The 144179-nt window shown below is 40.8% G+C and overlaps 2 protein-coding genes and 1 non-coding gene across 4 annotated transcripts; 1 reads left to right on the top strand and 2 right to left on the bottom strand.

The window, feature by feature from the left end:
* Window positions 1-15867: 15867 nt before the first annotated feature.
* PDHX (pyruvate dehydrogenase complex component X) lies at window positions 15868-58373 on the bottom strand. Its single transcript, XM_008146807.3, has 11 exons — window positions 58200-58373; window positions 48730-48810; window positions 38567-38667; window positions 30217-30416; window positions 29834-29932; window positions 28135-28309; window positions 25707-25854; window positions 23676-23734; window positions 20849-21007; window positions 17406-17470; window positions 15868-16627 (listed from the first exon to the last, which is right to left on the bottom strand). The coding sequence occupies exons 1-11, from the start codon at window positions 58357-58359 to the stop codon at window positions 16369-16371; spliced, it is 1506 nt and encodes a 501-aa protein (XP_008145029.2). The 5' UTR covers window positions 58360-58373; the 3' UTR covers window positions 15868-16368.
* Window positions 44184-44264, bottom strand: MIR1343 (microRNA mir-1343). Its single transcript, NR_129263.2, has one exon. It is a non-coding gene; the product is annotated as a microRNA mir-1343 (primary transcript).
* Window positions 58374-58625: 252 nt separating the features above from the next.
* Window positions 58626-80124, top strand: APIP (APAF1 interacting protein). 2 transcript variants are annotated; one of them, XM_008146809.3, is made up of 7 exons: window positions 58626-58788; window positions 66322-66422; window positions 71190-71238; window positions 72483-72600; window positions 73923-74058; window positions 79031-79198; window positions 79822-80124. In XM_008146809.3, the coding sequence occupies exons 1-7, from the start codon at window positions 58732-58734 to the stop codon at window positions 79919-79921; spliced, it is 729 nt and encodes a 242-aa protein (XP_008145031.1). In that variant the 5' UTR covers window positions 58626-58731; the 3' UTR covers window positions 79922-80124. The 2 variants fall into 2 exon arrangements, with proteins under 2 accessions (XP_008145031.1, XP_054580814.1); XM_054724839.1 differs by lacking the exon at window positions 58626-58788 and adding an exon at window positions 70895-71015 and having other exon boundaries at window positions 66359-66422.
* Window positions 80125-144179: the final 64055 nt, after the last annotated feature.

Consider the following 144179-nt stretch of genomic DNA (forward strand, 5'->3'; position numbering starts at 1 on the left):
TAGAGTTTTGTAACACTTACCTTTACAGAAAGCCAAATTAGCCCATGAGGTAAGGGAGCAGTTGGTTGTAACCATGAAGCCCCTATTAACCATGGGCATTCTTTGGCTGTCTTTATTTCCATGCATATCTCTTCCTCTCCCTATCCTTGGGTGTATCTATGATTTGTCATTATTGCAAGTTGCCTTTAAAATATCACATGGACTCAGTGGTTCTCACCTATGGCTGATCTTCGAATTTATCTCTGTGTTAAAAATATCTATCTATCTATCTATCTATCTATCTATCTATCTATCTATCTATCATTGATCCCAAGGCTACCTCCCAAGATATGCTGGGAATCTCTGGGACTGGCAGAGATGGGGATGGGTAGGATGAGGGTATGAGGAGTTAATGTTCCATGCAGGAGAGGCTGTTATGGATCCAGGGTTGAGAATCACACTGAGTTCACCACTTGAAATGGTATCTCTCTGAAGAGCAGTCTGAGATTTGGGAATTAATCAGGGAGTCTTTTCTTTTTGTTCCAGTGATTTTGTAGGCAGGATGCTGCTATTCCAAGTCTTCTGTTGCAAATTATGTCTTCCATAGGAATGAAGCATACCCATGGGCCATCCAAGCACAATGTAAATCAAAACACATGTCCACAGCTGGAGCAAACGCATTAGGAACATTTAACTGGATTCCACTGGAGTGAGTCGGTGTGACACCATGCCCAAGTTAACGAAAACAACCCCCTAAAGAAAGCTCCATGAAAGAGAGCCAAAACCTTGGGTTTACTAGTAACTCAGTGTTCTAAAACACACACACACACACACACACACACACACACACACACACACACACGGTATAATGCACACACCGTACCCTTTTGCAAACAAAAGCACACCAAATGCCAGGAACTGGCATGAGAGTACATTGTTTCCCAGACATAAAGCCCAGACTGGAACTGACCAGTGCTTCTCATACTCTCCTTCCCTCCCCCCTCTCCTCCTGATCCCCAACAGCTGTATGCTCTCAGGTACCCTGGCAGAGAAGTGCATCTGAAGATGGAGACGATGAAGAAATCACGCTTCTCTATTTATTACAGTTTCCATGGTGACAGCAAAATAAAAGACAACAATAAGCGTTTCAAAGCAACAATAAAAGAAGCCACCTCTCTCTCAGGCAGGCCCCCCTTGGAGGGAAAGCAGAAGCTGTGCTGCTCTCTGTGAGATGATGGCCTGTGTCCGTCCCCCGACCCAGGGGTATGGCTCTCAATGGGGCTGGCTACCTGTACACACACACCCCAGCAACCAAGAAGCTACTCCTGGAACGTGCTAACTTTTAGATTTTCTTTGGGGATCCTGTTGCTGAGTTTCACTTTCCATGAACTTCCAGAAACCAGACAGTGAAATCTCTGGGGATTTCTGAGCCACCCAATTCAAAGTACCACAATCAGGAACCTGAGTAGGGTCAGAATGCTGGCTGACCTCTTGCAACAAACAGGGACCTGGAATTTGGGCTTGAGCAAGTTCTGCCCCTCAGGAGAGAGTCAGCAGGGGAATGCCCTGGGTGCCTGACACAGGCAATGCCAAAGCCAGATCCCTCTCCCTCGGAGAAACCAGGGCCACCAAGCTTATTGGTAACAAGGTAGAATACTCCCCTCACTGCAACCTCATTATCATTCGTCACTCTTGCCTTGCATTCAAATGCTCTGACCCATGTCAATTGTGCCAGTTAAATTTCCTTTTCAATAAGGCTCCAAGTAGTATTAACTCATTAGTTTCCACAACTATCCAACCCATTGACAGTATTCCCCTTGATTAACCTCCAAGAGCCCTCTCAGAAGAGTGGGAAATTAGAACAGTGAAAGCAGTGGTTCCGAATCATTCATCTTTTTCTTTCTTCTTTCTTTCTTTCTTTCTTTCTTTCTTTCTTTCTTTCTTTCTTTCTTTCTTTCTTTCTTTCTTTCTTTCTTTCTTCCTTCCTTCCTTCCTTCCTTCCTTCCTTCCTTCCTTCCTTTCTTTCTTTCTTTCTTTCTTTCTTTCTTTCTTTCTTTCTTTCTTTCTTTCTTCTTTCTTTCTTTCTTTCTTCCAGGGGGGAAATTCCCTCAGTGAATTTACTTAGAGCAAAAGTAAATTTTGGACTTGCCCCTACGTTCACTCATGTTAGTACTTTTTTCATTTAAGTTTTTATAGAAGGTAGGTCCTCTTTGCCTAAAAACCCAAGGGAAAAACCCCAATGCTTTAATTTACTCACATCCTGCTATGCTTTCTCAGGCTATTCATTTCCATACCACGCCTTCAGATGCAACCTCCTGGTCTGAAGGAAAAGGGGAGACAGGTCAATGGGACGTTGTCCCAACCTCAGAAGGAGAGAACTTCTAGGTACCTCTTCCTGGTGGCCAACACCAGGGCTGCTCTAGGCTATTCCAAACCTCAGCAGGCTCAATCCTAGAAACAGACACCATTTCCTTCCTAACCTGCCAGGCTCAGTGAGGCATAAAGAATAAATTAAGAATATTAAGTGACAAAATCTGGTAACTCTCAGTTCCTGAGAACCCAAGAGGTAAACAGGAAGAGGTATCCTCAACCTTCAGGGGATGAAGACTACCTGGACACAACAAAAGTGAAGGGGTGATGAGCTCTGCACATTTGGAGAGAAATTGTCCTCTTGTTCTGGGGGTTCCCTTGTGTCCCTGGCTCTAGAAGACCATCTGACCACCAAGGTTGACAGTTGCCCGCAAGAAAGCATAACCCTTGACCCACTTACAAGTTGGGCCTGTGGACTGGTTTTATTCTAAGGGTGATTTTTAATTCTTTTCTTCCTGTCCTATCATTCCACACTATGCCTCACCCCAGTCAGTATATCGAGGTTTAATCACACTAGAAGCCACCAATGGGGGGAGAGAGAAGAGACAGTAAGGAGGGGCCATGATGCCTACATTGTCTGATTGACAAGGATAGTCATGAGCTTGGGGGAGGGATGGTGGGGACTGTAGATAATACATGAGACATGACTATAAAATAAAGGCATTTTACTGTCTGACTGATGAAGCCAATTTCATTACTGTGCTGCCATACTGAATATATATATAAATCACAGGTTTAAAAAATTTTTTGTTTTAAATTTTTTAGCCCCAATTAGAGAATCCATGTCCATCTTCTCCTATGTAGCCCACTTGGTCACTATGCAGCTATTGGTAAAGCACATTTCCATCGCCCTCGAGGTATGGGAGCTCTGGCCACTGGCCACTCATAATTTTGCCTTCTGAAATCCTTGTCTCTCCTCCTGAGTTCACACACTCAGAGTCTGGCATTATATCCTTAAACTATAAAATCCTCAACTTTATGCCCATTGGGAAAGCCTAAGCAAGCAAGGCTAGTTAATGCAGGACGTGGCCAACTTACTCTATGAGAATCTGATCCTCTCACTGTCCGGTAGCCAGGGACCTCGAGAAAGTTGCTTCAGGTGGCAGGGAGCCCCGATGCTGCTTCTCGCTCTCTCTCTAACAGCCATGTGACGTTGGGAAAAGACCTGTCTCTTCTCTGGATTTCAGTTGTCTCCTTTATGAAAACGAAAAGCTGGCCATACCGTCAATCTCTTTCAGCTACATGTTCTATGCTTTGCAACTGCAAGGTTGAATCTGAGAATCTGTGCATACCAAAGGGCTTAAAAACTATGGCACCTAACACTTAAGCACTTTACATGTGTTAACTCATTTACTCCTCTCTGGAACTCCATGAGGTAGGTATTTATAATTATGACCCCTATTTTTAAGGTGAGGAAAAGGCATAGAGAGAACTTGAACAGCGTGGCCTGTGTCAGACAGAAGTAGCATAAACGCAGGCAGACTGTCTCTAAGGTAAGTACTCAGGAACCACCAGAAATATAGGAAAATAGATTTGAGGTTGAGCCTCCTAGTGTTTAAATGCTTAGGAGGTGAGAAAGGAAGTGTGAGAATCACAATTAATCTGCCAGTTAACAGCATTTACAGAGAACCCAGACTAGAGCCAGACAATGCACTCTTTACCACCTGCTGGGTTCTTTCATTACCAAGGACAAACACAAGTGGCAATGGTGTAAATGAGGATGATTCTGGCAGCTTGGGATCTCTTTGCCACCTTGTCAGTGTATTGATGTGTTTTGGGGCAGGAAATGTTCCAATGATACTGGATGAGGGAACACAAGAGGCCAGGCAAAGAGAGCCACTCTCAAGACTGGTTTCGAAAAGAAATAAGCCCTGCCTTCAGGGTCTTCAAGACACAGCCACTGAGGTCCCGACTGCCCTACTCTGATGTCCCAGCATTGGCCTCCTCTAGTCCAGCAAGATCTTTGCAAAGAACAGACATGTTTGTTCATTTTGAAAACAGGTCTATTAGAAACCCCCAAACCCAACAAGCCTCTCTAGCAGGAAAGTGCTTGTCTGTTCCCTGCAGAAAGATAGTGATGAGAATGTATGCTATCTGGATTCTTGGCTTCTTGCACCAGGGCCTGAGGTTCTGAAAGGGCCTCCTTTCTTTCTTTTTATTTTATTTTATTTTTATTGATTTTTTACAGAGAGGAAGAGAGAGGGATATAGAGTTAGAAACATCAATGAGAGAGAAACATCCATCAGCTGCCTCTTGCACACCCCCTACTGGGGATGTGCCCACAACCAAGGTACATGCCCTTGACCAGAATGGAACCTGGGACCCTTGAGTCCGCAGGCCGACGCTCTATCCACTGAGCCAAACCGGTTTCGGCAAGGGCCTCCTTTCAATGCTCATTTACTGTAGAAAGGTTTCATGGAAACATGATTGAGTGTTGTTTGGTTCAGGGCCCGTCTGGGGTTTTCCACCATTAATCCTCTTGGAGGAGGGTGGGGCTGAGCTGGGCACAATATAACCCTGGTCGCAGGGATCCCTATGGCAACCAGCGCTCCACAAGTTAACAGCACCTTAGGGGGTTAACCAACACAGCTGTGCAATGCGATACAGCTTCAGGCCGTCGTCACTGCTACGTACTATGGCCAACTTGGAGAGTTCTCTATATTGATACTTTCTTTGACCCTATCAACCAAATAGCTCTGTGGCACACTGGCTGTCATAGAGTGAAATACCTCTCTTCCCCTTGAGCTAAAAGCATACCGTACTAAGAAGCGGTAGATTCTTTGCTACCATGTCATTGATTTACCTACTGTACTATGTGACCCAGGAGAGCTATGAATCATCCCTCAACTTTCCAGCTAACCAAACAGGTTCCTTTGGATACAATCTCTTCTTTCTCTAGATTTATTTGTTCTGAATCCTGGTGCATTCCTAGGGCATTATTTCTTACTGAAGACAGCTCTCCCTCAGTGTTTGTTTAGTGATAATTTTCATTTGAAGTTCTTCCTGAGTAGTACGCTTGCCCTTTTCCAAGGCTTTATGTTCTTAGGAATACCTGAGTCACATGCTGTCAGAGTTCCAGCATTCATCAATCACAGGCAGGGGCACATATTTTTGTGTCTTTCTTCTCTCCCATGGGTCACTGAACAGTGTCAAAATTCTGATTTCTTTAGTTGAACTCGGAGACTATCTCTTGTCTTTTTTTTCTTTCCTCTCTTTATATTCACTATTTTCATTTCTAGGTAATGCAACAGATCATGTCTTCTTTCAAACACTAGTTGAGGAATTACTGTGTTGGGCACTTTGCTGGGTGCTGGGGGCAGAGTTGAAGATGGTCTGTCCTTAGGAAGCTCACCATGAATGAGATAAGAAAGGTCATGACTAGCCGAAACCGGTTTGGCTCAGTGGATAGAGCGTCGGCCTGCGGACTCAAGGGTCCCAGGTTCGATTCCGGTCAAGGGCATGTACCTTGGTTGCGGGCACATCCCCAGTAGAGGGGTGTGCAAGAGGCAGCTGATGGATGTTTCTCTCTCATTGATGTTTCTAACTCTCTATCCCTCTCTCTTCCTCTCTGTAAAAAATCAATAAAATATATATATTTTAAAAAAAGAAAAAAAAAAAGAAAGGTCATGACTAGACAAAGCAGGAAGTGCTCCAAGGAAAGATCCTTGCAGGCGTGCAGAGCGGGGCTTGACCCAACCTGGAAGATCCCAGAAAAAATCCATCCAAAAGCCAAGAAGAAGTGACACTTGACCTAAATTTTACTTTAAAGGACAAGTAGCCGTCATTTCTGGAGGAGTCCAAACAACAGTGGGACAGATGTGGATGCGGAAGAATGACGTAACAAAGGGAGGCTGGAGAGTCGTGGCCAGGGCACGAAGGGCTTTGTCCCTGGGGCTAAGAAATTTGAACTGTATCTGAAAAGCAGACAGGAGCCCCCAAAGGGGAGAGACAGCAGGACTGTAATATAGAATGGTATCATGAATCGAAGGACAAAATCTCTGCTACGTTAGTACAGGTTAGTAAGACTGTGTGTCCCCACTTACTTCTTCTGACACTGCTACTTGGCCCCAGTGACTGCATATAGTGCATGGGGAGACTGATCGGAGCTTCGTACCAATTCCTGGCCGAAGCCTACCTCTCCAGACTGACAGCAGTGGCCACTGGTCAGAATAGGAAGGATCTCTTTGCATAAGGCCATGAAATGAGGGATCCAGATGACGGACAGCAGTGGAAATGGCACTTGTAGCTGGGGAGAGAGCGTGTGCACAGAGGCGGAGACACAAGCCCACGAGCCCCACGTGGTGGGAGGAGGTGGGAAATGTGGTGACTGGGGCCAGGAGTTCCCTGGGTTCCCCGTTTCATCAGAACATTGCTGCACGGAAGATTATCCATTTCCACGCTGGAGAAGCTAAGGTAGAAAGAAAGAAATTGTCTCAGCACAAATGTGAGGCAACAGCAAATAAAGAAGACAAATCACATGGTTTGGCTTGCTTCTGTTTCTAATCTCTGTTCTCCCTGCCCACGAGCAGCCTGCCTGCCTGTGGTGCCCAGTTAGACATGCTCCCTTTGAAATCCAGCGTTCACAGAGCTTAAGGGAGTTTGCAGATGGAAATGTAATTACCTTTTTTTTTTTTTTTTTAAATAAGGCTCAAGCAAAGTCCTGCTAATCATCTATTGTCACATCTGTAGCATAGCTCACGTTCACTTAAGGCTCATCAGAGGATTTGGAAACCACTCAGGAAAATGATCTGACTCCTAATGACAATTCTTTTTTCCTTCTGGACACAGGCTTTTTAAAATTTCCAAGAGACATTTTGGGTAAACTTAATTAGGAATTTTACGAGTGCATGGAACTTATAGGGTTATCTCATTTCATGCGCACTGGCCTCTGCTCCAAAACCCATACTTTTACCCCTCATATATATGTTTCACGGAGACCTTTTCCAGGAATGTAGAAGTTTAAAACTTTCACTCAAGCTGAGGTTTCTCAGTTTTTATTAGGAATTTCACTGGCCCAGGATGTGTTACAGAGACAAAAGCAGTTTCAAAATTGCTGGCTCAGTCACGTGGACTGCAAGTGACTCTCAGCCTAGCAATGAAGAAAAAGGTTTTTGGCTTGGCTGGAGTGGATCAGTTGGCTGAGCACCATTCTGTGCACCGAAAGGTTGCCAATTCGATTTCCGGTCAGGGCACATACCTGGGTTGCGGGTTCAATCCATTGGAGCATGTACAGAAGGCAACCGATTGATGTTTCTCTCTCTCCCTTCCCCAAGCATACCCTTATACTAGCATGTAACCCCCTGATACTCCCAACCCCAATTTGGGTCTTATTTCCTACTTCCCAGATGTAAGAAAACAGGTTCTGGATACTACCTGATGAATGTAGGTTCAGTATGTTTAATGCAATCAGTGTAATTCTGCAAGCATATACAGAAATGAGGATTTTGTAAGCACCATTTAAAACTATTTGAAGAGGATTTTTCAGGTAACTCTCTGTAGATCTTTTGATAAAGCAAAAGCCCTTTTGGAAAAAACAACATCACTCTCCACTTTATGTGTTCTAATTTCAGGTTTTCATAAATTAATTTCAAATTTCAAAAAAAAAACAGTGGAGGCCACCACTCTTTTTCATTTGTTGAGTTAAGCTCCACACCAAGCCAAGAGCCAATCATGCTTTGCTGTTAAGCTTTCCTAAATAACAAATGACATTTGAAAATGTGAGCTACTGAACAAACTTCCCCATGAGTCAGCAGACAAGCCCAGCAAAAGATCTCATGGTTCCAACTAACTAGCCCATAGACTTTCATATCCAGTTCTGCTTTTTCTGTGGTCTTTAAATTAGAGTCCAATTTCTGGTTAGGAAGTGAGAAATTGGGTTGGTTTCTACTTCCGTACAGCAGTAGTGATGCTAAGATACCTTGTATTAAGGGTGTTAGAAAAAAGTGGCTGAGTCCCAAGGTCTCAAACATGGGAACTCTTTGTCTTCAGCCCCCATTCCGTCTTCTCCCCCATAAGATTGCAAAGGGATACAATGAGCAGAGAACAAGCCCAGGCAAAAGAAGACGTATTGTTAATGGGACTCCAGCCTCAAACCCTGATAGAGTAGATCCTGGTGAGCTGGCTTGGATTATAAACTCTTGTGAGTGAGCTATAAAATGTACAATAAGCAGTATTGCATATTCTATTATGATTTGTGGATAGTATATTTTGTTGAATTATATTACTGTATTACACATTTATTGTATTTAATAGTATTGCATATTCTATTAAGTAAATTGTATATTTTATTATTTGTATATCAGTAAAATTTCTAACAGACTTACATTTGATTATATATGAAATATACATTTCTTTCTCAGAGAGCTGGCTGTTACAACATTTACCAGCACACCACTGCCTAAATCAAGAACAAAAACAGGTTGGTTCCTCCTTGGCTTCTATCTTAGAGGTCCATGCCCTTAGCTCTGCAGTTTACTATTCCTCTGACAAGAAAATTACAAGTAATTGTATAAGAACACAAACCAAAAGAAAAAGATATTTTCCTGAAAACTCAAAGCATATTGGTATAATCTGCCCAATCCAGCCTTTCTTGATTTGAGAGAGGAAGGGAGAGGGAGAGAGAGATAGAAACATCAATGATGAGAGACAATTATTGATTGGCTGTCTCCTGTAAGCCCCATGCTGGGGAATCAAGCCTGCAATCCGGGCATGTGCCCTGACTGGGAATCGAACTGTGACCTCCTGGTTCATAGATCGACACTCAACCACTGAGCCATGCTGGCTGGGCCAATCCAGCCTTTCTTAAGAAGGCTGCCCTCCAAAAAAAGACAGCTATAGGCTGATTTGATCACACCTGCCATTAGGCAAAAATTAGAGAGAATCCTAACAGTATCGGCATCATAACTTAATAAAAGTCCTCCTCCTTGAATAAACATAGATGGCTCCTTGGGAGCAGAGGACAGGGGGTTAGAGGCATTGAGGTAGGAAGGACAGGAATCTTCCTGTGAAATCTGGAACACGTTTGGAGTACATGACAAAGGATCAGTTGGACGTTTCCACCTTTCACCAAGCAGAATACACATGAGCATCAGGGGTTCCTACACATTTATTTTTAAACTAGAGGCCCAGTGCATGAATTTGTGCACGAGTGGGGTGTGGTCAGCCCGGCCCTAATTGTAGATCAGGACTGGGCCTGTCAGGAGGAGGAGACAGCGGGAGGTTGGCCGGCCCCATTTGGGGCCCAATTAGGGCTGGGCCAGCTGTGGGGAGGGACCATGGGCAATTGGCCAGTGGACCCTGTCCCCAACTGGGGGGGGGAGGGGTGGCAATTAGGGGTAGGGCTGGCCATGGCAAGGGGCTGTGGACTGGCTGGCCCCACCCCTGAATGGGGTCAGAGGAGGGGCCGTGAGAGGTTGGCCAGCCAGCCCCACCCCTGATTGGTGTTTGAGATGGCTGGGGGGAGGGGCCGCAGGCTGATCAGGGTGCTGGGGTAGGGCCGGCTGGGGAAGGGGCTGCAGGAGGTTGGCCAACCGGTCCCATCCCCCAATTGGGCCAGTTTGCTAGCTGCAGTGGGAGTCCTAGTGACCGGTCATTCCAGCGTTCAGATCGTTGGCTTTTTATATATATAGATTGTCACTGACTTTAAAATGTCTTTCTAAAGGTAAATATAAAAGTTACCAAACCAAGATGTATAGAAATTTAAAATAGTTTACTTGGTAGTCTTGACTAGTAACTTTAGGCCAATGCCATTAGCCAATCCTTACAACTAAGGAATTTCCTTTAATGCTAAAAAAAGAAAGAGGGAGGGAGGGAGAGAGAGAGAGAGCAAGAGAGAAAGAGAGGGAAGGAAGGAAGGAAGGAAGGAAAAAAGACATGGAACTTCAATGTTTTCTTAAACAAAACAAACAAAAAAGTCAGACCTGTCTCTATTCATGTCAGATTTCTGACTGTTCCTGTTACTCTGTGTTCTTCCTTGTCCAGGCATCTACTCAATACCATAATTTTTTCCCACTTGTTAGTCGTATCCTCCCCCTCACCTTCTCCTTAATGACTTTCCTCTTAAAAAAACACAAAAGCAAAAGGTCACCATGTATCTGTTGTTCTCTGAGTGCCATGAAGTAGAACCTTTTGCTACACAGTCATCCCCCAGTTAAAAGGAGTGCAATTTTTCACTAATGAGAAAGCACGATTGATGCCGGCAAGACGTCTTCAGGTAAGCGGCTTCTGCTGTCTTATTTATAACATGCACAAAAGACTTCTCTGTCTTCCAAATAACAGATGAGTCAATGCTACCATCATAAAATGTTGACATATCCACCCACTGCAGAAAGGAAACTGGCTTCAGAACCTCTTACAGAAAGCATGAAGCTAATCTTGACAAATGGTAACACTTTTACTTAATCGAAACTCAGGCACAGAACTGCTCTCAGGCCCTTAGGAGAGAAATGTGTTCAGTGGACGTCAGGCTGACACATTAAGGGAGCCTGAGGGGGGAAGAGTGGGAGAAACCCAATCAGTCTGGCATCCTACAAGGTATGAGCCATGTGTTATTATCTTTTATGAATTAATTATGTTGGTGACAGTAACACAGGATGGAGAAGTGATGTGATTCTAACAAAAGCACACCCAAGAAGCTTAGAAAACAATATGGGGAAAATCAAGGATATTTCTACTACCGAGCTCTGCTATCTGCATAGAAAGAACATGTACTTTCAACCACAAAGACATTTATTAACTTAAAAATATTTTATTAGATATTTCTTTCTGTAACTTGTTATTTCAAAGTAAAAAACTCCCTGGTCATCACCCAATAACAGGTGTTTTTCTATTTGACCCTTAATTATTAATCCACACCACTGCCACCCACTCATGAATCAGAAGGTTAAAGGAACACTTCATTCATTAGTATTAAAACCTAGAGGACACCACATGTCAGATTACTGTGGCTTTAGCCAGACTTGTTTCTGTATTACTTCATTCCTAAAGGAGGCGCTACTGAGTTCAACAAACTCTTTTCACTCTAAGAACAGAGAGGCATTTCCTCAACCCATGTCTTTTTTAATGTGCTAAACTCTAAAATTCGATGTTTTTTAAAAGAGCAATCTCTTGTGAAACTCTGGGGCCAGACTACCTGCCTTGAATCCTGTCACTGCCTCCTGCTGGCTGTGTAATCTTATACAAGTTAGATTTTTGTGTATATACTTTTGTGAAGTACTGACAATACCAATACCTATCTTATGTGTTGAAGACTCGCAGTTAGGGGGCAATCAGGCAGGTAGGTGAGCAGTTAGGAGCCAGCGGTCCCGGATTGTGAGAGGGATGTCCAATTGCAGGTTTAGGCCCGATTTCACAGGGATCAGGCCTAAACCTGCAGTTGGACATCCCCCGAGGGGTCCCATATTAGAGAGGGTGCAAGCTTGGCTGAGGGACACCCTCCCCAGTGCACGAATTTCGTGCACCGGGCCTCTACTAATACATATAAAGCATTCGGAACAATGTCTGGAACACACTAAGTTAGCTACTGCTATCGTATTATTTTATTATATTTTCAAGGTGAGTATATATACAGTTTGAAGAGAAAAGGACCCCAGGTACTTATTGAGAACTAATTCAATAACTAGAAAAATATATATGGCTCAACTGGCGTGGCTCAGTGGTTGAGTGTCGATCTATGAACCAGGAAGTCAAGGTTCGATTCCCGGTCAGAGCACATGCCTGGGTTGCGGGCTTGATCCCCAGTGTGGGGTGTGCGGGAGGCAGCCAATTGATGATTCTCTCATCCTTGATGTTTCTATCTCCCTCTCCCTTCTCTCTCTGAAATCAATAAAAATATATAAAAATATATATATTAAAAAATATATATATTTTAAAAAACTACACCATTCTTTTAAAAAAAATATTTAAAAACTGTTGAGGTAATTACTTTTGGTTCTAAATTTTGACCAGATTCGAAGATATTTATTAAAAGGAACATGTTCTGTATCATTGATTTTATCCTTAGAGGAACGAAGCCCTTACATTTTTAAAGCTTATACTTTTCTAAGTCCGCCATTCAGAAGTAGGTGTTAACACTTGACTTCAGGATTTCGGGTTAAGAATAGTTGCCCATAATGGAAACCAAAATCCCTTAGCACTTTCTGCATACAATTATCATAAAGGCACAAAAAGAACCAATACAGGGAACATACAAATTGACTGAAGAGTGCTGGTGGTATAAACACATTTGTGTTATTACTGAATAGGACCTTCAGTTATTTCAAGTGGAAAATGCTATCTGTTAATACAGAACAACCTCAGCAGCAGTAACACAACTTAGGAAGTTGTATTCTGCAAAGCAGTGTTTGAATTTTGGCACTGCACAGACCAAGGTTCAAATCCCAGGAGTGGCACTTCTGAGCTGTGTGCCTTCGGCCAAATTACATAATCTCGGAGTTTGTTTCCTTATCCTGTCTGGCAATGATGATTGTAAAGTAGGATATATTTACCTCACAGAGTTAATCTTAATTCTAAACATGACAAACAAACACCACTATGATTAATTTATTCTTCTGTTTCCTCATTTTATAGGTGAGACTGTATTGAGGCACAGAAATAAGTTGTTTACTGAGAGTGCTTAAAAGACTCTTGATTTAAGTATTCAAGCTAGGGAGACAAAACATGCACTAAATGCCAGTAGCTCCATTGAGAAGGATGGAAATTTACTAATTACCATCCTATAACTAACTTCCTGATAAATGCCATTCCCTATCAGACAGCTGGTGAGCCTACTGATGAAAAAGTGCAGAATAAGTGCAATTTATGTGATAAAAAGTAACATCTTAGATTTATGTAATACTTTATGCTTGATCAACTGCTATGTCTAATGTCATTTAGTTACTTTTTAGTGCTTTTGCCATTTATAAAGCTTAAATGTCTTCTAAAATATACCACTGGCTGTACATAACTTTTGCATGGATATGGGGGCCATGGCGTATTGTGTGGTCTGGGCCACTGCATTTCTGCTGCTGCATTTTCCCACAGCACACACCCCCTTACGTTCATAACCCACCACTGCAAATTGACACGGCCAACACTCTTCATCCTCCCTCATCTTTAAAGCCACCTGACCTAGTGCAGTGTCTCGACCACTCACGCTTTCACGTAGCAAAAGCGTGCAGCTGGTTCCTGACTGCTGCCCTCTCCGTTTTGACCGACCTTGCATACTGTGGCCAGACTAATCTTAAACAGATTCTGCATTGGTACTTCTTTCTGCAAAGACCAATAACTGTTCCCCATTGATAATGTCACATTTAAATTAATGGTTCATTCTTATCTGCCACACACTTGGTTCTTTCATTTAGTCACTTCACCAGATGCCAAGTTCATCACAATGCAATGTGCAATGAGAACAAATTTTCCATGAAAAGGTTTTTATTTTAAAATATATTTTTATTAATTTTTAGAAAGGAAGGGGAAAGAGAAAGAAACATCGAAGATGAGAGAATCATTGATTGGCTGACTCCTGCATGCCCCACTCTGGGGATCAAGCCTGCAACCCAGGCATGTGCCCTGACCGTGAATCGAATGGTGACCTTCTCGTTCATAGATCAACATGCAATCACTGAGCTACACCAGCCGGGCTGTGAACTCTAAGATTTAAATGCCATTTTAATTTTTCTCCCATACTCCAAGTACAATATATTAACTCACAGCACCACCTACCTTTCAATAAAAGGCTAGGAAACTAGGTTTACTTTTAGCATAATGCCCAAATGGCTGACCTATACAAAGTAGAATGTAATTAGGCTCATAATGGAAAGAAAAAGAATCTAAAAACACAAGTTCCATATGGCACTATGTATAATATACTTATACCAGGACACATACATTTCCTAGTAATGTTCCAAACCCAGGAGTCTGGCCAGCAACATACTAAGAATTTCAATCTGACACAAAACAGTCAGTGCACAGACTGTGCCTGTAAGAGTTCACTAGAGCGGCAATCAGGGAGATGGGGGCTGCTTTGACATAAATCTAATATTCACTGACATTTTCCTGCCCAAGTGGTAACTGGAACGTGTGGTTTTCCTTAGAAGTCTTCTCAATATTTTAGTCATGTTCCCTGTGTAAATGAGAAAAAGGATGAGGAGGGACAAAATCTCACTTTTCTATCCTCTCGCAGTGATGCCTATCAGTTCCAAAATCTCTATAAAATGTGGAAGAGGCTGCCGGGCAGCACACTCTCTGCAACGATCCAAACCAACTACACCACAGGCCTTCCTCAAATCAGAGTGATTCTTGGACTTCACACTGAAATGGGATTCTTTTTTCTACAGAAACGACAATTTCCTTACACCAACCTAAGCAGTACAGAAATATTAGTCAGCATAAATGAGCATTTGTACCAACAGCTGAGAAGTCAGTCAAACCATGAGAAGGAACTGATTACATGAAAAGCTTGATTGTGATGTTCATGAACGGAAATGTCTTAAGCATTTCTCCTGTGCAGGTCAGGTCACAACAACCCCGTGAGGCAGGCTGGGGGTAAGGACCAACGTCCATGTCCCCCACAGGGAAACAGACACATTGTGGTTTATGCACCTCAGCCCAGGAAAACAGAGCACCAGGCCAATATGGCGGTCTACTGCTCTATTCCTTAGATATGAAAATTAGAAAAACAAAACAATTTCAGTTAAAAGTGACTAAAAAGAATTTAAAATATAAAAGTTATTTTAAAAGTATCACTTGGCCACAACTTTCAAATGGAGGAACCGGATTAAGCATTTTCTTAACACAGGGCTGGGGCTCTGATTATTTTGGAAGGCTCTTTTCTTAGAGCATGAGTGCAGCATGTCACACCTCACAGTAGCAGACTACCAGGAGCCTTTCTGTGATTGGACAGTCAAATTACCATCCGATTTTGGTGGGACTATCTTGCCAGTTAGAGTAGAGCTGTTAAAAGAAAGAAATAAACTCTTCTAACCTTTACGATAATTAGTTAAAGTTTCATATCATCAATCGAGTAACAAGGATAGTTCTCACCTGCTTCGTAAGCCTTCTTCTCTACCCTCTTTGCATTTCCCCCACAGGAAATCCATTATTTTCCTAATGCATTAGTTTTAAATGCTTCCTTTCTTCCTGTAGAGTCCCTTTGAGCTGTTCCAGGGAAATTACTAATCTACTTCAAGGTTTCTCTAAACTTCTGTGTCCTAACATGTAGAATACAATGGCCATTTTTACATTTTCTCACATCCTATTGCACATTACAAACCTGATTAAAATGCTCTAAGAAACATTTTGTGTTCAAATCAACACTAATTTAAAATGTTTGGTTAGGAAACAGCGTAATTTATTTTAATATATTCCAATTTAGTATGAAGGTGAGCAGTTATTTCTGAGGTTTAGATATTTAAACTATAGTTTACCATTGAAACATTTTTTGGGGGTCTTTCTTTCTCTCTTCATTTTTGATTTTTTAATTCTTCCTTTTAAGAAGTTCACAGTGTCACAGGAGTAAAAAACAAGACTGGTAGAAAGCACTCTAAAACATATGGCTTTATATACATAAAAAATTCAATAATGTTGCCATAACCCCTAATACAATGTGATCTGTATTTACTTACTACTACCCAGAATAAACGTCTGTACATATTAATTGTTCAAGTATATCTAGAGCAGTGCTTGTCAAAGTGAGGTCCCACTGCTAACTTAATGGGTGTTTCTTTGAAGACCACATCCAATGTCAATACAATTAAATATAATTGTAACAATTTCTTGAATATGCTCTAAAGAGCCAAACATAATTTAATTTACATTTAGTTTAACACCCCCTTTGTACAGCACCAAGGTTAAAAATGGATCTAGCTAAATGTTCTCTTTCTTTTATTTGTTACAGTTTGTTATTTCTACAACATTAAGCCCACACTGAACTCTTGTGAAACTTTTACCTTAAATAAATAAACACTTCATCCACTTCACACTTAAATACCTAATTGTTTCCATATAGTACATGTTTCTGGGTAACAGTTCTATCTTTGAGAACTAGGCAAGTCGCATAGGGTTCTCTAGGTTTGCTTTAAAACTTTCAAGAAACCTGGTGGCTAGCTCGTCATCGACTACTCGGCCGTCACTCGACATGGTGACCCTGATGAGCTGCTGCTGCTGCAGTTTGTCATTCCCCTCTTCATCCTGAGTGAGCTTCAGCACAGATCGGAATCGCCCCACAGCCAAGATGCAGGCCTGAGGAGGGTTGATCACCGCAGTGAACTCATCGATGCCAAACATCCCCAAGTTGGAAATGCTAGAGGAAACAAAAAGCTCTGAAGGTGGCATGTCGTCAAAGAAGACTTCCCCCGAGCACACATTTTCACTTTAAAACTGTCATTCACAGATAAGCTGATTGTATACATAGAAAATGTAAGACTCTACAGATAAACTAGTCAGATTAGTAAGTGAATTTCGCTAAGTCACTAGGTAAAAGGTTAATACAAAAATTCATTTTATATTTATATACAAGTTGCTGTGACTGGAAAATAAAATTTAAGAACAATACCATATACAATAATGTCAAAAATATCAAGGAGCCGGGCCAATGTGGCTCAGTGGTTGAGCATTGACTCATGAACCAGGAGGTCATGGTTCGATTCCCTCGATTCCCGGTCAGGGCTCAGCTTGGGTTGCAGGCTTGGTCCCCAGTGTGGGTTGTGCAGGAGGCAGCCAATCAATGATTCTCTCTCATTATTGATGTTTCTATCTCTATCTCCTTCTCCCTTCCTCTCTGATATCAATAAAAATATATTAAAATAGCTGAGGTTAATATATGTATTGTATTTATAGATTTTTTAAATATCAAAAACAAACTCCAGATGTCACTCTATGAACATTTTGAGTTAACTAGCTAACCCTAAAGGGTTTCTACTAGCTTTGATACAAAAATTTATCTGAAGAATATTTTCACACAATCTGTTATCTAAATACAGTATGTGATATTTAACTTAAATTTTTAAAAAGTTTCAGAAAATGAATAAAACAGGTGACATCTGTTTGATGCTACTGATAATTAAGAGTTTAAATTTTACCTGAAAGATCCTCCTTGGTATTCTTCAGGTAACAATTTCCCATCTCTTGCTTTCTTTGATAGAGCCTGAGAAAAATGTAAAACATGTCAAACAACACTGTATTATGCATAGTGCAGGGTATTTGTCACTTGATATATATGGACAGGGTACAGTCTCATCTCTGAGATGCTTTGCTTTTCACTTTATAAGATGTATATGTAATTTTCTCTAAAGTCAATTTTAAAATGAACAAGATAGGATACAGTCTAAAGAAGCTAAAGATGTGAATCAAAACTCTAGAAAAAGCACTTTCCTTGAAAAATTGTGCACCACTACTACACAGAATGTTTCGGTGTTTTCCATTTTGTCTATAAAACTTTTTTTCTTATAAGATATTAGAAGAAGACATTCTTGTCAATCTAATATTTTAAATAAACTATGCAATGGCAACAAACCTGCAACCAACATACCAGTTTTCATCTTTCACTTTTTCCTCTTTTTTATCCATAACACACATATGTAATTTCAGACAGTTGTTAAAAAAAAACCCCAAACTTTATATTTCACTTCCCCATATTAGAAGCATCTTTCTTGTTGCCAAGTCTTTATAAATGATTTTCCAATGTCTGTTTTTCTAAACACTGCATCTGCCAGAATGTACTTAGTCATTTCCCCAGTGCCATCATTTGGTTCACTGGTTTCTTTTGAACGACTTCATATAAATTCTCAGAAGTGGAATTACTAAGCCCCAGAAAGTGGACATTACTGGTTCTTCATCCTACAGCTGAAGCATTTCCTGGATGAGCTAGTCTAACTGACACCCCACAAAGAATATAAGGATGTAGTAATGTTATATCACTCTTGACAATACTGAGTTCTAAAAACTTTCTTACAGAGGGAAAGACAGATGACACCCTGAGAGATGACACACCCTTAAGAAGTCCTTAAATTTTCCTCTACTTGCACTTGTAGTTAACTGCACTTTTGTTTAACTTTTATTTTTCAATGCTTCCAAAGCAAGGACACAGAGGCTCAGTCATTCCATATAAAAAAATTAATAATGAATTTACTTTATGAGGAGAAGGGTTGATAAAATAAATCCTGGGCTTACTTAATGGTCTGTATTATATGCCTAACATAAGTACAATTACAATCACCATTAATAACTGTTTAATTTGAAACAATAAATGATTTCCACTTTGAAAAATAAAACATTCTTTAAAAATCTAAAAATAATCTCAACATAGTACTGTGACTTAATGCAACTGAAACAACTACGGACTGATTTTCTTTGGATACAGTTACTAATGAAGCTATTTGAAACCAAAATGAAAACTAAAGAGAGAGACTTAGACTGTGCAGTCCATGGAGTATCAGAGGCGGAGAGAACGATCTGCACAAGTGCTTTTCCTGCCTGAAGCAATACCACTGTTCACATGACTTGCACAGACACATGTCATGTGGATCTTGAGAGGCATTTTTTTAAAGGCAGATGATTTCCACATGAGTTACTGCACTAACACAAATAAAAAGCATATCCATTTTAAAAAGTAGGCTGCAAGCACGCATAATACACTTTAAAAAAATCTCTGTACACTCTGAAGACATCAGCAGGATATTCCTATCAGTGAACTCTAAGAACCTAAAATAAAAATAGACTCTGTGGAGGATTGATGGTTCTAAAAATTCCTAAAGACTTCTCACTGGATTTTCCTGGTAGTGTGAAAATATGAACTTAAAGTCAAAGCTGGTAACAAGTCTAAGCAGACAGCTATAACAATATAATACAAGATGGCCAGCAAACATTTCTAAAATATATCACATGCCTTATTAATTCATTCAAAAATTATACTGCGTACTGATGCAAAGTAAACTTTACCTCCGCCTTTTAAAACTACTATAATTAATGAAGAATTGAGAACAGTGTGGGATGATCTAAGGTTTGTTACTATATTCCTCTATTCAGGAAATACAAACTTGAACTTGGCCAAAACATGCCTTTAGCAGCACACACTGGCATCCTTGGGATTACTGAGGGTCAAGAAGTAAATACTTAGTGCAGGTGTTCTTAACCTGGGGTCTATGATGCATTTCCAAGGACCCACAAACTCCTTGGAAAATTACTTTGACTTTTAAACTGGCCAAATTAACACCACCTCTCAATTACAAAATACAGTTGCATTTTTATCTATAAGAACACACTCTGCAAATCTTTTCAAAGAGGAGTGGAGAAAGGCTTTAAATGACAATTCAACTAAGGTCACTGTTATTTATATCTAACTCTGAGATTCAAAGGCATGTTTTTTGAACCAGATTGCCTTGTATTCATTTATTTATTTTGAGCAAGTAGGTACACACACACACACACACACACACACACACAGACACACACACACACACACACACACACAGCATCAGCTTCCCAAAGAAATCGTATTTTCTACTTTTTAATCCCTCTCATAACTTGTTCTACCACTAAACACAACTGGTCCTTGGTAAACAACAACAAAAAAACGAATCTGAAATTGTCAATGCTGACACTTTATTTTTGATCAAAAACACAGAAATTATTGAGGCTGTCAAAGCTGACCTACTGCCTGTGTTCCTGCTTGTTCAATGTAATATTTTTCGTGAAATCAGATTCTTCTACATTAGAGCTACAGAACTGCTTCTGAAGAAAACGCAGGAAAAATGAAGTACTTTTGTTTTTAGAATACTAAGCACTTTTAGTGGTCTCAATTCTAAAAAGAAAACGAATAAACTTCTAAGAATAAAATGATGTTAATAGTGAGGCCTATCTATTACCATGTTTTTAGAAATATAGTTTCAGCTTTAACTATCTAAACTATCATCTTTAAAGTTGAATTCTAGACTTCGGCAAGTAAATAATTCATCTATAACTTCAATACAACTGACCCTACTTTATCTGCATGTTATTTCTGAAATTTTGAATGTTAAATGTTCTTAAAATGGGTTGTATCTGCGCCCTGGCCAGGTGGCTCAGTTGGTTGGAGCATTGTCCCGTACACCAAAAGGCGGTGGGTTAAATTCCCTACCAGGGCACATACCTAGGCTGCAGGTTCAATCCCCAGTTGGGGCACATAAGGGAGGCAACCAATCGATGTTTCTCTCATCTCTCTCTCTCTCTCTCTCTCTCCCCACCTTCCTTCCCTTCCTCCCTCTTTCCCTAAAATCAATAAAAACATATCTTCAGGTGAGGATTAAAAAATAATAATAAATAAGTAAATAAAATAAATAAATGGATCATATCTGGATTAAAAACTTAAACTCCATATACACAAGTGACAATCACTTGGAAACACACACACAGACACAACTGCATATACAAATATAAATAATTACATATAGATATATGTATATCAATCATAGAGTGACCAGATCACATCAATGCTTTATCAGGAAGTAAAATCCAACATTTTGAAAGCACAGTATTTAAGGCCTACCTTCACAGAGTCAGCAATTTCCTGTATGCCCTTGGCCGCAGCGTCTTTTATGATTGGTGTAATTAAACCTCTATCTGTTGCCACAGCCACTGAAATATCAATAAAGGGCAGTTGCTTTGGGCCCTCTCCATCCCAGCTTACATTAACACTTGGCATTTGCTAGAAATCATAAACAGAAATACATGTTACTAATAAAAAAGCAGCTTCAGACCAAGGTGAGTAGAAAAATAACTAAATTATTATGCTCACTGGAAAGTGAATATAGCTAGACAGAAGGAAATAAAAATTTGCTTTAAGAAATGGTTTGGATCTCTGTGTTAAATACCTTCTATATCCGGGATGAACAATTAAGCATACTATCTTTTCTGAAACAAGCTTGAGGAAATTCTGATGCTGTACACATTTTGATCCTTTTATATCATGGTTTAAAAAAGGCTCCCTTTGTTAAAACTGATTGCTATAAAGTATTTAATGTTTGGTGTACTTCCTGCCCCAACATTTGACCAACATGACCTTGAGAAGGTAGTCAGGGAAGAGGGGTGGTGACATTCATCCACTCATTCCTGAGGTACGAAGGAAGCCTGATTTTCTAGCACAGTCCTAGGAGGTACCAGCAGGCCATTCATAAATGACTTCCTTATTTAAGAGAGATTTTCTAGCTTCATAAACATATGATATGTCCTACATGTGAGCATGTCTATATTCAACATACATACAATACACTGAGGCTGAAAAACCAGATGAAATGGTTAAATACTTGGAAACAATGTGAATTGATACGTTGTCAAGTATCATAGCAGAAAATGATGCTGAAAAATAGATATAAAAAACAAATTTCTCTTCTCAAAAATTGTTTGCTTTCTACAGAATAATATCCATACCTCCCTTCTGTAATGTAAACATAGCCATCCACAACACAAATTCCTCCTACCTACCTAATCTTACTTCTGACCTCTCCCCTAAGATGAATTTCCTAGGTCCCTCAGGCCCTGCCCTGCCTTGCTGAGCTCATTTTCATTTCTTCACTCTTCTCCATCTTCTGAGGCTCAGCTCACTCATTCAACAATGCCACTAAGTCAAAAATAAACAAGGAAGTTCCAACCTCTTAGAAGATTTAAAATTCTTTAGAGATAATGGTAAAATAAAAAGGAAAAACCACCCCCCACTTGGCAAATAAATTTAGTTAGGAAGCTATTGTGACAAAAACCTATGGGACATAAGTTGTACTCAAAGGAAAATTTATAAATCTAAATAATCTTACTAATAAAAGATAATTATAATGAATTACATTCAAGTTTTCTAAGAAAATATCTCTTATCAAAATAAACCTGAGGAAGTGAAGGAATACATAATAAAATAATAAAGAAGGAGTGACTGTAAGTATGCAAAAGCGAGACAGTTCAGAAAACCCCCAGGCATTTCAGACATTAACATAATTATAAGCAAATTTAAGTGACTCTAGGCTAATAAGTTTGGGAATTTAGATGAAATAAATGATTTTTCTGAGAATATATACACTTCCAAGACTGATTCAAGAAAAAGCTGGAAATTAAACAGCTCAATAATTATGGTGGGGGAGGGATGAGAAAGTTGGCAATAAATATAAAAAACAAATTTCTCTTCAAAACAGAACTCAGATATTTTTACTGGTGAATGCTATACAACTTCAAGAAATAAAAAGCTTCACAATATTAAAAGAATCACAGAGAAAGGGAAGGAAAAAAGCACCCAAATTCATTTTGATGAATCCATTTATTTAAAAAAAGAAAGAAAAAGCCTGAAAAAGCTAGCACAAAATTTAAATTACAATTACTATGGCTCCTGATACAAAATTATGAAATGAAATTGACAAATAGCTAATGACCACTCAAGGAGGGCAAGAATAACTCACACTTAGAAAATCATTAATAATTCAAAATATTATTTGGTCAAAGACATATGAACACTTTGACATGAACAGCTATGCCTATAAATTCTCAATTATTTAAGTGTTCCAGAAATAAAAATACATTCTTTGTAAATGTACCTTCAACATAGCACCTACTAAGCAGCGATACAGAAAAGCAGCCTCATTCCACAAAGAAGGCATGACAGGAGATGGTGCTGAGCAGCTAGGCAGGAAGCCTGGGTTTCAGATTTACATCGCTGGTCAGACAGACCACCTACCTCCCTGCCACTCCACCGGAACACCACTGGGCTTCTGAAACTTAATACACATGGTCCACACACAAACTCGAGATTCCCTGCTGCAAACGGACTTCTCTCCCATTTTCCCAGTCTTAGTACATGGGAAACTCCATGCCTCTGTCTGGAATCATCTTCTAGCTCATACCCACTTGGCTCCCTCCCTCTCTTCTTGCAGGCTTTGTCTCATTACCACCTTGCTAGAGAGGCCTTGCTTTTGAAAACAACACCCCTAGTCATTTTGTTCCTGAATTTGCTCTCTATTTCACCTGAGCACTTTCACTGTCTGACATTTAGCATTTGCTTGTCTCTTCCAACTAGAACATAAGCGCCATGAGAACAGAAAATATGTAGGCTTTTGTTCACCACCATATTTCTAATGCCTGGGATGTATTTAGCACAAGACTGGGTCAATTCGTATTTGTTGAATAAATGGTCATTATTCTGCTATAATTAATTAGTTGTAAGCCCTTCTGATTCTGTTTCTTCATCTGTAAAACTGAGGAAGATTAAATGATAGAATGATTTTAGCAATAAAATTATAAAGTGCTTCTGATTTAAAAATAAGAGTTCAATTTATCTATAAAAATCCAAAGATGTGAGATTACTTTAGAAGCCAAAATTATTGGGATTTGCTACTTACTTTAAGAGTAACAGCTGCTGCCTTGATGATAAAATCATTTACTGACACTTTAATGTCATCTGAAAGAAAAACAAGCATATTAAAATTAACGTTCATAATAAACTTTAACACTGACCATTAGGATTTCAAACTTGTAAACTACTACACTGACAAGGAATGGTAAAAAACATGACAGGTTTTGTTTGCTTATTCAATAAGATTCCACTGATTAGAAAAACTTGTATTATATGAGGTCCTGGATAAATGGTATTAACCATGAAAAGTTTATTTCTGGGGCTTGATTATAATTCTTTTAAATTGCTCAGATATAATACACAAGAACTTTTTATTTATTTTTAAAGAAAATCAACTCTTATGTCTCTAAAGAGACAAATGGTCTCTCTATGATGTATATAAACAGGATGATTCATTTTTTTCTCATCCTTTTCAAATGTTCTTTTTCTGCATATGCTTTATAATATACTGACTATATTAGAACTGTGGTACACATAGTCATTTCATAAAATAAATATGTATCTGGGGGATATTCAAATTTTTACTAATGAGGTGTACAACAAAAATTTTAGACCACTGCGTTAGATAAGATCTGCTTTTTAACTTAACAGAACAGGATACAGCAAATGCCAAAGATGAGGCAATGTTGGTGTAGGTCCTAGTGTAGAAAGTAAAATGAGGTTTTCTGTCCAGTTTTATGGTGAGTCCATTTGAATTAATGTCCTTCCAGCACACATGATGATTTTAAGATAAAGCTGAGGTCCTCTCCCTCCTCACAGAGCTGCTATAACTAAAGCATTTAATTTATACTCTTGCTTTCCCCAGTGGGTATGGAAGTGTTGGAAAATGTAAACTACACTTGATTCTTTATTGCAAGAGCTTCTAGAAGATCAAGATCTAGTCAATGATATGTGGCAGCAATCACAAATCCTGTTATTATAGTATCATGGAATTTTGTGTGAACAAGACCTCATTCCAAAGTTATGCTGAAGATTTCAGAAAGAGAGCAGATAAATTATCATAAACATAAATACTGCCAAACTGTCATGGTAACTGTCAGCTGCTCATTTAATTCATAGCTCTTCTAATTCAGATTTCCAGAAACATACAACTTTTTTGTTTCTTTAAAATCCCTTCAGGAATAGAAATAAAAATGGATTTCCAATGCTTACAGGTCAGAATTTCTGAATGTACATAAGTGTAAAGATTCTTAGCAAATTTTTAGAAAACGGAATCAAGCAATTATGAAAAAATTAATGATTAAATGAGTTTTATTAACTCATTACAAGTAATCACTCATATAAATAAGGTCGATTCAACATTTGGAAAGCAATAAAATTCACCATATTAATAGGCAGGAAAAGGAAACGTTATCTCAAAAGATGCACAAAAAGTATTTGACAAAATTCATCATCTACTCAAATGTGAATTTCAGTCTGAAAAAGGAAATCTATAAAATCCTACAGCTAATATTAAAGACTGAATACTTTCTCCCAAGATCAAGAATGAGGTGAGAATATCTGCTTTTACTACTTATATTTATCATGCAATAGAGAACCTCAACAGTGCAATAAGGCAAGAAAATGAAATAAGAGCCATACAAATTGGAAATAAATGATACATTAGTTTATGCTAAAAATTCTTATGTCTCAGCAACCTTAGCTTTAATTGATTTTTGGGAGAAACATTACAAATTTAACAACCTAAAATGCACTTTGAAAAAGAAATTAAAACTTGTATCAAGAAGTGATACATATGACATATTTATAATCTAAAACATTCTTAAACCAGTTTTGAATTTTATATTTCCTAAAATGCTAAGGAAAGCTTTATTTGGGTATCATATCAAAAAGTATGATTTATTCAATACTATGGAATCAATTTATTTCTTATAAGAAATAAACCAATTTTTTTAGCACTAATATATTCCAAGATGATGAAATTGAGATAAAAAGCTACACAATGTGCATTTTATAAATAAAGGATTTTATGATACTTACCATGTTTATTGCATTAAGTAAATTCAACTTTACTAACCTTTGACCAGATTTTGTCTAACTTTTAAAACAGCTCCAACGTCACAATCAGCAGTAGCATATGCATGAGGTACAGTACTTTTAGATTCAGTTAGCCTTTTGGCAATAACTCTTCGAATATTGCTAGCTGGGATTTCAGTGAATGTGCCCTGCAAAGGAATAGAAATCTGTCCATTAAACCATGAAAAATGAAAGGTGAAAAATAAATTTCCTAACAGAAAGTAGGTCTCAGTTACTTTTGATAATAATTAAAGATTAATATAGAAAAAGTACTATTAAAAATTCTTAGTGCCCTAGCCAGTTTGTTAGAATGTCTTCCTGTACACCATAAGGTGGCGGGCTCAATCAATGCCTGGTCAGGGCATGAATAGGAGGCAACCCATCAATGTTTCTCTCACATCGAAGTCTCTCTCTCTCTCTCTCTCTCTCTTCTCTCTCTCTTCCTTTCTCTAAGATTAAAAAAAAATTCTTAGTATAAGGAAAAATGTAAGAAACCTAAGGAGTATAAAACTGTAGAAAAAAACTTCACAGTATATGAGTGTAGAAGAAAGTGGAAAAATTCAAGTTTCAGTTATGAATGGGACTTCTTATGTTACTATGTTTGAGATGATTTTAAAATATCTAACAAATCATGAATAATTCCTCATGGATGTGTGTGTGCATGCACATGTATAAACACACACACACACACACATACCCCAGAGGTACCACCTATAAGCAATTTTTGTTATAAACATCATCTCTCTATATAAAAGGCTAATATGCAAAGTGTCCCCTGGGGAGTTCGAGCGCTTGCTATGATGTGGCTGACCACCAGGGGCAGTGCGTAATGAAGAAAGGCCCCAGCTGGCAGCCAGCAAGCCAGGGAAGGGAGGCCCCAGCCAGCAGCCAGAAGGCCCCAATTGGCCCTGATCTACAACCAGGCCTACAGATCCTACCTGTGCATGAATTTCGTGCACTGGGCCTCTAGTTTCTTAATAATACTCAAAGCAGCCAATAAATCAACAAAACAACTAAAAGCAATTTTTATTTGTAAAAATGTCATAAAGTAGCCCTAGCTGGTTCGGCTCAGTAGATAGCACATCAGCCTACGGACAAAAGGGTCCCAGATTCAATTCCAGTCAGGGGCACATGCCTGGGTTGCGGACTCAATCTCCAAAAGGGAGCGTGCAGGAGGCAGCCAATCAATGATTGTCTCTCATCACTGATGTTTCTATCTCTCTCTCTCTCTCCCTCTCCCTTCCACTCTGAAAGCAATAAAAATATATTTAAAAAATGGCATAAAGTAGGAAAAGATAATCTAATATACTGGATAATCTATCAAATTATTTCTATTTCAGTTTGTTATTTTTTTAAAAAAATCACATGAATACCTTATATCCTAGAAATTCAAAATATGGAGTATGAATGAGATAAAAAAATCTTCCCGTAACTTTACTGACGCCTTTCCATTCTGTTACTTGAACTTCTAACGAAAGCATGGGACCTTAAATTACATCTAATTCCTTCCTTGTCCTTTACATCATCCTGGGATTGGGTTACAATCACTTCAGGATAATACAGAAGCAGAAAGCACAGCTGATTTCCTTTTTAACAATTGTTCACTTAGAGAATTAAACATTTTAGGTTAACAAAATACTTAATCAAACAGAATAAATGCTCTCTATATACTGTAAGAATTTGAAAGTGAGGTTTATCTTTCTAATTTGAATAACTTAGTTTTTAAAGAAATTAAGATTTGATTACACATAAAATTTTTGTGTATGTAGTCAGAAGTCATTAATGTACAGTAAAAAAAATCTGTTGCCTATGAAACTTGTACTATTCTCAATTCTTCTAAAATATTATATTAAAATATATTTCTCCATTAGAAAAAGTAGCAAAGGTTTGTCTCTTTGTTTGCCTGTTAATATTTTAAGTGCCCATTCAATTTTAAATAAACCTGATTATTCTGCATTTCTTCTGATGGGAAGAAATGACATGAAACCCAGGAAACGAAGAGAGAGGCAAAAATGGAGCAATTTGAAAACAAAAAGACTGTTCTTCATAGTGAGCCTATCAATTTCCTTAGTCAAAAATTACAACAGGTCCACAAAAGGGAGCCGGTGTCAGCTACTAATTACCAGCTAAACAAGACATGGAAAGTATCGGGATTACAGAGCATGTACATCATACTGAAGTTGTGGAACTCGTAGTAAATTTGAATGGAATCGTAATTCTGATGTTCCTTTTGGAAGTCAGAACAGTACAAATAAATTAGGTTTGTGATAGGAGCTCTGCAAAACAAAGCACCTGGAGAGTTTTGCCGTTATCACTTTAGCTGCTGCTAAAATAGATTGCAAAAAAGTACTTGTAAACCATGCAGTAATGGTGCTTATTTCCTTTCCCACTTAAATCTGAAAAATAAAAATCTACTTAGATGACATTACCGCTACGTTAGGTTGTCCAGGAGTTGACACCGGTGGGACCATGGGCCGGGGATAAGATGGTGGGGCTGGGGCCTGGGCGGGCAAAGGTGCAGTGGGAGCTACTGGAGGGGCTGGGGTCGGTCTGGATTCCGTGATTTTGCCCGCCTCTTTCAACTGGACAAGCTTGACAGCATCCCTGGAGATAAGAGGGAATTAGGTAATCATGATCAGCAACAAGAACTATAATAAGACCTTTAGAAAAATGGAAGGGAGATGTGGAGGGAAGATACAGAAATATATACATGTCAAGGCTAAAATGCAAAAGGAATTATTTGAGCTAGACAAATGAATCTTGTCTGCTGATTCATATTATTTGTCCAATCAGTACAATATTTGTACAGTTTCAAAAACCAAAGAATTAGAAATTTATTAACATACTGGGTATAGATAGTTATTTTAAAAAGGGAAATTAGTCTTTTCATTCCGGGGGCGGGAGGAGGGTGATTTGGAATATGAGCAATTCATAAATTAAAGCACACCCTCATTCTTTAAACTTGTGAAATAATTTTCACACTCAGAAATTATGAAGTTTATTGTGCCTATGACTTTCATTAGGATATTTACTAAATCACTGTTTAGTGCTAATTACCTTGTTTATGGCCAGAAAATCACAGTACTGTTAATTGTGCTCAACAGGCTATCAGCACAATCTAATGTAATGAACCTAACCTACAACATCATTCAGAATAAAAAATAGACTAATAATAAACTTGCCATTGTATTACTGTGTAAAATAAAGGTATTTTTGTTTTTTAAAAGGATATAGTAAGATTACTAAATATGTCAAACCTTTGATTCTTATAAATAAGCATATTGCTTTAAAACATTACCTCAATTTAAAAGTTTTAATGGTACTGCCAATAGAAATGTGGCACATATAACTACAGAAGCCTTATATTAGGTTTTATATGCCTATTTGACTAATCTTTGTCTTCCCCATTAGAATAAATTTCAATAGACGAGGCACTGTCTATTCGAATACACTCTTGAAAGACAAAATTTAAACAAATGGGAAGACATATCAGTGTTCTTGGAAAACTCAACATCATAAAGATGCCAGTTCTTTCTAAGTTAATTTAAAATGTGACACAATCCCAATACAAACACCATGGTTCCCCTGCCACACCCTGCCAGGGGGCTAGACGAATTGTTCAAAATTCATTTGGAAGAATCAAGAGTGCGGTATTAAAAAAATATAGACAAAATAGAAAAGACAATCTAAAAAGAGACCCAACTGTATCTGGAAATTACTTTGGTCATTGGTCATACAAGTGAATAAAATCCCAACAGGTAAGAATAAAATTGTTTTTAAAAGTAATTTCCATGTTTTAGAAATTTAAATGTGATTGCATATTTTTTTCATACAAACGTAAAACAACACAAAGTTTCACTCTCCTGAACTCTAATTTTCTGCATTTATCACCATTTCCAAGGAGCTCGCTTAGTTACTAAATTAGAATTGTTCTTCAGTAATGCTGCAATTATTCAGAAAACCCTTGCATAGCATACAATTTTACTCAGACAAAGGCAATTAAAAACACAAAGGAACAGTGTACTTTCTTTTAAATCATAACTTGAATAAGCTCTTCTTTAAGTACTTTCAGAAAATAATGATCATGATAAGTAATGAAATTGGTTATTACGAAAAGCACACACATACTCTTTGGTGAAAATCCCCCGAGGGCCAGTGGCTGTGCCCTGGCTGGCATCCAGTTTGTGTTTTTCCAGAATATTACGGGCAGCTGGACTTACACGGAGCCTAAGAAGAAAACATGAAGATTAGTGGGATCAATTCACACTCATATTTGATTCAAATATATCCTAAAGTCAACAGTTTTTCTGATAAAAAAACAGAAACATAAAGCTAAAATAGACAGCCATAGACAAATAAGTTAATCTGTACTAATCTGGTTTCTATTACTATCAACACATTGTCACACAAATTTAATTAGTTACTATTTCAAAATATTCTTTTAAAAAGAGTAAATATTCACAAGGAGAAAGCTTCTACTTTTCACGTGGTTCATTCAAATCAACACTCACAGCAATGTCCCTGGTGGGAGTTCCTTTCTGACAGGCACAGGAATCGGTGGTCCTGGGGAGGGGCGAGGCACGGAGGGCTGTGCAGTGGCTGCTGGAGGACCTACATCTTTGGGAATTTCAACATGTTTCCAATCTTCTCCTTCTTCAACTAGCAAGCCAATTAGTGAACCTAGCCGTATATTTTTAGATCCTTCTTCAACCTATATTTTAAAAAGAAAGTAACTGCAGAGATGGAAAGGCTCATGACCTCATGAATAAGCTTATTCCTTTGTTGGATGTTGCTATGCCAGTTAGAAAGATCAGTTAATTTGAGCTAACATCTACTTCCAAGGCAGCCAGCCTCCCCTTCCCACTCACGACCTTCTTTTCCTTCCTTCCCCCACTAATACCTTCCTTTACCACTTTTCCCCTCCCAGTTACTAATGCTATTTCCTGAAATAAAGGAAAAATCTAGAATCTCCCCTTTCTGATAGCCTTTAAATAATAAGACATATTTATGACCATCTCCCTTCTGATGTCAATCAGTACAAATCCCAAACAAAAAACTGTGGTTACGTATCTCAACTATTTGTCTTTCTTGGAGTTCTATACAATGGCTTAGGGAATTCTAAGAACTCATAAGAGATTAATTCCCCCAATAGGTCCTGTTTATTTTACTAAAATTAATTCAATGAAAAATATTTTCAGTAAGCTTAATCTAGGAAAAAGAACATCTCACTGTATAGATAGAATTGGTTAACAACTCTGGTTAAGTGTAGTTCCCACCTTTTTCTACATATCTATTTACAAACCTGAGAAATAAAACTGCATGAACTTTTTATAAGTACATCAGAAACATGGTGGTGTCTCAACTAATCAAACACATTTTCAAAGACAATGCCAATTAAAAGTGTAAGATTGAAGATAAAGCTTGAAATAAATATATTTTAAATGCTTCAGTAGCATTAATTTATTTTTAAAAACTCTTATTTTTAAAAAGTCCCTAGAGAACCTTCAAATGACAGTATTTTGTAAGTTCAGTAACAGAAGAAAATGTCATTCCTTTAACATTTTCTATTATTCCCTTTCAATTACTATAAGTAAGGTTCATTTCCGATGTAATTTAATGAATAACTGAATGACAGGCTGCAGGACGTTCACTAATATAGTAATTATAAGTAAAAGCATAACTCCCAGAATGAGGCTGACATTTCTGAGATTCTAATTTTTATGCTGATTACTATGTGCACTATTCCTTAAAGAATAGGGCATAAGTCCCGGGAGTAAGGAAACTTTCTAATTTACTAATTACTGATGGAGAAGAAACAGAACAATGCTTTGATAAGGCAAAATATATATAAGAAATGGGTATTTAAAACTCAGTAAGAACGTTTAAGGAACTGCAAGCTGTGGAAAAATACTAAGAAACCCAAGAACATTTTTTTTTAGTTCTTTGTCACATACTGAACAGTTTTGGACTGCTCATTTGTCCTTACTACATCAAAAGATGAGTTAAGATTATTATTAGGTTATTTTTTGCGTCTTCTAAAAATGTCTAATTATTTGCTTATGAATTGCTAACTAAGAATCACAAAGTAAAATGACTAATAATCTTTAAAACTTGATAGAAAAAAAGCACTAAGTGATATAAAGTCCACTTGGTGTTAATTCCTATCAAAACTGAACCAGAAATAGGATCAATATCCAAGTACAAAGGACAATACTCCAATGCAAATAATTTTTTAATAAATAGGAAAGTTGTATTAGAAAAATATCAATAAATTTCTAACATCTGAATCAGACATGATATTAAATCTAAAACTGACACCACATCTGTTTTATTTATAAATCATATAAATGGTTCCCATATATACCCTACCAATTGATACCTTCACAAGTAAGCAGTAAGTATTTAGTATCATTTCAACATTTATCATATTTAAAAATCAAATACATTTATTTTTAACTACTCACATTTTTTCTTCCCATTAAAAGAATGACACATGAAGCATGATACCCAAATATACCGGACAAGTGTATGCTACCACACAACTTGAATATATAACAGAAGTTAGAATAATATCTATTAGAGTTCCATTTAAAGTCATTGAAATCACTACGTGAAGTTCAGATCATTATTCCCTGAGAAATAAGAGGACTTTTAGAAGTGTATTAGCTTCCTGTAGACTAGTGTGCTTATGTTGTAGTTGGCAAATGTTTAAAATTGGCATAGATTCGGAAAAAGAAGAGTAAATAATGCTCTTTCCAAAGTGTTTAGAGACCAAACAAGGTGGCCTTTGTTACTGCTCCCTCCGGGTTAGCACTGGGACGGCTCCACTCCCCCAGAGCGTTGGCAGTTCCAGGACACTTCACTCAGCCAGTTCTTTTTCCAGGAACCTGCTTACTGGATAAAATTCTCTCCTACTCTTGTGCCACTGATCTCTTAATGTGAAGTGTAGGATTTTTATAGTTAGCCCTGATAAAACTGCTGATTCATACTGAAATATTGGATCTGGAATCTGTCATTTAATGTATAAGCCTTCCCTTCCAGCCTTTTAGAGACTTGCTCAGTTTTCATACTGGCTCTGCTACTTGCTAGTTTGGTGACCGTAGAAAATTGTCTCACCATGACTGTTTCTTCATTTGTAACGGAAATAATAATAGTAGCTACTCAGAGTTGTCATGAGGAATAAATGAGTTTGATATAAGACACAAAACAGTGCCAGACATCTAGTAACCACTACATAACTATATGAGATGTTATTATTATTACTACTATGGTATTGGTATTTTCAAGTTTTTTATTTTATTATTATTTTTAAAATATATTTTTATTGATTTCAGAGAGGAAGGGAGAGGGACAGAGATAGAAACATCAATGATGAGAGAGAATCATTGATCAGCTGCCTCCTACATGCCTCAAACTGGGTATTGAGCCCACAACTGGGGCATTGCCCTTGACTGGAATTGAACTCGGGACCCTTCAGTCTTCAGGTCAATGCTCTATCCACTGAGCAAAACCAGCTAGGGCTAGTTACTGATTTTTAAAACAAAAAAAAAATACTCAACATGGATAAAGACTGGACTTCAGAGGAGTGTCCCTTGGCAGAGGCTGGAAGAACTGAAGAGTGAAGAGCAGCATATGAAACAAAGGTGGTAAGGCTTTTGACAAGCTATTTATCCACAATACTCAGGGGCTGAATTCTGTCCCAAGCCATGAACCCTTAGTTAAGGGCCTCTTTACCAGAGACATCTCTGTAGGCTGCCATAAATCACCTGCAAATGTGCTCAGAACAGCCACCTACCCTCATCCATGTACCAAAGGACAGGAGGTGAAGTCAAGAGACACAATAACTTCAGCAGTATTTCTAACAGGGAAACTGTGTAAGGGGGTTCATTCCATTTAAGTTCCAGTAAATACAGTGTTTTGATTCTGATATTAAAAAATAATCAGTAAGTTAAACAATTATTTAAACATTTTCCTGTTTAAAAGTAGAACACTTCATTCAGAACCGCTCAGTGAGTACCGAGGAGCATGCACAGTGGTTAGTGGAGATGAGCTAAGTAACCTGACTGGCCTAATTGGTTTGAAAACTTAGTAAAGATTTTCCATATGAACCATTATACAGCTTTCAGTTGTTTTTATTCTTTAATATATACAGATTGACTTATATGCCAACGAACTTGGGTTTAAAAGGAAGATAACTAAGAAACACTGAGGCTGAAAACAAATCAAGGACAAGACAAGGTAACTGCAGAGGGGCAGAAGGGAGCCTCATCGTGTCTCTGGATAATGGTTTGTCTGGCATTCAAGTGCCAGGCTCTGTTCTAGCACAGGATTAACTCACTTAATTCTCCTAATAATCTTATAAGGTTAAGTGCTATCATTATTCCCATGTACAGATGAGGAAACTGAGGCAGAACAATGTTAAGTACTCAAGATCACAAGGCTATCAGGTATTGGGCCAGGATTCAAACACTGTCTGACAGGAGAGATAGCATTTAAAAGGATCAGTACCAAATCTGTGAACTGCATACACATATCAAAACAATCATATAGCAACTCAGGCAGTGTTACCATTTTTAAAAACATGCTTAAAAGAGAAGATATAAAGAGGATTATAATTGATTTCACTTTTAATTCTTGGGGAACACTAACTTATTTACCATTCCAATGCCATTTACCCATTTCAATTGGAAAAACATTAGAACTCAGAATATCTTCCATTTAATAGAGTTTGCTCTGAGCTTTGAATTGAAAAAATTTTTTTATAAAACACCATTGATATAGTATTAGAGTGAGATACAGCTAAGAAACTGAAGACAATCTCTAATAAACTCTCTAAACATGTCATCCTAATATTCTTTTTAATAATTTATTATTTAAAACACCTGCAGTCCAGTTTGCTGAATAATAAGTATAAGCTTTAAGAACTAATGTGTGTATAATAATTTAAGGTTTTATGCTCAACATTTTACTAGTGACTAAATAAGCATTTAACTTTCCCATTAACCGAACTAAATTGAAAATAAACCATAAAATTATCTACACTAACAGCAAATATTCTTTATTAAGATTATTAAGAGCTTTTAAGCTTTTTTTTCTGGTGCTAGGTGAAGTGCAATAAATATTGTTTTATATTTAAAATGAAATTCAGATGCAAATATTGTAAGAGTAAATACAAAGAAAATAATAAAATTAGGGGGATGCAAAAACCCCTCAAAGACTATGGAAATAAATCCCTATGAATAACAAAATAAAAAATGTAGGAAAGCTTAAAAACTAGAGCTTTATGTCATCTCTTGGCTTTAATGAGCTCAATTACCCAATTCTTTGATTCTGAAAGTAAAATCTCTTTTATGTATTCCTATAAAAATCATTTTATTATTTATGCTAACATGAGAATTATTCCACAATGAAAATAAAAGTGTCACTTGCTTATGTGGGATTGGGGGTTTGGGAATAGATTGGGGTGAAAGACTAAAAGACAAAAACAAAACAACAAAAGAACAGACAAACCAGCAAATACCACCTCATTTTTTCACTATTTTCCCTCATAAAAGTGTATATATTGTACATTAATATACTCCTATTTCTATTAAAAAAGCATGCGAAATAATAAAGCCCTAAAATATACAATCTTTTCTTTAGCAAGAAAATAGCTGTTTGTGCCACTAAAGCTGCTATCAATCATATCCCCCATTGCTTTCCAGAGCATTAGGGAGCCAGATGAACAGGCGCTCCTGACCTGGGGCATTGTTAGCAATGTGAAATGCACTGCTAAGCAGCTAACTGGAAAATGCTATCAATTCTGGGAGACTTTCACAGCCAAACAATCCAGACAATCTAGGGCTAGGAACACAGCTTGCCAAAAGCACACAGGATAAAATTAGCGGGGTTTATTACATATGGGAATTCAAACAACCTTTTTCGTTTTCAAATCCTTTGCATAAATTAGTCAAAAAGCCATTTTTATACGAATATTTATATTTTCAAGCCTACAATCTTAGCTGCTACATTATATATTTATATTTAGTTGTAAAGGTAAAGAAATTTTAGCCTTCTGTTCATATTTCCTCCAAGGAAGCATTTTCAACAATGTGTTTTACATGACTATTAATATTGTAGATGACAAGTAAAGGAAGTTTGTCAAATTAGATTATAAAAGATAAAATATAAGCAACTAGGAAAAGGGGAAAGGAACAAAAAAGTAAGAAACACAAATGAAAACTGTGTAAAGATCTCCATCTAATTAGAGTATAACATTTCAAAGTTTGGTCTGTGGATAGAATATACAAAAGAAGATATTATATCCATGCTCAAAGCAGAAATGAACTGGAGTTTTGGAATTAAAATCACATGTACAAGGGACTGCTACTAATAGATGTACAGCTTATCTGTACAAATCAAACTAGAGAGGTATGAATGGATACTTATCGTCTAGTCACAAACAAACATTACAATTTATTGGACCAATGTGCAGAGAGCATGGGATCTAATGGACACCGAGAGCTGAGTGAATGCTAGTAATTATAATATTGATGGGAATAACAACATTTTCGGCACTTGGTGGGCGACAGGTCTTGTGATGAGTACATACACCTTTTCTCACTTAATCTCCACTAGTATCCCATGATGTAGGTATTATTAGCTCCACTTTATTATGAAGAAAAGGCAGAGAGAAGTCAAAGAATTTGCCAATCATTATGTCATGAATAATTGGCACAACTCATTAGCTATATGAATCAGGCAGCAGTGTGACCCAGAGCCTGCATTTTAGTTGCTACACCTACTGTCTATTAGATGTTCTAGAAGATAAGAAACAAACATGCACCATTATAGTAACCCTACCTTGTCAGGCTTTAACCTTTTGCACTCGGATGTCGAGTGTGACTCGACACGGTTAGCATTAGAATAAAGGAATCGAGAAAAAAGCAAGCGAGTGCAAAGGGTTAAGCATTTTAATTTACTTACTTTTCACATAAACTCTAATATTCCATTTAAAAAATAATATGCTTATTACATAAAATTTAGACAATATAGCAAAAATGGGGAAGGAAGATCGCTTGGTTCCACTCCCCAAAGTCAAACACACAACATTTTTATAACATTTTATTCTTTTCTATACTTATGGTTTTCCTTGTAGTCCACAAGATTGTAATCAATGTCAACACATATTTAAAAACCATTTTTCCAAAAATTTTTGATTATTTATTAATGTATAATATGTAAGGAAATCACATTTGTTTTTAGAAACAAATTTTAATGGCTACAATGGCTTCTTCTGTTGTTTAAGAAACCTCTCTTATATTGCTAGACATTTTGTTTGAAGGGCTGTCCCAACTTCAACTTCTAGTGAAGCCACTAGAGTATCCAGGATGTAGCTCATATTTTATATTAGTTATAAAGTAGAGATTGCCCAGAGAAGAGCTCTCAAAATGACTCTGACAAGGAGAAAATTCTAGTGTCCTAAATTAAATTACAGCAGGCCTGAGAGTGGAAAGAAGAGACAGGAGAGGTTACTGCCAGGAAAAACCAACAAAAGACTGCTTACATTCCTGAGTGTGCACAGAAACTGATTTAACTTCAAGGTGACTATTTCTGGGATTATTTAAAGAAAATAGCCAAGTAGCCCACCACCAGTGCCTCCGCTTCTTGCTTCCGCTAGAACTTTCTGGACTGTGACCCACAACCAATCCACAGGAACAAACACTTCTTCCTTAGGGACTATGTATTTAGCTCAGAACTAGTGCTTCTTGACCACCCCCACCCCCTTTATCTATAGCCAATGCAAATTCTTTCAAAACAATGTATATCTTCTTCCCCAAACTGTTTGTCCTTCAACTCCAGGACAGCTGTCATGTCTTCATCCAGCACTGCTGCTGTGGGTTCAGACTTTCTGCTGTAGGACCTGGTTCTGTTTCTGGCTAGCATTTGGCTCAACAAATCCTTTCTTTTAGAAAATCTTTTAGAAACGTTTTTGTTAAACAACTGCATAGATTTATACTAGAGACCTGGTGCATGAAATTCATGAACAGGTAGGGTCTCTAGGCCTCGCTGGTGATCAGGTGGATCAGGGCTTTCTGGCTGCCAGCCGGGGCCTTCCTGGTGGTCAGCGCATGTCAGAGCAAGCAATTGAACTCCCGGTCTCCCAGTCGAACTCCCAAGGGGACACTTGGCATATTAGACTTTTATATATATAGATTTAGATTTAAAGGAAATGACTGGTCTTGCTGGATCCACAGCAAATTTTCCATAAAAATGTTCATGGAACAGAACTTATACTATCAACAGAAAAGACTGTCAACTCAATTATATTCAAGTATGTGAAATATTCTATACATACATTTTTTATATAAATATGTATTTTAAATTATAAAAATGTCTAAATTGTGAGATTGAGTAGGAATGGAACTAGGCCAGTGAGTGTGACTTTGAAATCTATGGACAAGACTTCCTAGGACATCTTAAAACAGTCTTGTCTAGAGGAAGGAGCTGAGCAGATAACAGCTTTATACACCTGCAGTCTTGAGCATCCCAGGGAGCAATAAAAATAGGATTTATCATTCTCCTGAGATAAGAGTAAAACATTCCTTCTTTTTCATTTTACCAACTATAAACTTCGAAATTGCTATTTCTAAGCTTTACCCTATTGCTTTCTTTGTCTTCAAATTCCATCTCAAATAGCCTTCTCTCAGCCCTCAGGCCAGAATGCTTCTCATACCTCACTAGAAAACCCAAGGTTGAAACAGTTCTCTGTGGTCTGATCACCACGGGCTATTCTTAAACCTTAATACTAAAATATTTTATATATCTGAATTTAAAATATAAGAAATCTTCATTTGTTGTAAACAATCAAAATAAACTTACCACTATTTTGGCCAAAATGCCATCATCACTTGCATCTAAGGTAACCACAGCTTTGTCGGTCTCTATTTCACATAAGGCATCTCCAGCACTCACAGCTTCACCTACAAAACAAGACTGGGTTTGTTTTGTTTTTTAAAATACAAATTTTAGTATGTGAGTTGGTGTGTGTATATGTTTGTAAAACATGAATAATAAGTACCAAAATATCAGTATTTGTTTCTAGGCTGTGGAATTACAAGTAATTCTCATCATGTATGTATGAGTGTTTGCATTTGTGTAAGAGTATATACGAAGATACAGCGAATAGCAATGAATGCACATCCTCCTCTGAACAAATCAATTCCAGACCCCACATTCCTTCCTTTATAGTATACTTTGACTATTATTCCATGAAGAGAAAAGTGTTACAATTAATAGCACTTCTAGGTTAACAATGTAGGTTGAGTTCAGAAAACCTGTTGGCACTACAGAGCATAAATGAGTAAAGCATATTAAGCAAAAAGAGAGATAATCACAGATACAATGAGGTCAAATAAGAAACATTTCTGTGCAACAGAAACACTAGGGAAACTCAAAAATGTTGAGCAGGACCTGACTGGCTGGTTTCTAGATCTAAAAGCAGATTGGGGGGTAAAGTGTAGTAGTTGCTCTTAGAGTAAAGGGAACTAAAAGTGGCCTCATGAAGCCAGGGGGCTCAAATCAGACTCTCAACTTAAAGCTAGGACTGGGTCAGGGTTCCTCTCCTCATAATAACCGGAGGCTGATAACAGAGGCGATCATCGCCTGCCGACTAGGACTGTGGCTTTAAGAACTATGGGTCTAGGAAGGTGGGTGAACAAAAGCACTGCCTCAATACCAGGAACAGAGCCAAGCCACCTTCGGGCTCCACTACTACACCAGCTAGTATCTCTAGTATTAATAGCAAAATCCCTGATTGGAGGGTGGAGGAAGGGAAGAGTAGGGGACAGGTAGGAAGACATTAAAACACAAAACCTTCCACTCAAAAGTAAATTGCAAAACAAAGTTCCAAAACATATGAAGAAATTTAATGCTAAGAAAGAAAAAACATAAAATCACTACTAGGAACAGAAACTCATTTCAGATGCAATTCATTTAGTGAGACCGCCAAAGATTTTAAAATAAGTATCTTGAGGATGTTCAGAAATATAAATGAAAAAAAAAAAAAGACCCATCACAAAAACAAGAGATAGAAAAAATAATAATGTACAGAAATAAAATAATATCAGGTAGAATGAAAAAACTAATTAGAAATCTTGGAAATGAAAAATATAGTCAGTGAAATAAAAAGAAACAATCAATGGGGTGTATTCTAGATGAACAGAGTGAAGTGAATCGGTCAATTATAGCATTAAGAAACTACCTGGAACTTAACGTAGGCAGACAAGAAGATAAAAAGTAGAAAAGAGGCATTAGACATAGATTGAGGTTGCAATGTTTGTTTAATGGAGTTCCAAGGGAAGAGACTGGAGGAAATGGTGGAGAAGCAATACAATACATGAAAAGATAACTACTGAGAATTTCTCAGAAATGAAGAGACATGTACCCTCAAAATGAAAGTGTTCGGAATGAGTTTAGAATATGCCAACTATGGTGTATATACTGGGAGGGGGCACAGGGAGCCTTGCAGCTTGTTGGAAACATTCTCTATCTTGCTCTAGCTGAATGAATATATGTATGTGTGGAAATGAACTGAGCTTATGCTTTCTGGCAAGTAATAACTTGATAAAGAAAAGGTTAAACAGAAAAAAAAGTATTAGACTGTATAAACAGGAATCCACATTAGATACACTGTAGAGAAATTGCATACTATCAACAATAAAAACACAATAATAAAAGATTTCAGAGGAAAGAAATCAGATTACCTCAATGGGATGCCAGACTGAGAGCACACTTCTCAGCAGCTGCTATAGAGGTCAGAAGACAATGGAGAAATATCTTCAAAAAGCTGAGGAAAAATAACTGTCTATAATTTTACATGTGGCCAAACCATCATTTAAGAATGAAGAAAAAGTATTCTTTAGACATATAAAGGCTAAGAAAATTTATCAACTATTGATGAGTTATTACAAACTACAGTTCATCAAGAAGAAAAGTAGACACAGAGGTAACTCGTGGGCTATAAGAAACAATTAGCAGAGAAGTTGATAAAAATGTTAACTATTAATTTAAGGGTTATTTCTGAGTGTTTATAAAGGTGTAAAGCTGAAACTCTAAAAAAGACTAAGATGAATAAGGGAATGTTCAGATGATCATTAAAGCATGCTAAGAACTTTGGTATAGATAGGAGGAAAAAATATCAAATAATTCTAGACTTTATTGGCAACATTTAATTAAATATCTACCTTAAAAACTTAATAGTGTACACCAAAAACTGTAAAAAATAGAAATATCTACAGTATTAAAAAAGCTGAGGAAACACAGAAAATAATAAAAACGAACATCTAACTGAAGGCAGACACATGATAAGAAAAACAGAAAAGAATAAAAACAAAAAGGTAGAAATAAGTTCAAATGTGTCAGTAATTATAATAAATATAAGTGGCTTAAAACCACCTACCAAAAGCAGAGGTTAACAAAATGAATTTTAAAAATAAAAATATGTAAATATGGCTTATAACAAGACCTAAAACAAAAACAATAAAAAATAAGGGACAAAAGAAATATGCAACATACAGATACATCTATTAGGAAAACAAAAGGCGGGGGGGGGGGGGCTTGCTTTTTCTTTGCTATGGCTTTCCACAATTTATGAGAAGTATCTGGTAATTAAACCTGAAGATTGTTAGCTCCTCTGATTCAAACAGCCCCTCTTTTCAAATAGTAAGACAAGATAATCTACTTTCAAGGCTACATTCTTGAAAATACCTCCTCCCTGCTGTTTTTACAACTCAGGGATAATAGTACAAACTTCCCTTCCCCACTGCACTTCAAACAAGCCTCTTAGGAAAGCCTCATAACTTTTGCTCCGAGCATGTTTTACAGGCTTGGAAAAATACTGATATGACACCTCCCAAGGACATCAGCCAGGGCTGCCTCCTGAAGAACAAACAAAACAAACTACAACCCTCCCCCACCCTCGATATCTGCTCAATTTCAGGTCTCAAATTCCCCTCCCTTCCTTGTTGCTTAGCAGTAGTCATGGCTTAAAGAAGGAGGCTGCCCTTTGTTTTCTTGCCCTTGTACTGATTAACAATGCACTGGCCCTTTCCCCTTTGGGGAAAGTAAAATAAACTCCCTCTCTCTTACTATCTCTTTTCTCAGTTGTGAATTCTTTCACAGCCCATATCACCAGCCAAAACCCTAACACACACCCCTCACATACACACCAAAAAAACAGTTGGTACAACAATATTAATAGGCACACTCAATAGAACATGAAGAAAAGTCTAAAATACTAACAAAGTTCACTGTACAGAAACTACTTCATTGTACACCAAAATTTTCACAGAGGTGGTTATAAATACCTCTTAGTTAAAATAGTTCAAAACCACCAATATATACTGTATTAATGAAATAAACAAATTTATCTGTTAGATAATATTTAGTGAAACACCCTAAAAGAAAAGGTGCTTGGTCTGACTCCAAGGAGATTATTTAATTAACAAATATTTATTGAAACCTAATTAGCACACTGAAGATACAGAATTAAGGGTGGGGGAGGAGTTAAGATTTCTGGCCTCAAGAAGCTTATTTACTTTCTAGTGAAAAGCTAATTGGAAATTACAATAAGATTGGGTGAAGTCAGAATGCTATGGGTATATTCAGAATGGGCATCTACTTTCATTTTTGGAAGGTGAAGGACATCTAATCTGAGCCTGAAAAGATGAGGGGGAGATAATGAAGTCAATGGGCAGTAATCCAGGCAGAAGGCACAACATACCCAAAGTCCTGGGGGCAAAGAAAACGGAGAACTTTGGAGGATCTTCCTAACAGTACCTGAGAAGGGCTGAGATATTAAGATGGTCAGGTAAGTAGGAATCAGCTAAAAAAAAAAAAAAAGACTTGCCAAAACCGGTTTGGCCCAGTGAAGGGTCCCAGGTTTGATTCCGGTCAAGGGCGTGTACCTTGGTTGCGGGCACATCCCCAGTGGGGGTTGTGCAGGAGGCAGCTGATCAATGTCTCTCTCTCATCGATGTTTCTAACTCTCTATCCCTCTCTCTTCCTCTCTGTGAAAAATCAATAAAATATATTTAAAAAAAAGTACTCACTTTGCTGTATAAGGTGAGTCAGAGCCAGATTTAAAAAAAAAAAAAAAAGACTGTTTTTTACATGTCAAAAGAGAAAGCTACAGCAAAAGATTATATAATCTTACTTCTTTATAAAGACAGATGTTTTAGTAGTTTAAATAGATTGTACTTCAAAAGGAAAAAATCACACCTTTATATGTTTCTGCTGTAACCATGGAAAAAAACTGAACCAGGCAACCTAGCAATTAAATACTTCTAGACACCTAGAAAAAGAGAAAATGTTTTATCACTTGAGCTCACCTATTCCATATTCTAAACATCCTTTAAGAACCACCCATAAATTCTCCTTCAGCCATAGATCAACCTAAATGATTCTGTTCCTGTTCTTGAATTCCTATAGTTGTAATTTATTTCCAATGAATCAGAAATTGCATTATAAAATGTTGCTACTATTAATTACTTTTTAAAAAAATTAGGTTCCCCTCTTTCTACCAAACTGTGGGCGTCTTCACAACAGGAACAGGACACATCCTAAGTGTTTTATAGTCTACCTAATTCCCCAGGCTGGTACCTTACAGATAATGAGTTTGAGATTAAAACACTTTGGAAAAAAATTACAATAATTTCACACATCCTCATTTCCTCGGAAGGTATACATCAAACTGTCGAATTTAAAACATCATATTATCACATAAGAGCACAGTACTCTTAATTTATCATGAAACTAAGGTTCTATCTATCAATTAATTAAACATAATGTAAATGCCAAAAGAAAATTCTGAGACCCAATAATGAGCCAGGAAGATTCCAAATATTCTCAGTGCAACCTTGATCCACAATTTAGCACTGTAATTAGAAAAACTGCAAGGCAGGGTAGTTACAAGGAACTCTTCCAATTCAGACAGGTTTGAGTCTAAGCTCTAACGCTTACTAGTAATCTTGACCAAGTTATATAATCTTTCTGACTCTCAAAAAAGCTTTGAATGTGCAGCTATATTAAAAACAAAATCACAGAACTGGAAATGTTATGTTAACTCTTCACACACATCTTCAAATAATACTATGCAACATCATTAGATGAAAATGTTAGGTGTGTTATTAACAACCATCAAGAACCAAGACTCATTCTAGCTCCCTAGTCCATACCCTGTTATTTCAAACAGATCATTCAACAAATATTCATGTACAAGACATTATACTAAGCACTGGGTATAAATACAACAGTAAGATATGGTTCTGTCCATAAGTTGGTAGTTGAGAGAAGATGAGAAGCTAGGACAGAGCATCATGGTCGGTGTGAGGTGACAGGCGGCTCCTCAGCTGCCATGTTGATGGCTGACTGGTTGCAGAAAGAGATGGCAGCCTTGCAGCGTCCCTGTGCCAACTCTTCGTGGTGCAGACGAGGTGGAGCGGGCCCGGAGCGAGAGTGCGGGCCCCAGGAGGGGCCAGAGCAGAGGCCCGCCCGGGGGCCGCTCCCCAGCACCGAAGCCAGCATCATCATCCTGTTCCTTTGTCCCGATGGGTAGCTGCCAGAGCTGAGGAACAGAGTATAAAGAGGCTTCCCTCTCTTTAAACATTCTGGGTAGGAAGTATGGTTTTGATGAAACACAGTTCATGGTGGTGTTTATGTTATTAATGAAACATACCCTGTGGCTTTTACAAAATAACTTGGTTCTGTCAAGAATAAAATTCTTAATTTAAAAGATGTGCGTGGTAGCCCTAGCCAGTGTGGCTCAGCTGGTTGGAGCATCATCCCTTGCACTGAAGGGTCACAGGTTTGATTCTGGTCGGGGTACATACCCAGGTTTCGGGTCCAATCCTGGTTGGAGTGTATATGGGAGACAATCGATGAATGTTTCTCTCTCACCTCAATGTTTCTCTCTCACTTCCTCTCTCTAAAATCAATAATAATAATTTTTAAAAAATCCTTGAGTGAGGATTAAAAAGATGTGTGTGGTAGTAGTGGCAGGCGGAGTTCGTTTTTATTTGTAAAACCAAGTAAATCAAACCTACTTTAATGTTCATTAAAGAAAAAAATACTTTTGTGCTATGTTTAACCATCATGACAATCATGGTTAGAAACAAAAATACCTCAATTGTTTATTCAACAAATATTTACTAACTGCTCTTATGTGTAAGACACTGAATAAGACAGTTCAGTAAAAAATAATGTTAGACCTGCTTCAAGAAGTCCTAATCAGAGTAAAGAAGAGAACAAACAAACAAGCAGCAATGCCAAGTCCACCCAATCAGTGCCTACAGCAGTGTGGGAAGCTAGAGGAGCGGCCCCCAGTCAGCAAGTCCGCCAACTCTTCATTTCATCAGACACAGGATATTATTTGCATGGCCCAAGTCCCCAGGCAACCTGGCTCCTAGGCCATCTGAGGTTCTGCCTAGAGGGCTAAGGGCATGAGTAGCAGTTTGAGAAGAAAATGGCTAGGTAAAGTGGTAACTCCCTTACACTCTCCTGACCTCTTATATTTTACTAGAGGCCCAGTACACAAAATTCGTGCATGGGGGGTGAGGGGTCTGGCCTGCACCCTCTCACAATCCGGACTGCTGGCTCCTAACCACTCGCCTGCCTGCCTCTTCTCCCCTAACCACTCGCCTGCCTGCCTCATCGCCCCTAAATGCTTGCCTGCCTGCCTAATCACCCCTAACCGCCTCTGCCTCAGCCCCCGTCACTGTGGCTTCGTCCGGAATGACGTCCAGAAGGTCGTTCGGCTGTCCGGTCTAATTAGCATATTATGCTTTTATTATTATAGATTATTATTATAGATTGTACCGTTCATTACAGGTACCTGACCTACGTGGTGAGTGATTATTGTATTGGACGGTGCAGACAAGAACATTTCCATCACCATTGAAAGTACTACTGAATAATACTGTAACCCAAAATTCCACTCACCAATTCTAAAATAATGACATAACAGAAATACTAACAAGAGTGAAAAAGCATAGTGATGGAATACTATTTACTAACAAAAGAAATGAATTGCTGATACATGTTACGATATGAAAGAGCCTTAAAATCATGCTAAATGGAAGAAGCCAGTCACAAAAGACTATGTATAGATAGATTCTATTTACATATGTCCTGAAAGCAAAACTTCAGAGACAAAAAGCAGCTCAGAGTTAAGTCTAGTGATGTAGGAAAAGGGACTGCAACCAGGCAATAGGTATCTTTTGAGGTGATGGAAATATTCTAAAACTGGATTGTGGTGATGGTTGCAAAACTCTATATATTTACTAAAAGTCATTAAATTGTGCACTTAAAATAGGTAAATGTTATGTTGTATAAATTATACCTCAATAAAGCTGTGTTAAAATAGAAGTATACTGAAAAATTTTTGATATTTGTGAAATACCCATTTCAAAAAATTTCCATTTTAGCACCACAAACACAGTATAAAAACACCCCAAATTAATAAAAATCAAAGCCTCTTCTAGCAGCAGATGTCAGATACCCATACAACTTCTAGTGGTACCTAGTGATAACACTTCAGTGACAAACTCCTTCAAGACAGCTTTACTTCTGAATTTTACACACTATTATCATAGTTTACAACTTCCACACTACCTCAACATTCCCAGTCCCATGACAGGAGGAATTCCCACATAAATGACGGAGAGAGAACACCGAGAGCAGCAGCAACCAGCTCTGAAGCAGCACACCTCGTATGTGCCAGACACCACGTGGCTCAGTTCTCCACGTAACTGTCTCAGCCTGGCTCTGTGCCAGTGCTTCATAACATGCTCTTAAATCTCTCAAGAAAGAAAACAATGTTTTTCATACACTCAAATATTCTCTCACCAAAGGGGCAACAAGAATATTTTCTTCCTTTTTTAAAATTTTAACAAAATTGACCTTTAATTAAACTGAAAATGTCAGAAGCACACTTTCCACCCCAAATAACCAACTTGTGGAATTACATACAGCTCAATTCACCTTTCAAGAGATGTGTGTTACCTAGCACTTTTGAAGTGTTTTCTCTACTAATTTTATGATGCATATTCTTTACTTAATAATCCTCAGACTGAAATGAAGTATTTCTAACACTCATTATAAAACTACTTTTCAAACATTCATTAGAGCAACAAAGATGGGAATAATTTATATGCTATATTATTTGCATGTTTTTGTGACTAAAAAAAGGAAAATGAAATTAAGTTATTAGAGAATTCTAAAGCCAGGGATATACCTTACATCTCATCTAGTTCAACTCATTCCCAGATATTTCATGGCAGAGTGGGAACCCCAAAAGACAAACCATGATCCCTAGGCCAGCATTCTTTTCATTGCACACTATTGCCTTGGCTTAAAACACGTGTGTGCGCGCACACACACACACGACTTTAGTAATAGTAGCTATGAATAATAGTTTCAAATTTTCAAGAAAATTTAAAGACTGAACTGCTATCCATTAAAAGTTATCACACTGCCCTAGCTGGTTTGGCTCAATGGATAGAGCGTCAGCCTGCAGACTAAAGGGTCCCAGGTTCGATTCCGGCCAAGGGCAGCCCATGCCTGGGCTGTGGGCTCAATCCCCAGTAGGGGGCTTGCAGGAGGCAGCCAATCAATGATTCTCTCTCATCATTGATGTTTCTCTCTCTCCCTTCCTTCCTCTCTAAAATCAAGAAAATATGTTTTTAAAAAAAGTTATCACATTAACCTCTTCAAAACAAATCAGATTCATAATTAGATACAACACTTCTTTTTCATGAAAAAAATGTCAATCCTCTTAATGTTTGAAGTCTAAGCTCATAGTTTTAAATAATGGTGATCATACATTAATAAGATCTCAAGATAAATTTTAAACACATAGCTATTAAGAGAAAAAGGTATGTAAAAAGTTTGCTGCCAGAATAGAAATGATTTTAATACAGAATGACTGAACCAAGTTACTATAAATATATCAAGTACTAAACATACTTAGACATATACAATCATCCCCATGTGTACAGTACATAAATGTTAAAAGTAAATTATGCTCAATTAAATCACAAAGGTGATGAACTTAAAAAAGAAGCCAGTGAATGATTGCGAACCAAGAATGAATATTGCTCTCAATTATTCGTAGTGTATTAGCAAACAAACATTCCTCCTCAGTTAACAGGACACAGAATTTTAAGAAAAACCTCCTAGGAAATGTGCTCCATGGGCTTAAAGTACATCTTGGCTTGTCCTATATAAAATAGTACATTGTAATCAAAAGGAAAAAAGAACAGAATGATGAGACAATTTGTCTCCTGGCTCTTTATCATACTCTCCATTATCATGGCTGTGAATAACTATCAGATCACCAGTGAGCTAGAAGTCTGAGAGATAAATGTGGTCCAAAGAATCCTCTTATCTACTTGCCTATCAGTTCTCAAAGGGTGAAAAAATTTAATCTTTTATAATAACCCTGAAAGGCTGTTCTTGTCTCAATTACTATTTAATGATACCAACACTCTATCATACTGAACATGGAAATAGCCAAAGCTCTGCAATTTATCAGGAAAAGGAAATTTAAAAATAGATTCCAAGTGATTAGATTTTTTTTAGAAAGATGAAACTTTCTTAGATACTGATAATTATTTTAAATGATGGCAACAGCCCTGCAGAGCCAAATACTCGAAGTGCTTCCTATTGAAGCGCTGGCTGTTTCAATTATATGCCATGTCTTTCTCAAATCCTAGAAACAAATTTATGATGTTGAAACTAAAAGTTAAGTATAAGGACTAAAACTTGAGAGGAAAAAAAACCTTAAAATATTTTACCATTCTCCGCTTATGGAAGGTTACAGGCTGAATCCAGAAAACTTCTGCAACACTAACATGGAAAAATTTTGTTTAAACAAACTTAACTAGCAGAGGAACCCAATTTATTGCATTTATCATGTACTAAGTAATACAACTGATTTAAAAAAAAATGATCAAATAACACAAGACAGTAGTAATGTACTTGCTCACCTTCCTTTTTCAGCCATTTCACAATGTTCCCTTCTTCCATAGTTGGAGACAGGGATGGCATTAGTATCTTAATAGGATCAGCTGAAAGTGAAAAAAGGAAAGATTAGCCACAAAAACATAATGCACCTCACAAGGCATCAATAGAAAGTTCAAGTAAATTAATATCAAATTCAATTTGAGAAAGAAAATATTCCAAAGTTGAAAAGACTCCTAACTGGTCAAACTAAGTATCTAGGAAATAGTATAGAAACATGAAATTCTCAACTTTTAAAAAAATTTTTTGAATATTTTCAACTCCTTTCTCATAGTGTACTCTGCATATTTTTAAGCCAGATGTTTCTAAGATTAAAAAATAGAAAAGTTGATTTATGTCTCGTCTTCTCCATCCCCTTTTGTTGATGCAAAAAATATTTACAAATAAAATGATCAACGAAAAAGACAAATAAGAAAAAGTAACGAGGGTTCTGATAACCTACAACAGAATTTCAAGGTTAGATTTTAACAAATTGGTTGTGTTTTTATTTTCCTCTAATATTATATTATTCAAGAATCAAAGGTTCTTGCTGGTATATGTGAAAGGAAAGGTATGCTTTGTCAAGCATCACCAGGCCAAGTGAAGCGAGGTGGTTAGTTAAATTGACCTCCGAGTGTGTTCCGTACCACAATTCAACTGGGGATACAAAAAGGTAGGCTCAAACCAGGGTGACCTCTCAATGAAGCCCAGCTTCTCCTTAGATATCAAAAAAGGAGATGCCTTATATATTTGCCCAGATGTGCTTCCCAATAGTCACCCACTAAACAGGACCATATTCATAGAGCACACGCACAGCTGCTAGATTACAATTTATATAAAGTTTATACTAATAAAATTGTTAACAGCATGCTCCAGCTCTAGCAGTAGCCATGGTAACAAATTATAGTCCATGAAATCTTTCATAGAACCTATTCTCTCCTCAGATTATTCAACAATCAAAACACAACTGCATGTCTAGCATATTTCAAATGTGGAATATTTTACCGCTAATATTAAATGAAATTAATTATTTTCTTTGGGAAACTGAAGGAATTTTACTATAATTTCAAATAAAGAGTTCCAACAGCTTCATGATAAAGGAATATCTCTGAAGCATTTGGAAGGAAGCTTCTGTCCTTTTCCCTTTTCACCCTTTCCTCTAAAGGTCTGGGAAAAAGACCTGAGTAAATACTTGCCTTCGTTTTTTCCTCATTTTCTTTTAAGAACTGCCTACCTGGAGGGTACCTAGAGGTACATATATCACCTTTTTCACTTTTTACATGAAGTGAAAATGTTTGCGTGGCTTAATGAAAAACAATCAAGCACATTTACCTACAGGATGTTCAGCCAGCCTAAGCCTGAGTATTTAATTTTTGAGAACTGGGTTTTGAAAAAGAAAACCAATATGAAAAAAACCTACAATCTAATAGCACCATGATAAGAGGCCAGCCTCTCCTTGAAAGACACAGCTTAAAACAAATCCCAGTTTGTTGCTTCTAAGAAAAAGATCAAGGCTGGCATTATGAGAGAGTATTTCATAGGCACATACATATTAAATTTATATCAAATAGAGTTCCACTTCAAAGAAGCAAAATAAATGGACCTCATTGCTTCTAAGTCCAGATTCCAATTTATGACAAACACTAAATCAATTCTCTCAAAACAAAGTCCGTCTTCAATATTTTTACATCTTGGTTCTAGCTGCCATGATACAATTCATATTTATTTTATGATTCTTTCTGCCATTATAATCTCTCACCTAACAGACCTTCACATTTCCATTATTCCTGACATTAAGGACTATATTATAAAATTTCTGCATTTATTATTGTTTTCAAAATTACCACATCAAAAGCCGCAAAATTGCTCATATTTTAAAATAAAAAGAATGTAATCATTCCTAATACAGCCAGCCTTCATGGGTGAATTGAAATTACTTCTCTGAATAATAAATAACAATAAAATATAAAAATTGTGTAATAAATCACTACCCTTATTCTGAAATGAAGGTGACAAAAAACATAGACAGTCATTTTAGACATCTCCATTATTCAGTAATATCTTTTGATTGATTATACTGGCTTACTATGGCAGGTAAAATGTGCCATGTATTTACTTTTTAAAAAAAATTCTCTAAGTGCTTAAAGTATTATATATGTCTCCTTTTCCCCTTTGTATTTTCTGATTAATCTAACCAATCTCAAACTGTCATGCTGAAAAATAATTTCAAACATAAGCATTAATTTATTAATAATGGTACATATTTCATTCTAATATATATCCTCTTTCAACTAGAACATTATACACATCTTTTCAAATGTATTTTTCCAGTGGAAAAGTAATTATACAAGCATTAATATCAGCTTTGAGTGACAGAGCTGCACATAATTAATATCCGCCCTTTATGGTTGCCATAAATTCCACTGAGATAGTGTGGGCTTTTCTAGACCTCTCAGAATTTTAACCTATACCTAATATTGTTTAATTTCACTAGAAATTAAATATAGCTTCCCTTTTCATTCCAGTACACAGTACATTCTACCCTTCTGTCAAATTGAGGAGGCCTTGAAATGTGCACCAAGTTATATTTCCTATGAAAAACTGGGCACACTCCTGGGTAAGAATAAAGGAAGTGTGGTCTCCCCCACTTCTGCTGGTCATTCAGGCTATTTCAATTAGTAAAAATGCCACAATTAACTTAAAAAAAAAATACCCCACATTTTTTGTTAGAATTTAATCCCCTAAAAGTCATTTTAGTGTTTATTCCTTTCTATCAAGCTAACAAACTACACTAATGGCTAATAAAGTCTGTCCTTCTGTAGCAATTTAAGAAATATTCAAAATGACTACAGTAATGCACATTTCCAGTTTATACATAAATTAAATATATATTCTGATTTGATTTTTAATTTTTAAAAATATATTTCCATTGATTTTTGGAGAGAAAAGGGAGGGAGAGAAACATCAATTGGCTGTCTCCTGCACGCCCCCTACTGGGATCAAGCCTACAACCCGGGCATGCGCCCTCTCCTGGAATGGAACTGGTGACTCTTGGTTGGGTAAACACTCAACTACTGAGCCACACCAGCAGGGCTACATGCTGATTTTAAAAGTAGCGTCTCACAAGTCATTCAAACTGTCTTAATCTTTTTTCTTTTTCATCAAATGAATAATACAATAAATTAAAATTTTTTGCTTAGCATATTGCTGCTTTACCTGCCACATCAGGCACACAAGCAATCTTTCAATCACTGAATTGTATAGCTGTTTCCCTAAGCAATTCTTACATTTCCTCAAATTTGCTCTTCCAATCTTTCTACAGCACAATTCTGCCTTCCACATCAAATATAGTACACTGATATAATTCTAGTTTCTTATTCCTTAAAGTATTTCTTTTGCTCTAAGAGCAAAACATTTCTACTTCAGGCAAAATCAGTTATACAAAAGCTTTAAATTGATGATCTAGATCAGTTCTAAAAGTTCTCAAGATTAAAAAAAAAGATAATATAAGCATACACATGCAGATCAAATTGCTTTATGGCTAACATGAAGCAGATCTCAGCTCCATTATGCTGACTGAAGTAATTTAGAATTCAGCAGTTTGTACATGGTACAGCTCGGGAGTTATTCTGGCCCATTTATATCACTAGAATCCAAACACAAAAATCATGAAATGCAAATAGACCAATGAAGGAAATTACCCAGTACTTGCTTAGTATGGCTCCCTGTTCCTAACATTAATTTGCTTCTTCTCTAATAGGAAGAGATACTGCTCATTTAATTACCTCTCTTTTCAAGGCAAGAACTCATTAAGTTTAATTGAACCTTTAAAACTTCCATTCAAAGAAAACAATTCTGCCACCTGCAGGCTGAATAAAATAAAGCAGAATGAAGTATAGGGGTAATAAAAATACACAGAAAATATCAATGGATGACAACAGAAATAAAAATATTTTATTTGCATAACAGTCCAAATGAAAATAGCATTTACAAGTATTGGTATGGTACAAAAACATATAAGAGATGCCCCAAACAGTATCCTTTATAATAAAGTTGTAATATGCAAATTGACCATCACTCCAATACAAGATGGCCACCCCCATGTGGACACATGATGGCTGCCACAAGATGGCCGGCAGAGAGGGCAGTTGTGGGCGATCAAGCCATCAGGGGAGGGCAGTTGGGGGTGACCAGGCCTGCAGGGGAGGGCAGTTGGGGGTGACCAGACTGGCAAAGGAGGGAAGTTAGGGGTGACTAGGCCAGCAGGGTAGGGCAGTTGGGGACAACCAGGCTGACAGGGGAGGGCAGTTAGGGGTGACCAGGCCAGCAGGGGAGGGCATTTAGGGGTAATCAGGCAGGCAGGCAGGTGAGTGGCTGGGAGCCAGCAGTCCTGGATTGTGAGAGGGATGTCTGACTGCCCATTTAGGCCCGATTCCACCAGGATCAGGCCTAAACAGGCAGTCAGACATCCCTTGAGGGGTCCCAGATTGGAGAGGGTGCAGGCTTGGCTGAGGGACACCCCTGCCCTGTGCACAAATTTCGTGCACCAGGCCTCTAGTATATAGCATAATCTAATTTCTACTACCTGCTCAGCTTGTACAAAAAGACTGAAAGGATATACTCCAAAATGACAACAGTAGTTATCTCTAGTTGGTGATATTATTCTAAGTGGTTTTCATTACCTTTGTTTTTTATAGCCTACACTAGAGGCCCAGTGCATGAATTCATGCACCAGTGGGGTCCCTCGGCCTGGCCTGTGGGATTGGGCCGAAACCAGCTCTTCGATCCCCTGAGGGGTCCCAGTCTGTGAGAGGGCGCAGGCCAGGATGAGGGACACCCACCAGTGCATGATCGGGGCTGGGGAGGGATGTGGGAGGTTGGCCAGCTGGGGAGGGACTGTGGGAGGGCTCCAGGCGTGTCAGGGCGGTCTGGCTCAATCCCAATTGGCCAGACCCCAGCAGCAAGCTAACCTATCGGTCAGATTGTCTGCCCCCTGGTGGTGAGTGCACATCATAGCGAGCAGTTAAGTGGCCTTAGCATATCATTAGCATATTACACTTTGATTGGTTGAACGGCCGACTGGACACTTAAGGTCAGTGAGAAAAGGGGCGTCTCTCAACTACTGACTAGCCTAGTTTTGCTTTGCTTAGGAGGTGAACATACTTAGCCATTACTTAACCCTAGAAACAATTAAAATTAAGAAGCACTTCACTGCTGTTCTACTTTAATCTACCTGTCATAGTAACAGACATGCCAATCAGTGATTCCCAACTCATACTTCCTTTTTAAAAAGAAAATGTCCAAACCACAGCCTTTGAAAGAATCTGCCCTATGTGCCTTGGGTACGACTGACCTACAACGGGTCAACAGCTTCACTCTGGAATCTGGAATTAGATCGAAGAGGTAGTGCCCACTTAAACTAAACTGAAAGATCGTGGGGCATAGGGCCTGAATCAGCATTAAGGCAACACAAGCTGACATTATAGAGAAAGAAAAGCTTTGAGTAAACAGATTGGCAAGTTTACGAAGAAAAACAAAGTAAATCAGAGAAAGAGAGAAAGACAGACAATGGGAGCCATAGAAGAAATGGATGAAATCATCATAGTTCCCCCATGGCCCAGCAGCACTTCATATATGTGCTACTGTATCCTTGTAATAAATCTTATTTTTACTTCAGCTATTCTGTTTGTTGCCACAGTTAAAGAATTCAAAGAACAGTATCAGTCTTATCAGTATTAGCATAGAAGCCCTTAATAAGGATCAGGCCTAAAATGGCATCCATGCTTTGGCAAAAATACTGTACTGTACCATCAACTCTTACCAAAGAATCTGCCTGTCACTGAACTGCTATCAAAAACTCAGATGCCTACAGGAAATAATCAGGTGAAAGAAAGGGGCTAGCAACATCTAAGGTTTTTTCTTTAGATCTAGACATGCTTTATTTTCATATTAAACCTGTAAAAACTCTCTTCCTTTATATACACACAGTATCTGACCTCTGCCACTTTTCCTGGTCTACCTTTTGTCTTCTGCTTTCTACAACAGATAAAGACACAAGACAAAAATGACAACTAGAGGTGATGACATATACCAAGGCACATACAGCCTTGCTGGCTGGGAAGTAATCGTGGGAAGTGGTAAACTAGAAAGTAATTTCCTACCTAAAGAGAACAATCGTTCCTCAGTTTTAACTAACTGTCACCATATCGACCCTAAAATTAAATTTTTAAGAAAAGACAAAAATCTAGATTTTTATGTAAAAATTTTTATCTATCTATCTCTATCTATCTACTGTGTATTAATCCTCACCCAAGGATATTTTTTCTGCCATTGATTTTTAGAAAGGGTGGAAGAGAGGAGGAGAGACACAGAGAGAGAAACATCCATGTGAGAGACACACTGATTGGTTGCCTCCCACCCCCGTCCTGACCAGGGGCTGGGAACCAACCCTGCAATCAAGGTACATGCCCTTGACTGGAATCGAACCCTCAACCCTTCAGTCCAAGGGCGACGCTCTAACTGCTGAGAAACCAGCGAGGGCAAAGTTTCTAGTTTTTAAATGTTGTCAATAAATTTAATTTTCTTCTAAAATGATATAGGTCAGTTCACTGGCTGCCAATTTGCAATCATAGTATGGACATCTGAGTCCTTTTATAACTTTTCAGACTTTTAGTTTCCCTAGATGTTTAACATCCAAAATATGCAAGGCCTGTAGCTATACACTGAGTGGCCAGATTATTATGATCTGTAAATGAATAATAATCTGGCCACTCAGTGTGTGTGTGTGTGTGTGTGTGTAGTAGAGGGCCCGGTGCATGAATTTGTGCATGGGTGGGGTCCGGCCAGCCTGGCCAGGGGAAGGGGACATGGGCAGTTGGCCGGCCTGCCTGCTGGTCGAACTCCTGGACGAGGGGATAATTTGCATATTAGCCTTTTATTATATAGGATATACACTGAGTGGCCAGATTATTATGCATTCAGAGATCATAATAATCTGGCCACTCAGTGTATATTAGGCAAAAGCACTACAAAGGTTGAGCCTCATTCATTTTTCTCCTCACATTATTTTAAATTCAACATGTTATTCTTCAGAAAGAACTTAAAACCAATATTATTAACATCTTAGTTATTAATTAAATTCAAAATCATGCCATTCAGTCTAAAAGGACAGCAATGGAAACTCTTCAAAATTAACTGCCTAGACTAGTTTGAAAACATGTTTACAGATGCTATGTCACTCATGTAAATACACATCAGACATCCGGGCCTTTGCATCTGCTGTTCTTTTAGCCTGGGAGGGCTGCCACCTTCAGGAAGCCTTCTTATGTACGCCCTTATTATCCTCAACTTACCTCTCAGAGCTCACTACGCACACTAGTGAAATCATGCCATTATTCTTTGTTTCCCCAAGAAGACTATACGCACCGTAAGGATAAGGCCTAGAACAGAATTTAGGGCTGCAGCTCCAGGAGCATGGCAGAACAAAAGCATGTAGGTGAAAAGGTAGGAGACAAAGTTTGGCTCAGTATTAGAAAAAAAATCCAAAACTTTCAAATAATTGGAGCTACCCAACAACACAATCAGCTTCTGTGGTGGGCAGAATAATGTCCACAGCCCCTCTTCGCTGCCACCCCATAAAAGATGGCCAGGTCCTAACACCCAGTACCTGTGAATATGTTATGTTACATAGCAAGGGCGAATTAAGGTTTAAGAAGGAATTCAAGTTGCTCAACAGCTGACCTTGACATGGGGAAAGCATCCTATTATTACCCACTCGGACACAATGTAACCACAAGGGTCTTTATATGTGAAACAGGGAGGCACTAGGAAATACAGCTTCCTGGGGATGCAGTGTCCTCTTCCTTACAGATGATGCTGCAGCAGAATTAGTGTTCATGGTGTGGGGGCCATGGGGGAGGATAAAATGCCACCATACATCCGATAAGGATTGCCTGAGTGAGTTTCTAAACGCATGGGTCCTTCAACTGGATATGACTGACCTACAACGGGTCAACAGCTTCACTCCAGGGAATCTGGAATTAGATCGAAGAGGTAGTGCCCACTTAAACTAAACTGGAAGATCGTGGGGCACAGGGTCTGAATCAGCATTAAGGCAACACAAGCTGACATTATAGAGAAAGAACCTGCATGAACTCCTCTGAACCTGCATGAACACATGCCCCTTTCTCTGGAGAAGATCTAGAGCATCCAAATATTCTCAAAAGGATCTGTTTTACAAACGAGGTTAAGAACACTCTTCCCAGATTATTTCCATCACGGGGCTTTTACTATTCCATGATTTTCTAAGGCAGTGAGTCTCAAAGTGTAGCCCAACAAACACCAACCCAAAACATCAAAACTCATCTAACCCTAGGCAGCATTCTGGGAGCTGTAGGAAAAGTTCAATAGTTAATAAACTGGGAGGAAAGAAAAGTCTAGACAGTTAAAAAAAACAAAACATTGTTTCAAGTATTTTATGAAACATTAATCTGAAGAAACTGAAATAAGTTGTTCCCATAAACCAAATCCTTAGAAATCCCAGTGCACTTATCTTACCGTGTCGCTTAGTGTAACTTTTTTTTTTTTTTACCCCCCCTGAGCCTCGGGTAGCCCAGAATGTAGGCAACTATCTACTGCACCTAATTTTTTAGATTAAACTTCATTCTGTGGAGTGCCAGAATGACTGGCGGGTAATGCGTCACATTAAAAAAAATGTTAGTCCTATGACTCCGCCCCTCCCACGTGTAAAAAAAAATAATAATGCCCTATGTATATACTGTTAAGTACCGGAAGAAGTTAATTATATCGATTATCATTACTAAATGCCGATTTCCTATAATAAACTTCATGATATGATTTCCCCTCCTAATTTTTCACTCTTTCATGCTCATCCTTTGCCGGGCCTGTCTGGGACGCGGTAGGTAGGCATTTACAAATCAAGTCCTTTACCAGCGTCGTGCGGAGCAACCCGGGTGGCCTGGAAGAAAAGACCTCCCAGTACAGAAAGGCCAAAAGAAGGAATAACAGCAGCCCAAAGTAGCGTTTTGAATCGCAGCCACCTTAGGCAGCTTTTCCCCCGACAGGGATGCTTGGCAACCCTAAAGGAACCTGAGACGTGACTGGGAAGGGGCCTGAGAGGAGGGCGTTTAGGACTTATCTTCGCGCCTTTCAAAAAACAACAACAAACAAACCCAAATTCCAAGGCAAGGTCAAGAGAAGCCATGCCAACCAGGGGGCCACAGACAGAGTCAAGTTCCCCCAGCTCCCAAGGAAGCCCTTCAGGGCATGCACTTATCAGGCGGCCAAGGCAGCTGACCCCTGCCCGAGAAGAGGCCAAGGGAACAGAGAGCCCGAGGACCTCCACAGCCAAACGCAGGCCCTCCATGAAACAGCCCTTGCCTGACCCAGGCCCAGTGCTCAGTCCCACAGAGAAGCCGAGCGAGCCGCGACCACTCACCCCGCAGCCACTGCGTGCTGTGAAGCCACCTCCAACCAGGTCCGCCGCCGGCGGGCCACCCAGCAGCCCCCTTAACCAGCCTCAGGCCTCGCCGGCCGCCGAAGCCTAGGAGAGAGCGCAGCATCCGCAGGTCACAGCCTAGCCTCCAGGAGGCCGCCATCTTTCCGGCCTTTTCACAGGCTCCCCGCAGCACTGCCTGATCCCTCTGTCATCAAGCCCCTCCTAGGCTCCGCCTCCCACCCTACTAGCCACGCCCCCTGAGTACCAGTCGAGCCCTGGAGTCTCAGTTAAAGCCCCTTAGCCCCGCCCCCGACCTCGTTGGCCCCGCCTCCCGGCCAGGCTGCAGCGCCGCAGGCTCCCCAGTCGGCGAGGCCCTCCCAGGCCCGCCCCTCGCCTGGTCGGCCCCGCCCCTGTGCTGCCCTCAGATTCGCCTGATTGGATTGAAGATCTCGCCTCGGCAATCCAGGCGGGTGGCCGGGAGCTACGGCGTGCGCATATTGATTGAAGGCCACCGGTCCCCTTAGTCCGGGCCATGTCTGACTGCCCCGCTCTGGAGGGAGATTGTTGCTGGCGGCGAAGCGGCGCGCAGGTAGGGGCGGGGCCGCCAGTGCCTTTTATTCCGAGGGGGCGAGGCGCTGGGGCGGGGGGCGCGGCGGAGGCTTCCGGGCGGCTGGGACGCCATCCCCGCGCGACCCCCGCGGGCTGCAGCCCACGCTCCACAGGGCGACCTGAAGGCTCGCGCCGCTCGCCTGGCTGGGCTGTATCCTACAGCGGGAGCTGGGCACCAAACGTTAAAAAAAGGAAAAATAACGGAGGAGAGTCTTAAGTGTGTGTTTCAAAGCAGCTTGTCATGATCAGGAAGGCAGGCCAGTCGAGGGAACGTGCAGCCCTGGAGTGAACTGGAGCAGAGACCGAGCTCTCCAGCGTCCCTTTGCGCACTGGCGACCAGCCTGAGGTTTGCAAAGCTCACCGCAGGCACACGGGAAACCTTCGCCTGGACCGGGCCTGTGCCGCAGTCGCCAGCACGGTCCCTCTGAGCAGTTTTCCCGCCTCAGTTTAGAGTGATTATGAGATGATCATAGAAACGATTCTTCCTTAAACTGAGGTCAAAGGAAAATCCACCCTGGGACTGTATATGCTTTTCATTTACTTATACACACTAACAATTTTATGGAGCACTTATGTGCTCATTGATACAGCGATGATTAAGACAAATGGCCTACGGTGTAGGAATACCAGACAAATAAACAACTTCGATACATTGTGAGAAACCTTGCTTAAGAAGCAGAGATAAAATTAGCCCCCTCCTTCCTCCTCCATTATTCTTTCCTAGGGCTGAAGGTCCCAATGAAAAAGTAATAACCAGCCAGAGATTTTGTGAAATACTTGTGGGGGAGGTGAACTTTTTCCTCTACCCTTCTAGGTTCTTTTGGCTGGTCCAATAATTAAATTAACATGAGACAGATTAATAAAAGAAAATAACTAAATTAAATTACATAGTACATAAAGGAACCCCATATACATAAGAGCCAGAGGCGCCCCCCCGCCCCTCCCGGCACATACATGAGAGGTTCAGAGACAGAAAGGTAAAATGAGGCATAGGTGACTTTCTGAGCTAAGGTAAGATGCCGTGGAGCTTCAGCGTGTAGAGGAAGGCCATTCTTAGAATGATAAGAGCAGATGTTAAGTAATTAGAAGCTTGCCCTGCCTTATAGACAGGTCATGAAAAGTTATTTCTGGTAATAACCCTTATGAGCAAGGCCCCAACTTTAAATTCTTTAAGGGAGAAATCAGTGTTTCTCCTGAGTCTGCAGGGTCTCGATTGCCTTCTGCTCAAAATTACTCGGGTGCCAAAATGGCACATCTTAAGGAGGCCTGTTCTGAACCCCTTAAGTTTCTCTCCAAGTATTCTGATGTCCTACTGCTATCCTCTGAGCACCTCAGGCAGGCCTCTAGGGAGCTTCCTCTCACATCCTCCTAAGTAGCTACCCCAAAACCTCACCATCTATCCTCATCCTCTGCCCAAGCCTGTTTCACAGATGACCTTGAGTTTTCTTCACTTTTCTCACCCCAAGTTAATCCTTTCTGTTTAACTTCTAAAATACCTTCCAAGTCCATCTCCACCATCACGTCCTTGCAATTTCCTTTAAAAACTCTTTCCACAGCCTCCTTCCTGGTCTGTTCTTTTGTTTCCTTGGTCACCACCCTCATCCTCTTCTTTCCACTGCCACTGTAGAAATCTAGTAAAGAAGTTAACAATTATGAAGTGACAACCCAAGATCTGGTCATGTCATCTATCTAAAACTGTTCAGTGCGCCGAAACCGGTTTGGCTCAGTGGATAGAGCGTTGGTCTGCGGACCGAAAGGTCCCAGGTTCGATTCCGGTCAAGGGCATGTACATTGGTTGCGGGCACATCCCCGGTAGGGGGTGTGCAAGAGGCAGCTAGTCGATGTTTCTAGCTCTCTGTCCTTCTCCTTTCCTCTCTGTAAAAAAATCAATAAAATATATATTAAAAAAATAAATAAATAAAACTGTTCAGTGGTTTTCAAGTACCTATAACATAAAGTCCTAGCACCTGTGCATCTGCCTCCCTCTCCCCTCCATTCCACAGAACCTAATTTATAACCAGTTCCAACTACTGGAGTTCTCTCTGACTGAAATGCCCTTTCTCCTCTTTACTTACCCAGCTTATTCCCAGTCCATTAAGACTTAGCACAACCTCTATGAAGCTTTTCCTAACTACCGCTCCCTCCCACCCAGAGCTTTCTGCTCCCATACTGCCCAGGACCAGCCTGAATTGTATGTTGCTTTGTCACTTCATGACTGTTAACTTCTTTACTAGATTGTGAGTTCCTCAAGGGTAAGAATTTTATTTTCCTCATATTCATTTCTTTGGGGCCTTCAATAAAAGTTGCTGAATGAATGAAAGAATGAATGAGAGGGCTCCATAATTAATACCAAAAGAAAGGTACATAGAGCAAATGCTGTGTCACAGAGTCCAAGGAAGGAAGGAGTGATCCTTGCTACCATGAGAGAAGGAAGATAGGTGAAGTGGGTAGGGGGCCTGGTGTAAAGGCTGACAAGCAGGAATCTGGCAGCTAGAGCTGGGATTATTAGAGATCCAGCATAAGCAATAACAGTGCAAAGACAAATAAAGGTATTCTTGGCTGGCAAGAAAATATCTTAGTTATCTATTGCTGCATAACAAGTATCCCAGAACTTAAGCTTCAAACACAAACATTTGGTGAACCAGTTTCTGAGGATTAGGAATCCAGGAGAGTTTAGTTGGAGGTTCTGGCTCAGGGTCTCCCATGAGTTGGCAGCCAAGCTGTCAGCTGGAGCTACAATTGATCTCAAGACTTGACTTCAGCCAGAGTGAGTTTCCAAGCCCCTCATGTAGTTGTTGGCAGGCCTCTGTTCCTCACTGATTTTTGACCACAGGTCTCAGTTCTTCATCGCGTGGCCTTCTGCGCAGGCTGTCTGAGTATCTTGAGCAGCTGGCTTTTCCCCACCGAGTAAACTGAGGAGAGAGGACAACTAAGATGGAAGCTGTAGTCTTACAGCCTAATCCCAGAAGTGACATGGTACCGTTCTGCAGTAGTCTGTTGGGCATACAGACCAACCCTGGTACAATGTAGGAGAGGAACTATATACCATGGTGTGAACACCAGGGGGTCTTTAAGAGCCTTCCTGATGGTTGACATCCACAGCTAGGTTGAATAGAACTGGAAGATGTATGTAAAAAAAGTGAAAGTATTTGAAAAGTTAAATTAGGGCAAGAAAGCAGAAGGATTTAGACTAAAAAGGTGGTGTTTTGCCATTAGATGCTGTAAGGAACGGAGTTCAATGATCAAAATAGTTTTATTATTTTAGTACTAATAGTAGAGTGAAGGGTAAGCTGGAGAAGGAGAAATTGTAGGCAAGGAGACCAAATAGGAAAAGATAACCTTAATCCTCTCCAAATATCTGTCTCTGAAAGAATTTTTACTCGACTATTGCAAAATAAAAATAAGGACAGTGAAAAAGTGAATTTCACAAAATTAATGGCATTTCATTTCAAGGATTAGCTTTCATTCTGAGATTATCCTTCCTACTTTTCTTATGTTAAAAATGTACTTTATTTTTGAAAGAAGGTGATAGTAATTGTTAAGTATAATTAATGCTATAACTTGGCAACCTTTTGTCAGTCCCTAAAATTTAAAAACAAAAGCTACTGGTCTTGAACTTCACTAGTCTGAGAATCACTGATCCAGATTATTAATATAAGGAAACTGACACCCAGAAAGGGTCACTGACTTGCCTTAGGGTCTTCTGATTTCTAGTTAGGGCGTGACTGATGTGAGGAAGAGTTTTTAAGTGTGGCAAAGGGCTTTGAGTGGAGGTGAGGTTGCAAAGAAAACCCATATGCGCCTAGAGGACAGTGAAACAGATGTGCAGAAAGCAGCAAAAACCAGAGACAAAGAGTGCTGACAGTTTTGCTATGTCTGCATCCAGTCCCTTCCTGGGGCCAGGGTCAGGAAAAATTGTGAAAGACTGAAATGAGCAAAGGAGATTACTAGCTGATTTGGGGCCATCTTTGAGCTATTTTACAACTCTGAATTGTAGATGACTGACAGCAGTGCAGCTGATTATTGTTCATAGAGATGAAGGTTGAATTGTGGTAGCAGTTGTGACATCTTTCTGGTTCCCTCATTAACTCATGGGTTAAATAATATCCTTAACACAGGTTTATTTTATATTTGCATTAGAATCTCCAAGAAAACCTGTCTGAGCAATACAAGCCTCTATACCAGTGATGGCGAACCTGTGACACGCGTGTCAACACGCATGTCAGCACTGACACGCATAGCCATTTCTGATGACACGCGGCCGCTGAGGCGGCCGCATGCCGAGGATGAAACATTTGTTGCTCCTGAGGATGAAACATTTGCGAAATAATGTTTTTTCCTCGAAGTGACACACTACCCGAGTTATGCTCAGTTTTTTTGGCGAAGTTTGACACACCGAGCTCAAAAGGTTGCCCATCACTGCTCTATACTATGCTGAGATTGAAACAAAAAGTAGAGGAGGGGATTAGAGCCATGGTTGGCTGTCAGGTATCTCAGTGACGATTGAGACTGATTTCCTTAAAAAGCTGGATTGAAATATTGGAAAAATAAAATGCCTATTCAAAAACCTTAGACTTTAATGTCTTTAATATATACAAAGCACTGTATAATGGTAAATGTTCCTCCCTCACTTAGAGTAAGACCTCTACTATAAGCAGTTGATTGTAATCTTTAGATATGTCTTTCTAAATTCTTATTCTAATTGAAAACCAGATGTAACAATAAGAGACAAGTTATGTCATTGACATTCAGGGGAAAACTAAATACTAAACTTTTCCTTCCTGTCAATTCTTGTTAAAAATATATATTCTGATTTTTACTTTGGACAACTTAAATGATTGCATTTTTACCAAATACGTCTCTGTTGGTCCCTCCTGCTAAGTGATTATTCTTCTTGAAATTGTAACTTTGTGGGTTTGAACGATTGAATGAAGTTGCATTAACAACAGCTGCCTTCTCATTGTTATTCCTGTAGAACGAAGCTGGCTAATTGCTATAATACCTCAGTACTGGAAAAGACAAAAGGGCAAAGGGAGCCCCTTAATAACAGACCATTTTCTATAATGTTTGTAACTTGCTGTGAAAATTGGTGGTTCTCAGGATTGGAAAAGTACAGGAGTCTTCTCATTAGCTGTACTTTACTATATAATTAAAATAACATTTGTATCTCTAAAAAAGGAAATAGAAAATTATACAGGGTATGGATAACTTGGCTAGATTTAGTAAGGACAGATGTAAGAAAAACCAACATAGCTTGACTATTAATTTTAATTCAAGAATTTTTAACTCATTAAAATGGGAAGGAAACTAACATTGACTGTGTCACACATTGTGCTGGGTGCTTTATATTCATTTGATCTCATTTTAACCCTCATAATGTTCTCATTTTATGGATCAGTAAACTGAAACTCAAAGTCATGTAAGGATAAAATTATGTAATGTGGATTTGAATGTATGTCCATTTACTCCTAAGCCATATGCTGAATCAGAACTTAAAAGAATGTCAGTGTTCCCATGTTCTTAATTTTATATTTTGAATCTATTCCATCAAATTATCATGCTATATAATAAAAGGCTAATGTGCAAATCGACTGAACGTCGGAATGACTGGTCTCTATGACATGCACTGACCACCACAAGGGCAGCCCTGCTCAGCCAGAAGCCAGGCTCATGGCTGGCGAGCCAACGGCGATGGCAGGAGCCTCTCCAGCCTCCATGGCAGCACTAAGTATGTCCAACTGACGGCTTAGACATCAGTCCGAGATCCCCTGAGGGCTCCTGGACTACGAGAGGGCACAGGCCAAGCTGAGGGACACCTTCCCCCAGTGCATGAATTTTCATGCACTGGGCCTCTAGTTTATAATACCTAAAATAAAATGTGTATGTCAAATATTAAAAGGTGAATTTGAAAAACTACCATGATTTCAGAAATCCAGTTAAGTAGCTGAAAATTCAGTCTGTTCAACAATAATTTGGATTCAAAGATGTTTTAATCCTTTTTACCCAGTGCCAAGATTTTGTAGGCAAGCTTCCTTGCTGTGCTTTTCTGCTCAGTGGGTCTATTTTAGATAGAGGGAATAACCCCTTGGAGTCTCCCGTGTATATAGCAATTTTCTGTTAGATGCCCTATTTTGGGCGTGCCCTAGGTTTTATCTGTGTTTCTAGTAGTTTGCATAGCTATCAAAATTGAAGCTCAAGGTCATCAGAGTTCTGTAAATACCTTCAGGGAAATGATGGCTTTGGAGCTCACTTCCCTTCCAGGTAGACTTACTCTTATTTCCTTTTTTTTTTTTTTAATATGCTTTTTATTGATTTGAGAGAGTGGGAGGGAGAGGAAGAGAGAGAGAAACACTGATTGGCTTCCTCCTGCATCTGTCTCCCCTACTGGGGATCAAGCCCGCAACCTGGGCATGTGTCCTGACCAGGAATCAAAATCATGACCTCTCAGTGCACAGGATGTTGCCCAACCAACTGAGCCACACCAGCCAGGGCATTCTCATTTCTTTTATGGCCTCTATGAGACCTTACTTTTTTGACAGCTCAACAATTTATTTTGAAATATTAAAAAAAATAATTTATGCAGCATTGTAGTTGTTTTCAAAGTTAAGGCTGTATGTCATGCTGCCAAAAATGGAGTTCATTGTATTTTTTTTTAATTTTTGTTTTCATTCATTTTAACTTTTAAAAAGAGGGGAAAACATTTGTGTGTTTTTCCCCAAAGAAGCAATTATGAGACTTATATAAAAATAAGGCTTTTAACTAGACTTATTATGCTGATTATTTCACTATAGAAATATCGAATAATTATGTTGTACCCTGGAAACTGATGTGTTGTATATCAGTTATACCTCAATAAAAAATAAATAAATAAGGCTCAGTTATCCCAGCGGAACATACATATGTTCCTGAGCATGCCTATCTTCACAGAAATATGATTGTTTCTGAGTAAATTCTTTTTGTGTTATTTTCTTGACTTTATATTCATAATGAGTATATATTGTTTTTATACTAAGAGGAAACAATATAGTTGCAATATTCTGTGTGTTGGTTCAATAAAAAAATTGAACCAACACACAGAATATGAACATATAGCTGTTATAGTATATCCTATATATAGGGCCTTACTGAATTGCTTTGTGTAAAAAAAATTTGCATGCATGTTCCTTTCAACACTACATTTTATTTTATTTCAGCCATCTCAATAGACACTTCGTAATATACTATATACTGGACATTTCCCCACTTTGTTCTTGGAGCCTATTTCAGTAATGGACTGTAGGCCTTATTCTGAATAATTCCTGGTTGCCAAATAATATAATAGATCCACTTTCTAAAAACTAAAAACAAAGCATGTTTTATAATAGTTTTCTCTCTCATAGTACCCTCTCTGTGGTAGATTTTTCTTCTTAAACTTCCTTAAATTGGCTTATTAATAGAGATATCAATAATAGAAGCTACAATAGTCACTTGCCAAAATAATGTCTATTTTAAAAATCATTTTCCTCTTTTGAAGGACAAGGAACACCCAAGATACCTGATCCCAGAGCTTTGCAAACAGTTTTACCATTTGGGCTGGGTCACTGGGACTGGAGGAGGAATTAGCTTGAAGCATGGGTAAGTTTTCGGCTGATTTCATTTCCGGGAATTCCCCGTAGAAGCAGACCATGGGGAGCCTAACGCGCATATGTCCAAAGAACAACTGATGCAGTTTTATGTGATACCGGAGGTATTTCATTTCCACTTGGAGAAGTAGATATTTGCATAACAGAGTGGAACAAGTATGCCGAAGTTGCAATATAATAAATACCTAAGGATTTGGGAACACAATTTCTAACCAGAATAATCTGGTCCTTGGTCTTTGGAGTACCAGAGGTAAATATGTGCTGGCAGGTATGTTCATATGTCTGAAATTGCCAAGGTAGACAGGATTTGCCTTAAAGGTCCAGATGCATATTTTAAAGCCACTTAAATACAGATTACCAACTGTCGAAATCCTGAAAATTACATGTTATTGAGTCAAAAGAAAGGCAATATGCCTTTCTAAGCATGTGTATCATTATTAATGGAGGTAGCACCTGATGGACCATGAGGCTCAGGACAAAACAAGAGGTTTTGAACTAGAAACAGGAGGAGTGAATAGTATTTAATACTTCATTCAATTATTCAGTGTCTTTCCTCCAAGAGGATGAACAAATAAGCAACTTACTGACAATGAAAAGAGAGGTTAAGGCATTCTCTCAAGTGTTTCTCCTCCTGAAATGGTTAAGAATATTATTGTCTGGAGGCTGAATGTTAAACTGAGTAACTTGATTTATTTCTTTACCGTAATTCACTTTCTTTAACAAAATCGGATTACTACAACATTTATATAATATTGAGTATATATAGTAATGCTTCCAAGGAGGCTGCATTGTGTGAAAGGAATGTAAAATGTAGTCAGGACATTTGGAACAAAAGGGATTTTATGGCATACCGCAAGATGAGATGATGCCATTGTAATTTCATCTGATTCAGATTACCAAGGAACTCGTGAAATATTAATTGAAGTGTGGGAAGTAACAGCAGGGGTCTTAGTCAACCACTTTCACAGTTATGTGTGTAGGGGATGCACTCGGTCCGGGAAGGTCACGTTCCGTGTGGTGCATCGGACTTTCATGTATGCCTCTTTCCTTACCATCAACCCAGTACTAATGTGTCAAGTCAGCATTGGGCAGGCTTTTGGGTTATTTTGCCAAAATTTTTGAGATGACCCGTTTCTAGCAAAGTCCTATGAAAACAACATTTGTTGTTATTTTATGCATTTAGGAGTTGAGCCCTAGCATTGGTTTCTCAGCTGTATTATTCTAAGCATTGCCCTTAGTTAACTACTTTTTATTTGCATATGCAGAAATGGTTTGTATATGAACAAAATAGAGCTTTCTACTAAACTGAGCTAAAATAACCATTTTTAACTGGCTCTTTAGAAAAAAGAAAGAAAGCGAAGTTAGAAATAGAATGCAGATAAAGGGTCATTGCAAATCTAAAGAGTGTTTTAAAAATATATATCTATATATATAAAAGCCTAAGTGACCGTTCTACCGGTAGCTATGATGCACACTGACCACTAGGGGGCAGACGCTCATCGCACAGGCATGGAAACATGGAACAGACTGATGAATCTCAGAGGGAAGGGGGAAAGGGGAAGGTGGGAAGAGATTAACCAAAGATCTTATATGCATACTAGAGGCCTGGTGCATTGATTCATGCACTTGTGGGGTCCCTTGGCCTGGCCTGCGGGGATCAGGCTAAGTCCATGCATTGGACCTCCGACATCCCCCAACAGGTCCCGGATTGCGAGAGGGCACAGGCCAGGCCGAGGGACCCCACCAGTGCATGAATCTGTGCACCGGGCCTCTAGTATAGACATAAAAGACTATGTTCTTCCTAGAAGAATTTTACTAATCCATATACTGAGTTGTGTGGTCACCCTAAAACACTCACTGACACCTTTTAAAAATTCAATGGCTTTTATAGCACTACAGTCCGCTTATAGGAAAGTTGCCTCGTGTAACTTTGTCTTAGATTCTTAATGGCTGAGGAGCTCCTCCTGGGGTTCATAAGTGGGAACAGCCACAATTTTCTGGCCCTGTATTTGGAATCTTATTAAATTTGTGCCTTACATAGTAAAATAAGTAATTTGTACTAAAATATCCCACTTTTTTTCCTAATACTTAAATGACTTCAGAGGCCCACATCAACTACTTTGTCAGCAATATTATTCTCATGTTATTAGGGAAAGTTTGGTTTTCTTTGTCTGATGCTTAGGAATGAAATACACACCCAATAGATTATGTTTCTACAAAAATACTGACAATAAGCTCTTTAGGAATATAAAATTATTTACTGATTCCAAGGTTTGGCTGGTACTATTCCAGATTATGCTACTGATGTGTGATACCAAAAGATGTATATAAAAGAGCTTAAGATACATAGAAGAATTAAATCAGAAGGAGGAAATGGAGGACCAAGAAAATGACAGTGAGCAAGGTAATCCTAGGATACTCAGAAGCCGTTGTGTTTAGGTTGGGTCCTACCATTCACATTTAGCATTTCCTGTTTTCACAGCTGTAATATTATATGTCAGAGATACTAATCCTATTGCATGCTATTAAAGTGAATAAACTCATATATAGCCAAGATAATTAAGGCATAGTAGGATTCAAATGACTAGACAGTAAATAAAAATAGATGTATTATGGACTCTTGGGTTTTATCTGTCTGCTTAACACGTAAGAAAGAGCAGGGAGTTTAGAGAAAGAAATTCCAAAACTTAATACCTTGAAATTTAAAATGCTTTTTGTTTGCGGCTTACAGCAACAAATAAACACTGCACTTTTAGTCTCTGGCATATTTCCCTCCTAAGATAAAAGCTCTGTCATCTTTGCATTTTTATCCAGATATCTCCTTCTTTGTAGGTGTAAAAATACTTTTTTCTAAAATCTATTTACCTAATCTTTTAATGGCCAATGTTGACCAAAGTCTGAACTAATTTTCATTTTACAAAGGCAGGACTAAAAACAGATTTGGCGCACCAATCACTTGAATAAACAGGATAAATACCCTGGATTTTCCTATTCTATGGATGGGTTTTATTTACCAGCAGACTGTTTTGTACGTTACCTGGCTCTGTTCCCAGGACTGCCTAAGTTTTTCCCACATAAGAAGACCTGCAAGTCCACTTCCCACTGGAGGTCATTTGACTCCATACCACGCATGATTCTAGAGTTTCTTCCATGTGACACAGGACAAAATATTTGGATCCCTCGTAGTTGTAAAGGGCCCTATTTAACTGTGTCACCCCCTGCCCGCTCCCACGACTTCGAGAGCAGGGATGGGGGCCTTCCTTCTGCCAAGGGCCATTTGGATATTTATGACATCATTTGCAGGCCATACAAAAGTATCTACTTAAAAATGAGCCTACTATACTTGGTCAAACATTCAATGAACTCACCCCGAATGCCTTGGCAGGGCCAGACCAAAGATTTCCCGGGCTCTCTAAGGCCCGCGGGCTGGACGTTACCCGCCCCCTGCTCTAGAGCAGCGGTTGCCAACCGGTGGTCCGCAGACCACTGGTGGTCCTTGAGGTCTGAAAGGTTGGCGACCGCTGGTTTAAGGAAACCTTTGGAACAGCGTTTACCAACCGCTGGTCCCAGTGGTCCTCGAGGTCCCAAAGGTTGGCGACCACTGCTCTAGAGAAATGGCACTCGATGGTTTTCTTATGCAACGAAGCTCTAAAGCACCAGCTACTTGGTGAAAACAGATGTGTGTAGGTTGCTTACTGTGCTTTGGATTTCACTGCCATGATCAGGCCAGGTGTTTATTTTCTAGACCTTAATTTACCAGTGGACCATTAAAGGAACTTCGTCAGTTCCAAGTCTGTAGGTTTACTAGTGACCCCAATTTTGACAGCTGGATTCAATAGAGGCTGTCATCCTCATTTTCACTATGAAACAGTATTTATTCAGTGTCCATGCCTCAGCGGCAGAAGCTGGTGTTTCCTTCGCCTGCACGTCTGGCAGCTCTGATACCCTCTGGAAGCCACTGAAACTGATAAATGAGCCATAAGGATCCTTCTTGAGTGGGGGAGAGAATTTAGAGAAGACTTTGAAATTAATTTCCAAATCAAATTTGAGAGCACCTTGTGAACGATGGGGTATAACACAACATCCTATAACAGAGAGATCTCCAGATGTAGCCATGCCTTTTACATTTGTAACTTTTACAATTGTTTCAGCTTTTATTTCCGAATATTTTCATAAGGTAGATGTGTTTTTCAAACAGGAAGCATACTCTTCCACCCCAAAAGTAGCCCTGTTAATGCTGTAGTTTAATAAATGTAATTTAACAAACTGTCCAGCAGAGGTCTCTGAACTTCATGTTTTCTAATAAGAGCGTGCCAGCAGGCCATCTACTCCTAGTGAGCTGTTTCCCCCTGATTGGATTTTAGAATAACTGCATTCCCCATATGCTAGGATAAACTCTGCTCATTCATGCTTCAAGATTCATGCTAAAGACTTGTGTTTTCAGATTGTATTTCTCCACACCAGGTGAAAGCCTGGTTACCAATGATTTTGCCCCATGGAAAGAAAGAAATACACATCGAAAATATAGAAGACTCAAGCAACTATCAACATTTTACGCTGTCACCAGCATGACAAAAGCATTAAAGTATTTGGTATTATTTCTATACGGCCTATACCGTTAATTAAATCAAGCTGCTACTTGTATGACTTCATTATTCAGAACATTAATGATTGGACTGCAAGGATACATTTTTTTCTTTGTGCAAAAGCAGAGCAATAGAGTTAACTAAATACCAATTTCTGTACTTTGTGTTACCAGCAATGAAATCTACATTGCTCCTTCAGGAGTGCAAAAGGAACGGATTCAGGTATGGCAAAGAGGTCCTTCTTAAACCCAGACGTCTTTTCTTCTCTACTTAACTGTTGTTTTGTGAAATGGAGTTAGTTGTAAAAGAAATGTTAGTTTTGAAGGGTGGTACTATGATGATAATTTAAATAACTAATCAACAAACATTGGTTGAATAACCATTAATTTTTTTTTAAGGTCATAAGTGTCCTCCATGCAACCAGTATGGTTTGAATTCTCATTCAACCTCTAGAGGGCAAAAGCGAATAGCACAATCTTAAGTCATATGATAAAAAGGGATTCTAACTTTGTAGCATTATAACACCATCTTTATCAGGCTAGTAGGATAATCAGATTGATGGTGTCCAATGCACGAAGCTGATTTCTGTTTAATGATCGCAAAGATATTCCAATTTAAAGTCGTAAAACTTATTTCAAATTTGGAGAAGACTCATTTGTATTAATGCTATAATAATACCTAAAATCTATTTAAAACAACCACATAATACTTAACATCTGTCTGTGGCATAATGGTTCATTAATAAAACATTTGTAATACACCTGGAGAATTAAAGTTACAAGTCAGAAATAGGCACGCATTACTAGGAAATGTCTGTGGCCCTACATAATTCTTAGAACTTTCAGAATAATATACCTTATTGAGATTATTGAGAGTGCCTATTAAGCATCTTGGAAAAAGGAAATTTTACTCTGTAGTATTCTTCTCCTTATATTATGAAATTATAACCCCCATCTTAGGATAATGGTTTCTTTATATAGTCTCTCTGAAATATAGTTGTGAAATTACAGGGCTAAATTGAGAACCTAAATTGATGAAATGACAGCAACATCATTGCATACATGTTAAATGTTCCATATCAGTTTCTTCTTCGGATTTTAAAGGGAGACTTTTTTTTTTTAGCTTTCCTTAGAATATTTTTATTAGTGTAAAATATTTTTATACTCAAAATGGGTAAAAATTTTGAGAGAGAAATTACAATTATATGAATATTTAAAATATGAGTTGAATATGTGTAATTATATTATCACTCTGCATGTGAGTGTATACTGTATCCAGGGATGAGCAAAAGTAGGTTTATGTTTATAATACAAAGATAATACAATAATTAATAAATAATAATACAAGAATAAACTCTTTCTCATATTCACAACTGTAAACCTACTTTTCCCTGTCCCTGTATACATAAGAAAGGGGACATTTCTAATGATATCGTATAAACTTTCTTTTTCTCTCTCTGTAAATAGCCTGAAGACATGTTTGTTTGTGACATCAATGAACATGACATAAGCGGACCTCCGTCGTATAAGAATCTAAGAAAAAGCCAGTGTACTCCTCTTTTTATGAACGCTTATACTATGAGAGGTAGGCAGAAATGTATTTGATATAAAGAATATTTGCGGAGTAGGCTCCCCTGAATAGTGCCAATTATTGCTGCAGTTCACATTTCTTGGGTACCTACCACACACCCAAGCTGTCAATGTGTTAACCCCTTCAGTCCTCACATCAGCCTATGTGGAAGGTCTATTATTAGTCCATTTTACTGGTGAGAGGACAGAGGCTCTAGGAGGATAGTTTCCATAACAAACAGCTAGTGAGCATTTTGGGTCCAGAATTCCAACCGAGATCCGTGGGACTCTAGTAGATTGTCAAGTAGACCAAAGATTACGTTTGCAATCAGGTTCCCACTCTCAGTTTAGAGTTATACCTCTGGGAACTTGAAGTAGAAGTAAATCTCCTTTTGAAAAACGTACTGTGTGATAAAAATAGGAGTCTTATTTTAATTCTCCTAAATTGTGGTAGAAAACAGCCTGTTAAAGGTTGAACCTAGAGGACATTGTGAAAATGGAAAATTATAACTGAAGTACTGGCTCAGCCACAGCAGTGAAGTCATAGAACGTTGCTTTCATGAAATCAGTATTGAGTAAGTCACCATGCTCTTCTGTTCCCGAACATTGTCAGCTCTGACTGAGGATAAAACTGAAGGAGCAGCTTCTCACAGCATGAAGCTTTCCCAGCATGAAGCTAAACAAGCTTACTGACTTTTATAGTATACAAGTCCTTTGTACGTAAATTCATTACATCTACACCTTAAAAAATGATCCCTTATGCTACCAAGATACGTCCTGTGCTATGAAGCCTAACTTGGTGATCAGGGGTCAGGTGGACCTGGGTTCAAATTCAAGTGCTGTCACTACTGTCTGTGAACCATGGACACGTTTTTTAACTTCTCCGAGCTTCCACTGACCATCAGCTGGTGACCTGTATGGTGATTGTGATGATGCGAAGAGATAACATAAAAAGGGGATCCCTAAGTAGGTGCCTGGCACATAGGAAGCCCTAAGTAGGTGATAGTAGTATTGTGATTGTGATGATCGTTATAGCTTCACTTCAGACCATCTAAGAGCTAGTTCGTGGGCACATGTAAAGTATAAGGAATTGTTCTGATGCTGGATAAAGTGTAATTTTTTTTTTCTTTCTGACTCCTCTATTAGTATTTCTATTTTCTTCCCTCCCTCCTACCTTACTACCTACTGCCAACTTATCCCATACCTAGAACAACAAGTGCATATATAAATGTGCGTTCCAATGCATGTGTGTGTGTGTGTGCGCATGTGTGTATTTTTTCTTAATTTTAAGGTATAATTTAGCTTTCACCTCACATGTGACTTTTCTTTCCTCCCCAGGAGCAGGCGCAGTGATTCACACCCACTCGAAAGCTGCGGTCATGGCCACCCTTCTCTTTCCAGGACAGGAGTTTAAAATTACACATCAAGAGATGATAAAAGGAATAAGGAAGTGTACCTCGGGAGGGTATTATAGGTATTTTCTTTTCTACTTTTGCTTAAAGAATTTGAAAAGCATTTCTCCTTTTTTTTAATAAACAGGCTACTGATTTTTTTTAAAATATATTTTTTATTGATTTCTTACAGAGAGGAAGGGAGAGAGATAGAGTTAGAAACATCGATGAGAGAGAAACATCGATCAGCTGCCTCCTGCACACCTCCTACTGGGGATGTGCCTGCAACCAAGATACGTGCCCTTGACCGGAATCGAACCTGGGACCTTTCAGTCCGCAGGCTGACGCTCTATCCACCGAGCCAAACCGGTTTCGGCCAGGCTACTGATTTTTTAATGCACATAATGAGTTGTTGTGGAATCTGTGTTCAGTAAGACCCCACTTGCTATTATACTTCCAGATCTCTTCTTAGTGACACAGATCAGATGTCTCCCCCCCCCCACCCCTTTCACTGCAGCCTTGGTAAATGATTAGCAACATGAGTAATGAAATGATTGTCAGAGCAAAATGACAAGACCTTGGCTGAGACTTCTGTGGAGATGGAAAGATTATGTCCCTACACTGAAGCACCCAGAGAGCAAGGTATCCCCACCTTCACTTTGTCTGCAGGGAGTTTCAGCCCCCGCTGAAGTTTTCACTTCGTTTTTATTTGATTTTGTATTTCTAGAATCCTATAGAATGAAAGCCTAATATGCTAAGTGTCCAGTCGTCCAGTTGGCCGTTCAACCAATCAAAGCATAATATGCTAATGATATGCTAAGACCGCTCAACTGCTTGCTATAACATGCACTGACCACCAGGTGACAGACTCTCCAACTGGTAGGTTAGCTTGCTGCTAGGGTCCGGCTGATCGAGACTGAACGAGACAGGCTGGACACGCCCTGGAACCCTCCCGCAGTCCCTCCCTGACTGGCCAATCTCCCAAGTCCCTCCCCGGCCCCGATCATGCACTGGTGGGGTCCCTTGGCCTGGCCTGTGCCCTCTCGCAATCTGGGACCCCTAAGGGGATGTCAGAGAGCCAGTTTCAGCCCGATGGCAGAACGACTGGTTGCTATGACACTCACCACCAGGGACCAGACCTTCAATGCAGGAGCTGCCCCCTGGTGGTCAGTGTGCTACCACAGGGGGAGCACTGCTCAGCCAGAAGCCGGGATCACAGCTGATGAGCGCAGCAGTGGTGGTGGGAGCCTCTTCCGCCTCTGCGGCAGCGTTAAGGATGTCTGACTGATGGCTTAGGCCCGCTCCCACTAAGCCATCAGTCGGACATCCCCTGAGGGTTCCCAGACTGCGAGAGAGTGCAGGCCGGGCTGAGGGACCCTCCCCTGAGTGCAGGAATTTCGTGCACTGGGCCTCTAGTATGTTCATATTTATAAAAGTTTTATAATTATTTCCATTAAGTAGATCTCCATATTTTTATAATTTTTCAGTCTGGAAAGTAGCACAGATAGTATAGAACAAAGGCCTAGATAAAATCATATAATTTCACCAGCCCATAAAAATGTAATATTCATCCATCTAGAATATAGTGACATGAGGAAACATGTTCTTGGGGCTTGGGTACAAGCTCAGCATTTTATTTGAATGTATCGGCATCCTTACTCCTGAGTCTTCATTTCCTAAAGGGCCTTGTTTAGAGGAAAGGGGTGCCAGTTTTATAAAGTGTCCTGACAGCAATATCTTATTGTTGCTGCATGTAATAGAAAGTACATGTTTAAACTAGAGTGCTGAGAAATTGATTTGATTGTAGTTAATATTTATTGTGTGCCTAAAGCATTCCTCAGCACCATGAAATACCTATTTACAAAAGTTAAATATTTATATTATGAAATTATACATACTAAAGAAAGTATAGCTGCCTTTTCCATATCTGGGTCTTGAAGGAAAGGCATTATGTGAGATATCAATTTCATCAGTATTTGATTTCTTCAGTGAAGGAATAAGAAGAACATATGAAAGGGTGGGTAGAGGAACAGAGCACAATAGAGAGCTTTTGAATTCTGTGTGAGAGAAAAAAACAGACATGATTTTTTTTAAAAGATGCCATTTCTTATGTATTGTAACATACACATTTAGTATATTCTTGTGAATGTTTCAGAATTTAAAGAATACAAATTTTTTTTGAGACATCCTTTGTGATTTTATTTGAGCCTGGCTGGGAAATCAGTAACATAGTCATTATTACAGCTCAAGGGGGAGTAATATTTTATCAGAGTTTGGAGAGAATCCTGAGAGTCCAGTTTTCCAAAGAAGGAGCAAAGGAACATGGGTGAAGAAAGAAAGGAGGGTTCTGATATTCTCTACTCTATTTTTTAAAGTCCATCTTGAGAAAAAAATTTCACATATCCAGCTCTTATCAGGGGAGGTTCCCATATCTATACTAATCTATACTAATAAAAGGATAATATGCTAATTAGACCGGGAGACCTTCCGGACAAAGCCATGGTGGTGGGGCCAAAGCAGAGGCGATTAGGGGCAATCAGGCTGGCAAGGAAGGGCAGTTGGGGGCGAACAGGCCATCAGGGAGGGCAGTTGGGGGTGATCAGGCCAGCGGAGGGGCCAGTTGGGGGCGAGCAGGCTGGCGGGGGGGGGACAGTTGGGGGTGATCAGGCCGGCAGGCAGATTGGTTAGGGGCGATCAGACAGGCAGGCAGTTGAGCGGTTAGAAGCCCACGATCCCGGATTTCGAGAGGGATATCTGAGAGGCCTGTGGGATCGGGCCTAAATCGACAGTCGGACATCCCCCGAGGGGTCCCAGTTTGGAGAGGGTGCAGGCCGGGCTGAGGGACACCTCCCCCCCATGCATGAATTTCGTGCACCAGGCCACTAGTCCTATATAATAAAAGCCTAATATGCTAAGTGTCTGGTCATCCGATCGTCAGTTCAACCAATTAAAGTGAAATGCTAATGATATGCTAAGGCCGCTCAACCACTCGCTATGACGTGCACTGACCACCAGGGGGCAGACACTCTGACCAGTAAGTTAGCTTTCTGCTGGGGTCTGGCCGATCAGGACTGAGTTAGACGGGCTGGACATGCCCTGGAGCCCTCCCGCGGTCCCTCCCCAGCTGGCCAACCTCCTGCATCCCTCCCTGGCCCCGAACGTGCACCAGTTGGGTCCCTTGGCCTGGCCTGTGCCCTCTCACAATCCGGGACCCCTTGGGGGATGTTGGAGAGCCATTTTCAGCCTGATCCCGCTCAATGCAGGAGCTGCCCTCTGGTGGTCAGTGCGCTCCCACAAGGGGGAGCGCCGCTCAGCCAGTAGCTGGGCTCACAGCTGGAGGGCGCAGCAGCAGTGGTGGGAGCCTCTCCCGCCTCCATGGCAGCACTAAGGATGTCTGACTGGGGAGCGGGCCTAAACTGTCAGTCAGACATCCCCTGAGGGCTGCTGGACTATGAGGGCACAGGCCGTGCTGAGTCCCCCTCCTCCTGAGTGCATGAATTTTGTGCACCGGGCCTCTAGTTTAAATTAATTGCCCTCCCTTTTGGAAGCAAATGCAAGTGTATAGTATAGTGGAAAGAACACGGTTTGGCGATCATGGACTATCCTTGCTCTGTCCCTCATTTAACTGGTAAGGATTTGTGTTCCAGCTTTAAAGTGGGTGGCCTGGATTGAATTAGCTTTCAGGTCTTCTTTTGCTGTGAAATAAGTTGGCCCCTGAAAATATGTCTGACTATTCAGTATATGCTAGAGCAGTGGTCGGCAAATCGCGGCTCGCGAGCCACATGCGGTTCTTTGGCCCTTTGAGTGTGGCTGTTCCACAAAATACCACGTGCGGGTGTGCATGTACAGTGCGACTGAAACTTCGTGGCCCATGCGCAGAAGTCGGTTTTCGGCCTGGGCAAGTCTATTTTGAAGAAGTGGCGTTAGAAGAAGTTTAAGTTTAAAAAATGTGGCTCTCAAAAGAAATTTCAGTCGTTGTACTGTTGATATTTGGCTCTGTTGACTAATAGTCGAGTTTGCCGGCCACTGTGCTAGAGGAAAATGTAAGCTTGTGGTTTTCCTGACTAATATTAGGAAAGATTTGGGACTAGCAATTCATTCTTTCCATATTGAAGGATATTTTATAACTACGTCTACTTTACTTAAATGAAGTAATGAGCAACTCCATACTGTTAATAATAATGGTTGGCCAAGTTACATATGACAGCTACTTAGCCTGTACCTGCCCTAACGTAGCAATTGCTGATAATGCTGCAGCAGAGCTTTTTGATTAAGTTTAGCCATTACGGAGGGAGTGAAAAAGCAGATGTTATATTACCAAGGCAAGAGAAATTCATGTGAAAAGGAAACATGTCTGAGTTTCGACTGGTTATAAATGACCTCAGGGATAGACTTAAACTTTACAATAAGTTATTTGCTTAAATGTTATTACATGAACAAAAAGGAACACACGTTCTGATTTCATTACATGTATTAATTAAACAAGGTGCAATAAATGAAGTTCTTAACTTAAGGATGTTCTGAAATGATATCATACCTTTAATAGTGATCTCCAGAAGTTTCTTGCTAGCCCAGTGCCACAGACCACACCTGTATTTACTTGTCTGAGATGCTCAGGTCCTACAGAGTTAAGTAAAAGGTTTTGTATCATTGAAAAATTCCTATTTAATAAGTAGTTCAATTGTTAATCCCTCCTTCAGTTCTGATTCTGAGCTCTATCATTTCCCATCTCCTGTTGAATATATTTTGATTGCCTCTGCTACAAGGAAGTACTTGTATGATCTTGATAATTTTTTTGTTAGGTTTTGGTATCCTATACAAATTCTGCCACTTAGTCTTGGGATTGGAATAATGCCTGCTAAATTCCCAAGGCATCTTTTGATACAGATGTTTGTGCAAGATACAAAGAATTAACATGCAGCATCTTGTTCATAACTTGAAGTGGCTTTCCAGATACAAAGAGGATATCTAACTGGTTGCTTGAAAAAAACTGTAAATTTTACATATGAATACTGTTGTTTTAATGGGGAAAAAATGGGTTGTTTCATCCTGTAGATACGATGATATATTGGTGGTACCCATTATTGAGAATACGCCTGAGGAGAAAGACCTCAAAGAACGAATGGCTCGTGCAATGAATGAATACCCAGACTCCTCTGCGGTACTAGTCAGACGTCATGGCGTCTATGTCTGGGGAGAAACGTGGGAGAAGGCTAAAACCATGTAAGCATAAATCAAAGAGCATTTGGGACAAGTCACCACACTCTAAATGTGAAAAACAACAAACTATATCTTAGGATTTCAAATGAAGTGTGATTTTTTTTTTTATGTGTTACTGGTCAAGTTGATTTAAATTTAAATATTTTTTTTATTATTTCTAGATATTTGATTTGCATTGTGTATTCGTTTAATAAGGAATATGTATTGGATGAGCTACTATTTGGGAAGGCACTATGCACTTTGATACAAGGAAGGAGTCAGACCTTGCTCTTGGAGTTTAAGGCTGGAAAGGAGAATAGCGCAAATCCAAGTTATATAATGGTTTGCTACATTTATTTCAAAAAGTGGCACATGGTAACCAATTTAAATTTATATAAGTGGCGCGTTTAAAATTCCCTTTTATATCCTGAGAATTATATAATATGGTTGCATGGTTCAATATTAACCCTTTCCATGTTTTAACAATGGTGGGGGCAAAATAAGAAAAAAATGTAGCTTGAAACTGAGAAAAATTCCTAACCAGCTAGGAACAGGGCTAACTTATGGAGAGGAGAAGTGTGATGATTAGGTTTGGATGACTCTGTTTCTCTAAGGACCTTCAGTCCTTTTTGCTTTTTCTTTCATAGGTGCGAGTGTTATGACTATTTGTTTGATATCGCCGTATCAATGAAGAAAGTCGGACTGGATCCTGCACAGTTTCCAGTTGGAGAAAATGGGATTGTATAAGCCAAATGGATGTTTATATACAGAGACAAAGCTTATCTTAATTGTTACTTAAATGAAACCTGACTTTTTAAAAATTGCTGCCATTAATTTGCCACTAAACACTGCAGATGACCACCCTGAATATCTTCTGACATTGGATGGCATTTGCTTAAATTCTTGTCATTTTGAATGACGATGCAGTAGAATAAAAATTTTATAATGAATGTTTCTGTTTATTTTGAAATCCATAACAGCAAAATATTTCCCTTTAAATTAATTCCCTTTTTTATGCACACTCCCAAAGAATTCCTCTTATTCTTCAAAATTGCTGGTAATAATAGATGTCATTGGGAAATTTCCACTTAATTATGGGATGAGCACTTTCTTGTTTTGGCCAAAACTAGTGGCCAGTTCTCTGTATTTTATTTGACTTTACAGTAGCATGACTGGTGGCCACTCCCTCCCTGAAACATTTTTCTCCAGGCTTCCATGACACTAGACTGATGTGATTTTCTGCTTACCTCTCCCGTCGCTTTTGTGGTTCTTGAATTTCTCTCCTTTATCAGATTTCGAAATGTTAGGGGGCCTCAGTGCTCTCTGCCCTTAGCCATGTCTTCATCTATACTTTTTTCCCCCCTAGTAAATCTCATGCAGTATCATAGCTTTAAGTATTATGTATATGCTAATGCCTGGCAGCTTTCAGCCCCGGCCCAGACATCCCTACATTCCAGACTTCTCTCCACCTCCTACTTCTCAGCATTTGGATGCCTAATTGGCATCTTAAACCTGCCAATGCCTAAAACAATGCTATTGGTTTTTCTTCCCTATAAACCAATACCCTCCTCTCACCCCCACACATTTTCTGAATGCTTATGCCAAAAACCTCTCTGAGACAGACCTCCGTTTTGTTCGCTATCACTAAGGAAAACCCTGACACATCGTAAGCCACTCAGTAAATGCCTGTGTCCTGGGTTCTTGGTGGAGGTTCTTTCATCAGGGAACAATCTCCTTTTCCTCGTTTTTATAAAATGGAGCTAATGAATGGGATAGCGGAGGTGAAAGAACAGTCATTAAAACATCTTTGTATGTTTCTTCACTGCAAATGCAGAAGATTTTACAAAAACCTGATTGAAAGGTGGGGGAGGAGGGAATAGCAGGTGGCAGTCTGTGCTACGTGGGTGTTTATTCAGGGGAAAGTGATCCCTGCACTGCGACTGCTGGGAGCTGAGGTCCAAAGGTGAATACAAACACAGCCCTGGGAGGGCTTATTCTCTGTCTGGCACATGGTGCTCAGTGTGTGTGTGTGTGTGTGGAAGGGGCAGCGGGCATTCTCCCCATGCCCTTGTGACTGTTGTTCTCTGCGTTATTCCCCTTCTTTAAATAAGGGGAAGAATGAAGGATTAAACTGGTAAGAGATCTAGATCAAACACTTTTATTTCATTAAGTGCAGGACATTCCTCTCTCAGATTGAATAAGGGATTAACGTATTTTGTCAAGAGTCTGTCAGTTGTTTCTGAGATGATTTTAGAGCCCTTTGTTCCCTCCCAGGTCCCTTTTTTTGGATGTACTTCAAAATAATACAGTTCCCCAGAGAATGTCCCAAGCAACCAGAAAGGCCAGGTCGTCACCTTGAGGCGAGTTTTATCTTATATTTCTGTGTGCTCAACGATTTCCCTTTCCGTGAAGAAAACTGCCCTCTCATCAGCAGTTCTAGTCCGGGAGTCGAATGTGGGACTAGAAACATTGATAGCATTTTTCAAGAAGCAATTTGAATTCTCCCACCACAATGCCGTAAAACATGGCTGCACGAGAGAGAGGCTGGTTTTCAATTCCCTGATCTGTGTTTCTAATCACTGAATCCTCACGTTTTGGATGATAATCCCTGAAATAGGAGTCCTTTGTGATTAGAAATTAAAAGCAGTGCTCATCTCTTTTACAGTTCTATTGGTGTAATTTTATTGTTTGAAAGTATAGTTCCTGAAAATTATATATATAGTTTTTGTCTATTTACTTCCTCCTTGTTTAAATTTCTGCAAGATTTTCATTATCGGACTTTTAGAGGCCAGAGAATAAGCAAGCCAGTTTTTATCATGAATGCTGTATCAATCTCCTCTTTGATGGTTCTTGAAACTTTCTGAGTTAGAAGTAAAGATTAAGAGGATAAAATGACGCCTCATAGAATAAGTATGTTGCTTCCTTTATTCACAGAACTATTTGTTAGATCTGTGGGAAGGAGTTACAAGACAGCTGCTAAAACTGCAACAGACTTAATAATCTAATTTCTTTTTAAAAAAAAAAGAGGATAAAATGAACTTATTCATGTTATTAGATCGGCACCTAGCACAGGCCAGGCGTAATTGTGGTCATCCTCGCGGTCTGTTTTTTTAGGAGCCCACACACTGCAGTAAGGACCTTTAAATACAATTCTTTACATCCAATTCTTACAATAACGCTTGGAGGTATTACCCATTTTCCAGATGAAGAAAATGAAATTGAGAAGTCACATTACCCAAGTAAAAATTTAAATTTTACCCAAATCACTCTGAGCCCTCTGCCCTTTCTGCATCAGCTCAGCTTTTTTTATTTTTTTTTAATTTTTATTGATTTTTTACAGAGAGGAAGAGAGGGATAGAGAGTTAGAAACATCGATGAGAGAGAAACATCAATCAGCTGTCTCTTGCACACCCCCTACTGGGGATGTGCCCGCAACCAAGGTACATGCCCTTGACCGGAATCAAACCTGGGACCCTTGAGTCCACAGGCCGACGCTCTATCCACTGAGCCAAACCGGTTTCGGCTGCATCAGCTCAGCTTTACCTCATCCAAGGATACTATTTGCTCTAATGGGTGTAAAGAGAATGTCTTCCTCGAGCACGTGGCTTCCGAGACAGGCGCTGGGGGCTTGGGGCTCCAGCAGAATTTTGATCTGTCCACAAAGAAGCATCTTGGGCTTTACCAACCTAATGTTTCCCAAAATTCCTTTGGAGACCATGTGTTGGTGTTATAATAGGTTTCCATTTATTATTGAACTGTATGATTAGTTTTTATTCTTTTAAATATATAGAATTCTGTTATTTTACTTATTATAATTTTACTAACTACCTTTTACTTTCCTACTTGATACTATTTTGTTGTTAATCCTCACTCTAGGATATTTTTCTGGAAGGGAAGGGGAGGGACACAGAGAGAGAAACATCGATGGGAGAGAGAAACATTGATTGGTTGCCTGCACACAAGCCCCAACCAGGGCCAGGGATCGAGCCTGCAACCGAGGTTGACATATCTATTTTCATTGTTTATATAAATTTCAGGTTTATTCTGACATTTTACTAAAACTAAAATATGTTTAATAAAACATTTTAACAATACAGAGATAAGTAACATCAAAATGTTAGAGTATTAGGATATTATTAAAGAAACAACTATTTCCCTCCCTCCTGCTACAATTCTTAAGAATGAACTTATTTACACGCACTGATGAGCCTGTACATTCCTGTCTTTCCACTGGGTTCTAGTAGTTGTTCATGGCTAGGAGAATCCTGGTAACCTCTGCCTCCTGGAACTAGAAATGTGTTGATTCTGTTTTAAATTCAAACCTCTAAGGGCTTTGCACCTAAGTGTCACTTTCCAATGGCACTTTTTAAAAAAAGCCATTCCTTTTACAGGATATCAGGTATAATTCTGCCCTTTAAATTCCCTGGTGTTTAGCAATTATTGCAATTCATTTAATTGCTTGGCATCTCTAAGTAGTGATCTTATCACACAATGGAATGAATTAACTCATTTTGATCTACATTCATTAATGTCATATCAGCAATCCATGTGTGCTTTTTATAGCAATTCTTTGAAAAAGACTTCTTTCCTCCGTTTCCTGAGTTTCAGGACCTATTGTAATTTTCTCCCTTGCCTCTTCTGATCCACTTACTTCAAGCTGCAGATCTCCCTTCCCAGCCTCCAATGACATTGTTCAAACCTTATGTTGTGAAAGCTGGCATTGTGAAAGATATTACTTTTGCCCCAGGGAACTTCATAAGAATTGCCATTTAGCACTTACAATCATTCTGACTCACCAACCTTACAAAAAAGTGTGATTTTAACCCAGGCCTTAACTACTTCTAGCTGTTAATCTTCAATCATTCAATGTCATTCACATATTCTTCAGGCATTTTTCTTATTTACTTAAGAAACAAATCACCACCTATAGTTCCAATATGAAATAAAAACATTACTGTAAACCAAATCCACATTACCTTAAAGTATATTATCACTTGTAATCTTTCTTAAATCTTTCACATGCCCTAGCCGGTTTGGCTTAGTGGATAGGGCGTCAGCCTGCCGACCGAAGGGTCTCAGGTTTGATTCTGGTCAAGGGTATGTACCTTAGTTGCAGGCTCCTCCACGGCCCAGGTCCTGGTCAGGGCTCCTGCAGGAGGCAACCAATTGATGTGTTTCTCTCTTTCCCTCTCCCTAAAAACCAATGGAAAAATATCCTTGGGTGAGGATTAACCAAAAAAAAAAAAAAGGCTTTCACACCCCATGACTGAGGTTTATGTATTCGGTTTCCTTTTCACCAATTCCCTCTGCCCATCCATTCTTAATTAAGGTGATTTTATTCATTGCTTTATTACTTTTTTCTCCCTTTGCCTTTTCTTTTTATTCTTTAAACATACATCTTTTGGTTTTTACTTTTATCTTTCTGTCCTGACATACTTTCTCTCCTGACACCTATATTCTCAACACGTTAGCACTTTTGAGTATTTTTGCAATGACCTTGAGCAGAATCACTTAAACTCCCCCCCCCCCCTTTATTTTGGCTATTTCCTAAGGATCTTTTAATTCCTAATTTCAGCTATTTTTCTTTTACACTTCGTATTATACATATTGGTATTATGTAGTAGTAAATTCTTGTTGGAGTCTACCAAATTCCCCTCATTCATTGAATCCACTTTCACCCAACCTCCTATTCTATGAAGTTCTGGCATAGCTGTCAATCACAATGTCCTGCCTGTCCTCTGGCTGCAGGTATAAGCACATGACCCAGGCTTGGCCAATCATGGCACACCCATCCCCTGCCCAGAGATAGTTTCAAGTATGTGGTTCCTGATTCAAAGAGAGCTGTCAGGGCCCTTCTCCCACTCTGCCGGGCACAGAAAACCTGTCTCCTGCGGAAGAGACTGAGACCAACACACAAAGAGAAGCAGGAAAAGCAGCTATGGGAATAGAGTTCTCATAGAAGTATCTATGGAAAAAGTGAGGTTCAGTACCTGGATCCAGCCAAGCCCTTGAATTCACCTTCAGCCTTTGAGTCAGAAGGGATGAACAAATAGGCTTTTTTGAACTTGTTTCAAGACGAGTTCTTTCCTAATAGTCTTAGCTGACAAAAAAGCCTGACTAATAGGTGCTATTCAATTACACAAAATAAAAGGCTAACTCACATTAAGGTAGATGAGACCACGGTCTTTTAGGCACTTCATACAGAATTGGTAAATAGATAAATGATGTTGATATATTGGCATCACTGAAAGTGGTGTGGGTTCATACACAATTTTTCTCAGTACATTGTGTTAGAGCCATCAGGTCAAGCTCTCACAATTGAGAAAGCTTTAGAAAATAGGAAACCTGCCCAGCCAGCGTGGCTCAGTGGCTGAGCATCGATGTATGAACCAAGAGGTCAGGGTTCAATTCCTGGTCGGGCTCCATCCCCAGTGTGGGGTGTGCAAGAAGGCAGCTGATCAATAATTCTTTCTCATCATTGATGTTTCTAGCTCTCTCTCCCTCTCCCTTCCTCTCTGAAATCAATAAAAATACATTTAAAAAAACACAAACACACACACAAAAAGACTTTATTTTAGAAAAAGAAAAGAAAATAGGAAACCTTGGAGGGAAAGCTGAAAATCTGCAGTTTTTACTTCATTACAAAATGAATAAATAAAAAGGCTCATTTAGTAACTTTGCAAGCCTTCAGTGTTTTCACTCTGCTGAGCTGTCTGGAACAGCCATGGATGAAGATACTAAGAAGACAACTCCCTCCCCTTCACCCGCCCCGCCACTACATAGAACAATGGATTAATGAAGGAGGCTTCAGATGGAATTATAAGGAAGTAAGTGCTTAACAGTGATGCTAAGAGCAAACACTGGAAGAGAACTAACTGCTTTAGCATTTTTATTAGTATTACTAGAGGCCTGGTGCACAAAATTCATGCACTGGTGGGGGGGGGTCCCTCAGCCCAGCCTCCCCCCTCTCACAGACTGGGAGCCCTCAGGGGATGTCCTACTGACTGCCTAGGCCCGCTTCCCCTGGGGAGCAGGCCTAAGCCACAATCTGGCCTCCCTCTGTGGGAGGTGACCGGGCTGATCAGGGGAAGGTGCCACCCCCATCTCCCCACTGATGCTGCCACTGCTGGCTGCCACAGCCGCCAAGGTGTTTTCATCAACACAGACTCCAGTCCTTTCACCACGAAAAAATGACAACTTTCTTTAGGCATTTTCAAGATGTGTCTTTCATAGGATATGACCTTTCTTTCTTTCTTTCTTTTTTTCTTTCTTTCTTTCTTTCTTTCTTTCTTTCTTTCTTTCTTTCTTTCTTTCTTTCTTTCTTTTTATCCTCACCTGAGGATATGTTTCCATTGATTTTTAGAGAGCTTAGAAGAGAGAGGGAAAGACAGAGAGAAACATCAATGTGAGAGGGACACTTTGATTGGTTGCCTCTTGCATGAGCCCTGACCTGGGCCCTGGCCAGGGAGGAGCCTGCAACCTAGGTACATGCCCTTGATCAGAATCAAACCCAGACCCTTCGGTCGGCAGGCCAAGGCTCTATCCACTGAGCAAAAACGGCTAGGGAAGGATATGACATTTCTTAGCCCCTCCAGCAGCAGACCTTAGTTTTTTCCTCCAAGAGTGAGGTGGAAAAACCCTAGATCACCTTCTTGGATTCTTATTACCCAAGTTATCAAGAACACTGTGAGTGGTGGCGTACAGGGAGCTTAGCCAATGAGCAGTCAGAAAAGGTGTTTCCTCTTTAGCTCACATGCAGAGGCCCCCCTGCATTGTGTCCGCTGGGGTGGGGGCGTGCTCCAGGCCACGCAGCAGCAGCTTGGAGCAGGCGCCCCTGTGTGCTGTGTCTCCGCTCTGGCCCACGCCCCTGCCTGCCCAGACACCCTCCCTCCCTCCATGGCTGGGGTGCGGGATGCTGGCCTTGTCGCCAGGACGATGGCGCCAGTGTCCTGCCCCGGGCCGCTATGGACGCCACCATCTTTGTGATGGAGTGATGGTTAATTTGCGTATTACCCTTTTATTTGATTAGATTATTGTTTTTATTGCTATTCTAGCTACATAGTTCCATAAATTTTTTGGTCTTATCGATCCCACATATCTTATTATTTTTAGCATAGCATAGATTCTTCAGAAACATATATATGGTGTCAGAGCATTTATATTTCATTTATATATACCCACACTCATTCTCAAAAGGATTGAGGACCATGTGAAAATGTACATAATAAGATAATTTGGGGGGGGGGGGACATGAAGAGAAAGAAAGAAATAGAAATAAAGGCATTAATGTTGCAGGGTAAAGTTAAGGCCAAAACAATATGAATGTTGGAAAGCCCTGTGTTGGTAGACATAGCTCACACCTATAGTCATGTGGTAGATTTCTTCCATCCAGCTGAAAGTGAAGGAAAAGTCTGCACTTGATTATGGATGGGTCACTTTAGTATAGGGGAGAAAGCCAAAGATGGCCAGCAGCTGCACTACATCCCCATCCAGGGGTGGCCTTGAAAGATAGAGGTGATGCAAAAATTCTTCCAATTCTTCCAATTAGGAAGAAAATCTGGTCACCCACTTTATATGAACAAAAGAAGTGGCCCAAAGTTAAAATATATACTAATACAGACTCATTGGAAGTGGCAAATGGCCTAACTGGCTGATCAGGTGTCTGGAAGGAGAAAGATTGGAAAGTTGGGGTCAAATTGGTCTGGGACAGAAGCATGAGGATAGACAGACATATGAGAGTGGTCATGAAGTGTGAAGATATTTGAATCACATGTTAATGCCCACCAGAGGGCACATACTATAGAATAGTTATGAAAAAATGGATAGGATGACTCAGCCAGTAGATGCCATCCAGCCTCTAAGTCTCTCTTTGATAATCGTCCACCCCCCCGTCCCAAGAAGTTATTTGACTAGTTATTTCAGAGTGAACAAATTTTCAGTGGACCACAACCCTAGTAACTAAGAACAGCCACCAACCTTGGCATTCACAGCCAAATTTGATAGGCATATTTGAGGACTTAGAGTAGGAGAAGGCAACCAAGAGACAGCTCTGGAGCCCCTGATAGAATCATGACTCTTCATGGCAATGAGCTCATTATCCTTTCATGCCTATACTTGCCCTGGAATTAAGGCTCCCTGGGCATTCAACATTAGGTTGCATTTACCCACTGAGAGTGGTGATACTGCCACCCTCAAACGAGCTACCATTTGCTTAAGATGCAGAAAATCTTCTCCATCTATGTCTACTTAGTAAGGATGCCATTCAGTAGCTACACTGAGACATTCCCTAAGGAGCTCAAACTCATGTTATTGGAAGGAACCAGGCTGCTATTATCTCCTGTAAGATACAAGCCTGTAAGAGGTTTATAATTCACCTTGGTAATACAGCTTCCTCCAAAAGGAAAACATGAGAGAGTTAAACTGCTGTGGCTACCCCAGCAAATTCTTAAAACCCTCAGTAGTTCCACCAAACTCTTACTACCATTTCATAGCAAGGGCAGGACACTAAGGTGGCAATATCCAGTGGATAGCTGAAAATACGGGATTAGATTTTGGGAAAAACAATATCTGAGAAATCTCAGCAGATCAGTGATTCATCCATCCATTCAGCCATTTATTTAGGCAACAATATTTGTTGAATACCTACTATATGTCAGGAACTCTGCAAGATGTTCAAAATTTTCCAGGAAATATGACAGAACTGGTTTCTTTTACCATGGTATTTAGAATCTGGTCATATCGTCGAAGTGTTAATTGAAACCATGAGTATAGACAAACTTTCCAAGGTTTGAAGAAGCACTAAGCTTTGGGGCACATTCTAGCATGTAAAAAAGAGTAAATAAATCAACAAAGGAAGTAGAGAAAGAGGAAATAGGTGGAAAACTGGAAGAGCATAATGCTTAGTTTAAGATGTGAGAGTTCAAAAGGAAGAAAGAAAATAAAATATCAACTACTGCTAAAAAATCAAGAGTATGACTGAGGGGGGGAAAGTGTAGTATAATATTAAGAATATGGACTATAGCTTCAGAAAAACATAACTATGAGTCCTACCTTCACCACTGATTGTTGATATGATTTTGATGGGGATGAAAATGCCCCCTATAGGGTTATGTAAATGAGATTACATATACAAAGTGTCAAGTATACTTCTTAATAAGTAGAGGTTTAGTTTTTCAGCTTTTTAAGTTTTGGGGGGCACCTTTGAATTTGCGAAAAGGAGAATTGGTGAATCCTAGGAAATTTGCCTAATGTCTTTAAAATCCAACAAACATGTTCATAAAACCTGCCACTGTCTATGTATCTCACTATGCACCCTTTCACTATGCACCCTTCTGATAAGTTGTAAGAAGAAAGCTAATAAAGCAGAAATTTTGATAGTAATTTAGGGCCACCAATTGGTGCCCAGATGCCTCAAGCTTTTCGCATAGAGCATGGGATCAGTCACACAGCTGGAAATTTACGCAAAATATATACCCAGGCTCTCAAAACTCAGAACTTGCGGCTGAATTGGACTCTGTCTTCCACAGCATACAAATCAATCAATCATCAAAGTCAACCCAAGTGAGAAAGCTACAAACTATTTTCCTCTTGCCCTTACTTGGACCTTGGAGGCAGGGATAGTAGTAGGGAACCTTTAAGAGAAACATCAGAGGCAACTGTAGAACGTACTGACAAACCCAGATCCAAAAGGGGAGATGGCTGAGCGTGGGGAAGACTGAAAAATGGAAGCTAGATGTCAGAGGACAAAGGAGAAGACCTTGAGAAGTATGCACAGACCACTCATTGGAGAAGTTTGGTAGTAAAAAGACAGAGACCCAGGAAATTCTGACTGTGCAACTGTCAACTTCAACCTAAGCTTAGACCAATTACTTAAACTAAGTCCTGTTTGATGAGTTGGTTTCTCAAGCAAGCAATCTGTCTCGGCTCTTTCCCAGGGCCTGGCTGTCTCAGGTTCCATAAGCAGAAAGGATCATAATCCCTGCTGAGATGTCAGTGGAGAAGACTCTACTTTCTGGTACACCCAACCTGCAGATAATGATCTTGACTAGAAGATTGCAAGGCATTTAAGAGCAGTTAAGGTGCCAAGTCACACTGTCCTTTTTCCAACTGGGGAGAGATCATTCTTTCTATGCCTTGGCTTAAACAAATAAAGCAATCACTGAAAGTTCTAGTCTCTGCAGTAACACCAGGTTTCATGTCAGGTTCCGGGATGCACGTAGGGCAACAACTAGGTCATCTGTGAGGATTTAGCTTTCCCAATTACTGACAGGCTGTGAATCACTCTAGGGTCAGATAACTTTCTCGAAGAAGGACTGCACGGTGATGGGGGTCAAAGACTGTGGTTTGGCTCAACGTTCTTAAGACCTCTGTCCCATTCAAATCAATTCCTGGGCATCTTCTACTGTGTCACAATGATACTAACTTAGCCCCTAGTGAACACGGGGAGACTGGACCTTCCATTTATGCTCCTCTCACTTCCAATCCCTGCCCTTGTTAGGAAGAGTGGCTCTACCAGCCTATGTCCACTTGGGTCTGCCTTTGATCTGCTGTGTGTGCATATGTGCTAGCCAGAATAGTAAGGGAAATTGGCAGAATGGTCAGGAAGCATAATGACCAAATGTTTATGGTGATGTCTGGCTGATGGGTTTTAAAGCCTCCTAAAGCTTGAGATTTCAAAATTTAAGTTAATCTACATACTACTCACCTCATGGCCATACAAAGAAATTTCAAGTGGAGTCCTTGTCAGAGCTGCTTTCTGAGTGCATTGATACTGGGTATAGTTCATTGGCTGGCATGGGGGAGGTGAATCTCTCAAAGTGATAAGATGAACTTGTTCTACAGATTTCATTGTTCAATTTAAACAAAACATTCTGATATTAGGTTATTGGGTGGTGAGGACAGGAATAAAACAAAGCATTATGTTTTTATTTTTGTTCATTCTTCATTCAACATGTATTTGTTGAGCACCTACTATGCGCTGGACACTGTGTTGGAAGTGCAATATGAGCAAAACCAGTCAGGTTCCTGCCCTAATGGAGCCAGAAGAAATTGTCAAATCATTTTACAAGTCAATAGATAAGTGTAAATGCTACAAAAGAGAGCTATGGGATGCTATGAGAATGTAAGATAAAGAAGTTTGACCTGATTTTGGTGGTCATGATAATGGAGTTAAGTAATATCAAAGTTAATTGCCAAGAACACAGAGGACATTCACAACTCATCATACTTGGAAACCTTGGGAAAGTCTTAGCTATGATGTCCTTCCTCTACTCTTCTTGAGTTGTTTAATGTTTCCTCTGGATGGACAGGGAAGACTATGAAGTATCCACATAGGTTTAGGAGATGTATTTGGATAAAGAAGTAATCCAATAAGAGAACATGCTTTATTATTATTTTTGTTGTTGTTAATACTTACCTGAGGATATTTTTCCATTGATTTTTAGAAAGAGTGGAAGAGAGGGGGAGAGACAGAGAAAGAGAAACACCACTATGAGACACATCGATGGGTTGCCTCCTGCATGGGCCCAACCAGAGCCAGGGATCGAGCCTGCAATCGAGGTACATGCCCTTTAATGGAAATCGAACCCAGGACCTTTCAGTCCTCCAGCTGAAGCTCTATCCACAGAGCCAAGCTGGTTAGGGCAAGAACATGCTTTCTTGTTTTACTAAATTCAAGGCAGTCTATACTAGTTGGTACTTCCTAAATTAAAAACTATCAGGTAGAATTGTAACACGTTGGTTATATTCAATCTTTTTGTACCATAAAAGCAGCAAGTTCGGGCTTTGGGTTAACTGTATAGAGACTTCAGATAAAGAACTTTAAAGTTCGATATTGAAGAACAGGACTGACCTGAAACTACACAATAGGGAACCACGCCCAAATGATACTTTTGTGATACAAGGGACAGTAAAGCTCTGTGGTAACAAAAAGGTGTAAAAGAGAGATCACTAGACCAGGTGTCAGGAGACTCTGGCTCCAACCCCAGCAAGGCCACTAACATTTCCTCTGTGACTTTGCATAAGTTGCTTCCTATCTCTGAAGTGGTAGCTCCTCATCTGTGAAATTATGGGGTTTGACCTCTGATATTTAAGGTTCCACCCCTTCAAGATTCTTCTTTTGCTACAAGAAGACTCAGGGTAAGGCAGCAAGACTCAGAGTAACAAGTTTCTATAATCCCCAGCTTACTTCCAACGCTTCTCTGTATGGACAGGTGCAGACAAGTGGCAATATAGCCCATATCTTTCTACTCATCGCGTGTGCTAGGCGCCATGTGGACCAGATAAGAATAGATTCACCTTTCTCCGTCAGACAATTTTTGAGTTAAGAGCTCAGATTTGGATCTGAGCTTGCTGGCATTAACCTTTTACTATCTGTGGGACCTGGGTAACCTATTTCAACTCTCTGAGACCCTATTTGCCCATCTATAAAGTGGGGATGACTTTATAGATGGGTGTTCATGTGTCTGCCTATGGAGGTAGATACTTCTGTCGTTACATGCAAAAATGGCAGACTCAGACTCCTGGGTTTGAATCCTACAACCAACCCTTGGTCAGGTTACTTATCATCACCTGCATTTTACTTTTCAATCTGTAAAATGGACATGATAATTATAGAGGTGTGTCTCAAAAGCAATAATCCATGTAAGCACATAGAGCAGTACCTGACTCCTATACCTCAATGAAAGTTCATCATCATTATTAATAAATGATAGCTAATATTTTATATTACAGGGTACATATTATATATCAAAAATGCCAACATTCATCAGGAAACCATTATTGAGGACATGACTCAAAGGATCTGAGATGTAATTGACCCAATGACTAGCTAAAGCAAACACAAATTAATTACTAAGCATTTTGTTTTCACCCTGGATGAAAATAGAGATAGCATTGTTCACCACGTAGGAGCCGAATCCAAAAGGAATGGGACTGGACATGCTTTCTGAAGTCCAGCTTGGTCACTGGCACACACCTCCACTCTGCTGACCAGGGTGGCCGCGTGGCTGCAGCTGAGCCCTCGCATTTCTCAGCAGAAGGGCAAGTGGTGACCACACTTGCCGAGAGTGAGGTCATGATTCAGGGGTTGGTTTGACACCGTCAGGCAGAGCTGACAAAGACACACTGTTTTCCCTGACAGCACAGAATCATATTACTGCGCACACAAGTGTCTCACACCTGGGAAAGATGAAATTACACTGAGCTTAATCCTCCGAAACCAGCTCAGCAAGAAGTCGCTTAAACTTTGGGGATAGGAGTTGTCTCCTGGCAAAGAAAATATTGCAGGGCAACTGGGCAGTTTTCATAATTAGAAGGGCCTGGCCTTGTCAGTTGAAGTAATCTTTGATCCTTTATTCTCTTTATTCACTAGACCTTGAGAAGTCTGAACGAAGGCTCTTTTAAATGAACACGCAGGTCTTCCGCACTCATCCTTCTTAACTGAGGACATCAGTCCTTCAGGGAGGTTACATAAGCATATTAGAGCAATGCAGATTGATACCAGACACTCACTAAAAATAGATACATAGATAATTCATTCCTTTCAGCCACACTGAGCCTTGTTGCAATTAGGGTCAGCGAGGATTATGTGCATGTCAGAATGTGTCAGTGAGCACAAACCCAGGGTTGTAACCAAAACTGAGGCCAGAAGGATTTCACAACCTTTATCTCTGGGCTTAAGTAACCACAAAGCCAGCATTTGGGAAGGTATTTAAATAAAAGTCCTCCAACAAGCTCTGCTGCACACCTTCCCTGGACGCACCATCTCTCCCACCGGCCAGTCCTGCAGGGAGGCCCATGATCGAACCTCACAGCAGGAGGTGCACAGAGCAGCCACCTCTCCAAGCCAACTTCAACCTGAGGTTCCTGCTTATCATGGCCACACCCTTCTCCCTTCTCCCTCCCTCAAGAACATAACTTAGTTTAGAGTTTTATAAAAAACTAGAGGCCCCGTGCATGAAATTCATGCACTCGAGGGGTTCCTCAGCCAGGCCTGTGCCCTCTCACAGTCTGGGAGCCCTTGGGGAGCGGGCCTAAGCTGTCAGTTGGACATCCTTAGCACTGCCGCGGAGGTGGGAGAGGCTCCCGCCACTGCCACTGCACTTGCCAGCCTGCGAGCCCAGCTTCTGGCTGAGTGGCACTCCTCCTGTGGGAGCCCACTGACCACCAGGGGGGAAGCTCCTGCGTTGAGCGTCTGCTCCCTGTGGTCAGTGCGTGTCATAGCAACCGGTTGTTCCACCATTTGGTCGATTTGCATATTAGCCTTTTATTTTATAGAATTAAATCTATGAAATGTATCAATTGATCCTCCTACCAAATGCATCACAATGCAATGGTTTAAGATGGGTCGTGTCAACCCAACATTTTAAAAGTTAATTAAAAATAAAATAACACATGGCAAAAAATTTTTAAAAAGGAAACACAGCCGGCATGGCTTAGTGGTTGAGCGTTGACCTATGAACCAGGAAGTCATGGTTCAATTCCTGGTCAGGGCATATGGCTGGGTTGTGGGCTTGATCTCCAGTCGGGGCATGCAGGAGGCAGACGATCAATGATTCTCTCTCATCATTGATGTTTCTATCTCTCTCTCCCTCTCCCTTCCTCTCTGAAATCAATAAAAATACATTAAAAAGCTATAAATAAATAAAAAGGAAACATGGTTTATAAAAACTCTAAAGACACCAAAATCATACTATGAAAAGTATATCTTCATAATCTTTCCCAGCTACCTAGTTTCCTTCCCTAGAGGCAATTGGTGTTATCAGTTTCTTCTGATTCTTCTAGAAGCATTTAATGCATATTCAAGCCTAAATGTATATTTTTCCTTAAATGCACATGCACATACAATGGTAACAAACCCAACACACTGTTGTGTACTTTGTTTTTTTCATTATATATTGAAAAAACATATAGTTGAAAAAACATATAGTTCCTTCCTCATCAGTACATATAGCACAGACTCACGCTTCTTAAAGACATCAAAGAATTCTAGGGAGTGGTATGGACTTAGCCAGTTCCTTAGTGAAGGACATATTCTTATATGTACAACATCATGTCCATGTGTTAGTATACCTGCAGAATAAACTCCTGAGAGTGAAACTGTCAGGTTAACATGTGTGCACATACATAATTTTGATAGATGTTGCCCAATTGCCCTCACAGAGGTTGGGCCAATTTATCCTCCTACCAGCTACGTATGAGAGTGGATATTTCCCCAAACCCTGGCTGTGCTAGTGTATCATCAAACCTTTTACCTTTGCCAAACTAACAGTGACAATTATATCTTCTTCTTATTTTCATGTGCATTTCTCTTATTATAAAGTAGGCAGAACACCTTCAGAAATGTTTACATGCCTTTTCTTTGGACTATCTGTTCATGTCCTTTGTCTCTTGATTTGTTGGTCTTTTCCCCCCTTATTTTTTATTGACAAAATTGACCTATAACATTGTTAGTTTCAGGTGTACAACATAATGACTCGATATTTGTAAGTCTTGTGAAATGATCACCACAATGAGTCCAGTTAACATCCATCACCACACCTAATTCCCTCATTGACTTGTAAACACACTTAGTAAATTAAGAAAGATTGACTGCATTGTGCAGAGCAAATATTTTATCCTAAGTTATTGTTTGACTTTTGGTCATTTCCTTCCCTGCATACTAAAATTCTTCTTTTGCATAATTAAATTTAGTGAGCATTTCTTTCATGGTTTTAAAGCAGTAGAAGTTGGGAGAGGCCATTAACATTTAACCCACCAAAGTCAAAACTGTCTAAAAGCCAAACTCTTCAAGCTAACCAAGGGCTTATGTTTTTCTTGCTTTCCTTTCAACTCTGATCTCTACACATCCTCTCCAAGCACATCAAGTTCCAGCCATGTAGATTATTTGTAAACAAGGCATCATATCTGTTTGTTTGTTTATACCTATAGACTGTGGCATAGGATATTCTTTCTATTTGGAATGCAATTCTTCGTCCTAGACTCCAAATTTATCGATTGGACAAAATCTCATTTCATACAAAGCAATTAAAGTATCATTCAATGTCCTCATCTATAAAATGGGGATAATAATAATGCGACATAGCACTTCCTTGAGAATTAAATGGGTTAATATTTGCAAAAGTATTAACTAGCACCTTGTTGAGAAGAGTACCCGATACACAAAACACTTATGAAATAAATAAAAACATATTGAACCCCATGCCAATTCAAGCAACAGATATAATCCTCCAGGAGGCAGGCGTGTTATAATTTACCTGCTTTCTTTTCTACCTTCTTTCCCAGACTGCAAAGTCTCGCAGGAAGTGGTCAGACACTGTGCTTCCCTCAACTTTATCCCAAGCAGCATGTGGTAGCTTTGTTGAATCCATAAATGAATGAATAAATGCTTTCCCCTACCAGGCTCTCACTTTAGTTGAAATAGAACATAAATACATAAAATAAATGTAAGAAGGCCCTCAAAAATAAAAAATAAAGGATTGTAAGGGGTCTGTAACACAAGCAAACACAAAGTCCTTCAATGTGTGATTGCTAAAGAAATAGTCAAGGAGACCAGTGGAACAGAACAAAGGAATATTCTTGGGGAGTTTCCTTTAAAGGTTTAAGTCAGGCGTCCTCAAACTATGGCCCGAGGGCCACATGCGGGTGTTTTTGCCGTTTTGTTTTTTTACTTCAAAATAAGATATGTGCAGTGTGCATAGGAATTTGTTCATAGTTTTTTTTTAAACTATAGTCTGGCCCTCCAACAGTCTGAGGGACAGTGAACTGGCCCCCTGTTTAAAAAGTTTGAGGACCCCTGGTTTAAATCAAAGAAAGAACTTGGGTTGTAGAGACAATTAAACCTAAGGAGGGGAAACGACCCACCCACCCACCCGGCTACTTGAAGATCCTCTTTAGTATTAGGCAGCTCCACCCATATCTTATCAAACACGATCAGATATATGCACATCCACCATAATCTCAGGACAAAAAAACCCAAAAAAACTTGAAAAGCATTTTCTAATTTGACTTTCTCAAAATTATCTTTTCTGAGTAATTCCTTTGATTCACACTAGATTATGCCTTCTCAGCAATCATTGGACACCCATGAGAAATAGTAAGAAAATCGAACCCACAAATTATTTTTAATTGTAACGAGATGCTTATAAATATTGAACTTAATAACTGATGAAGATGACGTATGCTATAACTTGCAGCTATGTCACTAAACATTTTAAAATTCTGATTTCAACAATTTCCATATTTAGGAAGCAAAACATTTCCTTCTCTCTTTTTTCCCCTCCTAGGTCTAAGGTATTTTAATCGGCTCTTGAAATGTTCTTGGGCCCCAGCCTAGCCACTATGCCTATAGTGCCTCATGGGCAAAGTAGCCCTGTTTGTTCAAACGCCCGGAGACAAGTGCAATCAAGTTTTATGCTGAGTGTGGCAAACTTATTTTCCCTGTTGAGGCCAAGTATTTATGTGGAGGATTACTTGGATGCATACTTCCTAAGAGAACCAGCTGTTTTTGTAAGTAGGCAACCGTTGCAAAAAGAACAAAAAACCTGCTTTCCTGCAAGAAAGAGGGATGTGGGGGTGAGGGGAATACATCACTTTCCTCATCATCTGCCAGCAATGCCATGCCCTCATTTCATCTCAGCACCAGACACAAGCTATGGGGTCTAAAATACTATTTTCTATCACAAAGCCAATTATCGCATCTTTTTCCAGAACAAATTCTCACACATTTTCCAGCTTCTTTGGGGCCACTTAGGACTTCTCTTTTTCACCACCCTCAGCCCCTCTCCCATCTCCCTTGGGCCAGATGTTGCATATTACAACCCTTGGTCATGGACATGAATGAAAGGTCCCATCTTTGAAGGCTGAACAGGAAAAGGTGAAAATAGACTGAGACTAGCAACATCATTTAACCTGAACCAGGTGGTGGGAAGAGAACACTAGAATGGAATATCCAGGACATGAACATCGTTTTTGCAGGCACTTGTATGAATGGCCCCATTATGAAGGAATCAGGGTTGGTGCTTTGCACAACTCTAGGGGGCAACATTCACAAACGGTCATGGTGCTTCCATTGTGCACACAGTTTCCATGTTTAGGAAGCAAACCTTGTGGTTCTGAAAGCAATGGTGACATGCCTCTCAGTTCCAGGGAAATAAGGAGCAAAATGGCCAAGGAGAAGAGAGAGAATATTCTACCAAGTTGCATGTATGCTACAAACATTCCAAACTGCAACCGATTTCATGCTCAACTCTTGATACACCTAAGATTTGCATAACCCGGTACTGGGGAGGTTTTGGGGGAAAACCAGGATTCCACCCCTGAACCCAAGCCAAATCTTCAATGACTGGAGACTGGGAACCCTGCTGTTTTCCATTTTAATCCAGTTTCTCTTTCCCAACAGCATTTAAAGGACAAACATGTTCTGTTCTGCAGCCCTGGAACTCACTATTCATGGTTCAGTCATTACCCACGAGGACTTTATAAGGGTTATTGGAAGTTTATCGTCACAGTAAATGTGGTGTAATTTACACAATAAAATACAGTCCTTTGCTTAATTACTTACCTCACTGATTGGGAGTTTTTTCTCATTTCTCAGGTCAAGGTTTTCACTTAGGGCCATAACTGCGGAGTTGACATTGCTATGAAACACTTTTGAACCCCTAAGAATAAGACTTCTTGACTACACCTAAAGAGCGACTAGCCAAAAACAATGAATGGTGTTTCACAATCTGAGTGGGTGTACTTCACCCAACTGATATGTAAATAAAGGAGTGGTGAGTAAATAGCTCAATACTGGAGGGGCCTCTCCAGAGAGCTCAGCTACCAGAAATCAAGGGCAACTTCACTCCAATCCTGTGACACTGGAATTTAGGCACAGCAAGGTAGTTGGGCCTGGACCAAGGGGAGGACAAAGGGTTCCTTTCTCTCTCAGGAGCTCACCCATGTCCATAGAGATGGGACGCCAGGAGGTGGGATTCCAGAACAGATTCTGAATCCTCCCATGTAGTTTCTATTCTGGACTTTGTTTTTCCCTATTTAAATTCAGCAGAGATGCCCTAGCAGGTTTGGCTCAGTGGATAGCGCATTGGCCCTAGGACACAAGGGTCCCGGATTCGATTCTGGTCAAGGGCACATAACTTGGTTGCAGGCTAGATCCCTGACCCTGGTTGGGGTGCATGTGGGATGCAACCAATTAACGTGTCTCTCTCACATAGATGTTTCTCTCTATATATCTTTCCCCCTCCCTTCCACTCTCTCTAAAAATCAATGGAAAAATATCCTCGGGTGAGGATTAATAAGAAACTAATTTTTAAAAAATGTATTTAAAAATAAAATAAAATAAAATCAGCAGAGAATTATAGATGGTTACAGAGAAGAAAAGATCAATGCTGCCCATCTGTCTTGCCCTTGCTCTTGCCAGAATAAAAGCCCAATAGGCCAGCATGGCCTGAGGGAGCAGAACCACCCAGGCCCAAACAGACCAAGGAAAGCAGGGATCTTGAAAGAGAAGAACATATTTGTAGATACTAGTGGAATCACTATAACAATAACAATTCACATGTCAGTAGCTAGCACTTGCCCATACTTATGTGAACACGAGGCATCAGACTCTAGAAAATTCTGCCCACTTTGCATTGTTTTCCGGGAGGGCCCAGGTGATGTTCCATAGGCATTCACATACAAGCCTGCTGTTTTCCATTCTAGCTCTGTGCTGACAATGTCTGGTTCCCAAGATTCCCCCCATGGTCTCCATGACAAACCAGGTATCTGGGTCAAGCCTGTGTCTCAGGGTGCTACAGAGCTGCTAGCCAAAAAGGTGCCAAATTGGTACTAACTTTTCACCTGGGCATCAAAGCATACCAGGTCTCATGGACCCTCTGTGAAAACACATCCTTCTTGCCTCTCTCTGGGAGGATCAGACAGGAGTCACTAGGGGTCAGACAGGTCCGTTTGGGAACTGATATCTGAGATAGATATGATTCTTTTCTCTTTCTTCCTCCTCCCTTTCCCTACCCCATACTTTTCCCCAGCTGTCCCTCCACCCATTCTGTTTCAATATATCAGAGTGAACCCCAAATAATCTACATTTTAATTAGATCCAGAGACCAGATACCACCTTCTGAGAAGCAACACTGGGTTCATGAATAGCCTGCTAGTTAAGGCTGTAAGTCACACTTAGTTCTGAATACAGGCTCTCCCACTTACTATGTCCTTAAGCAAGTGACTTAGTCTCTTTGTGGTCCAGTCTCCTCAATTACCAAATGGCTATAGTAATAGCACTCAGCTCATAGGGTGGTGGTTAGGATTCCACCTGATCATTCATTCATGCCTTTCTTGTATGAATACTTTACTGAGGGCTGGTAATGTTCCAAGCACTATTCTAGATGTTAGGGTTACAGCATATATCAAATATATAACATCTCTGTCCTCACGGAGCTTAAATTCTAGCTGGGGAAACAAACAATAAGCATAAAAACAATAGAATATTGGGCAGGGATAAAGTCAATAAAGCATAAAGCCTGGATAGGGTGTGGAGAGTGACAGGGAGTCTATTTGAGAAAGAACAGCCAGGATGGGCCTCTTTGAGAAAGTAGCATGTGAGCCAAGATCCGAGTGTAAAACATTAGCACAGTTCAGGCATAGAGTGTTTAACCAATGAGACCATTAATATATTACTTTCCAGGTTTCCATCTTCAAGACTGTGTGCCTGGAAATGCTATAGGCTTTTTATTTTATTTTTTAAAAATACATCTATAAGCAACATTTAAAAAAATATCAGCTTTTTGCACAGACATAAGCACTCTTATTTTAATTAATGTATCTCATTAAATCTTAGTTTCTTATTCCTGGTTGCCTTTCTACTGGGTGCCAGAGCAAGGTTCATATCTGGGTGTTTTGACCACTGGTCAATTCCCCAACAAATGCCTGTCAGTACCTGAGAAGGGCAGCAATACACTTTGTAGAGTGGAGCCACTGGATGTTTGCTTTTGTGGGATCTGGACTATAAATGGGAAGGAAGTCATGAGGGAGGGAAGCACATTCAGTAGACAGGACTGCACTTCACTCAGGAGCATAATTCTATTGGTGGTGAGTAAGCCAGCATGATATCACTGCAGAATATTCAGCATAATATCTCTGGGAACCATTACAGCCTGGTACTGCTGGCAGACAGATTTTTCTAAAGTCTTTTCCTGGAAACTATTGTTCTATGGATTCTACTTTCAAAATCTTTGGGAAAGGCTACATTTTTCTCCTGGAGATTTACAAGACCTATTAGCAGACTAGATTAAAGGCTTTGAGAAGTTCTGCAGTAAAGAAATCATATTATTGATTAAAAAAAATCATTTGTTTGGTGCTTGGAGACAAACGTAACACATCTCTAGATATTTTAGAATTACAACAGCGTATTATACAATTATCCCAAACAAACTTACAAACTAATTCTTTGAATGTCTGGCAGCAATTTAAAAAGGACATGAAAGGGTTTAATCCCTTCCACTGTGTAGAGGGCCCCCTGGGAAGGCACCTGAGCATTCTAAATTGGCCCCTCTTGCCCTCTTGGCCAAGAGGGACCCGCTTCTCACAATCCAATTGTCCACAGCTGTTGCCTGAGCTTCTCTTCATGCCAAGGTTGAAACCTCGTGATGGCTGGTACCATGGATCTGTCTCTCGCCCAGTGGGGTGAGCTGGGCCTCCTTGGAGAAGAAACCTGGGTTCCACAAGATATGTGATCAGTGCTGGGACCCTGCCAGCAGGCGATAGGATCCCAAGGCAGGTGCTGGGCGTGGAGGCCATGGGGGCATAGGCGACCAAGGAGACAGAACTAAACCTCACATCACCCTGCTTGGCCCTGGAGGATGGCTGGTTAGCCACAGACGGGTAAGATTCCTCAGGGAAGGAACAACCTAAGACAGGCACAGTCGCATAGGGGCCATCAGGAGAGAACTTGGGGGTCAACAGAGGTGGGGCACAGACCTTCACCCCCTCCAAGTTTGCAGGGGCCTGAACCCTCACCCCTGCTGAGGGAGATCTCCTGCCCCCATGGCTCCTCAGCTTCACATGCCCAGCTCAAATCGGGACCCAGGTAACAGAGACTTGGCCGACAGCAGATGCCCTCTCACTGCAACAAGACTTGATGGAGATGTCTTGCACCCATGATCCGGGGAACTGGGGTCTATGATATCTAAATCCAGCCTAGCACCAGGAATGCTCAGGGTCTACTCAAGAAGGCAAATAATCCTCTCCACTATTATTTACAGGGTAAAACAAGATGGTTGTTAGAGTATTAAATTTGACAGTAAAATAGTAGTCAAGTTTTCAGACTAATTTAAATTGGTCAATCAAAATAAGCAAATACTCTAGAAAAATTAATAGTACTGGACAAAAAAGCTGTTCCTAAAGTGTTAACTAAAATTTTTATTGGTAGTTCATCTCATGGTAAAATTGCATAACATATAATGAACCTAAAGCAGTCACATTTTAGTGCAAAAAAAGTAAAATTTAAAAGCTATCAAGATTACAGCATAAAATTTCCAAAAGCCTCCCAATATTTAAACCAATAAAGGGGGGATAGTAAAAGAATATCATGTAAGGAAAAATATCCTGTAAATAAATTACATCTAGAAAATTTTTACTTTAGAAAATTAACTTTCATTTGTAATGCTAACAGCAAGACACCCAGGTAAAACATACATGGTGTCAAAACAAGCCAAAGGAAAATCGTTTGGGCAAAAAAAAAGAAAAAGGATCACAAGTCAAATTTATAGAAAATATTCCTTTATTAACTTTTGGTGGAGAATATGTTTGTATATTTTCAGAAAACAACTCCAAGACCATGTGGATTCCTGCAACAGAGAGGAATTGACAGGAGTGCTCCAGCCATGAAGACAGAAGAGAAACAGTCCAGAGATGGAAGATGCTGACCATGCCTTGCCATACTAGCAGTCAGCAGATGTGCGCCACTGCAGATTGCCCAGGACCAAACCAGAGAGGGTCGGACCTGCATTACCACTATTTGTCCACCATCCAGAACAGAAATATCATTGCTGTTATGTACACATAAACAACTGTTGGACATAGAAATCGGGACTCAAAAGAACTGTTGGCCCAGAAAGAAACTCACTATAGACTGATTCATTTGCCTCTCAGCATAACCATTATTGCTTGTCTCATTTTCGGTTCCTATAAGTGTATTTCTAGTATCACATGAGCTCACTCATCTAGGGGAAATGATGAACAACATAGACTGAAGAACAAAAACAGCATTGATCAGACTGTCAGACCTTAGAGGGAAGGTAGGGGAGGATGGGGACAAGGGAGATAGATCAACCAAAGGACTTGTGTGCTTGCATATGAGCCTAACCAGTGATCACGGACAACTGGGGGATGGGGGCATGAGTGTGGGGGGGTTTGGGATGGGAATGGGGGGGGTGTTGATGACAAATATGTGATACCTTAATCAATAAAGTAATTTAAAAAAAGAAATCATATTATTGATTTTATTTTAAAAAATATATATTTTTATTGATTTCAGAGATAAAGGGAGAGGGAGAGAGAGAAAGAAATATCAATGATGACAATCATTGATCAGCTGCCTCCTGCACGCCCCATACTGGGGATTGACCCCGCAACCCGGGCATAGGCCCTGACCGGAATTGAACTGTGACCTCCTGGTTCATAGGTCAATGCTCAACCATGGAGCCACACCAGCTGGGCATTAACAGTAATTTTTAACACACATGAAAGTGCTATAGATTTTGAATGATGTTTTACAAAAATGTATTAGGACAGCATTTAGGTTATCCTACTATTATTTCACTCTTACCCCATTGCAATGTCCTTTCCTGAGTGGGAGGGAAGGGCGGGGTTACAGCCAGCCTGCTGGGAAGTGCACATAACCCGTAGCCTCTTTTATGGATGCCCAGGGGCGTGCCCTTGGGAGTGTGTCAGGCATGTAGATCTTACCTGTCATGTCTATTATCTGATGGAAGACATGCTGAACCAACACAAATTCCGCATTTTGCAGATGAGAACATGAAGGCTTACGAGAGGCAAAAGAACATGCCTAGATCATTCAGCCAGAAGAAAACTCAGTAGAACTAAAACCCAGGCATTCTGTCTTCTGGCTCTGAACAACTTGGTCTCTTTGGAAGTGCCTGTCTCAGGCCGGGTTTCCTGGAACAGAGCCTGAGGTGAGAGTTCTAGTTTAAGAGATTAATTGGAAAAGTGTTGTAGACCCCACTCAATCTAGGTTCCTTCTGTGTTACCCCCCAAAACATCAGTATCCCAGCATGGAGCATTCTACCTCCTAAACCTGAACAGGCCTATCAAGCACTGTGTTTCTTTCTTTTTTTAAATATATTTTTATTGATTTCAGAGAGGAAGAAGAGAGAGAGAGAGATAGAAACATCAATGATGAGAGAGAATCACTGATCGGATGCCTTCTCCATGCCCTCTTCTGGGGATTGAGCCTGCAACCTGGGCATGTGCCCTCACGGGAATAGAACCTGTGACCTCCTGCTTCATAGGTCAACGCTCAACCATTGTACAAAAAAAAATGGACCTTGATTTTAGATAGGATAATTCAGCATGCCTTGGGTCACTGGACACCTAAAAACTGCCCCAATGGGGCAAGTCACTGAATCTTTGTAGTGAATCTTCCATTCCTAGAAGCACATGTATGTTGCCAAGGCATCTGGTGAATTTGCTACCTCTCATCAGGTTTGGATAACATGATCTCATCAATACAGTGGACCGAGATGATCTTCTGCATGATTGTCAGATGGTTTAGGTTCCTTTGGACTACATTGTGACAGAGGGCAGAAGAGAACACAGCCCTGAGGCGAAACTGTGAACATATATAATTGTTAATGGCATATACACTGAGTGGCCAGATTATTATGATCTCTGAACACATAATAATCTGGCCATTCAGAGCATATATATATATATATATATATATATATATATATATATCAGAGGCCCAGTGCATGAATTCATGCATGGGTGGGGTCCGGCCAGCCTGGCCAGGGGGAGGGAACATGGGCGGTTGGCCGGCCTGCCTGCTGGTTGAACTCCTGGTGGAGGGGACAATTTGCATACTAGCCTTTTATTATATAGGATATACACTGAGTGGCCAGAGTATTATGCGTTCAGAGATCATAATAATCTGGCCACTCAGTGTATATGTCAGTTCCTTCTGAACCTCCTTTCTGATGGGAACTTAAAACTGGAGAGCTGGATACATTAGGATGTGTTCATCTCTTCTAGTAAAAAGCAGCTGCATCTGGGGGTATTCCTTGGCTAAATTTGCAGCAGTCCACTGTTTTCCCCAGGTATGGATTATCCATAATATTCTGTTACATCTTTGCTCCTAATGAACTGATGCAAAATAGTTTGTATCTATGACTGTCTCCCTGGCTCTACTGATATTCCTTGAGGGGTTGTGTCTTATTCATCTTCATATCCTCAATAACTAGCACTTAGTAGAGGCTCAGTAAATATTTGTTGCATTAATTTTGTTGCTTCTCCACACCCCCATGCACACCACCAAATTATCAAATGCATTTAAGTGAGAGGCAACTCTTATAGGATAAAGAACATAGTCTGGGAATCAGACCTGAGTTCTGGTCCAGGCCACACCACATAACTTTCAAGAACTATAAGGTTGGGGGCATTACTCAACCTCTCTGAGCTTTAGTTTTCTCATTTGTAAATGGAGCTAAAATCTCCCAACTCAAAAAGCTGTTTGAAAGATTTAATGAGCTAATTTATGTCCCTGGCAGAGTTCCTGGGACACAGTGGATACCCAGTAACTATTAGTCCCTTTAGTAATAAATTATTGTAAAAGGTCATACAAGGGTTGGCAGGGCTAGGCAGTTGTCCGGGCCTTGATAAGAAATAAAGTCTACTGCCCCCTGGGGGTTACAGGAGTAACTTCGACCCTGCTAGTGCTGTACACAACTCTCATTTGTAATCCTCAGTGGTCCTTGAAGGGGGCAGTGGGTAACATGTCCTAGGATGCGACCTGCTGAGAACCCACCACCAACTCCTTCTGGGGCAGCCACGCCCGGCATGCTAATGAGAGGGACTTGTGTCAAAAGTACGCCCAGGTGGAAAAGAGACTGAGGTGGCCCTGAATAACAACAGGAGTGGCTATAAGAGGCAGTTCCTGTGTGGCTAACATATCTGTGTCTAATACAAGTCTGGGCAGAGCTGGTGCCTTTGGTCAAGTTTACCTCCTCCCACTCCTGTCCTAGAGCGCAGCCATCCTAAGGCCTCTCCGTCTCTGAGGGAAAATGCCCACAACACTGGAAATCAGATGAAAAGGAGTCGCTGAACAACCAGCTTAATGGCCAAGGAAGGGAAAAGATGGGATTTAGGGGGTCCCAGGACCTTGGGGTGTGTGTGATTTGGATGCCTCCAGAGGAGAAAGGTTCCCTGAGGGGCCAGGAGAGGAGAAGCCCTTCAAATGATGGCTCAGTCAGGATGCATTCCTGAGTCCATGACAAAGGTGGGTCCCGAGGGATCACAGTGGTCAGCTTCAGACACAGGAGAGAGCAATTCTTTATATCCTCCTGAGTTCACCATTAGTTATCAGTGAGATACGGTGAGTAATGGGCTGTGCCTTCCTGCCCTTCTGATGTTAAGAGCAAAGTCAGGACATTTGGCAGAAACTGCTAATTGTTCTCTGATATTTCTTCTCTCCTCCTTCCAGAGCAATAGGTCCCCACTCCACATTTTAGTTGAACATGCAGCTACCCAGAACAAAGACTACATTTCCCAACCTCCCTTGCAGCTCAGCTCTGCCATGAGACTAAGTTCTAGCCCAAAGGATGAATGCAGCAAGTGTGCAATGACCATGAAATGTTCTTAAAGAGAGGAAGTATGCCCTTCTCCTTCCAATTGACTTGGAATGCAGGCATGATGGCTGGGGCTGGAGCAGCCAGACTGGGCCATGAGGTAGGATCTTCATATTGAAGTTAACATGCAACAAGCTTAAAGAATTTTTGCTCTTTGAAGACTGTGGAGTTGCCATACTAGCTGGAAATGCATACCATGAAAGGGAAATAAACTTGTACTTCTTACTTCAAGTTTTTTTTTTAATCACTCATAGTGAAGCCAAATCTTAACCAATACAAGGGACTCCACAATAGTTTCAAAAGCCCAAATCCTCCATTTCCCTGGTGAAAAACCACAGAGGTTAATGATACTGAGTAATATCTGTTGAATGCTTACTATGTCTCAGACACTGTCCTAAGCACTTTACATGCATTAGTTCACTTAATCCTCACAATAATCCCATGAAGTAAGTGCTATGTTATTCTTGTTTTATAGATGAGAAAACAGGAATGAGGAAAGTCAACTAGCTTGCTCAAGTTCACATAGTAAGTAGTAGAACTGGTATCTGAACCCTGATAGCTAGGCTCCAAACCCAGACTCTTAACAACTGTATTAACTAAAAGTTAGTCATATCAGAAGTCCAAATCAGATGGGATTTGGTTGTTCCCTGTCCTGCTTTCCATCACCCACCATTGTTTTTGTCTTTTATTACTTTCAAAATAGGGAAAGAAATGCATTACTTAATGTAGCAGTTTGAGAGGATCTTTTTTTGAAACATGGGACTCATATGGAAATGGAAGTATGGGTGTGAATTGATAAAAAGGGGTCCTTTTATTAATTGGGTACTCCAACTCCAAATTAATAGTCTTCAAATTTTCTGGATGTCATGACCTACAGTATAATATGTGGGGGCACACAATCCTCAAAGCATGTGTGTGTGTGTGTGTGTGTGTGTGTGTGAGTGAAATTCACATATACTGCTCTATGAATAGATTCTTAGGTGGATACTATAGTGATCTCTCCAGATCTCCTCTTTAGAGCTCTCCATCTCCAGCATCTGGGAATATCACACGCTGCATTCCTCATTGGAAACTGCCCTGGCCTGAGGGAAACTGCTCACCCAAGGTCACGCCTTCCCAGGGGTGGTCTGCAGCCAGTGACTGACAGATGGGGATACAAGGACCCAACTCTTTGCCTTAATTCAGGGCTGCTCTACGGGGCCGTCTCAGCTCTGGAGATCCCTGTAGGATGGCTGAGCCTCTGGTGTGTGTGTTCAGGTCAGCTGCCCTTCTGGCCAATCCTGCCCTCCTCACTTCCTTACAGCTGCATCACCTGCGACCACGCCACCATAAACCTGCACTCAGCTCCACATTTCAGAGTCTGTTTCCGGGGACCCAATAATAGACAATCATGCGCATTGTCAAATATAGCCCCAAATTAAAACTCCTATAAGGATGAGGTGAAAATAAATATAAGGAGCTCTGGTATTTTCTATGTACACCCCAGAAGTTGTCTTGTGCCCCCATGAGCGATGCCTACCCACTTTGGAGATGATTCCCAAGGCTTACAGTTTAAAACACTATGCACATTACCCCCAGCCCAGGGATAGGGGCAGGGGCACTGTAGGAGGGCGGCAAGGAGGAGGAAGAAAGAAGGGAGACCTTCCCCGACCTTCCCCACCCAGTTAGGTTTCCTATTGCTTCCCCTTGGGACATTCATCACACTTGAAATAACTTGTTTAACCAGTGTCTTCCCAAAGATTGACGACTAATAAAGTCAGGTTCTGAGTCCATCTTGTTCATTGTTGTATACTTGATATTGAATAGTTCCTGGTATTCAGTAGGTGCTCAATAAATATTTGTTATTGGGAAGAAAAGATGTAGGAATAGCAGGGGGGAGGGGGAGGGAGAGGAGAGAGAGAGAGAGAGAGAGAGAGAGAGAGAGAGAGAGAGAGAGAAGGAACAGAGAAAGAGAGGAGAAGGAAATAGGGAGAGAAAGGGAGGGGGAGAGGGGGAGACTCTATCAGGATCCGTTCATCCCTCATTCTCAGCCCCCAGTGGTACATACAGACTGAGTCCTTTCCCAGCCATTTCCATCTGGCATGTCCTAGGAGCTGCCTTGAACCTGGAGGGCCCTGTGTAAGGAATATAGAGGGAGGATATGTCCATTGATTCATCCAATAGATCCCATTAGACTTATTATTCATCAAGCAACCTGCTCTGGAGACATAAAAGTGAGTGAGCACAGACAAGGTCCCTTGACCTTGTGCAGCTTGGAGCCTGGAGTAGACATCCATCAAACAAAAACACAGAACTATTATGAGAGACTCTGTTAAATACTCTAATGGAAAGAAGGTGCATGCCCTGAAAATGGCATAGTCTAGTGTGCATTTGGGGTGGTGGTCAGGGGATGAGGATGGCAGGAAACTTGGGTCAGACACAGCTTCCCTGGGGGAGCAAGTGATGCTTGAGCTACAGTTGATGGATATGGTTAGCTGGGCCAGTGTTTCTCAGCCTAGAAACTATTGACATGTGAGATCAGATAACTGTTTGCTGTGTGGGGCTGTCTTGTGCACAGTACAATCTTTAGCAGCAGCCTTGACCTCAACTATTTAGATATGACACGTCCCAGGTGTGATAACCAAAATGTCTCCAGACATGGCCAAATGTCTCCTGCGGGGCAAAATCACCCACAGTTTAGAACCACTGAACCATAAAGGGGCCAGGTGCTGGGGAACTGGAGAGGGGCAGAAGGGGAAAGGTACTCCAAGGGCAAGGAGCCGGAGCTGCAGAGGCCCCTGTGGGAGGGCCGTGCGTCTGGAGGGGCTGGCGATGCACTCTGAGAGGCAGACAGGGCCAGACCCTGCAGGCTGAGAAAGAAGAAACCAGTTGTCTGCTTCCTGGTAAGGAAAACAGGAAGATGGAGAGAGAGAGAGAGGGCCCACAGAGCTAATGACAGGATCTCATGACTCTAATCACTGGGATCCAAAAATTAAGAAATAAGCCTGCACAAATCCGGAACTGTGAGACAATATTAATTGAGCTGGGTTAGCACATGTAGCCCATCCACCCCGCTCTCAGGGCTGACGAGGGGATGACAGATGAACCCAGAGTGGGGCAGGAGGACCTGCCAAGAGCTCCATTTAATAAATCAGCTGACACTCCCTGCATTTGCATTGCTAATGGAGGTACCTAAACCCCAGGTGTTGCTGCAGAAACTTGTCCCGAAGCTGCCTCCCCATCTGCAACTTCCAAGGGACTTGGCAAAGGGCAGCAGGGTACTGGGAGGTTAGGTCTGAAAGAAATGTAAAAATCAGCCTGGAGCTGGTGGGTAAACTGTCCCACAGATCCCGCCACAGAAGTGCAGGCCTGGCGTCCTAATAAGCACCTCAAAGTCTGGGTCACAGGGCCCTGAGGCAGAACTGCGTGGGGGTGGGACACCAGGCATCCAGCTCCCAAATGCATCCTTCTCGGGCTGTTGAGCTCCCAGACATGCCACCAAAATTCATTCACTAACCAGCGGTGACCTCTAGTAAGTGAGAGTTTACCATATTGAATCAGTTTCTCCCACACATGTTGAAATTTTCGTGTGTGTGTGTGTGTGTGTGTGTGTGTGTGTGTGTGTGTGTGTGGGGTGGATATTGGGGAATGCTGAATATCAGAATCATCTAGGGAGCTTTTACATTTCCAATGTAAATGTACTAGGGTTCCAATTTTTCATCATCCTTGCCCACACTTCTCTCTCTCTCTCTCTCTCTCTCTCTCTCTCTCTCTCTCTCTCTCTTTAATAGTAGGCATCTTCATGGTTGTGAGGTGGTAATGTCTCTTCAATTTTTATACCGGAGAGGGTGTCTCACTCACCTCACTGTAGTTAGTCTGTACCCTGTCCCCTGGTTACAAATCGACATCTAATGAGCCTCTGATCCTGACTGACATCCTACAGTGGCTGGTGTAGGAAAAAATACCCTGCATTCAAATGCCCTGCATTCAGAAGTCTGGCTCTGCCACACTGTACCTGTGTGGCCTCGGGCAAGAGACTTAACCTGCCTGTGCCTTAGTTTCCTCATCAATAAAAGGAGGATGACAATTATATTTACCTGATAGAGTTTCCAGGAGAATTGAGTGGATTAATATGTGTATGTGTATATATGAATATATAGTATATATCATTATAGTGTGTACTAGTATATATAGCATATATAATATGTATATATATATATATATACACACACACACACTAATCCACTATATATGAAGCTCTTAAACATAGTAAGCCTCTTATCTACTAGTAAATAAGTGGTAGCTATTGTTATCATATGTCACCTATGAATGTAGCTGTTTTGTTTTTTTAATACATTTATCACTTGGAAATAGCTTTAGATTTACAAAAATGTTGCAAAGTTAATGAAGAGAGTTCCTATGTGTTCTTCACCCAACTCCCTCTAACATTAACATCTTACACAATCATAGTACATTTGCCAAAACTAAGAAATTACCGTTGGTCCAATACTATGATCTAAAGGACATTATTCCCAGTTCATTGGTTTTTCCTTGATTGTCCTTTTTTTCTGTCCCAGGATCTAAGCCAGGATATCACATTGCATTTAGGTTGTAGCTGTTTTTGTTTGTGTTTCTTTCCTTTTGCCTGAAGGGTGTTTTTAAATGCTGGAAATGGAATGCCTTCGGCTGGGGCATGGTTCTCCATTCTGCCACAATCTCCCACCGCTGCCCGCTGCCACACGCCTGCTTCCTAAGTCTGCATTTACTGGAGACCGTGAATGTGTGACCCTGGTCTAGCAGCCAGCTCAGCCCATCCCCTCGAAGGAAATGCAATGTGGTGACTAATGGCTTGGGGTCCCCAGAAGTTTTCTATTAAAATTCAAATACTGTCAGGTAGCTAATTTCTGTAAATTAAATCACAGATAAACTTAGCAGAAATGGGTTGACGGGAGGAAGGCCTCATGGGAAGAGTTAGTGAGAGTCCCTGGAGGTGAAAGGTAATGGGGGATAGAAAGACTTCTAAGGAAAGGCTGTCCAGGTGTTTTTTGTTTGTTTGTTTGTTTTTAATACATTTTTTTTATTGATTTCAGAGAGTTCGGGAGAGAGATAGAAACATCAATGATGAGAGAGAATCATTGATTGGCTGCCTCCTGAATGCCCCCTACTGGGGACTGAGCCCTCAACCTGGGTATGTGCCCTGATTGGGAATCAAACCATGACCTCTTGGTTCATAGTTCAACGCTCAACCACTGAGCCACACCGGTCGAGCAAGGTGTTCATACTAGATTTATCTATTTTATATGTTGGGCTGGACCCTGCTGACATGGGCCCTGACTCTTCCTGCTCAGCTATGTTAACCCCTCACATCCTCACCTCCCCATCCACCCCAGTGCTCCCTGGCATTGGGGGTCTGTGGTGTTGTTTGGGGCCGTTCCCCTGGCTCTGCCTCCTTCCTTTCCGGGATGTGGGAACTCCGAGCCTTGGTGGTGGATGAGAAAGAAAGGCTGGAGAAAACTCAGCTTCCTGAAACAACTTATTAAGGACCTGATTGCTTGTTTACACAATACAGGCCTCACCCTGGAAGCCCATCTGCATCACTGCCTCCTGAAATGAGACGCAGCAACGTAACTGAACTGACTTAGGTTGAGAACGAAATGACCGAGTCAATGAAATATGGAGCAATCTGCCAACTTTGCTTCTGGAATGTAAACCTTTATTATTTAAAGGGCGGGCCCGAAGGGACCAAAATTCTGCCACCTTTAACTGCTTTCCCTTTCTGCCAAGAGGTTCAGACAGAAACAAACAAACAAACAAAATACCCTACCTCCAGAAGGCGATCTTAGGAGGTTCCCCTTAGCCTCATTTGAATAAAGTATAGTAAACAAAAGGGCTTCGGGCAGGTGACACCCCTTGGTCCTGGGAAGCCCCTCCACCACTGACTCTGGGACACTGGAAGGTCGGTCCCTCCCTCCATCACCTGGCTCCTACCTCCCCGCAGACCGTTAGTTACTATAATTCTTCTTCTCATTTCCAGGTCACGCCTTTTTAACCTTCTTGTCAAATTTGTCGCCGCTAGGATACAATTCCATACCAAGATGATGATGGTTCAAGGGTTCTAGCCCATCCCTGCTTTAGAAGAATCAGCTCACAGCCTCTCTGTTCCAGTCTCGGGTCCCATTCCCTTGTCTCCCTCAGGTCAGTCAGGGAGACCATCCCATACCCTATGCAGGCAGGGACCACAATCCTTGCCAGCAGGGAGAAGTGACTGAAGGCAGACCTTCCGCCCTCATCACCCCTAAAAGATTTCAGGGATGGAAGTCTCTGAGGCAGGACAATCAGCTAGGAAAATTCCTTGGCGAGTGCAATGGGGAAACTGAGACAGATAGCTGAATACAAACTGGCAGAACAATTTACAGCCAGATCCAGAAGATCCTCAGGGCAGAAAGCCCTAGGCGCCTAGCAACAGACTAAACAGGTACCAGACCTCATCCCCAGGGTGGCCTTTCCTCCCCTGCCTTACCGATGGCCATGTGGTTTGGACACCCCCTTACCTTTCCTCTCCAGAGATAACATCTAGGCCTCAGTTGTATTTCAGCTCCAGGTCCAGAAAGGCAGCAAAGCCAGGCAGGCGATGCCAGGACCAGCTGCAATAACTCACGAACCCTTGCCCAGGCGCCGACCAATCAGTGGAGACCAGGACCCTGAAAGGATACACCTGGGAAAGCTGATAAATAGTCTATTGAGATCCTTCCCTAAGACCTCCCCTAAACTCTCAGCCTTTAAAATCCTCAAGAGGAAGAACCCAGCATGCTCTCTCCCTCCTGGGAGCATGCCCACGCCTTTCTTTTTCCCCTGTTCGTCCCCCACGGGCATGCATCTCCCGGGACCCCAGGAGGCATGTAACCTGGGGAGCAGTGGGCTGTGGCAGCTCTTCTCAGGCTAGCCCCGTGAACCTGTCTCCAGGGCCCCCTTTTTTCTGACTCCTCAGTGAGCCAAAGCAGCCCCGTCTGGGCTCTCCTAAGCCCTTACTTGTTCCACTGTCCCCAGCTTTAATAAACAGACTCTCAAAAAAATAAAAGGCGGGGGGGTCCTTCTGTGTGGCAAGGGCAATGCAAAGTGCTAAGTAGGGATCTGAAAGTGAAAAGCTGACATCTAAATACAGCAGCATCAGCAGCTAGTTTTTGTTGTTTGTTTTGTCCTAGCATTGATCCAGACATGTCTTTTTTTTTTTTTTTTTTATTTCAGTTTACATTCAATATTATGTTGTACTCGAGGCCTGGTGCATGACATCCGTGCATGGGGCGGGGGAGGATTCCCTCAGCCTGGCCTGCACCCTCTCCTGTGGGGAGCAGGCCTAAGCTAGCAGTCGGACATCTCCCGAGGGGTCCTTATCACTGCTGCAGGAGAGGCTCCTGCCACGCTGCTGCACTCGCCAGCCATGAGCCCGGCTTCTGGCTGAGTGGCGCTCCCCCTGTGGGAGCACACTGACCACCAGGGGGCAGATCCGGCATTGAGCGTCTGCCCCCTGTTGGTCAGTGCACATCATAGCAACCAGTCATTCTGCCATTCGGTCAATTTGCATATTAGGGTTTTATTATATAGGAAGGATTGGTTTCAAATGTACTGCATAGTAATGAGACAGCCGGACATTTCACACAATGTCCCCCCTGATAAGCCCATGTAGGACACCATTTTTTACTATACAACATTTCTTACTATATTCCCCATGCTGCTATTACATTTTTTACTATCTAGTTATTACAACATTGTTGACTAGATTCCCCATGCTGTACTTTACATCTCTGTGACTATTTTGTAACTACCCATTTGTACTGCTTAAACCCTTCACCTCTTTCACCCAGTCGCCCAGCCCCTCTCCCTCTGGCAACCATCAGTCTGTTCTCTACATGAGTCTGTTTCAATTTTGTTCACTTGTTTATTTTGTTCATTAGATTCCACATGTAAGTGAAATCGCAAGGTATTTGTCATTCTCTGACTGAATTATTTCACTTAGCATAATGCCCTCTGGGTCCATCCATGCTGTCGCAGGTGGTAAAATTTCATTCTTTTTTTTTTTTTTAAGCCAAGTAACATTCCACCGTATGTGTAACATAGCATTTTTATCCTTTCATCTATTGATGGGCACTCGGGTTGCTTCCATCTCTTGGCTATCGTGAATAACCCTTCATGCACATAGGAGTACATAGATTCTTTTGAATTAGTGTTTTGGGTTTCTTTGGATACATATACAGAAGTGAGATCACTGGGTCTTAAGGCAATTCCATTTTAATTTTTTGAGAAAACTCCATACTGTTTCCCACAGTGGCTGTACCCATTTGCACACTCACCAACAGTGCACGAGGGTTCCCGTTTTTCCACATCCTCGCCAGTACTTGTTTGTTGATTTATTGATGACAGCATTCTGACAGGACAACGCTCTGCCCAACTGAGCTACCCGGCCAGAGCTAGACTCTGTTTTTTTAGAGTCCACATATAAGTGAGCTCATACAGCATTTGTCTTTCTCTAACTTATTTCACGTAGCATAACGTCCTAAAGGGTTATCCATGTTGTCACAAATGGCAGGATTTTCTTTTTTTTTCTGGCTGACTAATATTCCATCACACACACATATGCCTCCCACGTTCTATACATATATGTATGTGTGTGTGCATATTTATGCACACACACACCATTTTTTTCAATCTGTCTGTTGATGGACAGGTAGGCTGTTTCCAAATCTTGGCTATTGTGAGTAATGCTACAGTGCACATGTAGGAGCAGCGATCTCTTCAATGTACAGGATAGTGACTGTAGTTAACAATACTGTATTTGAAAGTTGCTAAGAGGGTGGATTTGAAAAGTTCTCATCAGAAAAAATAAATTGTAACTCTGTGAGGGGATGGATGTGTTAACTCACATATTGGGGTAATTGTGTCACAACATGTACATATACCAAACTGTCACACTCTATACCTTACACTTACATAACGTTATATGTCAATTCTATTTTAACAAAGCTGGTGGGGGCTGGTGGGGAGTATGCACCCTGGCGTTCAAACCTTGCCTGCCCACCACCTCGGACTAGTCATGTAATGTGGGAGTTTTGTGTCTCAGTTACCTCGTATGTAAACTGAAGATAATAATGTTACCCCGTAGGGCTGTCGTGAAGACAGCATAAGAGAGAGAAAGAAAGAGGGCGAGAGAGAGTGTGTGTGGCACGTGGTCTCTAGCCATGTTTGTAAACGTGTGCGGGGAGGAAGCATGGAAACCCAGGCCCTCCGAGTCCAGATGCCTGCTCTCTGGGCACATCACTGACCGAGAGAAGCACCCTTCCTCTGCGTTCCTTCCACAGATGAGAAAGCTAAGTCCGTCCAAATGGAGTCCTTTGGTTTCAGTTTAGGAAATAACATTAAGGGCAATAGAATTTAGGAGATTAAAATAAAGAAGAACCAGAAATAAAAAACACAAAGAAAAGAAAAGAAAAAAACCAGCCTGGCCAGACCACATAGAAACTACATAGACAGAGGCTCCACGAATAGGTGAGGGCTGAGAAGGTTAACAAAACAGTGAGCTCATTTCTGACACATAACCCGAAAGGACAAGCCGTGTTGCCAAACACCGCAGAGGCCTGGCCAGCCGCCGGCCAACATGCCAACAGCCGTCTGGCCCAGCGGGCCCTGTGGCTCCGCACTCCTCCACCCGCTCAGCTACCCCCGGGGGAATGTTTCCCTGAAGCCCCTGGAGAAGATTCGCTCGGAGCTCCCTGCTTCCCGGTTGGCTCCCTGTTGGCTCCAGTTGGCTCACGTCCCCAGTCTCAGCCACGCCACCCCTGTGCACACTGACGAAGTGGGGGCGTTCAGAAGGAGCTGTCCATCAAGAGAAGAACTGCCCCCTGTGCTGTAGCACACTTTTGATTTTTCCAGAATCATGGTTTCTCCTCTTCAGTCATCCCCGTGCACCTTGACGTAGGCCTCTCTCTCTCTCTCTCTCTCTCTCTCTCTCTCTCTCTCTCTCTCTCTCTCTCTCTCTCTCAAAGAAGGAACATGGACTTTCTGCTTCCACTGCTGATCAAGCCATTCCATCTGACCTGCATGTACAGTCAGTGCCCTGCAGAATGGCTAAAAGTCACATGGTGGCAGAATAAGACAGATAAGAATGCACGGGGGCCGAAGCTGCCAGGGATGGGGGGGATGGTGGTGTATGCTCCAAGGTTTGCTATCTTTGACCCCTTCCAATATTGTTTTTCTCCTTCATGAAGCAAGGTCTGTATGTCTCTAATCTACACATCTCCCTCCCCCCAAAGGAAGTGTGTGGAGCAAGTTCACCCACCTGTTCCCCTCCCGTGAAGATGAGGTCACCTCCTGTGTCTCTGAGTGTTGCTGGCAGGTTGCTTGATCTCCTGTCTCCCTCTCCTGCAGGTGTCCCCTGAGTGGCCTCCAGTGGGGCCGTCACTCCAGAAGATGTGTAACTTCTACCCCCTGGGAGGGGAGCCCAGCTCCAGGTACCCTTGGCAGGTCTCAAACCAGATCTCAGCAGGCCCTTGCCATGAATCGCTTCATCCCACTCCAAAAAGGCAGTTTATTAAAGGGGCCATCTGATGTGATGGAGCCTTTATGCTTTGGTGGAATGTTGCTTATGGATAAATTCACACAGCAGAGAAATAGCCTTTTCTGTGAAACTGTGACCTATTGGGGTTCTAAAACATAACCTCCCTTACCCACGGACGCCGGAAACACCGGCAAAGCCAGGACGGTGCAGCAGGTTGGGAAGAAAAATTGGGGAGATCGTCTTTATTTTTTGGAGTGTAAAGATTGTTGCGTGCAGTAAAATTTACCCTTTTTAGTGTACAGTTACATGAGTTTAGACAAACACATATATACATGGGACCATGATGAGGATATAGGGCAGTTCCATGGCCTCAAAAAGTTCCCTTGTGGGTTTGATTGGGTCCTTGCAAAATTCGTACAGTGAACTTCTAATCCTCAGCCCCTCCGAAGTGACCTTGTTTGGAGATTGGGTCTTAACAAAGGTAATCGAGTTCACATGAGGTCATTAGGGTGGGCCCTCATCCAATATGATTGGTGTCCTTATCAAAAGGGGAGATCAGGAGACAGGCTCACATAGAGAGGACACCCTGTGAGCATGGAGATGGGAGAGCCTGGACACAATCTTCCCTCACAGCCCGCAGAAGGAACCAGGAACCGGCCTGCTAGCTCCTTCATTTCAGACTTCTGGCCTCCAGAACTGTGAGGCAACGCATTTCTGTGGAGTAAGCCCCCAGGGTGGCACTTTGTGGTGGTGACCTTGGCAAGCTAATCCAGCCGCTTTGCAGCCCATCACCTCCCCCACCTCAGCCCCCGACCATCACTGATCTGACCTTACTTTTTCTAGAATTTCACATATGTGGGATATACACTGAGTGGCCAGATTATTATGATCTCTGAATGCATAATAATCTGGCCACTCAGTGTGTGTGTGTGTGTGTGTGTGTGTGTGTGTGTGTGTGTGTGTGTGTATTGGAGGCCTGGTGCATGAATTCATGCATGGGTGGGGTCTGGCCAGCCTGCCCAGGGGGAGGGGACATGGGCGGTTGGCTGGCCTGCCTGCTGATTGAACTCCTGGTAGAGGGGACAATTCGCATATTAGCCTTTTATTATATAGGATATACACTGAGTGGCCAGATTATTATGCGTTCAGAGATCATAATAATCTGGCCACTCAGTGTATAGTACAGAGCTTTGGAGTCTGTCTGCCTTCATTCAGCAGAAAGCTTTTGAGATTCATCCATGTTCCTTTACTTTTCATTCCTTTTTATCGCTGAGAAGTGTTCCATTGTATGGCTGTACCACAGTTTATTTATCCATTCACCAGTTGAAGGGTACTTGGGTTATTTGCAGGTTTTGGTTATTGTGACTAAAACCTCCATAAATGTTTGCATAAACTTTTTTTTTTAAATGTGTGAACGCAAGTTTTCATTTCTCTTGGGCAAATACCTGGGGTAGGCTTCTTTAGTCATATGATAAGTGTAGGCTTACATTTGTAAGAAACTACCAAGTTGGTTCCAAAGTGGCTGCTTCATTTTTGCATTGTTGCCAGTATGTATGAACCTTTGAGGTATTTTACAACCTAGTAGGTATGTACAGGTATCTCATTGTGGTTTTATTTGCATTTTCCTAATAACTAAAGATGCTGAGCATTTAAAAAAATGTTTTTATTGAAGTTTAGAGAGAGGAAGGGAGAGGGAGAGAGAGAGATAGAAACATCAATGATGAGAGAGAATCATTGATTGGCTGCCTCCTGCACGCCCCGCACTGGGGATCAAGCCCGTAACACAGGCAAGTGCCCTGACTGGGAATCGAACTGTGACCTCCTGGTTCATAGGTCAACACTCAACCACTGAGCCACACCAGCTGGGCAGTGCTGAGCATTTTTTGGTGGTTATTTTGCCATCCATATAACTTCTTTTGTGAAATATCAATTAAACTCTTTATCCCATTTTTAATTGGGTTGTTTGTTTTCTTATTAGTGAGTATGAGAAGATCAAAGCCCTTTAGCAAATATGTGTTTTGCAAATATTTTCTACCAGACTATTGCTTGTCTTTATTTTCTTAACAGTAACTATTGAAGAATAGAAGTTTTTAATTTTGATGTAGTCCAATTTATGATTTTTAAAAATTGACCATGCTTCTGGTGTTCTATCTAAGAAGTCTTTGCCTAAGCTAAGGTCACAAATCCTTTCAGAACCCTTGCTTTTCTTCTTGACTGAGAAGCTGCTTCTGATTCTAAACAAGTCATTTACCCTTTCTCGGCCTTAACAAAACCCTCTGTGCAATGTGGAGATTGAAGTGATAAGAAGAGTTTTTCAAACTTTTTGCAAGCCAGGGAACCTACTTTTGCCTGAGCCCATGCATGGTGCCCGAGCATATAAAACCCATGTGTGTTCCTGGGGCTCTGCCCTCCGGGAGGCTCTTAAGCAATGTCTCGCTACCTTTCTGTGTCCATGAGTCACTCGAGGATCTTGTGAAAGTGCAGGTTCTGATTCCTAGGGCAGGGGTAACCCTGAGGTTCCGCAGTTCTGACAAGTTCCAGGTGAGGCCCGTTGCTGGCCCAGGGACCTCACCTTAAGTGGCAAAGCTCCAGAGTCCCCTCAAAGCCCAAGTGTGAAGTCTAGTTCTGTCGATCTAAGACTTTGGATTTCTTCAGTGGAGGTCTTCCAAGAAGAGCAAAGTTCTTCCATATCAGTAACTCTTTCTTTCTCCCTTCTATCTTCCCCCATTATAAACCCCAATTAGCTCGTGGGTATATCAAGGCATAGCTTTGGGTCAAGTTCACGGTACTGTGGCAGAATCAGGTAGAGAAGAATGCTTCCAGCAGCTGGGTACTAGCACCATTGTGAACCATATGATAAAGTCAGCGTTACCCTGAGAACTTGTTCTGTTGCATCAGAAATTCAAATCCACTTTAGGAAGAGGGGGAAGTTTTTTGGTTTATGTCACTAAAATGTCTGAGGTTATGCTGGCTGCAGGTGTAGTCAGATCTTGGTGCTTGAATGCTATCATGATGAATAAGGATCTCTGAAAGGTTGAGTCCTATACTCCGAATTGGTTTTACTCCCTGGCAGGCTCATCACATGCCAGGGTAGGAAGGCTACTAACTGGTCTAGGTCTATGATCCATCAGCTTAGCACCACCAGCAAAAAGACATCTCCCTTTTCCAATAGTTTCAGCGAGAGCTCTACATTTGAGTTCTGTTGTTTTGCTCAGGCCACATGCCTGTCTACTGATGTAACAGTGACTGTGACAAGTAGGGCTGTGGGAGGCAGTGATCTCCTGGACCAGGCCTAGATGATGCTCACAACCTGGGGGGAAGTCAGCTTCCCCTGAACCACATGGACTTAAAGTACAGGGGAAAGGTTTCCAACAGAAAGGAGAATGTTGTTTGCTGTGTGGGCAAATGACAATGTCAACTGTGGTCACTAGGAATGCATGCACGTGAAAGCCTGTGTTTTTGTTTGGTGTTTGTTTGTTGTAAGGGGGGAAAGGAGATAAGAATCTGAAACTCCGGTTACCCAGGAAACCCTGTCATTGTGCCTTTGATGCCATACCTCCTCTTTCACACTCAGCTTGGCTCCCATCTTCCCCCATTTTTGATGCATCCCCCCCATCTCCAACACCCAAAGGTTTCATTCTACCTTTCCCAGTCTGATAAATGTATTTGATGCTAAACATCTGTATTTCCTAGCCCTCCCAGAATTATTGGGACTTGAAGTAAGAATTGCAACAGAGGACAATGCCTAACACAAAGAATTATACGTTAGAGATGGCATTTCCATTGTTGGGAGATTTTTCTTTTCCGAGGAGAGGAAGATCTCTTAGGCCCTGCCAAACTACACAACTGGTTTTGTTGACCCACAAAGTTGGCCAAGGTCACAGCCTTCTAGCCTAGAGCAATCTCCTGTCTGGAGGTGGCAATGGAAACAGGTGGTGTCACAGCTGGGCTGATTAAAGCCATGTCAGGACTGTCTTGGGAGGAATCTCTAAACAGAAGGGCAGGTGGCAAACCTTGCCTAATTCTCAATGTAGAAAGCCTGTAAATTGAGACTTCAGGAGGGGAACATTCTTGCTTTGTCTCGGGCTGACAGAGAGGCTGGTCGGGGCCTGATACCATCAACTGCAGTCACCCAGGTGGTTAGAAACACCCCTCAACTGTCAGTCTGCAGACAGGCCCACACGACTCCCCTGCAGAGGAGAATGGCTCTCATTGCCCAAGAACTGGTTCTGGCCAGAGATGGGAACTTTTTGTGTGGGATCCAGTTGATATTCTATAAGGTTAGTCTGATAGGGTATTTTATTGAATGACACAAATTCCAGCTTCAGTAACAGTACCCCCGTGTCAATAGTGACTGCAAATAGACTGTCTTATAAAATGAGAGCATACGTGCACAGCGTCCCAACCTCCCCGCTCCCGAGTGTGTGAGCTGTGAGACCACACTTGGCACCCATAGGCACCTCTCCCTCCTCACCCAGCGCACACAATGACTCCCTTTATGCACCGCCCGGCAGCCTCCATGGGAAGGGCGCTTGGTGTGTGCGGAGTTTGACTACAGTACTACTGTACGTGGTAATCATTAACCCGAAATGGCGTTTACGACGCTGAGATGTGGTGTGTGCTGCTCTGCTCCCATCTGTCCAGCAAACACAATGCACTGACTCTAAACAGGTAGGACCAGTTGCCGCCAGGCTCTCAGAGACACAATGTTCTGCGATGGAATTAGCCGGGCATAATGGGCCCATTGAGTCGGGCAGCAGGTGCTTCCCTCTCAGGGCCGCACAAATCCGGGAGTTGGACCTGGACCCCAGGGGCTGGCCCGTGGGTTTGGTTTCTAAATGAGCTTTGTTCACTCACTGGAAGAGAAAGCTCTGAGGCTCAGTGTCAAACCCTGGGAGCTGAGCTTAACGATTCACTCGAATTCCCCCAGCAGGAGCCAGGGGCTGAGTCATCCCTTGGGGCGACTTCATAGCTAAGGAAGGTTTTATCACCGTGGGGCCTTTTGTATAATGGGTGGTAAGGTACGGGAGAGTCTTGGGAGAGTCTTGCTTTAAGAGTCGCTGGGGTCAAGTTGAGAAAAAAGACGCAGAGAAATTAGGTAGTTTCCTCAAAACATGCAGCCAGCTTGGGCTAAAAGGGAAGGCAGGACAGGCCTCCCAGTTCTTGTGTTTTGGCCCATTTGGAGGTTGCTCAGTTCCAAGTAAAGCTGCTCACATTAGGGGTCCAGGTGTCACTCCTTCCTTGTGCTTCTACCACTGACTTGGGTGAAAGAGGAGAGGCAGTGACTTAGAGTAAACTTAGAGTAAGGGTGGCAAACTTAGAGTAAGAGAAAGTGGGTTCCAGTCCGGACTCTGGGACCCGTAGCTGTGCGATGGTAGGTAGACCCCGTCACATGTATGGGCCTCGGTTTCCTCATCTGCAGTGAGAGAAAGCCAGGACAGATGATCTCCAGAGTCACCTGGACCACGAGTGTCCATTGGCAGATGCTCTCCTCTTACCTGGAGTACCTGGGAAATGACAGGAGGTGGGGTAGGCTGTGGGATGAAGATGCCAAAAGGCAAAAGAAGCCCTGAAAGTCACACCACTAATTTGGAGCTTTTACTTCCTCCCAGTGACCAATGTGAGCCCTCTGAAAAATGATAAAGTGTTCATCAGGTCCTTAGAGTCCATTTTATTTCATTCTTTTCCTTTTCAGACCCTGGATCTCCAGCTGTACCGACTTGGGCTGGGTCACAAGAAGAATTGGTGGCAGAGCTTCTGCTTTCCATCTGTCACTCTTTCCACCGACCATGTGGCCACTTGTACTCAGTAGCTCGTACCTAGACCATCCCTCAATGGAAACAGATTCCTGTGGACACCTGATAATAACGTTACATCAGTGATTGAGCTCAAATCCTGTGCTACACACATGACCTACATCAGCTCATTTCTTAAAATAAAAAACCTACGGTAGGTATACCCAAAACTCATGTAATGTTATCTTTCAGTTACAACTCTATTTTAAAAAACTACCTATGATAGGGGTGTTTTGATCAGTTTCACAAGAAGATGTGGAAAGGAAAGCTTCGAGGGTGATTTGTCTGAAGTCACAAGGATTACACCTTGAACCCAAGTGTCTGACTGTAGGATCTGTTCACCTAACCATTACACCACACTGCCTTGCTATGGGGGAGGCTGTGGGGCCATGGGTTCTTATTCAGAGTGATGGAAATATTCCATAAAGATGGAATTTTTTATTGACTTAGCGTTCCTAATTAGGAGACCAGTTGGCAAACAGGGCACCCTCCTTATGGGCTGTGGGCTTTCCTTAGTACCTGGGGCAGGGCCCAGAGGGAGAGCCCCAGTCCTCCTCCCACGCTCTTCAGCCTCGGTAAAAGGGCTTCTTTCCCATGTGCAGTGTTGCCAGGCAGGCGAACAGCCTGGGTCTGGACGGTGGGTGATCTCACCGGGTGAGAGTTTTCTAGGATCCGCCTCCAGATAAGAAAGCAGTGTGATCACATCAGCCCCGGATCCTGGAAACGCTTGCCCAGTCTAGGTCCTGTTTCAATGCCTTCGTGTAACAGTTGGGTGGGGGATGGAGAAACTGGAGTCATGTTCAAAAGTGACAAGAGCTTTGAAACGCTTTCCTCTCTCTCATGCTGGACAGTCATTCCTGACATAATCCTCTAAATTAAAAGTTGAAGGGTACCTGCTTTCCAAATGGATGGGCCAAATGTGGCCAGGAGGCTCAACAGTTAGTTCACTTCCTGGCTTAGGACCCTGGATGGAGGCAGAGAAAGAGGCAGAGAAAGAGACCGAGGAGCCTGAAGTGTTGCCAAATGCCTCCTTCACTCTGGGGTATCATGACATCAGGTCATAGAGTGTGCCTCCGATGACTTTCAGTTCGAGGAAAAATGCTTGGCTTTGTCTAACTAAACCTAGCTGACCTCAGGAGAGAGCATGTACCCAGAACTACGTGGCTCCTTGCGGCAGGCCTGGGCTTGAGTCACTTCAGTGTCACAGGCAACTGACTTTAAGGTGACTATGGCTTGCAGTCAAAGTTCACAAGACACGGCCTCTTGATTTGTCTTAAATAGACTGTGCCCTCGCCAAATGCCACAGCCAAAATGCCCCTTCTTCAAGGAGGCCTTTCCCTAACCTCCGGTCAAGCCTACATCCCCTGTGATTCTCCCCAGTAACTCTTATCACAATAGCTATTGAAATAATTTCTTGTACAATTATTTATTTACTGTCACCTCTCCTGAGCTGTCAGCTCCATAGAGGAGACTAAGTATTGATGGATCATCAACACTTAGTTCAGTGCTGGCACTTAGTAGGCATTCTATAAATATTTGTTTAATAAAGGAGGAGTAATGTAGAAATTATTACATCACAAAATGCATAGGAAAATATTGGAACTAGTAATGATCTTTATGTTTATTTCAACTCTGGAAAGCAAGGCCAGGAATGATAAAGTGACTTGTTCAAGGTCACATGGCTTGGAGACTACAGGGCTAGAACTAGAATCCAAGACCCTCTGCTTCAATTCACTCATTGCAGGTGTTACCTTTAATGTCTGCTCTTGGCTAAAACTACATGAGATACTAGTTCTTCTATGGAGTGTCGCAGCCCCTCTGCCTCCAACACAGCTGGAGTCTATTCACTTCTCTGCACCCCTTTTCCATTACTCTAGGCCCAACTTCCACCATCTCTTGCCTGGAATTTCAGGCGCTTCCTCGGTGGTCTCTTAATCGCTACCTGCTTCTCTCCATTCCCTTCTGCACACATGAAGCACAGTGATCTTTTCCAAGTGTGTATCATAGCATGTCGCTCCCCTGCTTAAAACCCACCAATTGTGTCCTGAATGTAGCCATAGTTACTCCTACTAGACCTTCGTCATCTGATCCTTGCCCCCTCTCCTTTCCTCTTCACTCTTCCCTTCACTAGCTACATTCCACCCACGCTGGTGTTTTGCTTCTGTTGCTCAAACATTTCAAGTTTGCAGTTTCTTTAGCTTGGAACACTTTCTGGCAGACCTACACATCCTTCTTTTCACACAGTGTCACTTCTGACATACTGTATATTAGTATAGTAACTCCTTCCATGCCACACCACTATCTATCATATTATTTCATTTTGGTACTTTCTCAGTATATATCACTCTCTGAAATCACCTTTTTTAAAAATATATTTTTATTGATTTCAGAGAGGGAGGGAGTGGGAGAGAGAGATAGAAACATCAATGATGAGAACGAATCATTGATCAGCTGCCTCCTGCACACCCCCTACAGGGGATGGAGCCCGAAACCTGGGCATGTACCCTTGACCAGAATCAAACCTGGGACTCTTCAGTCTGTAGGCCAACGTTTTATCCATTAAGCCAAACCAGCTAGGGCTGAAATCACCTTCTTTACCTGTTGGTTTTCTTGTATGTTTCCTGCCAAATCATATTCTAATGAAAGCCATGTGGAAGTAGGAACTTGGTATTGTATGTCCAGCACCCATATATATTTATTGAATTTGTTGAATAAATTAATGTTTGCAAACACTTTTATGTCATTGGAGATACTATCTTGGATTTTTTCCTCAAGGTGGTAGCTAAGAATTAACACATATAAAATCCTAGAATATTTGCTTAGGAAAGGAAACCACTTGGATAGGGCAAACCTCCAAAAATTGGCCAGCATCAGAATCACCAGGAGAGTTGATAAAAATAGAGCTTCCTGGGAACCATCCAGCACTGACTGGATCAGAACATCCAGGGCTGACTCAGGAGGCCGCTGGCTACTGACACAAAGTGGGCCAGTTTGGAAAAGCACTGAGTGATAGGATCCAAAGCCAAGTACATGTTCTTACCTTTGACCTTGTATCTGCACTTCTGGGAAATAATCTTAACCACAGAAAAGACTTTGTGTACAAAGATATTTATCTCATCTTGTTTTTAAAAATGAAAAGTTTGAAACAATCTGAATGTCCAAAGGTACGGGAAGTGATTAAGGAAACCATGATACAGTCACTTGATGGACATTCAAATTTTCATGAATATGTTTCAAGACTGGCTCAGTGGTTGAGTGTCGATCTATGAATCAGGAGGTCATGGTTCGATTCCTGGTTAGGGCACATGCGTGGGTTGTGGGCTCCATCCCCAGTAGGGGGTATGCAGGAGGCAGCCAATCAATGATTCTTTCTCATCATTGATGTTTCTCTCTCTCCCTCTCTCTCTCTCTTTCTCTCCTTTTCTCTCTGAAATCAATAAAAATATTTTTTAAATACACACACACACACACACACACACACACACACACACACACACACACATTTTCCCTTGTTGAGATATCCCATCTTGAAGGAGAGTTCTCTTGGTTGGAAAGCTAGTTGGGACCAGTTGGATCAATCAACCATGGGGTCAACTTCTTGGCTGAGTTATGATTATCAAGGCAACCTCTCCCAGCAGGCAGCTCAAGAGATGATGTGTGTGGATAAGTGCAATATGGAAAATTGTACTCTCTCAGTCTCCTAACGTTCTAGTGCAAGAGTAGACAGGGAACAGATCTTTAATTGTAGTGTCTCCAGAAGCAAGTTCAATAAACAGCTGTTGAAGGAATGAAAATAAATCTCTGCATTCACCACACTATACACATATAACAATCAGGTAAAGGACAATAGAGGTAATGGGACAGAACAAATGTAAAGAGAGATTTCTGACCCAGAATGGAGATAAACTGAAAAGGGCTATTTATGAAATAAGCTCTGTTCTGGACCCTTATTTAGAGATTCAAGTGGGCTTTTCTCCTCCATCGGTGGTTCCTCTGAGTCTTGATATCTTCATCTGAAAAATGCAATGAATCCATCTCATGGGGTTGCTGAATTAAGGATTAAATGAGGGGACTATGTAAAGCACTAAGAATGTCTTGGGTTTGTAGTAAATACTAACTGAATATTATTATCTAAATGTTCTGTCCTAATACTCTTGTCTGTAAAATAGTGAAAAGAATCATTTCAACTTCATAGTTTTAAGGTACAGATAAAGTAATGATAGCAGAATCTAATATTACAGTGCCTCCTATAGGGTAAACATTATTCAAAGGACTTTGTATTTATTACTAATCTATACTAATAAAAGGGTAATATGCTAACTTGACCGGACATCTTCTGGACGTCCTTCCGGACAAAGCCATGGTGGCAGGGGCCTGAGGAAGAGGCAGTTAGGGGTGATCAGGCTGGCAGGGGAGCAGTTAGGGGTGATTAGGTTGGCAGGCAGAGGTGGTTAGGGGCAATCAGGCAGGTAGGCAGGCAAGCAGTTAGGAGCCAGTGGTCCCAGATTTCGAGAGAGATGTCCCAGATTGGAGAGGGTGCAGGCTGGGCTGAGGGGACCCCCCCTCCATGCACAAATTTTGTACACCGGGCCTCTAGTTCATTATAACAACCCAGTGAGTAAGGTACTGTTATTATATCCATACTGCAGATTGAGGTCCAGTTGGGATAAATACCTGCTCAAGGTCATATAGCTAGTAAATAGAGTAGCCAGGATTGGAACCCAAACAATTAATTCAACAGCATTAACCAGGGCCATGCTACTTCTTGTATATACAGATAAATAAAGCATTCAGCACAGTTTTTGGCATATAGCACATGCTCAATACATATTGCTCAATAAATACTGATGGATATAGCTATTTTTGTATTTTGTTAGCTGAATGAATTGTTTGCTTATTTATATTTTTAAATTGTGACTGTGGTGGCATTAAGAAATACTACATCTATTGTCCCTTTTCCTTTACTACATCTATTATTATTTTTTTTAATCTTTGGGCAGAAAAGCACTTACTTTGCAAAGAAACTCTCAACTTGATAATTACAGTAGAATCACATCACCACATGCATTTAACCCAGAGGAATTCAGCTACACGTGCTTGGCAAAGGTAGATACAATGAAGATCACCCTTCTTTTATAGATGAGGAGAGAGAAGCACAGCGATAATGATAGGTACAATTATTGAAAGCCTATTATGTAGCAAGTATGTACCTTATCTCTAATTGTCATCATAACCCTGCAAGGCAGGTTATTATCCTCCTTTTACAAGCAAGGAAATATGGACTCATGGGGTTAGGTAACTTGCCCAACATCACACAGCTGGTAAGTGACTGAAGCAGGATTGGAGCCCAGAGTTTGTGCTCATTGAGCCACACAACCCTCTCTTTGGGGAGGGACCAGCTGTCTGCAAGAAGACCCATTCTCACCAGCTTTCAGTTATCCAGTGAGCATGGTGAGGCTCTGGCTTTACCAGCAATAATGATGATAACTAATCTTCTGTTGGCCTCCTTATCTATCTCTTAGCTGGTGCCACATAAGAATTTTATGAAGGTTATGAAGTTTATAAATTGATTTGACCTTGAAAACAAGATACAAGATAAACTCCTAGATGGTCATGGCTTTGACCCTAATGCAAGACATGCATTATCTGCCTGAAGTCCTACAAGTTAATACAGAGTGAGCAGGTTGTTTCTTTCACTTTATTCTTCTAGGTTGGCTTGCTTTCTTCTCAGAAAGCCCCAAGGCAGACAGAGAAATGGGAAACAGTCTTTTCTTTCTCAATAGAAGGCTCTAACAACTGGTTGCAAAAGCTAGGGGCCCCCTCAGCAAGGAGTCCCTTCAACCCTGGGCAGCTGTAGGAATTAAGGTGTGTGTTTGCAATGGTTTTATAGAGCCAACTGGGTATTATTGTTCCCTTGGTTAATTTTCTGGAAACAATCAGTCAATTATGAATCAAAGGCTTCTATAGCTATGGCCCATAACTAATTGTATTTTTAAGATGTGTTTAATCACAAATCAGAGATTATGTAAGAGCCTAATTGATGTTGAGATTGGATTCTTATAGAATCAAGTCAGCCGTACCATTTGCCCAGGGTTGAATTTTATAGTGTATATACTAGGATAACACAGAGGGGAGAAGTGACCTCTAACTAATAGTGTATTACACTAGACTCACACTCAGAAGCAGTGACTTATATCCATTAGGACATTGCACTAGGCTCACATTGAGAGAAGTGACTTCAATTCAATAGGGTATTGCACTAGGCTCACACTGATCTAGGCCTATTAGTTATTTTAACACTGTTACAGAAAAATCTCAGAAATATACAAAATAAACAGAATAGTATAATGAACCTCCATGTACTTATCACTCAGCTCTGACAATTACCAATATAATGTCATCCTCCATTCCTTGCTCAATTGTTATTATTTTACAGTTATTTTCTAAGTAAAGCAATATTCACACAGCACAAATCTTTGCTGTACAAATTGGACCAGTGGAGTCATCCATTTAACCCATGCTTCTATCATGATTTAGAACATTTTTTTTTTATCTCCCAGCTTCTTTGTGTTCCTGCCCAATCTCTCTCCTCCTCCATAGCAACTACCATTCTGATTTTTTAACAAAAAGTCTTTAGATTAGTTTAGGTGTTTTAGAAGTTTATATAAATGGAATCATGCAGTCTGTACTCAATCGTGTCCAGCTTTTTCACTCAGGATAATGTCTGTGAGATTCCTCCATGTTGTTTCATTCATTTTTAAATATTGCTGAGTAGTATTCCATTATATGAGTAAACCATAATTTGTTTATTCATTCTCCTACTGATGGACATTTACTTGGGTTTTTCTATTTGGGGCTGTTATGAATAAAATGACTATGAACACTTTTGTCCAGTGTATTATGGACCTGTATTTTAATTTCTATTTGATATATCCTAGGTGTAAAATTTCTGGGTAACCACAATAGTTTTTGTCTAGATGGCTGCAATATTCTCCCAGCTGCCACACCTACCACCTGGTGTCAGCCCCCAAATCAGCACCAGGTCATATTACTCCCCCCCCCCCCAAAAAAAAAAAAAAGCAGAACTCTATCCATCTCAAACATTTTCTTAGGAAGCTCTTACGGTCTTTCATTGTCTTCAGAGTAAAGTCAAGCCTGCCTGGCCTGGCATTCAAGAACCCTGACAATTTGACCTCAACTTTCTCTCCCCAGGTTTATTTCCTGCATTTCCCTTGATGCTCTCTGGGAGCTGATCACGTAGTCTCTTTGATCTTAGACTCTTGTAGAACTGAGCCTAGAGAGCACCATCTTGCTGGATTTTGTAACCCATGGCAGTGCCTGGCTCAAAGTGGGACTCGAATGGGTAGTCAATGCTTATCGTGTGGTACTCATACCTCTAACTTCAGACCCAAGAACATGCTGCACTGCTGCTTTCACTCTGCCTTTGTAGAAGGTGGGAGATTAAACCAGGTGAGCTTTCTCTGGATGCTCAGATTCACTGGGAATTTTTCCTAATCACCTGGGTCCAGAAATTCCACATGGCTCATGCCATTGATCTGCCACTGATAAGGGAGTAATGGAAAGAGCACAGGAATTAAGAGTCTGTTGCCTCAAGTTCTAGTCTTATTTCTACCATCCACAGTGCATCCTTGGGTAGTTTCATCACCTGAGCCCTCATTACCCCTTTTGGAACACTGGAATGCGGGGAGGGGGTGAGGACTGACCTTGAGGATCACTAAAATCTAACCGAAAATCACCCAGTGAATTGAATTTCACAAAATAGTGAACTGGGTCTGTTGCTTCCCCTTTGTTTGCAGGCCAGTTTGCCCTTCCGTATTCATACTCTCCTTCCTGTGCATTCAGTGCTCCCCAAGTACAATCCAACATTGTCCTTTCCCCAGACCACCGATGCCAGTAGGACAGCACCCAATGGTGGTAAGAGTTGGTCTCCAGCAACGTATTTGCCTGAAGCAGAGCTAGCTGCTTGAGCGTGCACTGTTGGTACAGGGCTCTCCACAGGTTATAGACAAAACTGGCGAGAATCAGACTGCATTTTCCCCACAAAGGAAATAAAATCCCTATCCTTGTTTCAGAGACACGAATCACTTTCTAGCCCTGTGACTTAATTTTTTTTTTCTTGCTCATCTGTAAAATGGAAGTAATAAAATATCTACCTCAGAGGTTTTTCAAAAAACTAAATGATAGGTGTAGTACACTTAGAATTATGATTAGCACATAGGACAGTAAATATTAGATAATGCCGTTATCATCACTAATGCCATTAGCAACATCTTAGGGGACACAGACAATCCTGAGGGATGGGGACTCCACACTATATTCTGCAAGGTGTTAAGATGCTTACCAAGTTCACCAACTGATTTCATTACTTCACTCTTAAAAACACGTTAAAAATGCAAACAGTGTCTCCACATGTGAACAGCATTTGTTCTCTGTTTTCTTGGAAACGAAATTTTGAAACTAGAAAACTCGCTTCTCTGAGTCTCCCAACCCTTAGGTCCCATCCATGGGTGTCCTCCATGGGTGACAACAGAAGTAAGCAATGGACTCCTTGTGCCACCTTGGGAAGAAGGGAAGTGACCTGGCAAACTCTCGGGAGGGCAGAAGTCTAATGCTCATGGACGTGCCCTTGACGATAAGCGAAAAAAGAAGTGAAGAGCAGAGCAGAGTGGCCACAAACAAAAGCTAGAATTGTTTGAGAAATGGACCCTTTTCAGAAGGCTTCAAAGCCACCCTTTCACGAAGCCTGGCAGGGATACAGTATTGAGCCTGGGTGACAGCCAAGCTTGGCCTTAATTTATTATTGCCAAACTGTTTGTTGCCTTTATTTGCCAAGACTTACTAATTGAACTTCAGTTGGTCTGGCTGCCCCTCCAGAGAACCGGAGCTATTGTTATCTGCTCCGTGAGACCTTGCATGGAATGTGCCAACTACTTGACCAAGTTGTGGCTGACGTCCCTTCCTTGTTCAGGTGGCTCTTTTGCTTTCAGGCATGTTGTTGTTGTTGTTTTGTTCAGTTCCAACTCAGAGCTGCTGTTTAGATGGGGCTGGAATGGACCCAAAGGGAAGATTCCACTTGGGAGGTCAGAGAGGTCTCCAAAAAGGTCTGCCTCCCCTCCTTGATTTTCCCTTGTGTCTCAGTGAGAGGCACCCCTCTTAGCTTCTGCCACACAGGGAAGGGAAGCTCTGTATCACTGGTCCTCAAAGTATGGTCCCAGGAGCACCATCACTATCTGCTGGGAATCTGTTAGAAATGCAAATTCTTGGACTCTATTCCAGAGTTACCAAATCAGCAGCCTGTATTTTTACAAGCCTTCTGGGTGATTCTGATGCACACTAAAGTTTGAAATGGTGCTTCAGGCTAGGGTTCCTCAAGCTCAGCATTGCTGACAATTTGGATTGGATTATTCTTTGTGGTGGGGGCTGTCCAGTATATTATAGGATATTTATTTAGCAAGATCCCTGGCCTCTGAGACCCACTAGATTCCAGTAGCCCCACCTTCCACTTCTCCTCCCAATGTGACAACCAAAAATGTCTCTAATCCTTGACAAATGTCCAGAGATGAAGGAGGTAAATCATCTGTGGTTGAAATAATGAACAAATTGCTCATTTTTCTGGGCTTTTCATTCTCTGTATCATGTGACAAATGACTGTCCGACTATCTGGGAGGCTTCTTAACATGCAATAATGATGAACACAAAAAGACACAACCACCTAACAGAAGATTTTGTTTTTCAAACTTGATAAATCTTCCTTTGAATCCATCCACAGGCTAGAGGACATGACTGTCTTTAAGAGCTAGTTCTCTTGCTCAGCTTGCTTGGTATACCCAAGACAAAACAAAACCGTCAGAGTTTGGGTTCTCATCCTCTTTGGGTTTGCTACCCCCAGGGCAGAAGAGAAAGAGGAACTGAGTTCAGAGGTATATACCTACTGTCTGGTGACATGAATAGGACATTTGCTAAATCTCTCTCACTTCCAAAATGGAAGATTTCCTTGTGCATTTCTGGGCAAGTGTTTCCAAACGCTCTATAGTTCCCATCATTGGGCTCTTAGGGTTGTTGCACTTGAGATTTGCAGTTGAAGGGTACCCAGACGAGGAAACTTGCTATTAGGCTTTATTCCCACCACTGACATTTCAGGGTTTTGACACTGTTTCCACTAGAGAAAGCTGAACTTGGCAAAAATTAGCTTGAATTGACTCAGCCAAACCTAAAGTCAATTGCTCAAACAAACGTCAACTACAGGTTACAACAATTCATTTGCTCACTTGGTTTGGATCTATTGAGCACCTACTAGATGCTAGCTAGCATTGTGCTAGAGCCTTAGGATGTGGAGAGAGAAGCATAGAGCCTCTGCCTGGGGGGAGCTCCTCATCTGACACAGGCAGAATGCAGAGTCCTTGACAGAAGGGGGAAGCATGGAGCATCCCCGGGGGAAGGCTTCACTGTTGAATCCTCAGTGTCTGATGCATAGTAGGATTTTAACAGAGATTTGTCGAGTGAATCTTAGAGGACAGCAATTCTACACAAACTGGGAATATTAAAAAAGATCTAACCAAAGAAAATGCTACTTAGGTTTTCAAGGAAAAAGCAAGAGTGAGCCTTGCAGAGAGTGTGGGGAGGGTATTTCAGATAGAAACAGTTAACAGGTGCAAGGACAAGCATCAGAGCCTTAGATGGACTTTAAGACGGTTTGAATGAATTGTCTGAAGAGGTGATTTTCTGGTTGTCCCCCTGCCATATAAAAAATTGCCCAAAAAAGTATTGGCCTAAATAAATTATTTTGCTTTTATTATAATTTTGAGGGTAAGGAAGGTTGTAGAGCTTGGCTGGATGGTTCACCTCAAATTCACTTGGCACCAGGGACTGATAGTCCCCTTCCAAGATGGCTTCTTCATTGACATCTCTGGTACCTTGGGTTCCCTGGCTTCTCTCCCTGTCCACATGGTGTCCATTATCCAGCATCACTGGCTCCATGGTTCTGCATGTCTCATGACATGGCAGACTCAGGATAGTTGGGCTTCTTCCGTGGCAGCCAGAGCTTCCCCCAGAGCAAATCTCTCCAAAAAATGAGTTTTCCAAGAGGCTTAAATGGAAGCTTTAAGGCTTCTTACCATCTAATGTTGGAAGTTGCAGAACATACTTTTGATGTGTTCTAATGATCAAGCAAGTCACTGTGACCAGCCAAGATCCAAGAGGAGGAGAGAAACGCCCCCTTGCTTACCAGGGGAAGGGCTTGCAATAAAAGGAAGGAAGAAATTTGACAGGAGTCATCTTGGAGAAAAGCTTCCTCAGTGCGTTTCAGGGGTAGAAGGAGTTTGGACTAGAGAATTGAGCCTGAAGGACTTGGAGCAGCAAGATAAGGAGTGAGCAATTTACCCTGGATTCTGTGAGAAGCTGTGGGAGGGTTTGAGCAGTGAGACGCAGTTAAGATAGTGGTGTGAGCAGATTCATTTTAGAATTATTCACCTCTGACCGCTACAGAGAATGAGATGTAATGGGATGAGACTGGAGGCAAGAAGGAGAACTGTGAGATCCCTGTAGCCTTAAAGAGCAAAAGTGCTTTGGGGGTGGGGGTGAAAGCCCCATGATGGGCAGGGGTGTCATGGAATGAGAATTATGAGGAAAAGTCAAGTTATCAGAGGGCTTCTGACACCTTTCCCTATACCAGCAAAAATAGTCCCTTTCTAAACGAGAGAAGAAAGGCATCGTTTTCCATTCCTGGAACTGAATGGGGGGGTAAATGGCAGCTGGCAACTGAGCTTGCCCTCAGAGGCTTAATGGCCACACCTCTTGGGGTTGTTAGGTGCTGCCACTGAGGAGAACAAACAGGATTGGTGTGAAGACCATTAGAAAAGGCCCTCAGAACAAAGATTCCATTTGGCAGCTGTTGCTCAGGGCTGAGTGAAATAAACAAAAGGGTTTGTTGAGCAAACATGAAAGAAGCCTAATTGAAGCAATTAAGATGAAATTAAATAGAGGAAGGTTTTTATCCTCAAGTTCATGGAAAATTTTTCACAAGGTTGTCACTGGAATAGTCATTTGGGCCTTTTAAATAAAGACAAGCACAGGATGTGGGAAATTGGCCAATTTGACCCTTAGGAGTGGACCAAATCAAGTGTGGCAATGTGGACTCAACATGTGCCATTGTTTGGCCTTGGCTGTCCAATCTTGGGGTGGGAGGGGTAGTGGGTTGGGATTGGGTAGGACTGGGGAGGGATGGGACAGAGGCGGCCACAAAGGGAACGATTCAACAAGACCAGAATCTCTTGGTTATGACATTACTCTGTTTTGTTTACTTTCTAACACCACTACCTGGGATTATCTTTGTGTTGCACGCTTACTTGTTCACTGTCTGTCCTTCCCATTTGAACACACACACACACACACACACACACACACATGCACACACACATGAATACACACAATGGAACTCTGGTTTCCTTGCAACATAGCTTTGGAGATGCTATCTGGCTGGGTTTAGGCCCCCAATACTGAACCCCAAAAGCAAACATCTGTACCTCACCCATGTTCAGAACACACCCTGACATCTCAGAATTGTCTCGTGGAAAATTTATGCCTGAAATCAATTCAAACAAGTACATTTATTTAATGAACAGTTACATAGTACTTACTACATGCCAGGCATAATTCCAAGCATTTTACAAATATCAACTTAATCCTCATAACGATCCTATGAGGTTCGGATACCCTTGTTTTTTTTTAAATTTTATAACTTTACTTTTATTGTTGACACTATTACAGATGTCTCTATCCCCGCCCCCCCCCTCTCTCCCCACTCTGCCCACCTCCACCCAGCTCCCTCGCTTTCTTCTGGCCATCACCACAGTGTTGTCTGTGTCCATTGGTTATGCATGTATGTTCTTTGGTTAATCGCTTCACCTTCTTTCATCCAGTCCCCCCATCCCTTGCCCCTCTGAAAACTGTCAGTCTGTCCCATGTATCCATGCCTCTGGTTTTATTTTGTTCATTAGATTCCACATATATCTGAGATCATATAGTATTTGTATTTTCCTGACTGGCTTATTTCACTTAGCTTAATAATCTCCAGGTCCATCCGTGCTGTAGCAAAAGGTAAGAGTTCCTTCTTTTTATGGCTGTGTAGTAATTCCATTGTGTAAATGTACCATAGCTTTTTATCCACTGTCTACTGATGGGCACTTGAACTCTTTCCAGATCTTGGCTTTGTAAATAATGCTGCTATGAACATAGGGGTGCGTATATTCTTTTTCATTGGTGTTTCTGGATTTTGTTGAATGCTTTTCCTGCATTTATTGATGTGATCATGCGATTTTTGTCCTTCATTATGTTTATGTGATGTATCGTGTTTATTGATTTGCAAATATTGTACCAGCTTTACATCCCTGGAATAAATCCCACTTGGTCATGGTGTATGATTTTTTTTAATGTATTGCTTGATCCAATTTGCTAATTTTTTTGGGGGGGGGGAATTTAACATCTATGTTCATCAGGAATATTGGCCTGTAATTTTCTTTATTTGTATTATCTTTACCTGGTTTTGGAATTAGGATAATGCTGGCCTCATAATGAGAGCTTGGACATCTTTCCTCCTCTTGAATTTTTTTCAATAGTCTGAGGAGGATAGGTGTTAGTTCTTCTTTGAATGTTTGGTAAAACTAGCCTGTGAAGCCATCCCATCCAAAACTTTTGTTTGCTGAGAGTTTTTAAATTACTGCTTCATCAGTTGTTATTGGTGTATTCAGGTTTTCTAATTCTTCCTGGTTGAGTTTTGGAAGTTTGTATGTTTCTAGGAATTTGTCCATTTTGCCCAGGTTGTCCAGTTTTTTGGCATATAGTTGTTTATAGTATTTTCTTACAATCCTTTGTGGTTTTGTGATGTCAGTTGCTACTTTGCTTCTTTCATTTCTGATTTTATTTGGGTCTCCTGTCTTTCTTTCTTGATGAGTCTGGCTAAAGGTTCATCAATCTTGTTTATCTTTTTAAAGAACCAGCTCTTGGTTTCATTGATTTTTTGTTCTGCAGCTTTTGGATGAGATGTTCTATAAATATCAATTAAATCCATCTGATCTAGTGTGTCATTTAAGGTCACCATTTCTTTTTTGATTTTTTGTCTGGAAGATCTATACAGTGATGACAGTGGGGTGTTAAAGTGCCCTACTATGACTGTATTGCTGTCCATCCCTCCCTTAAACTCCACCAAGATTTTCTTTATTTATTTAGGTGCTCCTATGATGGGTGTATATATGTGTATAAGGGTTATATCCTCTTATTGGGTTGGTCCCTTTAGTATTATGTAGTAACCCTCTTTGTCTCTTTTTATGGCCTTTGTTTTGAAATCTATTTTGGCATATATATAAGTATTACTATCCAGCTTTTTTATATTTCCATTTGCATGAAATATTTTCCCCATCCCTTTACTTTCAGGAAGTCATTTGTTCTGAGGTGGATCTCTTATAGATAGCATCTAGTGGGTAGAAGCCAGGGATTCTGCTAAACTTTCTGTAATGCACAGGACACCCCTACAACAAAGAATTATCTGGACCAAATGTCAATAGTGCCAAGGTTTAGAACCCCTGTTGTAGAGGACATAAAGACTATGTAGGTAGAATTCAAAGCTTCCGACAATAATATTCATGCTATGGGAATTACTGCACCGTGGCTTAAATTAATCAACCCTTTAGCAGTTACCACATCTGTCACATGTTTATTTGTCTGTCTTTCCCATTAGACTGTGAGCCTCATGAGTGTCAGGACCCACCCATGTCTTTATGGTGGTTAAAAGCAGAGGATCTGGAGTTCAACAGACTTGGATTTTTATCCTATTTCTACACTCACTAGTTGTGTGACTTTGGGCTGTTACTTGACTTCTCCAAGCTTCAGTTTTTTTCAGTTGTATAATCTGAATAATGTACCTACCTCACAGGATTATTGTAACCAAGTAATCAAGAAAGGCACTTGACACAGTCCTGGCACAGAGAGTCACTATTTTATTATTGTTATTGTTATCTCCAGCACTAGCCCAGTGCTCTGCGAATGTGTGCAAGTAAATACTGAGTAACTGAGTCATCTTGTTTTGCTTTTCTTATTTCCACAATGGGGCACTGGCTCTACTAGCCTGACGTGAAATGGTCGTGTAAGGAGGCAACGAGGTTCATGCCCCAAAGAGCCCCCTGATTCCATTCACATGGCACCTCTGTGGACCATCTTACCCAATTTTGCTTCAGAAAAGCAGTTCTTTCTTCTAAATGGCCACCACCTACCAGGACACTCTCCACCCCATTCCTGAGTCTTGGGCACGTCCTTTGCAATAGGAGCCTCTCCCAGATATTCCCACTGCCTGTTAAGCAACATATTTTTGATCAATGTTAAAAGGCCTTTGGACCCCTCCTTAAATACCTCATGTGCCCCTGTCTAGTCTGGACAACCTGGCAAAGAGTACATCCGTGAAGCAGTTGGCTAACTTTTAAAGTGGTGGGTGAGGACAAAGCTTTGACAACCTGATTTCTCACCATGTTTGCTTTTGAGGGAGGTGTTCCCAATGAAAGAAAGAACACCTCAACCTTCTAAAGAGCCCCTTGGTATATAAAGCAGGAGTCACACGGTGCCTGAGAATCACTAACCAACCAGGAAGACACCTGGTGAAGATAAAGTTGAGAAGGGGAGGGGGTCAAGTGTGTTTAATATAGAGTACACAACTCCATTTATCTGGTTCCTAATGTGTCCAGAGGTTAGCAAACATGTAAGGACACAAACAAAACCTGGAGCCATTCTCCTTATCAAAATTTATTTATGGGAAATCGATTGATGCCCTTAATCCTCATAACAACAACAACAAAAAAGCTATTATTTTCTTTACAGAGTTCCTCTATATACTTATTTAGAAATTTGTCTTCCTGATAACAATATACAGTAGAAATTAAGACTAAGTAAGAATGAAGTGATCTGGACCTGGAAGAGATAGGATATGAGCAGCAGAAGGCATTAGGAACAGAGTTGGCCTTATTTTGTAAAAATCATAAAAAAGACTTCCCATTTTCTATTGTTTTAACATTAGGGACTTAGCAGATATTTCTACTTTGTTGAATTCCAAACCTAATAACAAAAATAGTAAAAACTAACAAATTTGAATGCTAAATATGTGCTGGATACTTTTCTAAATCATTTATGTGTATAAATTAATTTCTTTCACTCACTTCACAAAAATTTCTTGACCATGCATTAGGAACCAAGCACTGCTCTAAGTTCTGGGCATGAACAATGAACAAAGCCCTCTAAGATTCCTACCTTCATGGACCTTACACATTCTTGGGAAGTTCAATAAACAAACAAATAAGCAGACTATGTAGTCTGTTAGGAGACAGAAATTATTGATATTAAGAAAAAATAATACTGGGTAGAGGGATAGAGTTGGGTGTAGGGAGCTGCAATTTTCAATCAAGCATTCAGTGAATGCCTTCCTGAGAAGCTGACATTTGACCAAAGACTTGAAGGACATCTCACAATTCATAAGTCCAACCCCAAATAGTGTTGCTGTTGGGTGTTTTTGTTTGTTGTGTTTTACTGAACCTTGGACCAGCTCCCCAAGCCCCTAATCAATCTGTATAAACCTCTACATTTTGTAAAATGATTGAGCCAGGGCCAGGTACCAAGCAGACAAAGCGTGGAGTCACCTCCACAGTCCCTGGTCTCCTTTCATGGTGGATCTAAGACCTGTTGATTTTCCATACTACTTGGAGGAACTAGAGATGTGACTCTGAGGGAGAATTGGCATCGTGGGCATCTGGAGGGGGTTTTCTCTAGACCCTTCTTTTCCAAATGGATCACAATATATTTCTCCCCTTCTTGCAATTGCCCTAGTCCCCCAAATTGGAATTTCTTACCAATAGAACTGCTGTGTATGCTAACACTCAGACCCTTCTTGTGTGAGAAAAGAACAATGGGGCCAGGTCTTCGAAGGATTCTGGGGAGTCCCAGCCCTTGAACCTATGAACTGCTCATGACTTTGCTTCTGCCACTTAGTCTGGCTTCAACCTAGGCTCTTATTTTCCAAGTTCTTTCAGACTCCTTCCCCACGTCTCTCAGCTGCCTGTCCTCCAACACTACCCATTGCCCTGCTCTCAGCCAAACCAGCTTGGAAAGATGTGATATCAATCAGGCGTACCTTAGTTTGATTTTCAATCTGAGGGTACTTTCTCACCTAAAGCTACTTGTGTTTTAAGGCTTATTTTTAACTCTTTGAGTTGAATTTTAAGCATCAAGAAGCCAAGAAACAAGTAAGAAAAGCATCCAGGACAGATGGCCCTTGGGAAACTTTGAAATCCTTCCATGTGATGGAGCACATCTTGGCTTCTCTGATTTGCATGTGACAATATCCCTATCACGACACATAGAGAGACGACAAGAATAGAAGTGCTGGAAGTGTCCTTGTTTATAAAGGAACTGAATGACAAATTCGCTTCTAGGTTTCTCCCGTAGCTCAGGATCAAGTTCAGTTCTGTTTAGTCTTTTTACTAATAAGGACTCTTTAAATATATTTTCTCCATTCTCCATTATTTAGAGGATTTTCCCTCTCAAATATTTATTTAGTAATAATTATATTGCAAGCTATTAAGATGGGGTAAATATTCAATAAATAGCTCAGTGTGACATCTCTTCTTTCTGTCTTTTCAGCACCTCCCCCCCCCCCCTGGAAATTACCCCATCCTATATAATAGGTATTAAAAATATGGTTCATTTCTCCCAATCCTGGGGTGGCCATGTGACTCAGGCTGGACAACTGAGTAACTAATGCCTCTGGCCCAATAATTGGTTTGGAGAAGGTCTTTTAACTCAAGTCAATCAGAGGTCCCCAGCAAATTGTTGGAACTGTTGGAATGTATTACTCTTTCTTTTCTATGCTTTCCAGATGTAAGGATCATGCAAGTTCAAGTTGAGAGCTGCCAGTGATCATCTCTACTACCATGTGAAGATAGATACCTGAGAATAAAACCAGCAACCAATACAGACAGATGAAGAGAGGGGAATAATGGCCAGTGTCCCAGTTCTCCCAAGACAGGGGTTTCCCAAGATAAGGAACCCTCAGTGTGCCAGACTAACTAGAATGGTTGGTCACACTAGAATGGAGCCCTGGAAATATAATTTGATCACCTGGATTTTGATGAGTCTGAAGACAGTCTACATACCACTTAGTCATGGGAACCAATAAATTAACATCTTTGCGTTAGCAAATTGAATGAGTGTTTGTTTGTTTTTTATCACTTGCAGTTTCTTGATCCCCAACTCATAGTGACATTTCCATTAATCTGTGTTTTGTTACAATTTCCATTAAGTACAATCAGAAAAGCTCAATTACCACCATTATTTTTAAATTTATGGAGCCCTCAGAACTCAGATTAACCAATGATTTCACCTTCTGGGTTTATAGATACTGACTCTGAGTTTTATTCTACCACAGATTCTTATAGGTTAAGCTTCACACCTACTTTTGAAAGAAAGAAAGAAGTCAAGAAGATTATAAAAGGCCAAAGAGACATTTTGTAAGAAGGAATTTGGGAAAAGAAATGGACTGGGAAACAATCTAAATGTCAATCAATAGTGAAATGGATAAATACATTTTGGTGTATGCATGTTGAATACCATACATCATTGGGACAACACAAAAGTATGAATAAATTGCACAATAAAAAATCAAGTAAAAGAAGCCAAACACACAATTATCATTACAATGATAGAAAGTATAAAAGCACACAAAAGTAAATAGATTATTTTTATTTAATTTTTAAAAATATTTTATGGTTATTTATTTTTTATTTTTTGTTAATCCTCACCTGAGGATATTTTTCCGTTGATTTTTAGAGAGAGTGGAAGGGAGAGGGAGAGACACAGAGAGAAAAACATTGATGTGAGAGAGACACATCAAGTGGTTGCCTCCTACTTGAGCCTGGACCAGGGCCGGAGTTCGAGCCTGCAACCTAGGTACGTGCCCTTGGCAGGAATCGAACCCGGAACATTTTAGTCTGTGGGTGGATGCACTATCCACTGAGCCAAACCGGCTAGGGCTAAATGAATTATTTTTTAAAGTCAAAATACTCTTGTGGGGGCAGTAAAATTGAAAGGGAATCTAGAGAGGATTTCTGGGTGCTGGCAATGCTGTTTCTTGATCTGGGTACTGATTTCACAAGACTGTTCGTTTGCGAAACTTCATTGATCTGTACAGTTGATTTGTACACATTAATATTTGTGAATACTATCATTCAACAAACCATTTTTTTAAAAAGCCAAACATGAGGAAATCAAATGCTTTTGTTTTCATAATTTTCTCTGAGATAAGCCTAGTTTGGAAGGCAAGAGCTAAACACTGAATCTCAGGGCTCTGCGTTTCCTAGCTCATTCATCTTAGAGAAGTTATTTAAACTGTCTGTGCATCAGTTTCCTGGTCAATAAAATGTAGATAATAATAGTGCTCTTCTCTTAAGGTTGCTGGGGTGATTAAATGAGATAATAGATATAAAGAGGTCTAGGCACTTAGGACTCAATAGCTATAGGTTGTTGCTGTTGCTGCCATTTTTGCTCAATCTTCTTTGGACAATGAATGTTTCTTGCTTGAACAAGTAGAAATCTGAAATCATAATATATTTAAAAATATTATCTTATTGCCTTGGCCGGTGTGGCTCAATTGATGAGTGTCATCCCATACACCAAAAGGTGGCAGGTTTGATTCCTGGTCAGGGCACATACCCAGGTTGTGGGTTTCATCCTCAGTCAACCAATAAATGTTTCACTCTCACATCAATATTTCTCTCCTCCTCTTCCTCCTCCTCTCTTCCTCCTCTTCTCCTTCTCTTCCTCCTCCTCCTCCTTTTCCTCTTCCTCCTCCTCCTCCTCCTTCTTTTCTCCCTCCCTCTCTAAAAATCAACTATTTATATATAATCTTGCTACATCCTTAGATTCTGAGACTTGATTTTTACAAAGTCCTCTTGCCCTGTGTGCTTAATATATTAATATTCAAATGAAGAAGAAAATAGGAGATAGGATGCCTGTGAATTGAGAGAAATTCCTCCAATCAGTAAGGTCCTAGGAAATTGACTCCTACATTAGAATAAAGTGCACTTTCCAATGGTCTTTTCTTCAGTGAGATGGCACTAAGTAGGTGCTTCGGAGAGAAGACTCTCTCGTCCTTGGTGTTAATGCATCAGCCATGCAGTGTTCTTGCTGGGCTATTTCTACCCCTGGGATCTAACCCTTTCTCTGCTTTACCTTCTGGGAATTGTAATACCTTAAAAGTTGGCTCTGTTCTTCTGTTTTCTTGGACATTTGCCAAGCTAATCTCCCAACATTGAAGAGCATTATGAAAGTTAAGCTGCATGAAAAGGAATAATAATTTTGTTCTACCTATAAGGCGTAGGGTCAGTACTGCCTTTATAAATTTGTGTGTGCTTTTTGGCAGCTGCCAAATAGTTTCTAGCCACCATGACTTTACCTCCGCCTTACCACATCGTTGAGCTATTTATTCAATTTAACTAGGTTAGCTAAGGAACTGCGCCAAAAATTGCTATTAGGAAAAGCTAATCTTACTTACTCCCAAAGAAACTAAAGGAGTCTCAAAGTGGTTTTCTGGGAATTTCTTTTTGTCTTAAGTAAAAATCTCACTTTCTCTTCTTCTGTTGAATTTAAGTTTACAAACAATGAGGTAAGTAAAAAGTTGAGAGTTGAAAATCAGTTGCAAATCATACAGGGATAAACATTATTTGTGATTCTGCACTATGTTATATACAGTCAGGACACACTGAGTCCCTTGG

Source organism: Eptesicus fuscus, chromosome 13, assembly GCF_027574615.1.
Source record: "Eptesicus fuscus isolate TK198812 chromosome 13, DD_ASM_mEF_20220401, whole genome shotgun sequence".
Taxonomy (NCBI): Eukaryota; Metazoa; Chordata; class Mammalia; order Chiroptera; family Vespertilionidae; genus Eptesicus; species Eptesicus fuscus.

Bases quoted from the DNA above. Each gene is read 5' to 3' on its own strand.
- APIP (XM_008146809.3), top strand. From the start codon at position 58,732: ATGTCTGACTGCCCCGCTCTGGAGGGAGATTGTTGCTGGCGGCGAAGC. The intron at 74,059-79,030 runs GTATTTTCTTTT...TTCATCCTGTAG, and splicing joins ACCTCGGGAGGGTATTATAG to ATACGATGATATATTGGTGG. The intron at 79,199-79,821 runs GTAAGCATAAAT...TTTCTTTCATAG, and splicing joins TGGGAGAAGGCTAAAACCAT to GTGCGAGTGTTATGACTATT.
- PDHX (XM_008146807.3), bottom strand. From the start codon at position 58,359: ATGGCGGCCTCCTGGAGGCTAGGCTGTGACCTGCGGATGCTGCGCTCT. The intron at 21,008-23,675 runs GTAAGTAGCAAA...TATGATTTCTAG, and splicing joins CAGCAGCTGTTACTCTTAAA to CAAATGCCAAGTGTTAATGT. The intron at 16,628-17,405 runs GTAAAATTTAAA...TGTTTCCTCTAG, and splicing joins TACCAAGGAGGATCTTTCAG to CATTTCCAACTTGGGGATGT.